The sequence below is a fragment of the Nicotiana tabacum genome, chromosome 11 (assembly GCF_000715075.1).
Source record: "Nicotiana tabacum cultivar K326 chromosome 11, ASM71507v2, whole genome shotgun sequence".
Lineage (NCBI taxonomy): Eukaryota > Viridiplantae > Streptophyta > Magnoliopsida > Solanales > Solanaceae > Nicotiana > Nicotiana tabacum.
Genome location: NC_134090.1, coordinates 79,816,857 through 79,961,035, shown reverse-complemented (window position 1 = coordinate 79,961,035; position 144,179 = coordinate 79,816,857). Strand labels below are relative to the sequence as shown.

Below are 144,179 nucleotides of genomic sequence, written 5' to 3'. Positions count from 1 at the left end.
GAAAAGTATTCCCGCATTTTACTGGTGGGCGACCTAGAGCTGAAAAGTATTCCCGCATTTTACTGGTGGGCGACCTAGAGCTGAAAAGTATTCCCGCATTTTACTGGTGGGCGACCTAGAGCTGAAAAGTATTCCCGCATTTTACTGGTGGGCGACCTAGAACTGAAAGTATTCCCGCATTTTACTGGTGGGCGACCTAGAACTGAAAAGTATTAAAATTGTTTCCTCGTTCTTCCGAGAAAATTTTTGACAATCGGCAGAAAATTTTCTGCCCCGGTTTTGGTGATTTCCCTGGCATCGCGTCCTGCTGCCATCATCAATCCTTCGTTTTCCTGCAGCAGACAAAACTGAAAGTATTCCCGTATTTTACTGGTGGGCGACCTAGAACTGAAAGGTATTCCCGCATTTTACTGGTGGGCGACCTAGAACTAAAAGTATTCCCGCATTTTACTGGTGGGCGACCTAGAACTGAAAGGTATTCCCGCATTTTACTGGTGGGCGACCTAGAGCTGAAATGTATTCCCGCATTTTACTGGTGGGCGACCTAGAACTGAAAGTATTCCCGCATTTTACTGGTGGGCGACCTAGAACTGAAAGGTATTCCCGCATTTTACTGGTGGGCGACCTAGAACTAAAAGTATTCCCACATTTTACTGGTGGGCGACCTAGAACTGAAAGGTATTCCCGCATTTTACTGGTGGGCGACCTAGAGCTGAAATGTATTCCCGCATTTTACTGGTGGGCAACCTAGAACTGAAAGTATTAAAATTGTTTCCTCGTTCTTCCGAGAAATTTTTTTTGACAATCGGCAGAAAATTTTCTGCCCCGGTTTTGGTGATTTCCCTGGCGTCGCATCTTGCTACCATCTTCAATCCTTTGTTTTCCTACAGCAGACAAAAAGGATTTAGTTAGTTTCACTCATGGGGGAAAAGGTGTCTTTCCGGCGGATGAATTTCCCTCTCTTTCCCTTTTCTTGCTCTGTGCCCCCACAACTGGTTAGTGGACAAAGTTGCTTGCTGGGGTGTCCGCTCTACTGGGAATTGGTTTTCGATTTATCCCCTTTTCTGTTTCCTCTTTACAGTACATGCTGTGGGAGTCTGCTCTTACTCCCAAAACCGCTCCCTTTAGGAGTTTACTTCCGCCCAAAACTGCAAGGCATAGAACTTTACTACCTGGGGATAACCTTTGGGACTGCTATCTTGTATCGGATCAATTTCCCTTTCCTGTGGAGTTTGACCACTTCGGACTTGGGTCCGTGATTTATCGATGTTCTGCGGGGAGTCCTTCTCGGAACTTTGTCCACGAGTCCTTCACTCGTCATTTTCCGCTCTCTTTACATCACCTTTCTTTCGATGCAATTCGTCCTTTGGTTTTGCGACCAACGCCTTTTGTCTTATTTTCGGTTTTTGGCCTATCCCTTTCGTACTTTGCTTTTGGACCCCTTCAGTCTCTGGTAGTAAACTTTGAAAGATCCTTTTCAAAACCAATTTTTAGAATGAAAAAGGTAGAAAAGGAGAAAAATCTTTCTGAACCAAAAACTTATCTGGATGACATGACTGGTCCTTATAATCATGACGTGCACCATAGATTTCCGACCCAGTCTATTTGTATCAAACATCTTGCCTGATGGTCTTACTTGCTGGGGATAAATGAACGTCCATTTCTTTGCGAACGCGGACCCTTTTGCTGATCTGTCTTGTCGCCTCATAGTGCCCTTCGAGGGGTTTTCACTAATGAGACTCTCTCTTTTCTCTCGGCTCCCGGCGCCTTATGGTGCCTGTGAAGGTTTTCACTGATAAGACTCTCTCGTTTTATATCTCTCATCTTTCGTCGCCTTATGGTGCCTGTGAAGGTTTTCACCGATAAGACTCTCTCATTTTATTTCTTCCAGCGGGGAATTGGAATGCTGTTGATATGACCCTCTCTTTGGAGATTCCTTTGGACTGTCAATTCATTTCCAGTTTTATGAACCTCTTCTTCGCCGGGGATCAGTGTATTATTCTCGGCTTCATTTGCCTGACTTGGCACCTCTTGGATATTGATCGGGAGGTCTTTTGGACGTCGATGTTGGTTTTGGTGTGGGGCTAAAAGAAAGGCTTATCAAAAAATGAAATAACTTTGATGGGTGATCCGCTACAATTTTTGGAATCAAACCTTTTGTTGGACTTTTTAAAACATAACCTCTGCCCCAGTTTTCTTGCTTGGGGGATTTTATTTTCTACTCTATGTTGAGCTATGTGCATATGTACACTGTGCCTTATTATGCGTATTTATGTACACTATGCATCCTATGTATACTATGATGCACACTATGACCGAGCCGTGAGGCGCCTACGTATCCTCTTTGAGGAATCAGGTCAAACGTAGTTCCCAACGGTTTTGTTTTTCTTGTGATTTTATCTTCTTCTTTTCCATTTTCTTTTACAATTTTCTTTTTCCTTCTCTTTTTTTTCATATTATTTTTTTTTTCATTAGTGATTCCAAAAGAGGGATATGAAAGAATAACTTAAGGCTCAAAAGGGGGAAACGAGGGTTAAAAGTGTTTGGATAGAAGAAAGAATTGCCTCCGTCATCTCATTATCCAATAAATACCAAATACAAACAAACGAACCAATAATTGCCATAATTAAAGAAATTATGCATAATATCTCTTGACTGTATCAGAATTGATGGCCATGTCGACACATCTCCCCTCGACATCTGTCAAACACAAAGCTCCATTGGACAATACTCTGGTCACGACATAAGGCCCTTGCCAATTTGGGGCGAACTTGCCTTTTGCCTCGACCTGATGCGGGAGGATCCTCTTCAATACCTGCTGCCCTACTTCAAACTTCCTAGGGCGTACCTTCTTATTGTATGCCTTTGCCATTCTCTTCTGATATAACTGACCATGGCACACTGCTGCCAATCTTTTCTCGTCTATCAAGCTCAATTGTTCCAATCGAGCTTTGACCCATTCATTGTCATCAATCTCGACTTCAGCGACAATCCGGAGGGATGGAATTTTGACCTCCGCTGGTACCTCAGTTCCGTACACCAACAAATAAGGCATCGCACCTACGGAAGTCCGGACGGTAGTGCGGTAACCCAACAAAGCAAAGGGTAATCTCTCGTGCCATTGTCTAGATCCTTCCACCATCTTTCGCAGTATCTTCTTGATGTTCTTATTGGCTTCTTCGACCGCTCCATTCGCCTTGGGACGATATGGGGTGGAATTGCGGTGTGTAATCTTGAATTGTTGGCATACTTCTCTTATCAGGCTGCTGTTAAGATTCGCACCGTTATCCGTGATGATCACTTTTGGGATCCGAAATCTGCAGACGATATGGGAGTGCACAAAATCCACCACTACCTTTTTAGTTACCGACTTGAAGGTTTTAGCCTCAACCCATTTGGTGAAGTAGTCAATGGTTACTAGAATGAACCTATGACCGTTGGATGCTACTGGCTCGATAGGTCCACTGACATCCATGCCCCATGCCACAAACGGCCAGGGTGCTGACATCGTGTGTAACTCTGTTGGTGGGGAATGAATCAGATCTCCATGTATCTGACACTGATGGCACTTTCTTACGAAAGAGATACAGTCATGCTCCATGGCAAGCCAATAATACCCTGCTCGAAGGATCTTCCTTGCCAATACATATCCGCTCATATGTGGCCCGCAAACTCCAGCGTGTACCTCTGCCATAACCGTCGTGGCTTGACCGACATCTATGCATCTCAACAATCCCAAATCCGGAGTTCTTTTGTACAAAACTCCTGCGCTGAGAAAGAAACTATTTGACAAATGCCGAAGGGCTCTTTTTTGGTCTCCAGTGGACTGTTCCAGATATATCCCCATTCTGAGGTATTCTTTGATATCATGAAACCAGGGCTCGCCATCTGCTTCCTCTTCTACAGCGTTGCAATAAGCGTGCTGATCACGGACCTGGATGTGCAGAGGATCAACATACATTTTGTCAGGGTGGTGCAACATTGATGCTAAGGTGGCCAATGCATCCGCAACCTCGTTATGAACCCTCGGGATATGTTTGAACTTCACCGATCGAAATCGCTTGCTCAGATCATGCAAGCATTGTCGATACGGTATGAGTTTCAATTCCCGTGTTTCCCATTCACCCTGAATCTGATGTACCAAGAGGTTCGAGTCTCCCAAGACCAAAACGTCTTGGACATCCATGTCCGCAGCCAATCGCAGACCCAAAATGCAAGCTTCATACTCGGCCATACTGTTGGTGCAATAGAAGCGTAGTTGAGCCGTAACAGGATAATGGCGTCCTGTTTCAGAAATGAGTACTGCTCCTATTCCAACCCCTTTCGCGTTTGCAGCTCCATCGAAGAAAAGATTCCAACCTGGTTCCTCGGGTAACTCCAGCTCATTTGTATGCATTGCCTCTTCGTCGGGAAAATACGTTCTTAAAGGCTCGTATTTTCATCAACTGGATTCTCTGCCAAATGGTCGGCCAGCGCCTGGGCTTTCATGGCTGTCCTCGTCACATAGACGATATCGAACTCTGTGAGCAGAATTTGCCATTTTGCCAACCTCCCTGTGGGCATAGGTTTCTGAAAGATATACTTCAATGGGTCCAAATGGGATATGAGATAAGTAGTATACGAGGACAGGTAGTGTTTCAACTTCTGAGCTACCCAAGTTAGGGCGCAACATGTTTTCTCGAGTTGAGTGTACTTGACTTCATATACTGTGAATTTCTTGCTAAGATAGTAGATGGCCTGCTTCTTCCTTCCTGTGTCATCATGTTGCCCCAGTACACAACCAAAAGAATTTTCCAGGACCGTCAGATAAAGAATTAAGGGCTTCCCTGGCTTAGGCGGGACCAATACGGGTGGATTAGACAGGTACCCTTTGATTTGGTCGAAAGCCTCTTGACACTTCGCCGTCCAACTTACCGCAGCATCCTTTTTCAGCAGCCGGAATATGGGCTCACAAGTTGCTGTGAGTTGAGCGATGAACATGCTGATGTAATTGAGTCTACCCAGCAAACTCATTACCTCTGTTTTGTTCTTTGGCGGTGGCAAATCTCGGATGGATTCGATTTTGGACGGGTCTAACTCAATCCCCCGTCGACTGACGATGAATCCCAATAACTTTCCTGATGGAACCCCGAATGCGCATTTGGCCGGGTTAAGCTTGATATCATACCTTCGGAGTCTTTGGAAGAATCTCCTTAGGTCTGATACATGGTCTTCCTGACGCCAAGACTTTATGATCATCCATGTGATCATACATGGTCTTCTTCGTACTGCTTAAGGTCTGATATCGAGTGACCCGAATGACCTTCGCCTGCAACTGCTTAATCACCTCTTCTTTGAGCTTTACACTCATTTCTGTTTTAAATTTCCTTAGCTTTTGCTTGACCGGAGGGTATGCTGGGTCAGTGGGCAATTTGTGAACCACTAAATTGGTGCTTAATCCCGGCATATCATCATATGACCATGCAAAAACATCTTTGAATTCCACGAGGTAATTGATCAATTTTTCCCTGACATTCGGCTCAATATGGATGCTGATTTTGGTTTCTCGGACATTATCAGCGTCTCCTAGATTCACAGCCTTAGTGTCATTTAGGTTAGGTTTGGGTTTTTCTTCAAATTGGCACAGTTCTCGGTTTATCTCTTCGAAAGCTTTATCTTCGTCGTATTCGGATTCGTCGTCACAAACGACCTCTTGCATCATTGAGTCAGATTCAGATTGATTTATTAGACTAGGTCGAAGATCCACTGTGCATGCCATGTCATTAGAACCAGTAAAAAGAGAACTGTTCAGAAAGAAAAAGAACAAAACAAAATTAAAATGGGACAAAAGAAGAGAACTTTATTAAACTTGCGGGATAAAAGGGTTCACACTTTTACAAAAAGTAAACTTTGGATTACACCCTGGAATAATCCGAACAAAACAAAACAAACAAAACATAAATCAAAGCCTACTACCAAGACTCCCCTCGGACAGAAAGAGGAGTAACCGTCCAATCGTTGGTTTTGGCCTTAGGCCCCACAAACTGTATCTCTGCTCTGCTGGAACTTTCTCCAGCTTCTACCATACTGACATCAGCGAATAGCCTCTCAAAACTCTGATTCAAGTTCCCATCCATACCAATCAATGGTCCTAGAATCTTTGGGACTGGTGGCCCTTTGGCGCTTGCTCTGACAAAAGATCTTGAGAGACGTGGCACCGGTTTGGGAAGAAACCAGACCCTCTTCTTCATTTTTCGCGCCTGCTTCCTATCTGCTGCGGTCGGTTTGAACCCCAATCCGAAAGTTTCCAGGTTTTTAGGCAGGGTGACAGGTTGGACAATCCCCTGAAGCTCGACTCTCAGGCCCTTTCCCGGCACAAATCCATTACCTAGCATTTCCGACACCATCATGACTGTCGCAGCAGCTACCCTAGGGTGCGGGATGCTTTCTCCCTCAGCAACTTTGTTTGCCGACCCTGTATCGAAAATCTGGTAGACCCAAGGACCTTTGTCATTAGTGGTCTCTATGAAAGGTACAATGGCGCCACCCATGGTGTACGCCGTGTCCTCGCCGTGTAGCACGACCTCTTGTCTTTCCCACTCGAACTTCACCATCTGATGTAGGGTGGAGGGCACTGCTTTGGCTGCATGAATCCATGGTCGTCCTAACAGAAGGTTATAAGATACTGTGGCATCTAACACCTGGAACTCCATGGTAAACAGGACTGGATCGATGGTCAATTCAAGTACAACATCCCCTACAGTGGCTGTTCCATTTCCGTCAAATCCCCGGATGCAGATGTTATTCTTGCGGATCCTTCCGTGGTCGATCTTTAACTGGTTCAGAGTGGATAATGGGAAGATATTGGCACTTGAACCGTTATCCACCAATACCCGAGTAACTACCGAGTTTTCACATTTGACAGTTAGGTAGAGAGCTTTATTATGCTCTGTACCTTCCATCGGCAGGTCATCATCTGAGAATGTTACCCTGTTCACCTCGAAAATCTTGTTGGCAATGGTTTCCAGGTGGTTTACAGAAATCTCGTTGGGCACATGAGCTTCGTTCAATATCTTCATCAGGGCCCGACGATGCTCCTCAGAATGGATCAGTAATGACAGCAGCGAGATCTGGGCCGGTGTTTTCCTCAGTTGTTCGACCACGGAGTAGTCATGTACCTTCATCTTTCTCAGGAACTCCTCAGCCTCTTCTTCGGATACAGGTTTCTTGGTTGCAGTTGGGTTGGTTCTTCTTAACTCCACCGGAGCAAAACACCGACCTGATCGAGTCAGCCCTTGCGCTTCGCAACTAACTTCCTCCACCTGTTTTCCTTTGTACATCACCACCGCCTTTTCATATTTCCAAGGCACGGCCTTGCTATCAATTATCGGCAGCTGGACTACAGGCTTTATGGTGACCAGTTCTCTGTATACCCCCTTCAACACAACTGCAGGTATGGGCGGAGTCCCTCATACTACCAACTTGTTTGGCTCGGGTTTGCTTGTTATGACGGACGGGCTCTTTCCCAATATCACTACTGGCTTGACGCCTTCTCCCTGCGACTGTACCCTCGTCCCCCCACTGGTTGAACCTTCTTTCGGGGCGGCCTGGATCATCATCACTGTCTGTGAAGGTTTTCTCCACTCTCCTTCCCATACACCAACTCAATCATGTGAGTCTCGTGGTGCGCTGGCACTGGGTTCTGGTTGATGTTGGGAGCCTCTGGTGTCTGGACCTCGATCTTATTGGTGTCGATAAGATCCTGTATGGCATGCCTCAATTTCCAACACTTTTCGGTATCATGCCCCAACATCCCTGAGCAGTACTCACAGCTTATTGATTGGTCCCAGTTTTGGGGTAGGGGATTTGGTCCTCGAGTCTCGACCGGACTAACCAAACCCAATTGCCTCAATTTGTGGAACAAAGCGGTGTAGGTTTCTCCCAACTCAGTAAAGGTTCTCTGTTTCCGCAGCCTGTCATTCCTAGCAGCTGGATTTCCCCGAAAGCCTGCCCCTGGAGGGTTTCTATATGCCCCTGGTGGAGGATAGGTGTTTTGTGGTGCATATGTATTCTGGGGAGCCGGCGCGCGCCATTGAGGGCGAACCGGAGGCTGTGTATATGTCTGGGCCTGGTATACGGAACAATGTGGTTCTCGAGGTGGATAGCAATGTTGTGGTGGGTTGTATGGGTAGTTTGGCCTGTGAGGTCTGGGTTGGTTGTAGTGTGGCTTGCTAGCCCTGGGCCAACTGCCTGCCTCGATCGTGGCAATTTCTTCTTTCTTTCTTCTTCCCAACGTACCTCCGGTGCCGCTCTGAATAGCTTGGGTCGTGGCCTTGAGTGCCGAATAATTCAAGATTTTGTCAGACCTCAGACCCTTTTCTATCATGACTCCTATCTTGACCACCTCGTTGAAGGATTTTCCAACCGTTGTCACCAAGTGACCAAAGTAGGTTGGATCCAATGTTTGTAGGAAATAGTCCACCATCTCTCCCTCTCTCATGGGAGGATCGACTCTGGCCGCTTGCTCTCTCCAGTGGAACTCGAACTCGCGAAAACTTTCTCCGGGTATATTCCCAGTTCTCAATAGTGTGAGACGGTCAGGGACTATCTCGAGATTGTACTGGAAGTGACCTGCGAAAGCCTGCGCCAGATCATCCCAAGTGTACCACCTACTGGAATCCTTCCTGGTATACCATTCTAGTGCAGATCCGCTCAGACTTTGGCCGAAATAAGCTATCAGCAGCTCATCCTTTCCGCCTGCCCCTCTCATTTTGCTACAGAATCCTCGCAAATGTGCCATGGGATCACCGTGCCCTTCATATAAATCAAACTTAGGCATCTTGAAACCAGCCGGGAGTTGGACGTCTGGGAAAGGGCATAGATCTTTGTAAGCCACGCTGACTTGGTTGCCCAATCCGTGCAGGTTCCTGAAGGATTGCTCCAAGCTTTTGAATTTCCTCAATATCTCATCCTGTTCAGGGGCTTTAACTGGTTTTTCAATCTCTGCCGGTACCTCCAAGTGCAGATTGTAGGCCTGTGGTTTGGGGGCATGGAATGTAGGCTCAGGGGGATAGTATTGCGTATCGTGAGCCTGAAACAATGGCTCACTGGTCGTTCTTTGCAAGGTGGCTGATGTGGGTCCCACAAAGGTGGGAATATTAGGTGTTGGGAGAGGTTGATGGGGTGGTGGAGATTGGGAATCATGAGGGCTTCTTTCTTGATGATAACGGGGGTTTGGGAGGCTTGTGGAAGGGCCGGAATGAGGGTATTCCGGCATGCGCCCCAGTGGCTCAGGGCTCTTTTGTGCTTTGGCTAAAGCTAGCTGCATTGCATTCATCTCTAGTCCCATCCTTTCAATCTTTTCCATCGCTTCTTTTAACAACTGGCTCATTGGCCTTTCTTCCTCGTTACTATTCTCTGAAGTAGTCATGCTTATTGCTACCGGTCCTTTGGATCTGGTTTGGTAAGGGTGTGTTGCCAGAATTCTTTAACAACTAACTGTCTGGATCAGACAACAACAAACTTTGTTAGCGTTAGAGTTTAACAGATTTGATCTCAACACATAGACGATGCAATGCTCCTAGGCAGTTAACCGTTTCTACATGTTTCGCTTCAAACAACATGCGTCATCCCGGTTTGCTCATTTGTCCCTTAAAGTATTTTGGAAACCCTGTATTTTATTTTATTTTGTATTTTCTTTTCTTTCTTTATTAAAAGCGGTCGAATCTTATGGGGATTGCCTACGTATCACGTCCCCGCGCGAATCAGACCAGGCGTAGTTCTGCCATAAAATAAGAAACACAAAATTCTTTTGGAATCATTAAATTCGTTCTCAAAATTTTGCTATTACAAATTACTTCAAACAAGGAACAACAATAGTACAGACTCCACACTTCTTAACCCGATTTGACTAAAAGAAAAGAAAACAACATTTTGGAAAGCAACAAAGCCAAATAAACAGGACTCGACCAAAGATTAATTTTCCAACTTAGGGGCTTGCGAGGCATCATTCTGCATTTCCGCGGCCCTTGGTGTGAGGTCCCTCTGCAAGCTCTTCAACTCATTCATAATCCGGTGGACGCAGTCCATGATGGAAACAAGGAGGGTCTTCCGAGGTGTTCGCTCACATGCTAGGCATTTTATGTAGATGTAATGCCCAATTTCGTCAATCCTTCCTCGAATGTTGTCCCTTTCAATGAACAATTGCCTGATTTGTCGGTTCTTCAATCCCAGTGCCTGAGCATTGTCGGCAAGTCGATCCTGGAACAACTCCATTTGTCTTTCCATGCAGGCCATTGCATCGTAACAATGTCTTCTCTCGGCCTGGGCATCTCGTGCTTGTTTGATGATCCGATCATGTAGAGTGGAGTTCGTTTCCCTTAATATCTCGATGCTCATTTCATAATCCCTTATGACCTGTTGCAGACGCTGCCTCCGGGCCATTGTGCATTTTGCCCATCTGTCCTTCATCCTGGCTACGCGAGCTTCTGATTGTTCTAATTCTTCTTGGCTTTGGACGACCTGATTTTTCAAACCTGCTATCAACCTTTCGTCGGAGCGACGTCTCTGTCGGTCAATGTTACTTTTGCTGGCTTGGCGAAGGCGGGCCTTCAGGGTTTGGTTCTCTTGGGCTAGCTTGTTTCTTTCGGCCTGCTCCGAGGCGACTTGCACGTTGTTCTCAAATACAAGCCTTTCAACTTGTTGTTTTAGCTTCCCGATTTCAATCCGGTATCCTTCCTCCCTTTTTAACCATCCCCATTGCTCTTGTGAATCATCCGTGAACTGTTGGACGTGGGCTCTTTTAGCAGGTCTTTGCCGAATCTGAAACCTTCTTTCGAACCAAGTATCGTACTTTGGGTCTACCTCACCTTTAGCTAGTCCTCGTACCATGGTCTTGGGTTTCAAGAATCTACATTCGTGCCACAGCTTTCTAATCTTTCCCTCGGGAAATATGACTCCCGGGCTTAGCTCAATGGCGTTCTTGCTCAGGTCTTCATCAGTAGGGATTACTTGAAACCTGCCCAGCTGGCGCAATACCCGATGAGGAGCATATGGCTGGATGCTGCGAAGTCCCATTAAGAGAACATGACATTCTTCAGCTGCCATGTATATTACCTCTGTATCAACCAACCAGCCGAATGCCCATTCAATTTGGTCAGCTGTTGTTGACCTTAATCGTGTAAACCATGCTTCGACACCTTCAGGAAACCTGACGCCTGTCATGCGCTTCTCGAAAGCCGCTGATACAATTCCTCCCGGTCAACCCGTGATTCATGTATCCTACTCGGTGATGGAGGTGCTCTTGCATCCATAGCTGAAGTAACAGATTGCAACCCTGGAAGAACTTGCCTCCTTCTCGGCATATCGTCAAGGCTCGGTAGATTTCGGACAAAATCAAAGGAACATTAGTACTGTCGGTTCTTTTGATTGCAATGTCGGCCATCCCTACAAGGCCTATCTCTATCTTTTTATCCTCCCGTGGACAGACCACGACTCCTAAGAATGCTGTGATGAAAGCCAAAGTACGTTTTGCTTCCCATTTGTTTCTGTTCCCGCCATGAGTTAGTCCAAGGTTTGGTTCCTCGAAACCTTGCGGAGTTCCGTATTGTTAATACAAGAATTGGAGAGCACAACGTCCTCTCGATAAATCGTCGTGTTGTACCTTCCGACTGATGCTTAGCAAATCCAGGAATGCGTGCGGAGATACCGGCCTTGGCGAAAGTAGGTATTGTCCTCTTAACCTTCCATTCAATCCCGCATATCCGGCGACTTCCTCTAGTGTCGGTGAAAGTTCAAAGTCAACAAAACGGAATACATTGCGGGTTGGGTCCCAAAATGGTATTAGAGCTTCAAGAATATCTGTCTTTGGCTTAATACTCAGCAAATTGACAAAACCTCCCAATACTCTTCCCAGTATCTCTTTGCTGTCGGCTTCCAAATCATTCCACCACATGTGGAGTTGTAGAGGGACCTCGCTAAGGGCCGAGAACGGTTCATTTTGCTCTGTGCTCATCCTGCACATTTATTAAGGTGATTTTTTAGGCGAAAACAAAAACCTTTATTTTGACTCCAAACAAAAAATCTTTGAAAAAAACAATATATGTATTTATATACATGTGTGTATATATATATATATATATACATATATACTTTATGGTATATCATTATTGGTAAAATGAAAAAAGGAGTTGGGCCCGATGAGGGTTGCCTACGTATCCCACATCCGGTGAGAATCAAACCGACGTAGTTCGGGTAATAAACTAACTAGTTTATTTATTTTTATTTTTATTTTGAAAATAAAGTAAACTAAAATAAAAACTCATTCCTCATTCTCACCTTGCTATTTTTCTCTTTTCTCTTTTCCTTTGTTTTTAGTAAAACAAACTATTGAAATAAATATACCCATTTTCTCTTCTATCTGAACTTTGTCATTTTTTATTTCTTTATTTATTTATTTATTTATTTATTTTTATTTTTTTTGTAAAAATTTCCAACATTCAAAATCGGCCATCATGCATGTTCGAAGCAAATAAATGCACAAGTAGTGAGCAGGATGCATCAGGATGGCCTTTTCTGTTTCAGGTTACTATTCCTGGACGGACCCAACCCCTGTGTTGAGTCCCCTAAGTCAAAAATGCACATGATACAAATAAGCGTTCCTACTAGGGATCCGGTATGAAGTTGAGTTATTATAGGTTCAGAACCTGGGTGTTTGTTCTAGACCTGGCTTACCCGAGCGGACAGCTCGAGCCGAGGGGGGCAGCGTACGGGGAATACAGAAGCTTCACCGGCTTAGCAACTTGTCCGAACCTCGTTCTAAATTGGGATTTGACACTATACAGAAAAGAAGTCGTACGAAGTACGCCCTTCTTCATGATTTAGAAGACTCAGAGAGGATATGGGTTTCGGCACAATTTGTATACAGTTCACAAAATATCAAAGCGGTAAAGCAGTTAGTTAGCACATTGAGCACAGATCATGTAACAAAATCAGATAAAGCTGAATATAACAATTTATTTAAGCTCGAATTTCTAACCCTGAACTAGTGGTTCTGGGTCAGGAGGTCCCCAACAGAGTCGCCAGAGCTGTCACACCTCCTTTTTACGTACCCGTGAGGGTACAAGGGAGTTTTTCCAATTAAAGGACAATCGAAACGGGATTTGTTTATTTATTTCAGAGTCGCCACTTGGGAGATTTAGGGTGTCCCAAGTCACCAATTTTAATCCCGAATCGAGGAAAAGAATGACCCCGGATAAGGAATTCTGTTAACCCGGGAGAAGGTGTTAGGCATTCCCGAGTTCCGTGGTTCGAGCACGGTCGCTCAACTGTTATATTCGGCTTGATTATCTGATTTTTATACAAATATTTACTTATGTGCAACTTTTAACTTTTTACCGCCTTTATCATATTTTTAAAGGGAAAGTGAACATCGTTCAAAACATGTCTTTGGATTGCGTCACATGAAATGCACCCGCGATCAGGAACATATTTTATTTGATGTTTTGGGATTTGGATTTGGGTCGCATGAAATGCACACCCGAGTTTAAGAAAATAGATTATTAAATACGCGCCTAAAGAGACTATCGCGTTATTATTCCGGGAGGGTCGTGAGATTTGCTAAACGACCCGCCTTGGAAACTGAATGCTTCGATATATACATTTAACGAGGGTCCCGCATCTTGTGCGTTTTTATTTGTCGAGGCTCATCTCGTCCTTATTTTAAAAGGATATCCTATAGCAACTACGTTTCTTGTCGCGTTTGTCTCTACTAATTGAAAACAGAGATAGTCCTAGTTAATTATATGCTTGCAGGTCATTTATAGTAGGATTCAGAATGCTTTAACAGAATAAGAAAACGTGGCTACGCACACGGACAGCTGATCGAACATTATGGGCCCAAATCCAACTCATGCGGGATGGGCCGGACTTGGGCCACTGTTTGTCCGATGCGGGCCTGCTTGGTCTGTTTCGACCTGGGCTCGACCCCCGTGAGGTTGAGGCCGTGAACTTGTTCTTTGTTCTACAGGCGTGGTTTATCAGTTATAACGGGAAAGTTCATTAAAGTGAAAAGCAGTTAACTAATGATGAATAGTTTTCGTGCGTTACTGGACATGCTAGTCACAAACACAACTAATTTCTGAGCTACAGTCTACTACATGGTCGAAATTTTTTATCCAACAGCCTACACACACAATTGGATGTCAAGTTACCCTACATTGACAGTTGCTATGTGTGAAAGCTAACTCAGTATCCGAGCCAAAATGTAAACTATCATACATCACATAACATTCAGTGTACAGGCTATACATAAAATAAACGATCTTCAACTCTTCTCTTTGTATTCATACTCAACTTCAGATTACATTGACAGTATTAGTCGTGTACCTGGATGTTTGAACAATAAACAGGAGAAGAAGAAAGATGTCAGCAACGGGCAATCAAGCAGCAAACACAGCAACAACAACCAACAGCAATAACCAACCACAATTATGAAGCCCACAAGTGATAGAGCACCAAGCAGAAAATCCCAGAAATAGAGTAGAAAACAATCGAGAAAAACCAGAATGTTCAAGGCAATAGCAACAGCAATCCAATGATCACAAACAGCTTGGCAAATAACCAACAACAATTGGCCAAGACAGCTTGACCAGCTTGAACTCTTATGTAAGTTTCAAACAGTGTTTGGTTACAATACTCTGAGACTTTATGTTTCTTTCTTTCAGCCTTTTTCAACTTAAAACCTCTCTCGAGACTAAAAAATGTTCAGCCCCCTTTTATGTTCTGAAACAGCTCTATTTATAGGCAGAAATGGCAAGCACTCAGCTGCCTTGAACCCCTCTCCTCTTTCCGGCCCATAATTTCCTTTCTAAACTAATCAAAATATTCCCCATACCCATCCATTCGACAGGCTTTTAGCCTGTATTTTCTGCCCAACAACATGGGCACCCCTTTTTTATTCAATCATCCCCATGCCACAAAGTTTGGCTCCCCACTATTACCTTATTTTAATCCTAATCCAATACCCTATTTGTCAGCTCATTTAAACTAATCATTTCTGTTCTTTTTAATACCCAAATTACCCCTGTTAATCCCTGGTTATTACTGTCTTGACCCTCTGCAACAATGGGTCATTTTGAACTTCTGAAAGTTTAAAATCGAAGCTGCCCTAGACTGAATTTTTCAGTTGTTTTGTAATGCAGTTATAAGCTAAATTCAGGCAATGTCGAGCATCCAATTAACAATCAACAGGTTCGTTCACTTACGTGAAGTTGTATGAATTAGAATATTTGAACATTCAGTCGTAGGAAACTAATCGACGACGTTTATCGAGTCGACTATACTAATTATAACAGGTAATAATCAGTCGTTCATATAAACAACACGTTCAGGGTCCCGAATGGCTTCAGACAACTTTTGTTCAATTACTGGGAACCTATATGAATCAACTATTGGACGACTAATCTAATTGACGAGCATGTATATCACCAGATGTATTCACATACACAGAAGAACAAACGACCAAATAATAGGTCTTTGACAGAGATGGAAGAAATTAAGGAAAATACCAGAAAATACCAAACAAACACAACGACACATGCTGGCAATCCTCAAACAGTATTCAAACCAAACTAAAGGAAAAGGGAATCTTACTGTTAGAGCTTTAAACAAAGACGGACCAGACCTGAACCAATTTTGACCATTTGAGGCCGAACAAACCTTAATCGGGGTGCTCTCGACTGAGAACACCTTGATTAAAGCCTATTAGGTCCCAAAATCCCCATGAAAATGACCGGATTCCCCAGGTTCTTGTATTCTAGGGTTTGGATCTTCAGATTTTAAATTCTAGGAGTTGTGGGTAGATTCGGACCAAACCAGGCTTGTTTTCCCAATACTCAGATTTTTTTTTCTTTTCTTTTTTTCTGATTTTTAAAATACAACTAAATTAAAATGAATTTAAAACACCCATTAATCAACACCTAAACAATCATCACACACATATTAAAATTTTAAAAATGGTTAAATCACAGCCTAGAATAAAAAGCTGCATATTTTTGTGAATTTTCTTTTAAAGACCGAATTACACCCCAATTACACACGACATACTTATTTTGTATTTTTGTTTGATAAAATTCAATGAAAAATGGATAGAAACACAAAGGACTACCAGCACATGTCCCGTAAAAATTGAAAATTTGTACGGCGAGGCCATTTGCAATTATTTTGATTTCTTTTGGAGTGATTGTTTGTGAAGGAAAAATCACGTGCTTACAATGCTATCCTTGATATTCATGCCAAAACTATAATGCTGGCTATGCCATGTGTACCACGTGTTGAGTGGAGGGGTACTTTAGATCACACTCCCAGTAGAGTTATTTCTTTCCTTAAAGCTCAGCGCATTTGATGCACAGTGTGTTCCGGCCATATCTTTACTCATTCATCATTGTCTTTATTGATGATATTCTGGTGTATTCCCGAAGTCGGGAAGATCATGAGCAGCACCTGAGGACTGTGCTTCAGACTCTAAGAGAGGATAAGTTATATGATAAGTTCTCGAAATGTGAGTTTTGGTTGGATTCTGTGGCATTCTTAGCCCACGTGGTATTGAGTGAGGGTATTCAGGTGGATCCGAAGAAAGTAGAGGTTGTGTAGAGTTGGCCCAGACCATCCTCAGCTACAAAGATCCGTAGTTTCCTTGTCTTGGCGGGTTACTACCGCCGTTTGTTGAGGGGTTTTCATCGATTGCAGCCCCTATGACTAGACTGACCCAGAAGGGTGCTCCGTTTCAGTGGACGGAAGAGTGTGAGGTGAGCTTTCTGAAGCTCAAGACAGCTTTGACTACAGCACCAATATACTGCCTATAGGTTCGGGGTCTTATACGGTCTATTGTGATGCCTCGAGGATAGGCCTTGGAGCGGTGTTGATGCAGGATGGTAGGGTGATTGCCTATGCGTCCAGATAGTTGAAGGTATACGAGAAGAATTATCCAGTTCACGACCTTGAGTTAGCTGCTATTATTCACGCCCTAAAGATCTGGTGCCATTATGTATACGGTGTGCAATGTGAGATTTATACTGATCATCGGAGCTTGAAGCACCTGTTCAAGCAAAAGGATCTAAATTTGCGCCAGAGGAGGTGGTTAGAGTTGATGAAGGACTATGCTATCACTATTTTGTATCACCCGGGCAAGGCCAATGTGGTGGCCGATTCTTTGAGTTGTCGGGCAGAGAGTTTGGGGAGTTTGGCATATTTACTAGCATCGGAGAGGCCTATGGTGATGGATGTTCAGGCCTTAGCCAGCCAGTTTGTGAGATTGGATCTTTCGGAGCCCATTCGGGTTCTAGCTTGCGTGGTTTCTCGGTCTTCCTTATTTGATCGTATCAGGGAGCGTCAGTATGATGACCCTCATTTGATTGTCCTCAAGGACAAGGTCCAGCACGGTGATGCCAGAGATGTGACTATTGGTGATGATGAGGTATTAAGGATGCAAGGTCTGATTTGTGTGCCCAATGTTGAAGGAATTCGGGAGTTGATTCTGGAGAAGGCCCATAGCTCGCGGTATTCCATTCATCCGGGTGCCGCGAAGACGTATCAGGATTTGAGGCAACACTACTAGTGGAGGCAGATGAAGAAAGATATAGTTGGATTTGTAGCTCGGTGCCTCAACTGTCAGCAAGTGAAGTATGAGCACAAGAGACCGGGTGGGTTGCTTCAGCAGATAGAGATTTTGGAGTGGAAGTGGGAGCGGATCTCTATGGACTTTATAGTTAGGCTCCCACGGACTTTGAGGAAGTTCGATGCTATTTGGGTGATTGTGGATCGGCTGACCAAGTCCGCTCACTTCATTCCTGTGTGTACTACTTATTCTTCGGAGCGGTTAGCAGAGATCTATATCCGGGAGATTGTTCGTCTGCATGGTATTCCGGTTTTCATCATTTCAGATAGAGGTACTCAGTTCACATCACGATTCTGGAGGGCTGTTCAGTATGAGTTGGATACTCGGGTGGAGTTGAGTACAACATTTCACCCTCAGATGGACGGACAGTCCGAGCGCACTATATAGATTCTTGAGGATATGCTCTGTGCGTCTGTGATTGAGTTTGGAGGGTCTTGGGATCAGTTCTTGCCATTGGCAGAGTTTTCTTACAACAACAGCTATCAGTCCAGCATTCAGATGGCACTATATCAGGCTTTATATGAGAGACGGTGTAGATCCCTGGTGGATTGGTTTGAGCCAGGTAAGGCTAGATTGTTGGGCACAGACTTGGTTCAGGATGCTTTGGAGAAGGTTAAGGTGATTCAGGATAGACTCCGTACAGCCCAGTCCAGAAAGAAGATTTACGCGGACCGAAAGGTTCGTGATGTTTCCTATATGGTTGGAGAGTGGGTTCTGCTTCGGGTTTCATCTATGAAGGGCATTATGAGATTTGGGAAGAAAGGGAAGTTGAGTCCGAGGTTTATTGGCCCTTTTGAGATATTGAGGCATGTTGGGGAGGTTGCTTATGAGCTTGCCTTACCTCCCTGCTTGGCAAGAGTTCATTCGGTATTTCATGTTTTGATGCTCCGAAGGTATCACGGTGATCTATCGCACGTGTTGGATTTCAGTTTGGTTTAGTTGGACAAGTATCTATCTTATGTTGAGGAGGTAGTGGCAATATTGGACAGGCAGGTTAGAAAGATGAGGTCAAAGAACATTGCATCAGTAAAGGTTCAGTGGTTGGGTTAGCCAGTCGAGGAGGCGACCTGGGAGACCGAGCAGGATATGCACAGCCATTACCCTCATCTTTTCACTACTTCAGGTATGTCTCTATGCTCGTTCAAGGATGAACGAATGTTTAAGTGTAGGAGGATGTGACGACTCTACCGGTCGTCTTAAGAATCCCGATCCCCTATTAACTGATTTCCCCGTGTTTATTTCTGCTATTTTGATTTGCCGGGATGTTCGGTTTTGAGTTTCAGAGAGTTTTGGGACACTTAGTCCCTAAATGAGAGCTTAAGTGTTGGAAATTTGACCGTAGTTGAAATAGTGTAAAGACAATCTTGGAATGGAATTTCGATGGTTCCGTTAGCTCCGTTGGGTGATTTCGGGATTAGGGGCGTGTTCGGATTGTGTTTTGGAGGTTCGTAGCTAATTTAGGCTTGAAATGCCGAAAGGTCAAATTTTGAAGTTTCCGGTTCGATAGTGAGATTTTGATCCGAGGTTCGGATGGGATTCCGAAAGTTGGAGTAGCTCCGTAGTGTTGAATGTGATGTGTGTGCAAAATTTCAGGTCATTCGAACGAGGTTTGATAGACTTTTTGATCGAAAGCGTATTTCTAGAGTTTTGGAGTTCTTAGGCTTGAATCCGGGGTTGATTCGTTGTTTTAGGTGTTTTAAGGATTGGTATAAGTTTGGACAGTGTTATTAGACTTGTTTGTGCTTTTGGTTGAGGTCCCGGGGGCCTCGGGATGATTTTGGATGGTTGACGGAGGAATTTTGGAGTTTGGAGTTGTAGCTTTAGCTGGTTTTCTATCATAACCATACCTGCGAGTGTGGGAACGCAGGTGCGGCGCCACAGAAGCGGCTCTGTGGTCGCAGAAGCGGAATTGGAGAGGTCCAGCAGGAGCCGCATGTGCGAGAAAGGAATCGCACTTGCGAGATCGCAGGTGCGAGAAGGGAATCGCACCTGCGAAACTACAGGTGCAGAGGGTTTATCGCAGAAGCGGAAACTGGTCTTAAGTGAAAGGTCGCAGGTGCGACCATTGGTCCGCAAAAGCGGGACCGCATATGTGGTAATAGCTGCGCAGAAATATGAAATTTCAAGGGTTTAGTTTCAAAAGTTGGAAATTCGATTTGGAGCTCAGGAAAAGGGCGATTTTGAGAGAAGATCAGTGGGTAACAATTCTTTAACCCTTTCTATTTATATTCTATCAATCTACAGTTAGTTTCACCATTTAATTTTGGATTGGAGATGAAAATTGGGGAAAAGTTGGAAGAAAGTTCTTAGACCTAAAATTTGATTTTTGATTGGGAATTTGACCTTAGATTTGGATAATTTTGGTATGCTTGAACTAGTGAGAGTATGAGGACTCTGAAATTAGAAATTTTACCCGATTCTGAGACGTGGGCCCAAGGGGTATTTTGGTCATTTTACCTAATTTCGCGTATTAGCTTAGACTTTCTTTGTAGAATCAATTACTTGAAGTATTATTTATATTATGAAATTAAATTGAATAGATTTGGGCTATTTGGAGTCGATTACGCGTGGCAAGAGCGTGGTTTCGGATTGATTATTGAGCCGGTTCGAGGTAAGTGGCTTGCCTAACCTTGTGTGGGGGACCTTCCCCTTAGAATTTGGTATATTTGATAATTGAAATGCCTTGTACGTAAGCTGACGAGTGCGTACTTGAGCTAATTGTTGAAAATCCGATTTTTCTTTAAGTAATTTTAATTGCGTTCCTTTTTCCTGTCTTATATTACCTGCAAATTTAGCCTGTTGTTAGCCTAGAAAAGGATGTTTAATTGACTTAATTGCTTACTTGCTTAACCTGCCTTAATTGTATTACGTGAAGCATGTTAGGTTAGAATTACTTGTTTACTTGGTACGAAATTGGGCTAAAACGAGTATTCCTTGTGTTGTTGCTGCGTGTTTTACTTTGGGACTACGGGACGACATCCCAGGAGATCCCCTGCATGTATTTATGAATTTGAGCTGAGGTACAGGATACTGAGAGATCCCTAGCACGGATATTGAGGATACCAAGAGATCCCTAACACGTATATTGATGATACCAAGAGATCCTCGGGATACCAAGAGATCCCTAGCCTATATTGAGGATACCGAGAGATCCTCAGGATACCAAGAGATCCCTAGCATATATTGAGGATATCGAGAGATCCTTGGGATACCAAGATATCCCTGACATATATTGAGGGTACTAAGAGATCCTCGGGATACTGAGGGATCCCCGGTTATTTCCTTGTGATTGTTTTGCCTCTATTTCAGTTATTGAATTCCCTGCTTTCCCATATTAATTTCTTATTGTTAGTTTTCAACTGTACTGCTTATCTTATACTGTCATATCTTATATTTTTATTTTATCTCAGTAGGGCCCTGACCTTCCTCATCACTACCCGACCGAGGTTAGGCTTGACACTTACTGAGTACCGGTGTGGTGTACTCTGTTCTATCACCCTTGAGGCGAGGCGACTACTACAAAGACTTTGAGGTACATCTGTTGCGTCTGCAGACCGAGGAGTCCCTTTCCATTCTATCTTGTAGTGACAACCCTTCTATCTTTTCTTTTGATGTAGACATTCCGGAGTTAGAGCATTTTATTATATTCGTAGCTTGTGATTCATGGGTTTCCGGGTTTTGGGCATATGTATTAGTTTTGTGAGTTAAATATTGTGTATGCCGAGAGGCACTTTTAAACGTTGTTATATCACTCTATTTCTATGTTAAATTGTTTTATTCCACACTTTGGTTTATCTTCTGCAATTTAGGCTTACTTAGTCGTAGAGACTAGGTGCCATCACGAGGGTTCACGGAGAGCGAACCGGGGTCGTGACAGTAACACTCACACGGTACCCTTAACCACTCCAATTCCTATCTGCATATACCCCAAGTATTACAATGTCATATTTGCGAGACTGAATTCCCCATATTGGGGTTCACTATGTTTATCTTACATGATCTGTTGATTCATCTGTATCCTCTTATCTAGCCATAACAAGGCTCTTCCTGAATCAACTACTAACTACTCGTTGGCCCATTCTCATATCAATATTCTGTGTAATCTTTCTTGGGTTATTTCCTTTGGCTTAACTTACGTCTCGCACTGGCTCCTTATTTGCATGAACCTTTATTACCCCTCCTTGACGTCGTGTTTACATAATTTTTTGGAATTGTAGCATATCTATAGGATTTGAATAAGCGCAATCTCATCCCTTTTCTCATTTTTATCGCATTCTTCCTTTACCATTCCATAGTTACTAGAATTATTTGATTTTGACTTAATGCTACATTACTCCAAATTTCCCCCTTTAGGATAGTACTAAGATTTAGTGCTATAATGATCTAAGTATAGATGTTTTAACTCTTCATCTTTGGCGTCTTTTCACATCATCGATGAGCCTTACTCGCCTCGCGGCAATCCTTCTGTACCAATGATAACAAAATTTCTTACTCACGAGGGAGACACCTAGTGTCACTGCCACATACAATCACTTAAGCTTAAGTTTACTCACATAACTTGCTTCAGGGAAGCGTCTTCCTGAATGACCATTCTCTGAATTTCTCATGAATTTTCTTTTATTGTCCATTATATTATCACCGGAACGCAACCTAAAATTCTCCTGATGCCGACCCTTATCAAATCACTCAGTCCTTAATTCATGCTTAGTTTATCTTGTTCAATAATCCATACTGATTACTATTACTTTGGGGTCTAACTTCTCTTTTTGGTAATCGCGTTAGGGTCGCGAACTTATTTCTCGAAATGAGGATATGACTGTATGGCCTATACTCTTTTGTTGTCTTAAGGCCTGTCACCTCTCGTCTCTTCCTTCATTTGACTATAGATTCTGTAATACTCTACCGTTGTTATCCATGTATCACAACTTACTCATAATGCTTTATTATCTATCTTCTTATTTCCCTGCTAATATTTCTGTCTATCACGTTATTCTGAAAACTCGAACAAGACATTTTTATGCTTTTAGCTCCCCTTGCTCCATTCATTAGCTCTTCGGGTTGCCTAACATTCTCTCTCTACTTGGGATGGGAGATCGGGTTGCCTAACATTCTCTCTCTACTTGGGATGGGAGCCATAATAAGGTAATACGTATCCCTTCCAAGATTCTAGTGCCCGTCTTTGTAGTACTCATATCTAGCTGTACTATTTTAGAGTGCATCATCTGGGTGTCTCACAAGGAGATCTATTAGCACATTTGCAATGTCCTTCGGAAATGTCAACTAATGCAAACAATCCATCTATCATTTTGGGTTACTCTAATCCCAGCCAGGCCTTGGTATCCCCTCCTTCTCTTAAACCATATCTGTTAGCTCCCATAGGGCATAAATGAGATGGGTGTGGCCAATTGTACATACATATATCACTATTGAAGGTAATTCAAAATGCTTATATTTCTCTGCTTGAATTGTAAATACTGATAATCTTCATTAACTGGGCGTTTTGTACCCTTCTTTACCTTACTTCTTTTACTTGTTGAAACTTGTACCTTCTGATTCTATCGTTGTTTTTTACCATATGGGTGGATAGATGTTCTTGCCTTAAAGCTCCTTATAAAGAAGCTTACACGTCTTAGTAAACACATAATCTGCTGAATACCTCACATTTACTCATCATAAGCATGATGTGAAATCAAGTTCCTCTGACTCAACTCTTCCACATCTACATACAATCTCTTACCAACTGTCTTTCTAGATGTAGGCATCATCGTATTATGAATAAGATAGAGTTTAGGAAATTGAGTTCTTACAATTGAGCTCTACCACACGATCTAGAGTAAGAAGAAATAATTACAATCTTAAATGCCCTGTAGCCTTCTACTTATAAGTGCAGTGCACATCACACCAATAAACAAGACTCTACTAGACACGGCTTGTAGACTCCCTATGACAGAACTGCTCTGATACCACTTTTGTCACGACCCAAATCAATGGGTCGCGACGGGCACCCGATGCCTTACTCAATCGAGTACCAGTGTAATATATCTTTCTTATCGTACTGTCATTGGTAACTGGCCAACATGGCCACAACTCATAATGTATGACTATAAGTGGGAAAGCACTGTATCAATAAACCATCTTTCTTAAAACATAAATACATATGGGCCGTCAAGGCCTCTGACATAGTGTACAAAATAAACCTCTGTCTACAAAGCCTCTAAGAGTATTAAACATCAAATGGGACAGGGTACCGGCCTACCCATAAGTCTGTAGCAAAATTCTGACACGATGACTCATAGACTCAGCTGCACTCTGAATGAGGTGGAGTCTTACCGATCCTTCGTTGAATGCTAACCTCGTCTATTATGAGGGATCGTCAATCTGATTGTCTATAACTGCAGGCATGAATGTAGTGTCCCCAATAAAAGGACGTCAGTACGAATAATGTACCGAGTATGTAACTTACATAAATAAGTATATAAAAGACATAGAAGAAACATGGAGTAAATGACTTAACCTGTAAGTCTGGATAACTCTGTAACTCATTAAATACTTATAATGTCATGCATATGCATATGAATGTCATGTCGTACATACGTACATGTGTTCATAACATCATCAAGCCTCTGAGGTCATCCCATCATATCATCTCGGCTACTGTGGGCGAAATCATCAACGTATACAAGCTGATCAGGTGGTGGTGTGTATATAACGCTGTAACCTTTTCCCATATCTCATATACATATATATATACATATAAATACGCGTATATATATATATATATATATATATATATATACATATATATATATATATATATATATATATATATATATATATATATATATATATATATATGCATATATAACTCCATCTGGTCATGGGTCAATGCACATATATAAATGAATGCAATGCATGAGAAGTACGTCAATAAATTCTCTCAGAATGTCATAAGACCATTATGCCTTTGAGCAATATCATGAAGTAAACTTTTTCCGACTTACGTATTTTTCTGAGACCCATGAACAAAAGATGTAATAATAAGACACATGGGAATTGAAGAACATATGCACCTCTAATTCTTCTATGAATAGAATCATTTATGGAAGTATGCATTTGCTCGTTTTGTTTGTGTCGTATAGATTATGCCAAAAGGAAAAAAGGGATAGCTTTAACATACCTAAGCCGATTCTCTTGACAATCCCTCTAACACATGTCAATTGCGACAAATCACGTAATGACGGTTCGAAGTAGGGAAATATTCGTATAATATTCTTGAGAAATATTACACTGTACTCCCTTAGAATCGCAATTCTCACATTGATAAGTAGTCTTGTATGAACTTTGTAGCAAATTACGTTGATAATACTTTGAATAAGTTTGCTAAAGCATTCTTTGATATGTACAGATTCAAAAATGAATTAAAGAGGGTCTCTTAACCTTTTGGGAGTGGGCCCTTTTTAGTGACGACTTAGCCAAACTTTTCTGTACATTTTCCACCTTTGTTACATGAGTAAAGAGTCACTAATTGACTAAAGATTTTTTTGTAACGTAACGGTTCCATAAGCTTATCCAAAGATTTTAACTAATTTTCACCAATTTTTTTAATCAACTTGTTAATCTCCTATTAACCAATATTTAACTAATTACCCACATAATTAAGAATTATCTCAAATTATTTATAATACTACTCACTTTTAACACACTTTATATATCTTGCTATCATGATTATGTGGTACCTTGTATGATACTAGTCTGTAAATACGGGGTATTATAGCTTGGACCGTATTTTATCTCAAAATGACAAACTTCGATGAAACTTATTTCTTCGATTTGCACACCCTTTCACGTTCACAAATTTACTTATCTCTTGTTTTAATAGCATAATACTTATAATCTACAAATAATCTTGTCCTTGAACTGATGTCAATTATCTTATGACAAATTCAACGTACAATATCACAGGGTGTAATAACGTCGTAATATAATACTGCAGGACGTAACATCATTATAATATAATATTACGGAGCATAACATCGACCTAATACTGTGGGGCGTAACATGTTATCTACACCGATTAGGGATTTCATAGTTGTTGATCTGGTGTACTAGCCTTGTGTTGTTACTATTAACGATTTTGATACCTTGTTGATCTCTTATTGTTGGATATGGTGGATTTTGAGATTATTCTTGGTATGAATTAGTTGTCCCCTCATCATGTTATCTTGGATTTTCATGCCAAGATTGTTACCTTATCTATGCTAGGGTTGCCGAGAATAAAGTGGAAAGGGACCCTAGGCCATTCTACTAGTATGGTGGTGTCATTCTTGAAGGCGCCTGGTTGAGAAGGGGTGTTTAGTATATTTGGCTTACATTTGAGATTCTAGTGTGGAGGTTCATTCTATAGATTCAGTACTGGTGGCAAGAGAGTTTTCCGTAGGTGTTTCCAGCGAATTTACCTAGCATGCTGCCTGATAGGGATATTGACTTTTGCATTGACTTGGTTTTGGGCACCCAGCCTATTTCCATTCCACCGTACTATATGGGTCCAAGCAAGATGAAGGAATTGAAGGAGCAGTTGCAGGATTTGCTTGATAAAAGATTCATTAGGTTGAGAGTTGCTCCTTGGGGTGTGATGGTGTTGTTTGTAAAGGAAAAGGGTGTTTCTATAAGGATGTGCATTAATTATCGGTAGTTGAACAAGGTTATTATCAAGAACAAGTATCCATTATCTTGCACTGATGATTTATTTGATCAGCTTTAGGGGAGCCAAGGTGTTTTCCAAAATTGATTTGAATTGGGCTATAATTAGGTAACGATTAGGGCTTTAGATGTCCATAAGACAACTTTTAGAACTTGATATGGTCATTGTGATTTCTTTGTGATGTTATTTAGTTTGGCTAATGCTCCATCAGCTGGATTTGATGAACCAAGTATTCAAGACTTATTTGGATTCCTTCATGATTGTGTTCATTGATGATATTCCGGTTTGCTCTCGAAGTAGAGAGGATCATGAGCATGCGGGTTGTACTTCAAACTTTGAAGGGTCGTTAGCTTTATGCTAAGTTTTCGAAGTGTGAGTTCTGGATGGACTCAGTTGCCTTCTTGGGGCATGTTGTATCTGGTGAAGGTATCAAGGTTGATCTTAAGAAAATTGAGGCAGTTCACAGTTGGCCTAAACCCACTTCAGCTACAAAGATTCGAAGTTTCTCAGGTTGGGTGGGCTACTATCATCGTTTTATGGAGGGGTTTTCATCTGTTCCATCCCCATTGATCGATTTGACTCAGAAGGGTACTCATTTTAGATAGTCTAATGAGTGTGAGAAGAGCTATCAGAAGCTCAAGATTGCTTTGACTCGGCTCCAATATTTGTTGCTGCAAGTTCAGAGCCTTATATTATGTATTATGATGATTTTCGTATTGGTCTTGGTGAGGTTTTGATGCAGGGTAGTAGTATAATTACCTACACGTCTCACCATTTGAAGTCCTATAAGAAGAACAATCTCGTACATGATTTGGAGGTGGCAGCTATTGTGCACGCGCTCAAGATTTGGAGGCACTACTTATACGGTGTATCATGTGAGGTTTACATTAATCATCAGAGTCTTCGACATTTGTTCAAGTAGAAGGATTTGAATTTAAGGCAACAGAGATGGTTTGAGTTGTTAAAGACTATGATATCACTATATTATATTATCTAGGGAAGGCTAATATGATGGCTGACGTCTTGGAGCCTGGTAGGGTTCTTACTTGTGTTGTTGCACAATCATCTTTGTTGGAGCACATCAAGGCTCGCCAGTTTGATTATATTAACTTGTTGCTATTGAAAGACACGATGCAAGAGGGTGGTGCTAAGAAGGTTGTGATTGAAGATGATAGTGTTATGCGGCTTCAAGGTTGTATATGTGTTCTAAATATTTATTGTTTGATAGAGTTGATTCTTATGAAGGCTCATAGCTCACGATATTTTGTTCATCTAGGTGTCACAAAGATGTATCATGACTTGAAACAACATTATTGGTGGCGGAAAATGAATAGAAGGACATTATTAGTCATATTCACGGTGTTTGAATTACCAGTAGGTGAAGTATGAACATCAGAAACCAAGTGGTTTGACTCAGAGGTTAGTGATACCAGAGTGGAAGTGGGAGCGCATTACTATGGACTTTGTGGTAGCTTTACCATAGGCTTTGAGCAAGTTCAATGTTGTTTGGGTTATTATGGACTGATTGACGAAGTTCACGCATTTCATTCCGGTGATGACTTTTTACACTTCAGAGTGATTGGCTCATATCTACATCAGAGAGATTGTTTGTCTGCACGTTGTGCCCATTTCTATCATTTTAGGCTGTGGCACGCAATTCACTTCACACTTTATGAGCTATTTAGCATGAGTTGGGCATGCAAGTGAGCTCAATACTGTATTTTACCTATAGAGGGACGACAAGTCCGAGTGGACTATCCAGATCCTTGAGGGCTTGTGTTATTGATTTCGAAGGCCAGTAGGACCAATTCCTACAATTGGCGGAGTTTGTCTATAATAACAACTATCAGTCTAGCATTCAGACGGCGTCGTATGAGGCTTTATATGGTAGGCTATGTTGTTCTCCTATTGGTTGGTTCGAGACTGGTGAGGCTAATATGTTGGATATTGATTTGGTTCGTGATTCTTTGGAGAAGGTGAATTTGATTCAGGATCGCCTTCAGACAACACAGAGCAGGCAGAAGAGTTATGCGGACAAGAAGGCTCATGATGTGGCTTACATGGAGGATGAAAAGGTGATTTTGAAACTTTCACCTATGAGGGGAGTGATGAGCTTTGAGAATAAGGGCAAGTTTAGCCTAAAGTTTATTGGCCCATTTGAGATATATTTCTATGTCCGTTTGAGGAAGAACATTTCTTTTAGTGATGGAGAATGTAACGACCGGATAGGTAGTTTTGAGTTCTATCTTCATATTTCATTATTTGAGACCTTACATAGCGTTATTTGATGAGTAATGACTTGCGTGCATAGCCCGTCTTGATTTCTGAAAAGTTTAAATGTGATTTGCCATAGAAAACTTGATTTTGAAACTTAGAGTTATTACAGTTGACCACGGTTAATATTATTGGTAAATAACCTCTGATTGATATTTTGACAATTCATGTAGCTTCGTATGATGATCTTGGTCTTGTACGCATGTTTGATCCTGGTGACTCGAGGTTGTTTCGATGTTTATTTAGAAAAGTTGAAAATTTGAACTTATGAACATTGAAATCTTTGAGTTTTGAAGTGTGATTCTTGATTCATGATGTTATTTTTGTATTTTGAGCTCACGAGGGAGTTCGTATGATGTTTATATATTTGTGTGAGTATTTAGAGTGGGGCCCGGGGGGATCGAGTGAGTTTCAGGGTGGTTTTGGTTATTTTTACACAATTCGCAGCAACTGATGTGTTTCTGGTGCATTAAGCATCTCGAACACAACTAGTCTCGCATTTGCGAAGATTTAGTTGGGGCATGGGATTTTTACACTATGCGAACGCGAGGGGAAGCTCGCGACAAGCCCTCGCAAACGAGGCAGCCCTCACGCGAACGCGTAGGCATGGGTTCTTGGGGGTTGGCAGAAGGTTCTTCATCACGAACGCGACTAATGGATCACGAATGCGGAGGCTTGGGGGCTATATCCTTCACAAACACGAAAAGGCATTCGCTAATGTGATGGCTAGTTGGTCATTGACCTTCACAAATGCAACAGGTGCTTCGTGAACGCAAAGAACACCTGATGCTCATGTATAAAAAGAGTTGAAAATCGGTATTTAGTCATTTTTCACCATTTTCGAAACCTAAATCGTGGATTGAGGAGAATTTGAGAGGATTTTCATCTCAACTTCATAGATTAATAAATTAACTTGTTTTTGATTTATTTTTGTGATTATTCATAGAAGTTTATCCCTAAACCTAGTACTTTAAAGAGTAGAAATTGGGTTTTTGGGAAAAAAATTATGAGTGCTAATTTTTGGGATTTGGACCTCTATTTGAGGTCAAATCTCGAGACAAATAACATATTTTGACTCGGGAGAGAATGGATAAATGAGAATTCGTCTTAATTTTGGATTATTACTGTGTGGGCTGACTTTTTGTTGACTTTCTCAAATATGTTAATGATCGAACCTTTTTGATACTAGGGTAGTTTCTAGAGCTTGTTTTGACTTATTTGAGTATTAATTTGCTAGATTCGAGTGGTTTGGAAGCTTGTTCTAGATACAATATTGAAGGGTCGATTTAAGTCGAAAAGAGGTAAGTGTCTTAGTTAATTTTGATTTAAGGGAATTAAGATATAATTGTGCCTAATTTCTACGTGTTACATGTTTTGGGAGAGGTGCATATGCAAGATGGTGAGTGTATATGCGTTTGCTATGTATTAAGTATGTGGGTAGAACTAGTTTATTTACATCTTATTGCTCCATGTATTGTGTCTTTATGCTTTAATTAGATTGTGAGACTTGACTATTCCTATTCTTTTTTTATAACTAGGGATAATATATATTAAAACTTACGGAATATTGTCGTTTACATCATTCAAAATAGAAACAACGTTAAGAACATTGATATTGCCCAGATCAGCTACCATAAAGCATACACCAAAACTAATGTTCTTAACAAGATAAACATGGGTCACCCTATCTATTTCCAGATTATTTATAACAAAAGGGTTGGTGAATATAGTAGTTGATAAGCAGTTGCTTGATTGAGTGCATGTCATGCCAGATTGTGTGCCACTTTGTTACCTTCTCTGAAATTATGGATGATTGATGGCTCCTTCATTTGGTGCATTAACCACCTGCATGATTGTAAGATAGAATTGTGAGGGACAAAATTTGATAGGAGCTATTTTATTACCTCAGTTGCGTCAGTATCTACGACTAGAAGAGTTAGACCCTGGGTTAGAGCTAAATTGAGGCCTTCTTTGAGAGCCTCCAGTTCCACTTGTAATGGTGAGGTAGCTGGGACAGTGCTTTGGTAACCCAAAATCCAATCCCCTGCTTGGTTCCTAAACACTCCTTACTCCCCCTAACTTGAAGTTTTCCTTGAAGCACCATCAATGTTTAGTTTAAAGAAAGATGGAAGGGGTTTATGCCATGCAACATTAATTCCATGGGAATGAACAATAGCTTTTTCCTTATGAGTGAGAAGCATGTATTCTAACGCTAGGTTTAGGGCCTGATTTGGATTATAAATATAGGAAAGGTTTTCATGGTTGTTTTTGTTCCTGTTTTGCCAAAACCCCCATACAATAAAAGGGAAAAGTTCCTCCCATTCAAGGTGAGTATAGCGATTAGGGTTGCCCAGATCCTTTATCTTGTGTAGCCAATGGTGGGAATTAATAAGAGAGGACCTATTTAAACCAATCAAATTCCAAAAATTCAGGACAGCCTTGCAGTTTAAAAATATGTGCTCAATGGATTCATTTTCTTTTTTACAAACAGGACATAAAGGACCAATGTTAAGACCAATATGGTAAAGGTAGGATCGTGTAGACTATTCATGTTGGTATCCATATTGAGCTTGTTGGAATATTGGTTAGTAAGACTATTGAAATATTGATTTGGTTATTGGTGCAAAGTGATGACTATTTTCCATGTGGAAACTTATGTTTAATCACTTTTGTTGATATTGTTTGTGCTTCCCACCTTATTTGGTACTGCTTTACATGTTTATTCTTGGTGATGAATAGTGAATTGCACATAGGATATTTCCGTGCTTCTGTATATTATTACTATTGCATTGAAGGGTATTTTCGTATTTGTGAGAAAGAACGAATATGCACGAAGGATATTTTCGTATTTGTGAGGATGAGAGTTAAAGCACGAAGAGTGACGTCGTACTATTTTATAATATTTCTTGTTCCTTATTTTTACTATATAGATTGAGAGCTTGGATATGTTATATCATGGTTGCATTGCCAGATTACTTGGACTTAAATTGTTATTTTTTAGTTACTCCTCTCATTATTTCACGTATTATTTCTTCTTGCTACTATATTTGTTATCTCACTTGTTACTCATTTTTTTTATCTTACTTTCTACTTTTCTTGTTCTCTTAACTATTATATCTGCCATTATTTTTTTTGTTACTTAACTGCACATGTTTATTTATAGGGTTTAGCTTGACACTTGCGGAGGATATTGGATTGGATGTACTCATATTAAACTTCTGCGCTTCTTGTGTAGATTTTAGAATCTAACCTAGTGGCACTAAAAGGACAGACTAGCTTGCTTGGTTGCGGAAACTCGAGGTGGTACTGCACTCTCAACTGCAGGCTTTGATGTCACCCATCTTCTAGACTTCTTACAGTTTATTCGTATCAAACAATGTATTTATTATTTAAGATTGTATTTAGTGTAACTCTATAGAAGCTCATATTCTCAGTGACTCCAGTTCTGGGAGGTATTAGACGGTTGTGGCTTAGTTGTGTTATACGTTATCAAGCTTTACCCTTTATTTATGATTTCATGTTGTTTTATGCCCAATATTATTCCTTTATTTATGTTATATATTGTCTTTCCTAGCAAGCAGTGTTAGGCATCATCATGACCCCTTGGTTGGGATTTTTTATCATGACAGCCTCGATACTCCACCCATCGGATGCTTTCCCTTGCTCTTGGCCTGAATCTCCCCATGACTCAACCAAGTCTGATAGCTTCCCAAGCATCCCATGCATGTTTCCACTCCCTACTTGGATTCCCTCCATGGTTTAAACCTTGCTAGCAATTTTGAGCCCTCTACTTGATGCATCATCTAAGTTCGATAGCATGCCATCACTTTGTAACTCGCTATCTTATTCAACTATGTTCCCAACTTTTCTTGATGATGACATGCTCCATTTGCATGATGCTAAGATAGGACTTGAAATTTCCTACTTTCGGCTTAGATTTCAAGCGTGTATCCTCCATGGAGGCAATCTCTCCTATGTTACCATAGTGTTTCTGTGTAAAGTTCTTGACTATTATTGCAAGCTTCCTCAAATATGGGCATTCCCTCGCCTGATGTGTCCCTTTACAAAAGTAGCACCGTCATTTGGGCAAGTACTCGCCATTGTTGTTCTTCCTCTTATTTTTGCCTTTGGACCGGTGTCTATTATGGGATGGCCCCCTCTATTCATGTCTTTTCCATTGTCCTTAACGTGATCTCTATCACCCCTCTCGGTGTTGCCCCCTTTGGACTTGGCGTGCTCCATCTTGAAGTCAACGAGCAACTCAGTTATCGCTATGGCCTCTTCCACATTAGCTACTTGATATCTTCTTAACTCTTGTTTTCCCAATTTTGCAACTCATCCATGAAGTAGAAGAGAGAATCCTCATCGGACAATGTCGAGATTTGCAGCATTAAGATAGTGAACTCGCACATGTACTCCTGAATTGTGGTCATCTGTCAGAGCTCCCTTAGCTTCCACCTAGCTTCGTATATCACATTATATTCATCGGGTAGAATTGTTTATTCAACTTCTTATTGAACTATTCTCACATCTCAATCTTGCATAGTCCTTTCTCCAAGTGAGAACACTTATGATACCACTACATCGCGGCAAACTCTGAGAGGTTCAACACAGCGGTGTTCATCTTGGACTCAACTTACCTCACTTTGTTGTGCTTGAAGTAGTTCTCCAAGTGCCAAATGAAGTTCTCTACTTCTTTTACATTATGAACACCTTTGAACATTGGTGGTTGGGAGCCTCGATCTTAGCCTCCCTCATCACAATAATATTGGTAGCTGCCTCGATCATGCCAACATCAACCTGCTCCTCGAGTGCCTCTATCTTAACCTTCATGGCATCGATAGTTCTCAGCACCTCTATGAGTCTACGTTCTAAGGTAGTGATGGTTTGCCTTAACTCCATCTTGGCATGCGTACACCCCTCCAATTCATTTTAGATGCTCTCATTCTCTTCAAATGTGTGCCCATCAAGAATTCTAAGGGTGCCTTCCACCTTCTCTAAGTGTTGGCCAAAGATCTCCACTGTGTTCCCCCCTCACCTTCATAACCCATTTTTTATCGAGCGAGACGTCCTCAGGCAGGACTTCTACTTCATCCTCGCTCACCTTAGTAGCATATGGTTCTTGGGACATAAGCCTTTCGTTTGATACAAGCTTGATTGTACCTTGTAGCCCTTGTTGCTAGCATTCCTCTTATTGTTACGATCCTCTTTGCCAACAGCATCCTGAATGATGTTGGCTTGGGTGTTAGCAATATTAATTTCTTCGTCGTTTGTTATTCCTTTAGTTGTAACCTTTGCTCTGATATTACGTTGTCACATTATTAGTCTTAATAAAGTGCACGTGTGGTACTTGACAACTCGCTCATGTTCTTGTACAACTTGCTCGCGATTTTGCTATGCCAAGTCAGTCTAAAATATTATACTTAGGATCATTAAGGAGATGTTGGATAAGAAAGATAAGAGAATTTTAAAAGCTTTTTGTATCGTAGAGAACATGATGATTTGCTTGGTGATTTACAAAAGAATAGTTCCCTCTTTATATTATTCTCGTAAGGACTAGTGGGTAAATAATAATTACTACACAAGTTCCTTATTATTTACAAGTAACTTTCTTCTCTAGAACTATCTACATAGTTAGAATCTTTCGAGGACTTTTTTAGAAAATTCATAGGATTCTAGGATCTTCCAAGGAAAATCTCCATATTTCTCTACAATCTTCTCACAAGTGCTAGCCTCCTTTCTATATAAGTTTTTCACCTTATAAAAATATATATCAAATGGCACCTATGTAGCATGATGATGTGGTGGGTCATGACACTAGGTTCCTTCATTCTAGTTGAGAGTGTTAATATGTGCAGAGTTAAAACGATTTTCTAAATTTGGAGGACTACAATTGTTTCTGTTCTTTAGCAGTTGTTAGGGGTGTACATGGACCGGGTTGGTTCGCTTTTTATCAAAACCAAACCAAACCAACTATATCGGTTGGATTGGTTCGGTTTTGTCGGGTTTTTCGGGTTTTCGAGTTTTTTTTTGTTACATGAATATTATTTCAATCTTACTTTGTTAAAATTATAGATAAAGCTTTGATAAGTGAACATATGTTTAGTAAATATGGAAAAAAAAAATTACAAACGTATGATCTATTAAAATATTCTAATGGGAGAATTTTTTTAATAACACATGATAGTTATTTTCTTAGTCGTCTAACAATAATTTTTCGTTAATTTATATTTTCAAGGTTAATACATGGATCCCAAATATTTCTACATTTTCTAAAGAAAATTCACTATAAAGTCTTAAAAATATAAATAAAATTTATATATTTATATGTTGGTTTGGTTTGAGTTTTTTTACTCAATACCAAACCAAGTCAAACCGAACATAGTCGGATTTTTTAATCGGTTTGATTTGATTTTTCGATTTGGTACGATTTTCCGGTTCGATTTGAACACCCCTGTCAGTTGTTACTGGCAGAGAAGCAGTAATTGAAAACTAAGTTGAGATTTGGAACAGATAACTTAAAAGAGGACATAAATATGCCCCTTCTTACTTCTATACGGAAGGAGGGTCATCCTACTAATTTAGACCTGACCCGATATTTTCTTTTTTCAAGTACAATTTGCTTTAAATTGCATCAAAGTGCTGCCAATTATTGTTTTCCTTTTCCAAGCTGCATCAAAAGTAAAGAAAGCTTTTCAACTAGACTATAAACACTAAACAGGTAGAATATGTATGTAAAAAGCATTTTGCCAATAGTTTGGGGGTATTACTTAAAGCTATATAACACAATTACGATGGCAGATGATCACTTCTCAGCTATGTAACTAAGTTCTATTCTGTTCGTCTCAAATAATCTGTCGTATTTTCTAAAAATAATTGTTTTAAATTATTTGTCATTTTTAGAAGTTCAAGACAAAATAAATTATATTTTTTTCATTTTACCCTTATAGAAATTGTTCTTGAAGATAGAGATAACACATAAATAGAATAAATATTCAATAAAAGAAATTATATCTTAAGACATAAATAAGAGTAAAATAGTTCAATCCTTCTCCTGCTTTAATGTTCGTAAGGAGCGTATAAAAAGAAAACACGGGAGATAATTTGAGATAGAGGGAGTACTATTTGAATGAGTTTTGAGTGGTCTCTTTTTTGTTTTTCTTCATTTGATCTTTCTTTCTTTAGTATCCAATTTTCCATAACTTCGAATGTTGCCAAATACAAATCATTATAAGGAACAACAACAACAACGACCCAGTAAAATTTCACTAGTAGGGTCTGGGGAGGATAGTGTATACGCAGACCTTGTCCCTACTCCGAAGGAATAGAGAGATTGTTTCCGAAGACTCTCAGCTCAAGAAGACGAAAAAAGACAATATCAGTATCACCAACAGATAGCATAGGAAAAATAACAGTATCATGAAAACCAGAAAATAGATACAAAGCAAAAGCCATAGCCATTAAATATGACTCGACACTATGAAAAACGAGAGAGTAGTAAGACACAACATTAACCACTAGCTGTCTCAAACAAAAATCCTATTAGACTAGCCTCACAAAGGTACAAAGTAAGAAAAGACTCAACTACCTCATAACCTACAACCCTAATACTCGACCTCCACAACTTCCTATCAAGGGTCATGTCCTCGAAAATCTGAAGTCTCGCCATGTCCTGCATGATCACCTCTCCCCAATACTTCTTAGGTCGCTCTCTACCTCTTCTCATCCCTTCCAAAGCCAGTCGCTCATACTTCCTTATCGGAGCATCTGGCTTCTCCTATGTACGTGCCCGAACCATCTGAGCCTCGCTTCCCGCATCTTGTCATCAGTGGGAGCCGCGTCCACCTTCTTCCGAGTATCATCATTCCTAATATTATCCATCCTAGGGCGCACATCCACCTCAACATCCTTATTTCTGCTACTTTCATCTTTTGGATATGTGAGTTCTTAACATGCCAACATTATAGGGAACAAAGTCCCATAAATATCTTATGTGCAAGACGGATGGAGCTTTGAGATACTGAATCTGAACCTAGTACTTTTGTTGTAAAGTATAATTTTATGGGTAAAATTTTATTAAAATTATAATAAATATTATATATAAACCCATAACTTTAGTAATATAATAGATTTAAGGATAAAAATCTTGAAAAATTGAACACATATAACTTAAATCCTATATCCGCCTCTGCTTATGTGACTGTCAAATTGGTATATTTCTCATGATATAATATATTTTGATTAACAATATATAAATTGTCGCATAATCAAAATGAGTAATAACGATAATGTCGAGTGCCATGCCACAAATTAACCAAACAGTCATGCAAGTTTTATTCCAGAAACTCGATATTGTGTTAGTTAAATAGAGATTAAATTAAGAAATTCAGGAGTTTTGTGTCGTGAACTCTATATTCTATATTAGCCATACACAATTTTAAGCATTAATCATTTTATGTTGTGCGATCAACCAAATTACCTAAGTATAATTTTAATCCAAGGTAAAACTTCAAATTTGTCTATGTACTATTTGAAATTGTTCAATATTGTGCTCCTATTTCACTTTTGGTTCATTTATTACTTAGCAAATCATTTTGTACTTTTGCATTTGCTATGTACAATGCTCTAGCATGAAATGGGTGAACTACACATATCTAAATACGTTTCTTAAAAAGCTTAAATTTTTAAATTTATTCCTCAATTTTTGACTATAATTTAAAAGTATTCTCATGTTAGAGTTTCATTATGAGGTAGAATAAGTTTTTTAGACCACTGGGTATTATTAGACCTAATGTCTAACGACATATAAAGTGGGCGTTTGGACATAAAAAATATAAAATTCTAAAAAAAAAAAAAAGGTGAAAGAAAAATTTCAAGTGAAAATGATAGTATTTGATAATTAGAGTTGTGTTTGGGCATGAATAAAATTTTGGGTTGTTTTTGAAGTTTTGTGAGTGATCTAAGTGAAAAATTTTGAAAAATAACTTTTTGGAGTTTTTAAAATTTTTAAAAAAATTCAAAATTCATTTTCAGGTAAAAATTGAAAATTTTATGGGCAAACACTAATTTTGAAAAAAACGTGAAAAAGTCTTAAGTCCAAACGGGCTTAAAGTCGTTAAATCTTGAATGTTAGATTAATAAATTGATCATTTTCCTGTTAGTCAATAGTCAATAATAATATCATCGAAAAATATACTCAATAATATCAACAGTTATCCAATCAAGTAAAAACGGATGTACAAACTCTGCCTTGTTATAAAATAAAGGCTGTAAAGTAAAGACAAGTATATAGAGAAACTGATATATTATTCGAATTCAAACTGATGTACATAATGAACTGAAATCTCTTCTATTTATAGAAGAAAGGAAGTTGCTGTGTAAGCTGCTACGCAAGCTGCTGTGTAAGCTGCTACTACAAGTTGCTGTGTAAGCTGCTACGCAAGCTGCTGTGTAAGCTGCTGTGTAAGCTGTTACGCAAGCTGCTGTGTAAGCTGCTACTATACCAGATATGGATAATCTTCTACTGAGAGCAATATTTATCCATAACGGAGTACTGAATGGATAAGCTTATTATACCCAGTATGGATAATCTTCTACCTAGGGTAATGTTTATCCATAACCGAGTACCGAAGTGATAAGCTTCTTCAGGAAGCTTATTTCCAATAGAGTACTAAATAGATAAACATATTTACGGTGGAGTCTCATATGGATAAGCTTCTTCAGGAAGATTATTTGCAACGGAGTACTAAATGAACATCCATAATATAATATATTTATAACACTTGTTCATTAAAAGATAATGTGTCTCATTAAAACCTCACTAGGAAAAATCACGTGGGAAAAAAATCCTAGTGAAGGAAAAAGAGTACACATATTTAGTAATACGCATTGCTAGGTGCCTCATTAAAAACCTTATAAGGAAAACCCCATGGGAAAAAACCCTAGTAAGGGAAAAAGAGTGCATCGCGTATTTTACTCCCCCTGATGAAAACCTTGTTTCAAATATTTGAGTCTCCGCATTCCAATCTTGTATACCATCTTCTCAAAAGTTGAAGTTGGCAAAGATTTAGTGAATAAATATGCTGGATTATCACTTGAACGGATTTGTTGCACATCAATGTCACCACTTTTCTGAAGATCGTGTGTGTAGAATAATTTTGGTGAAATGTGCTTCGTTCTATCTCCTTTTATAAATACTCCCTTCAATTGGGCTATGCATGCAGCATTGTCTTCGTATAAAATTGTGGGTCTTTTCTCACATTCCAAACCACATTTTTCTCGAATAAAATGAATTATTGATCTCAACCATACGCATTCCCTACTTGCTTCATGAATAGCTATTATCTCAGCGTGATTTGAAGAAGTAGCAACAATAGATTGCTTTGTGGAGCGCCATGATATGATAGTACCTTCATATGTAAATACGTAGCCGATTTGAGATCGAGCTTTATGGGGATCAGATAAATAACCCGCATCTGCATAACCAACAAGGTCTGCACTATATTTGTTAGCATAAAACAAACCCATATCAAGAGTTCTCTTTAAATATCGCAATATATGCTTAATCCCGTTCCAATGTCTCCGTGTAGGAGAAGAACTATATCTTGCTAGTAAATTAACAGAAAATGTTATGTCGGGCCTTGTAGCATTAGCAAGATACATTAGTGCACCAATTGCACTGAGATAGGGTACTTCGGGACCAAGGAGTTCCTCGTCCTCTTCTAGAGGTCGGAACAAATCCTTATTCACTTCAAGTGATCGAACAACCATTGGTGTACTCAATGGGTGCGTTTTGTCCATGTAAAAGCGTTTTAAGACCCTTTTTGTATAGGCAGATTGATGGATAAAGATCCCATCTGCTAAATGTTCAATTTGCAGACCAAGACAATGTTTTGTCTTTCCAAAATCTTTCATCTCAAATTCTTTCTTAAGATATTCAATTGCCTTTTGGAGCTCTTCTGGAGTTCCAACAAGATTTATGTCATCAACATAAACAACAAGTATAACAAATTCTGATGTCATTTTCTTTATAAAAATACATGGACAAATAACACCATTTATGTAACATTCTTTCAGCAAATATTCACTAAGGCGATTATACCACATGTGCCCAGATTGCTTTAAACCGTACAAAGATCTTTGTAATCTGATTGAATACATTTCATGAGATTTTGCTTCAGGCATTTTAAATCTTTCAGGGATTTTCATATAAATTTCATTATCAAATGAACCATACAGATAAGCTGTAACTACATCCATTAGATGTATTTCAAGCTTTTCTTGTAGTGCTAAACTGATGAGATATCGAAATGTTATGGCATCCATAACAGGTGAATATGTTTCATCAAAATCGATTCCAGGTCGTTGTGAGAATCCTTGTGCAACAAGTCGAGCTTTGTATCTTTCAACCTCATTTTTATCATTCTTTTTTCGCACAAAAACCCATTTATGACCAACTGGTTTTATACCAGCAGGTGTTTGGACTACTGGTCCAAAGACTGGTCCAATCAGATCTTTGTCGACATTCTTCGACAGATCGAGGTTCAAGATCCTCACTATCTTGCATAATATTAAGTGCAACATTATATGCAAAAATATTATCCACCACTATTTCAGATCGATTTAAATTAATCCCATCACCGATCGAACTTATTAAAAGTTCCTCACTCACATGAGTTTCGGGTTCATTAATTTCTTTAGGAATCTCAGAACTAATCAGATTTTGGGTCTCTTCAGGAGATCCCTTCTTAGTATCGTTTTGATCATTTGTCGATTTTCTTTTTCGAGGATTTCGATCCTTAGAACCCAAAGGCCTACCATGCTTTAGGCGTGCTTTAGGTTCACTATCTCTCATGCTAGTAGATGGTCCTACTGGGACATCAATTCGGATAGGCACATTCTCTGCTGAGATATGTGACTTAGTTATCCTTTTCAAATCAGTAAATGCGTCTGGCATTTGATTTGCTATATTCTGTAAATGGATGATCTTCTAGACCTCCTGATTACATATAGGGGTACGGGGATCAAAGTGAGATAATGATGAAATTTTTCACATAATTTCTCTTTTGATTTCCTTTTTCTCTCCCCCTAATTGTGGAAAATTTGTTTCATCAAACCGACAATCTGCAAATCGAGTAGTAAATAAATCTCCTGTTAGTGGTTCAAGATAGCGAATAATAGAGGGTGATTCAAACCCAACATATATTCCTATCCTTCTTTGTGGTCCCATCTTACTACATTTTGGTGGTGCTACTGGCACATATACAGCACATCCGAAAATTCGTAGATGGGCAATATTTGGTTCATGACCAAAAACTAATTGTGACGGAGAATATTTATTATAATGTGTCGGTCTGAGACGGATAAGTGATGCTGCATGCAAGATAGCATGGCCCCAAGCAGTAGTGGGCAATTTTGTTTTCATAAGTAGTGGTCTTGCTATCAATTGCAGGCGTTTAATAAATGACTCTGCAAGGCCATTTTGAGTATGAACATAAGCTACAGGATGTTCAACTTTTATCCCAACGGATAGACAATAATCATCAAAAGCTTGAGATGAGAATTCTCCAGCATTATCAAGGCGAATAGCCTTTATAGGATAATCTGGGAATTGTGCCCTTAATCGAATTATTTGGGCTAATAGCTTTGCAAACGCCAGGTTGCGAGATGATAGTAGGCACACATGAGACCATCTTGAAGATGCATCTATTAGGACCATAAAATATCTAAACAACCCACTTGGTGGGTGAATAGGTCCACATATATCCCCATGTATACGCTCTAAAAAGGCAGGGGATTCAATACCAACCTTCATTGGTGATGGTCTAGTGATCATTTTTCCTTGATAACAAGCATCACAAGAAAATTTGTCATTTGTAAGAATCTTCAAGTTCTTTAATGGATGCCCACTCGAATTTTCAGTAATTCGTCTCATCATTATTGATCCGGGATGACCCAAACGGTCATGCCAAAGCACAAAAGTATTTGAATCCGTAAACTTCTGGTTTACGATTGAGTGTGCTTCAATTGTACTAATTTTTGAATAGTATAAGTCAGAAGATAAAGTTGGTAACTTTTCTACAATGCATTTCTGGCCAGAAATATTCTTTGTAATACAAAGATATTTCCTGTTCATTTCATCTATCGTCTCAACATGATACCCATTTCGGCGGATATCTATAAAACTCAACAAGTTTCTTCGGGACTTGGAGGAGAACAATGCATTGTCTATAATAAGTTTTGTTCCATAGACAGAAATATTATGGCTCTTCCGGAGCCTTCAATCAAACTTATATTACTAGAAATTGTTGAAACATTTGCTTTTTCCTTATGCAAATAAGAAAAGTATTTCTGATCGTTGAATATGACATGAGTTGTTCCACTATCAATAACACAAATATCTTCATCATTTGTCTGTGATCCAAACATAATTTGAGGGTTATCCATATTCTTCAAAATAACATAAATAAAATATATTATAGTAAACATCATTATCAAAGCATAACTTTTATTTATGTACAACAATTACATAACCATACTATCTATTACAAACAACAAAAATTAAAATATTTACATTTCTACAGATTCACTACCGATTACATGACTTGTTTCTCCTTCTGGGAGTGCAAAGTAATCAGCTACATCCAAATGCATGAAGTCTAAATTATCTTTAGAAATAAAATTTGCTTCAGCATTTTTCTCTGTCTTCTTCAGGGAGGCTTGATAAAGCTCAACCAGGTGTTTTGGCGTACGACAGGTACGTGACCAGTGCCATTTTCCTCCACATCTATAGCATGCATTTTCTGCATTTGGCGCTTGCACCGCTTCATGCTTTTGTTCCTTCCTTTTTCACTGCTGGTGGTGATGAGGCTTCTTTGGTGCATTATTATTACCATGATTGAGGTTTCTTCCCCGACCACGGCCATGACCACGACTGGGGCCACGACCTCTTCCACGTTTAGCTTGGTGGAAGTTCGTCTCATTCACTTCAGGGAATGGACAAGAACCAATAGGTCGGCTTTCATGATTTTTCATTAATAGTCCATTATGTTGCTCTGCTATAAGAAGATGTGAGATAAGTTCAGAATACTTTTTAAATCTCATCTCTCGATATTGCTGCTACAGGAGAATATTCGAGGCATGAAAAGTGCTGAAAGTTTTCTCCAACATATCATGATCAGTAATATTATCACCACATAATTTCAATTGGGAAATAATTTTGAACATAGCAGAATTATACTCACTGATAGATTTAAAATCTTGTAGCCTTAGATGAGTCCAATCATAACGTGCCTGTGGAAGAACGACCATCTTCAGGTGGTCATATCTATCTTTCAAATTATTCCACAGTATGACTGGATCTTTGATAGTGAGATATTCCATTTTCAGGCCCTCATCAAGGTGATGGCGTAGGAATATCATTACTTTGGCACGGACTTGGTTTGATGCATGATTTTTATCCTTGATGGTGTCTGCCAGACCCATCGCATCAAGATGAATTTCAGCATCAAGCACCCAAGACATGTAGCTTTTGCCTGATATATCCAGGGCTACAAATTCAAGTTTAGAAATATTTGACATTATTTAGGAAAAGAAAGTTCTTACCTCTAATACTTTCAAAGTATTTGCTCGAGATGTCAGAGTCTCGTGCTGCTAACGTGTTATAAAATAAAGGCTGTAAAGTAAAGACAAGTATAGAGAGAAACTGATATATTATTCGAATTCAAACTGATGTACATAATGAACTGAAATCTCTTCTATTTATAGAAGAAGGAAGCTGCTGTGTAAGCTGCTACTGCAAGCTGCTGTGTAACCTGCTACTATACCAGATATGGATAATCTTCTACTGAAAGCAATGTTTATCCATAACGGAGTATTGAATGGATAAGCTTATTATACCCGGTATGGATAATCTTCTACCTAGGGTAATGTTTATTCATAACTGGGTACCGAAGTGATAAGCTTCTTCAGGAAGCTTATTTCCAATAGAGTACTAAATAGATAAACATATTTACGGTGGAATCTCATATGAATAAGCTTATTCAGGAAGATTATTTACAACGAAGTACTAAATGAACATCCATAAGCTTTTTTTTTCTTTCTATTTTACCTCTCTCTCCCTTCAATTTCTAGGTATTTTACCGCCCTATATATCCCACAACAACATTCACACTAACCATTAACCCCCAAATTCACCGGAACAAAATTTTCTCTCTTTTCAACTTCCCCTAGAAAATGGCCGCCGCTGCACCTCCGCCGTCGCCGACACCCGCTCCCGCTGTCATCCGTGAGGACTTAGTTCCTACTGGCCACCAGGTCTTCTCCCGAATCCGCCTCGCCACCAACGCCGACGTTCCCCATATCCACAAATTCATCCACCAGATGGCCGTCTTCGAGCGGCTCACCCACCTCTTCTCCGCGACAGAATCTTCTCTCTCCGCCACTCTCTTCCCTGAGAACTCCCCGCCTCCCTTCACTACCTTCACCATCTTCCTCCTCGAAGTTTCCCAAAACCCTTTCCTTCCTATCGACAACCAAAACTGCACCAATTTCAGCCCCATACATAAGACTATAAATCTGGATCTCCCGATATCCGACCCGGAAGCTGAGATGTTTAAATCAGGCGGAAATGATGAAGTGGTTGCTGGTTTTGTGTTGTTTTTCCCGAATTATTCGTCATTTTTAGCGAAACCTGGGTTCTATATAGAGGATATATTTGTGAGGGAGTGTTACAGGAGAAAGGGTTTTGGGAGGTTGTTATTGTCTGCTGTGGCGGCTCAGGCGGCTAAGATGGGGTATGGGAGAGTGGAGTGGGTGGTTCTGGACTGGAACGTGAATGCGATCAAGTTTTATGAGGAAATGGGGGCTCAAATTTTGCAGGAATGGAGGGTTTGTAGGTTGACTGGTGGGGCCCTTGAAGCTTTTGCCAATGTCAACATTTGAATCTTTAATTTTCCACTGTTATGTGTGGAGATTTAATGGTGGTATGGAATTCCACTTTTTTAACAATGATTTTAAGTAGCAATCTAATTAAGATATTTCACCTACTTTTGGGATTTGGTTTTTTGTTGTTCAATTTCCTTTAATTTCCTTCTCCTAATTGCTTTCAGCTGCAGTGTATTTATTGTATGTATTGTGATTCTGTGTTTGCAGCAATATGGAAATTTGTGGTTAGCCAAAAAAATGGTTAAAAAAAATCAGTTATCTCATTATCCATAAAAATGTGTGGATAATAAACTTTTTAAAAATGGATCGAATATGGATAAGAATCATATTATCCATTTAAAAAATAGTTAACTAAATAGATAACTAGTGTGTTTAATTTTTATATTTGTAAAGTCTTAAATTTGGGGTTCTTTGGGATACTAGAAATTAGAAGTCATGGCCGGATAACTTATTTTTTATCCACCTAAAATACGGGTTGGGATGGAATAATTTATCCGTTTTTGACCCATTTGCACCCTACTTACCAATCGCTCAAAGGACTTATGGCATAAACCTCTCCCTGACTGAGTCAGTTTCTGGCCTTTTGATTTTGATTTTCCAGAGAATATGGGAAGCTTCTTGTAGAAGCTAGACAGACTTACTTTTCTCTGATTCTTTGTAAAACCTGTAGAATGTTGCAAAAGCTTCTTACCTCCCTCTCTCATTGGCCCAAATAAACCCATTGTTCAAAGGACTAATTATTTTTTTTATATTGTTTTAGATGATATATTAGCGCAATTCAACATGTTATCAAAATAAACAGCAGAGCCGGCTCCAAGTCCTAAGCCACTAAGGCAATGGCCTTAGGCCCCCAAATTAGTGAGGCCTCATTTTTCTAATAGTGAATTTCATATTTAATTTTTTGAAATTTTAACTTATTTGGTTAAAATAGTTATAGCTAAAAGTTTTACATTGTAGTTATTAGTTATTTTTTGTCTTTAGTTTATCCCAATTTTAAATCGATTTTCTTACGATGTTAGTTTAGAACAATTTTTCTCAATTCTTTGAGTTCTTTGTAGAAAATTTTTAAGTTACTTTGATAAATAACTATTAATATTCATCCTTAACATTGAATGATTCTTGAAACATAGTAGTTACTATCGTATTATTTGTCTCAACTTATATTTAGAATTAAAAGTGCTAAGAGAAACTTTATAAGTAGTAGAATACTCTAATTGGCAAACTCAATCAGGTAAAAAATGTGTTAATTCAATTATCGGTAATAATTTCTATATCAGTTGCCTCGGTTGAAAAAAAATTCAAAACTAAATCAATAAAGTTCAACATGATAACATAAGAGAGATTAAACAAATTGGTTAGACATTGACAATAATTAAAATTAATTATAATTTCTCTAGATTTCGATAATTATAAGAGTAAAAAAATTATAAAAAAATGTAAAGCCTCACTTTTATTTTCGCCTTATAGTATGTTTGGCCAAGCTTCTTTTTGGCCAAAAGTGTTTTTTTTTTTGCCAAAAACACTTTTGGCCAAAAATTGAGGTGTTTGGCCAAGCTTTTGAAAGTAAAAAAAGTGCTTCTGAGGAGAAGCAAAAGCAGTTTTGGAGAAGCAGAAAAAAGTAGTTTCTCTCCAAAAGCACTTTTTTGAGAAGCACTTTTGAGAAAAATATATTTAGAAGTAGTTTTTTAAAGCTTGGTCAAACACTAATCGCTGCTCAGAAGTGCTTTTCAAACTAATTAGTCAAACACAAACTGCTTCTCACCAAAAATACTTTTGAGAAAAGCACTTTTGAAAAAAAAGCACTTCTCAAAATAAGCTGATTTTTACAGCTTGACCAAACGGGCTATTAGGCACATATTATGTCGAGCCATCCCTACACTCTGATAACTCCTGCAACGCTTTGTATTTCATTCCTGTCTATTTTTTTTTCATTCTCACAAATAAAGCGCACACAATTTTACAAATATCTAAAAACACGGAATAATCTTCCTCTTGTAATTCGTATGACTTGGTTGTCGTGTCTGCGTTTTTCTACAAAACTAGTATACTTACCCGCGCGATGCGCGGATCATTTTAAACAAAAAAGAGCATAGAGAAATATTAAAAAGAGATACATATTACAGACTATATTTAATGACTGCAATAAAAAAATTAAATGAAAAGAAAAATAGGTGAATTCTATCGGGTTATGTCTATGAATTTGTTGTTAGGGACCATCAATCCTCAAAAGCTATTTTAACATACCTGAGAAATGATACGTCAATATTTGGCTTTAAAAGGATTAGTCCACATGAAAATGCATAAACTTTTGACTCAAGTAGAAACACAAAGGACATCACATTTGGTTAAAATCTTATTTCAGCTCCTGTCTCGAACGAAGGTTAATATGGGTGCACCAACTTGCACAAAATATTATTTTAAGTAGCTCCAACAGAAACCACATAGTGGCTTTAATCTTGATAAATTCCCATCCTTCAAAGTAGGCCACACACAACAAATAGAACATGTGCAATAGCAAATATAATGGCTAAACAATAGCCTGAAAAAATCATCCCTCGAGAAATACTCAAGTCCATAATAGGACACTACAATTCTCTTAAGTAACCAAGTAATAATCAACAAAAATATTGCACCTCTAATCAATAGTTTAACGCAAAAATAAAAATGTCAATACTAAAGAGATAATGACACAGGTAATTACTTTTGTTGATATGAAAATAACAATATTTGATAACAGGTAATTACTCTACCACCAAACTGCAGAGCTCTACATGATGAATAATCTTTTCTCCCTTGCTCCTCATTTCGATCAGATAACCAAATAACAAATTTTCCCAGCCGTGAGAACAAATTAACAATTCGAACATTAATTGGAGAAGTCATAAGCAATGTATTAGTGACTTTGATCATACATTTCCTATCAAAGTAAAAAAGAACAGAATCAAATAATGAAGTAGTAGAACTTAGGAGTTAGCATATTGAGAAAGAATCTTGTTGTATCACAACAGTAAAAGACAAAAAAAAAATGAGTAGATCGATTATCACTCAAAATATGAGTATATGAAAACATCTTAGACATTTGAGTAATGCGGAAGAAATATTAGAAACGGATATATATTGCAGACTAAATTTATTGACCGTATTAAAAAAATAAAAAATAAAAACCAAAAGACAAATTAAATCACACTTTCAATTTCCTCGCCGAGAATGGATTCAGTCAGTTTCCTTTCTTTTCATATATTGACGTTGCATTTTATAATAAAAGCATTTCATTCCTACTCCTCAATAACTGTTGTACAATTGGCACCTAAACTCTATCTTCATGACTCATACTCAGACATGTTAAAAAATAACAGTATCTTCCCACTTTAATGAGTATCCTCCAAAATAGCAATTTGTAGACTAATGTGTTTACTACTTCTGAACATGACTGAGGTACTTTGACTATTTAAGAAAAGGTAAAAAAATTCACCTTCGCAATTGGTGTGATGAACTCTACCAAAAAAGATGGAACTGTTCGCAAGGATGGTCAAAAGTATGGATGAAATTAATTAAAGGACCCATTGCTCTAAATGAAGATGTAATCTGCATAGATAAATTGAATGACATCACTAACCAAAACGTAATGTGAATCAGCACTTGTCCTTGAATATAGACTCTATATACAAAGAAAAAAAGAGAGACAATGATGTAAATTAAGCAAGGGATAATGCGAGGAAGATGTTACAACACAGTAAGTAATAAGTATAGGTGAAACAAACTAAACTCGATTGTACTTCTGATAAATACTTCAGCATACACAGTGCAAAGGCAACCCAACATATAAACCTTATTGCACGTAAGCTTACTCTTTGAACTCGAAAGATGCATATACTATACAGAAGAATCATCCCTCGAGATATTGTGAGAAAAAATCATGAAATCTCCATTAAACATACAGCCAAAAACCTCAGCAAAACATAACCCAAAACACCAATCTGTAGCAGTAAAAATGCAGCAACAACAACTGTTTGAGGAGCACAAAAATCGTTCATTTTCACAACCTTCTTCTTCCACCTTAAACCCACACAAACCAGCTGCAAACTCCACCTTAGAACAGCCCCAAAATACTCCAAAAAGCTGTGAAAATCAGCAGCAAACAGTCCAAAACGCTGCAACTTTCTCACCCAAAAATAGTCAAAAAATTCCAGCTGAAACTTACTGCCGAAATCGCTCAAAAACAGTCCAGAAATCTGGACCAAGAGCAGTCAAAACTTAGCGAAAAATGGCCATAAGATCTGCGGCAAAACTCACCCCAAAACATCACTCAAAATAGCCCCCGTACCCCCGTAACTTCTGAAAATCAGCCAAGAACGCAGCTTAAATTCTTCGAAAACGCAGCAGTAAAACGACCTGCAAATATCCATGAAAGCACACCTAAATTCAGCCCCAAAACATCTGCAAAAAAGTCCAAAATGCTGCTTCTTCCAGCTCAAAAATAAAAATAGCAAAAGTAAATACATAATGACATAGGTAACTACTTTCGTTGATATAAAAATAACAATACTATTTGATACACAGGTAATTACTTATGCAAATGCATAATTCCCCATCCTCATTCTCTATGGGATGCCAGAGCAAGTTATCGTCTACATTTTTATAGCATTTTGTTGCAGCTAATCTTCAATATACTACTTTTAACAATTAAAAATGACATAAAAGCACATGTATTGAATCGCGAAGTAGCGACACAGAGAATTACACATGTTCTTCACTCAATTTAATGCCGCATAATGTAATATTCAGAAATTAAATATAGAAAATGGAGAAATGGACCTTTGAGAATCTGGGCTTGGGATTTAAATGAAGGACCACCATCATTAAACGACATCACTCCACCTGGCAAAATAAGGTTTGTGAATGGAAAAGACGACGCGAATTAAAATTAAAATGTTAATTATGTTTTAGAAACATAAGAGGGAAAACATCTAGCTATCTTATAATGAGGATATGATATCATAAGTACACACAGAAGGTAGATATCCAATCACCTTGAAAGCTGACATTGAACTTCATCTCCAGTACTAATGCCAAATTTGAAGCAGTGGCCAAATTTAATCTCCAGTGACAATCCCCTCTTTGAAATCGACATTACAAAACTAAAAAATGCAGAGAATAAGAAAACGAAAACAAATTGCATTTACTTAGTCATTGTGAATAGAATATTGTAAAATCCAGCATATATTCTGTTGTAATTAACATAACTGAACATGAAAGGGAAAAAGAAAAAATTCGTACATGACATTCTGTGCTTCTTCACAAATGCGATGTAAGAAGTCCCGTTAATCCATGTTATGGCAAATCCTGACAGATCTGTATTTGCAACATTTTATGAAATGTTAATTTATATATAGAATAGAGAAATAGAGAAAGATATAAAAAAAGAACAAAAAAGTAAAGCGTATTACATGTTTCAGATATCTTATCAACAACTATTGTCGCACTTGGTTAATGAATCTCAGCAACAAAAGTAGTACTTAAACCTCAAAAAAGACATTGATTATCTTTCGAGTGTCAGACTAAATTTCGAAAAACTTCTTTAAATACAACATTTGTAGCTTCATTAGTTATTTGCCCATCATCATCACAAACCAAAATTTTTAATCCCTTTCTGCTTGTCACCCGAGAAAGAGCAACATATAGTTGTCCATGTGTAAAAACTGGTTTCTTCAAAAATAAACCCACGTGAGACAATGACTGTCCTTGACTTTTGTTGATTGTCATGGCAAAAGAAACAATGATTGGAAATTGTCTTCGCTGGAATTTAAAGGGAATTCTAGCATCAGATGGAGTCAATGTCATTCTTGGAATAAACACTTTTTTTACAACCATCTGTCCTGCTAAAACCTTGGCTTCAATAACTTGATTTCCAAGTTTAGTTATGATTAACCTTGTTCCATTACATAATCCTGCTGACTGATCAATATTTCTTAATAACATTACTGGAATACCAACCTTTAGAGTAAGAGCATGATTTGGAACTCCATAACATTTAATTGTATTTAAGAATTCAGGAGTGTGTACATGTTCCAGTGCTGAATAAGTATTGTCAGAGCTGCAGATTGTATCGGAACTCAAATAAGATTTCTCATAACTTTGATTAAGAGAAATCATATATTCGTTGATTGATTCCACCATATCAAGAGTTGGAGTAAGGATGGCTCTTTGCTGGAGGTATCCTATATTATTGCAACGACTGTTGAAATCCGGATATGTACTTTCTACAATTGCAGATGTTGGATCAACAGATTGTTTTATCAAAAGATCATCTGGTATTAGGACTTTTTCATTGCCCTCAACAGAAGTACCAACTATACCATCACCAATTGCCAAAACCCAATCTGAAAAAACTCTCAACTCATCTAGATGTGTCCCTATTTCATTACCTTGCAATCTCATATTCTTTGTTAACTTTAAGAGTTGACAGTGTGGCCATAAATAAGAAGAATTGAGAGAAGCATTAACAATATCTTGTCTACTACCTTTTGGAATGACAGGTAATATTTGTCTGAAGTCACCACCAAGAACAATTGTTTTACCTCCAAATGGTCGGTGTAAATTGGATGCATCTTTAAACCTAAGAATATCTCTTAAAGTTTTATCAAGAGCTTCAAAACAATATCTATGCATCATGGGTGCCTCATCCCAAATAATCAACTTTGCCTTAATAATTAAATTTGCTAAAGGAGTACCTTGCTTGATATTACATGTTGAATCTTCAGTTACATTTAGAGGAATCACAAATCTTGAATGAGCTGTTCGACCACCTGGTAATAACAAAGATGCAATCCCGCTAGATGTAACAGTTAACACAATATCTCCTTTAGATCTTATGGCAGAAGATAGAGTTCTCCAAATAAAAGTCTTGCCTGTTCCTCCAAAACCATATAAAAAGAAAAATCCACCTTTCTCTTCATTCACATCACTTATTATTTTTTCATAAACTAACTTTTGCTCATCTGTCAAATTCTTTACTAATTGTTGATGCTCCTCTGTCAAAACGTGTTTATTATAACGCAATTCATCCCGTATTAATCTGTTACTGTTGTCAACTTCTTCCATATTATAAACAGGCCTTGGCATTGTTGGAAAATCCTGAAAACTTCTTCCACAACCTTTCAAAAAAAATTCAAGCTTTTGCAAACAACGATTTTTCAATTCTTCATCTGTTAGGTCAGCTTCTGAAATAACATTAAAATATAAAAGAATTAAATACAATGAAATTGTAAAGTTTAGTTTAGCCACATCAAATTAATAATAAAATTAACGAAAAGCATAGTGTTAAATAGTAGTTTACGTTAATTTAAAGCACATTTAACGTATATAGAATTTGAAGTAATAATATAGTCCAAACCATGTGGTTCATTTTATTTTTAAAAATTACTAATAATGTGAAGATGCATTTTATTATTCGTAATGTATCAAAAAAATCAATTTTGCTATCCAAAAAAAATTAATTGCAATATTTTCAATTAAAGTAGAGAATGCATAAGAGCGATTATAGGCTTTTCCGAAGCTTTAGGGCATTAAATACCATGCATTAATTTTCTATTAGTATTTATGTCCGAAAAGTACATTAATTAGTACCAATATTATTCCTATGAGCTAAACACAACACTATAGTAAAAAAACAACACAACAAAATATTGTTTAACGAACATTAAGTTGTTGAGTGAATTTTGAATGAAGTTGGAAAATAAAAAAGTAGAAAGAAATGAACAATCAGATTAATATGAATGAAGTAATTAAAAAGAAAATTAATTAATAAAGTTAAGCAAATCGGCCATCCTTCATAAGTATCATATCATAACTCAAAATTGTAAGCATTAAATAAGTACCTGGGTGATCCAATATTCTTCTTTCTTCATGAAGGATATCTTCTGATAGTAAATGCCATGTTGCTTGCCAAACACTTTCTGGACATGACATTGAATTTGATAAAAGTAGCATAGCAAATAATTGCCTAAGATATAATGTCATTCCCCAATTACTTGCTTCCATTATAGCATCCACGTATTCCTTGTCATCATCTAATAAACCCAGAGCATAACATGCATCTCTAAAAGTCTCATGATCACAACCGTTGACTTTTTTAAATCCTCATAGCTCTTTGGACCTTTAATGACATTCAACAACAATCTAAGGTAATATTGCTCGCCAGAGCCAGGTGGAACAAAGAATATTCTGCCAATAGAAAATGCAGATATTCTTCTTTTTTCCCATCTTTTTAGGTTTTGTTTCCACACAAACTTTAGAGGGAATTCTGCATAAGTCAATTCTCTTGCTTCACGAAATGTCTTATTAGCTTCAAACTAGCTTAAAAACATAGATTCCTTAACGGTTGGTCTATTGACAACTGCATCAATTGGATCATCATCTGAAAATATCACCGTCTGATTATTTGGTAGGTGAAATGATAGCCTTTCTACAGGTGGTTCTCTATGGTGTATTGGGAATTTAAAAATTCTCCAAGCATCTTCACAAGGTGATATGTGTCACACCTCCTTTTTATGCACCCGCGAGGGTGCAGGGGAGTTTTTTCCAATTAAAGGACAATCGAAACGGGATTGGTTTATTTATTTCAGAGTCGCCACTTGGGAGATTTAGGGTGTTCCAAGTCACCAATTTGAATCCCGAATCGAGGAAAAGAATGACTCCATATTACAGTCTGCGTACCAGAAATCCGGATAAGGAATTCTGTTAACCCGGGAGAAGGTGTTAGGCATTCCCGAGTTCCGTGGTTCTAGCACGGTCGCTCAACTATTATATTCGGCTTGATTATCTGATTTTATACGAATGCGAACTTATGTGCAAATTTTAACTTTTTACCGCTTTATCAATTATTGTTATTATTTTACGAGAATTGCAACGTCGTGGAAACATACCTCGAACCACGTTACATCAATGCACCCGTGGTTGTTTGACATATCTCGACTTAGTTGAGATTTGGATTTGGGTCACATAATGTGCACCCGAATTACGGAAGATAAATTATTAAAGACGTGCCTAACGCAACTAGCGTATTGTTATTTTGGGGAAGGCCGTAAAATTCGCTAAACGGCCTGTCCCGAATTCTAAGTGTTTTAATATATATACATTTAGAGGGCCCCGCAGCTTCTACATTTTTTGTTTGTCGAGGCTCGTCTCATTTTATTAATAAAAGGAATTTACAACGTCATGGAAATGCATCTCAGACCACGTCACAGTCAATGTACCCGTGATTAGAGACACATTTCGATTTCATTGAGATTTGGATTTGGGTCACATAAATGTGCACCCGAGTTTAGGGAGATAACATTATTAAAGGCGCGCCTAAAGCAACTAGCGCATTATTATTATTTTTTGGTAGGGCCGTGAAATTTGCTAAACGGCCCGTCCCGGAATCTAAGTATTTAATACATATATTTTTTGAGGGCCCCGCAATTTGTCTCTTTTATTTGGCGAGGCTCGTCTCATTTTTTATTTATTTTTTTATTTTATTTTTAAAGGATGCCGTTTTTATGCCTTTAACCATACTAAACCTTACAGCTTCTTTACAACTAAAATCTCATAACTTGTTGGAAGTTTAATAAAAAGAGTTTTAGCGAATGAGTGTTTCGGGAGTAGTAACAACATATATTAATAATAATTTTTTTTTCCGAATGAACTAAGCGAAGGAAAGGACGAACAAATTAACGTCAAACTTGTGTCATAAAACAACTAGTCCAACTTAATTGAATGACATCGAATAAACAAGAATCACATAACACAAAATGAGCAAAAATGCGTACGATGAAAACATAAGCAGAAAATTATCATATCAATTTATATATTGCATCTTCGAACATTTAACGTAAAGTTTCTTTATCTAATACATCGAGGTTTACTAACCTGAATAAACAGAAACGCATAGAGCCATGGACCAAACCTCAACATCGACTTCAACGAACAACCTCGACGCGCCGGACCTCGACGAACAAAGACGACCTCAACGGACTGCACAACGACAGTGAAAGAACAGCGATAACATGGCTGATTGGTTGTCGTGTTTTGGACAGAACAGCTGAAGCAGTGGTGGTGGGTCGTTTGGCTTGAGGAAGGAGAAACTACGGTGGTTTCATGGAGGTGGGGAAGTTCGGAGGTGGTAACGACGATGGTAAATGTTCGGAGGAGCTGGGCGTCGTTTGTGGTGGCGTTCGGACATGAGGCATGCGGGACAGTGACGACGATGGAGTTGGGTCAGCTGGGGCGTCGCTGGGTGGGTAAAAATGGTGGTTTGTTGATGGTGGTGATGGAGGAAGCAGAAGCAGCTGCGACGGTGTTGTTTATGGTGGTGGAAAGTTCTGCTTGGTGTAGGGTTTTGCTAGGGTTTCTTGAGGGAAGGAAGAAGAAGATGAATGTGAAGCAGCAGCAGCAGCTGTTGCTGCTGCTCGAAGGGGGGTCCGGCGGTTTAGGCGTCGGGGGGAGCTGGTCGGAGGTGGTTTGGGTGGTGGTTTGGGAGGAGACGGGGTTTCGACTGGTTTTTCGGGGTAGGGTTCTAAGACGTGAGGGAGTGGTCATTTTTGGACGTGGAGGGGCGTAGGGTTTTTGTTTTACTTTCTTCAGGAAGAAGCATGAACAATGCTTCTTCTTTCAAAATCTGTCCGTTTTCAATTTTTTCAAAAAGTCCTCCTTTCAAAACTTTCAGTCCGTGTATTTGTGCCCATTTGCCCAGAAAAATGAGCCCCACGCGTGGTGGGGTTCGAGGCTTGTGTTCCCCACGCGTGGTGGGGTTCCCCATGTGTCATGGACTCGGTTTATTATGGGCTAGGCCCGAAAATTAGGCTTAAAACCGGGTAGTTTGAACCCGAATATTATTCTTTTGCCCGGATCCGAGAATAAGAACACGACGTTGCTTACTAATCCTATGTAAGCAAAATAGCTACTAAAATAAGACTAGTTATTTAAAACAAAACTATATCTTTTTTTTTTAAATATTTTTCCAAGATTTAAAATAGCTACAAAGTATTAATAAAACTATTTTTTGTAATTTTCGTTTTTTATATAAAGATAAAATATAAAGTAATATTTTTTTGTATATTTTCAAAAATTAAAATGACTACAAAACATTAATAGAATTATATTTTTGGCGATTTTCGAAATTATATAAAGTACAAAAATAAAGTGCAATTTTTTGTATTTTTTCAAGTTTATGAGAAATACATAAACTAAAATTTATATATATATTTTTTGTAATTTTTCTTTTTGCAACGAAATAAAGTAAAAATAGTTAAAATGGCTATATTAGACCCAATTTCACATATTCACGCTAAAAATGTGAAAATTCTCGGGGAGGGTCAAAAATCCGGTGTCTACAGCTGCCCCTCTTTGACTAGAAACATGAAGAGTTTTCCGACAAAGAACGACTAGACATGTTTTTGACCCGACCATTACTTGGACGGACTACACTAAGGAAAGGAAGGGAATGTGACCGAGCCCTGGTATCTGAGCTGCCTACATATCCTTGGTTTTACAGGAATCAGGCCACGTGTAATTCGGAAATGAGAGATAGATGGTAGAGTGTATCGAGGTGAAGAGCCGATCGAGGTGCCGTTCCGTTGAGGTTCCGGTCCGAGGTCCTGTCATTACAACAAAAATGAAAACTGAAAAAGACTAACTAAGCCTATCAGCTACTTGTTACAAGGATTCCTATCTTTAAGTCTTCTGAAACTTGGTCTTGAGTCTTGAATGGTGCTTCATACAGACTTTGGATTTGAACCTTGATACTTGCTAGTTGTAGGTGCTAGTTCTTGAGCAGACCACATTTGTTCTCCACTTTCGTAATTTGGGTTCTTTTTCTTTTTCTTTTTTCCTCTTTTTTTCTTGTTTTTGTTTTTTGTGACCAGCTTCTATTGATTATCCCAGACTATTGATTCGCATTCTTGAGGCGAGCTTCTAACTTGGATTGAATGCTGGGGATTTCTGTTGTAACCTTCTGTTTTCCAGTGGGTCACTGCTTGATCTTGAAAATTGTTCCTCCGTTCTACAGGCGGACTCCTGACTTCTTCGATCTTTGACATACCCCAAACTCCGTTCTACAGGCGGGTCCCTGACAATCAAAACAAACAAAACTAACAAAATTTCCTAACCTAGTTTGTACTGGGAAGATTTGTGAGTCGTTAGCAAAATTGTAACTCACTTACACTACTGATGCAATGATGAGAGTAAACTAAAGACTAGGCTAGGATGTGTATCTCCTATGAGTAAAACCAAAATTCTTGCTATCAAATGTGTCTGCTAAAATAAAAACCTCAATGACTCAAACTAGAAAGTGCGTCTTCTATGGTTGAATCGGAATGAGCTAAACTAGGAAGTGCGTCTCCTAAGGGTGAAAACTTCAGTGACTAGAACTAGGAAGTGCGTCTCCAATGAATAAAATCTCGATTTAGGAAGTGCGTCTCCTAAAAACTTGAAAGACCTTGATTAGGAAGTGCGTCTCCTACGGGTAAACTTCAATAAACTAGACTAGGAAGTGTGTCTCCTATGGTCGAACTTAAAATGAATCAAACTAGGAAGTGCATCTCCTAAGGATGAAATCTCAAATGAACCAGACTAGGAAGTGCGTCTCCTAAAGCAAAAGTATAACCTGAGCGAACCAGACTAGGAAGTGTGTCTCCTAATAATGAAAACTTAATTTAGGAAGTGTGTTTCCTATGCACGAAATTAAACTTAGGAAGTGCGTCTCCTAGGGGTAAAATAGTCTTAGGAAGTGCGTCTCCTATGGGTGAAACCTTAATAATTTTGAACTAGGAAGTGCGTCTCCTATGAATGAAAATAATTTAGAAAGTGCGTCTCCTATGGGTGAAATCTTAATTTAGGAAGTGCGTCTCCTATGGGGTAAAAGTAAACTTAGGAAGTGCGTCTCCTATGGGCAAAACTAAACTTTAAGGAAGTGCGTCTCCTATTGGGTACAATAAACTTAGGAAGTGTGTCTCCTATTGGGTGAAATATTCTTAGGAAGTGCGTCTCCTATTGGTGAAAATAAACTTAGGAAGTGCGTCTCCTATTGGTGAAACTACTTAGGATGTGCGTCTCCTTAGGAAGTGCGTCTCCTATTAGTGAAACTAAACTTAGGAAGTGCGTCTCCTATTGGTGAAACTTGTCTTAGGAAGTGCGTCTCCTTAGGACGTGCGTCTCCTATTGGTGAAACTATTCTTAGGAAGTGCGTCTCCTTAGGACGTGCGTCTCCTATTGGTGAAACTATTCTTAGGAAGTGCGTCTCCTGTTGGTGAAACTTACTTAGGATGTGCGTCTCCTGTTGGTGAAACTAACTTAGGATGTGCGTCTCCTGTTGGTGAAACTAACTTAGGATGTGCGTCTCCTACTGGTGAAACTAACTTAGGATGTGCGTCTCCTCTTGGTGAAACTTACTTAGGATGTGCGTCTCCTCTTGGTGAAACTTACTTAGGATGTGCGTCTCCTCTTGGTGAAACTTACTTAGGATGTGCGTCTCCTGTTGGTGAAACTAACTTAGGATGTGCGTCTCCTCTTGGTGAAACTTACTTAGGATGTGCGTCTCCTGTTGGTGAAACTAACTTAGGATGTGCGTCTCCTCTTGGTGAATCTTATCTTAGGATGTGCGTCTCCTCTTGGTGAATCTTATCTTAGGAAGTGCGTCTCCTTAGGAAGTGCGTCTCCTATTGGTGAAATTATTCTTAGGAAGTGCGTCTCCTATTGGTGAAATTAACTTAGGAAGTGCATCTCCTACTGGTGAAATTAACTTAGGAAGTGCGTCTCCTACTGGTGAAACTTAACTTAGGAAGTGCGTCTCCTACTGGTGAAACTTATCTTAGGAAGTGCGTCTCCTATTGATGAAATAAACTTAGGAAGTGCGTCTCCTATTGGTACAATGGATCTAGGAAGTGCGTCTCCTATTGGTAAAACTTAACTTAGGAAGTGCGTCTCCTATCGGTGAAACTTAACTTAGGAAGTGCGTCTCCTATTGGTACAACTGAACTTAGGAAGTGCGTCTCCTATTGGGTGAAATAAGCTTAGGAAGTGCGTCTCCTATTGGGTAAAATGAATTTAAGAGGAAATGCATCTCCTATGGGTAAAAATAAACTTTAGGAGGAAATACATCTCCTATGGGTAAAAAACAAACTTAGGAGGAAATTCATCTTCTATGGGTAAAACTAAACTTAGGAGGAAATGCCTCTCCTATGGGTGAAACTAAAACAAACTTAGGAGGAAATGCATCTCCTATGGGTGAAACTGAAACAAACTTAGGAGGAAATGCATCTCCTATGGGTAAAGACGTGGAATGTTATCCTTTTTATACAGGTGGGCGCCTAATGGTAAAGACACAAAATGTATTCCCTTGTTATACAGGTGGGCGCCTAAAATATGAAATGCACAGACAAAAAGTATTCCTCTCGTTATTTAGGTGGGCTCCTGTCTAAACTAAGACATAAAAGTATTCCTCTCGTTATTCAGGTGGGCGCCTGTTATGAAATTTAAAGACTGAAACGTATTCCTCTCGTTATACAGGTGGGCGCCTGGATCAAAAATGAAAAGACAAAATGTATTCCTCTCGTTATTCAGGTGGGCGCCTGTTTTCATCAATAATTTTGAAAATAACATCCTATTCGAGGGCGGATGAACCCAAAATATCCTATTCAAGGGCGGATAAACCCAAAATATCCTATTCGAGGGCGGATGAACCCAACATATCCTATTCGAGGGCGGATGAACCCAAAATATCCTGTTCGAGGGCGGATGAACCCAAAATATCCTGTTCGAGGGTGGATGAACCCAAAATATCCTGTTCGAGGGCGGATGAACCCAAAATATCCTGTTCGAGGGCGGATGAACCCAAAATTTCCTGTTCGAGGGCGGATGAACCCAAAATATCCTGTTCGAGGGCGGATGAACCCAAAATATCCTGTTCGAGGGCGGATGAACCCAAAATATCCTGTTCGAGGGCGGATGAACCCAAAATATCCTGTTCGAGGGCGGATGAACCCAAAATATCCTGTTCGAGGGCGGATGAACCCAAAATATCCTGTTCGAGGGCGGATGAACCCAAAATATCCTGTTCGAGGGCGGATGAACCCAAAATATCCTGTTCGAGGGCGGATGAACCCAAAATATCCTGTTCGAGGGCGGATGAACCCAAAATATCCTGTTCGAGGGCGGATGAACCCAAAATATCCTGTTCGAGGGCGGATGAACCCAAAATATCCTGTTCGAGGGCGGATGAACCCAAAATATCCTGTTCGAGGGCGGATGAACCCAAAATATCCTGTTCGAGGGCGGATGAACCCAAAATATCCTGTTCGAGGGCGGATGAACCCAAAATATCCTGTTCGAGGGCGGATGAACCCAAAATATCCTGTTCGAGGGCGGATGAACCCAAAATATCCTGTTCGAGGGCGGATGAACCCAAAATATCCTGTTCGAGGGCGGATGAACCCAAAATATCCTGTTCGAGGGCGGATGAACCCAAAATATCCTGTTCGAGGGCGGATGAACCCAAAATATCCTATTCGAGGGCGGACGAACCCAACATATCCTATTCGAGGGCGGATGAACCCAACATATCCTATTCGAGGGCGGATGAACCCAACATATCCTATTCGAGGGCGGATGAACCCAAAATATCCTATTCGAGGGCGGATGAACCCAAAATATCCTATTCGAGGGCGGATGAACCCAAAATATCCTATTCGAGGGCGGATGAACCCAAAATATCCTATTCGAGGGCGGATTAACCCAAAGTATCCTATTTGAGGGCGGATGAACCCAACATATCCTATTTGAGGGCGGATTAACCCAACATATCCTATTTGAGGGCGGATGAACCCAAAATATCCTATTTGAGGGCGGATGAACCCAAAATATCCTATTTGAGGGCGGATGAACCCAAAATATCCTATTTGAGGGCGGATGAACCCAAAATATCCTATTTGAGGGCGGATGAACCCAAAATATCCTATTTGAGGGCGGATGAACCCAAAATATCCTATTTGAGGGCGGATGAACCCAAAATATCCTATTTGAGGGCGGATTAACCCAAAGTATCCTATTTGAGGGCGGATGAACCCAACATATCCTATTTGAGGGCGGATTAACCCAACATATCCTATTTGAGGGCGGATGAACCCAAAGTATCCTATTTGAGGGCGGATGAACCCAACATATCCTATTTGAGGGCGGATTAACCCAACATATCCTATTTGAGGGCGGATGAACCCAAAATATCCTATTTGAGGGCGGATGAACCCAAAATATCCTATTTGAGGGCGGATGAACCCAAAATATCTTATTTGAGGGTGGATGAACCCAACATATCCTTAAGACTTGAAAATGTCTTACCCCGAATACTTGCTGGGGATTGGGATGGATTTCCCTTTCTACCTTCCCCATTTTATTTTTTATTTTTTTTTATTTTTTTTATTAGCTTCTTCCTTTGAAGACTAACTCCTTTGAGACTTGTTTTGCCTTAACCTGAAAGGAACCGCTGAGGATACCGATTTTCACCAAACTTGTGTTGGACTCCTCAAACCTACTAGGGATAATACTGTGGGAATTATTTACTTACTTGCTAGGGATAACACTGTTGGGTAAAATGTTATCAGCTGGGGGTACCTGATTTCCAGAAAATTTTCTAAATGGAAGGAAAATTTTTCTGCCCCAGTTTGATAATATCCCTTGTGGCATGCAGTTCTGGCATCAATGCCATTTCCTTTACCTGCTTCAAATCAAACAAAATTTGTTAGTTTAAAACATGGTGGTTGGCTTGTGATACTCCTATTGGGATGGCTTTCCCTTTCTCCTTCATTGCGCTGTGCTCCACGACTTGTTGGGGATGATATTATGTGCTGGGGATAATCCCTTCCTGCTGGGGATATCCCTCTTCTTTTGTGGCATAGCTTGGAAACTGGCATTTCCCCGACCTTTTAGCCTAGTATGGATTTCGCCAAATCATGCTCACTGCTCTCCTTGCTTTGTTCACGGGCCTTGTCTTTGAGGTTTATAACCTTGGTTTTGGCAAGGATATCCCTCTTGACGCTCGTCAATCCTTTTGTCAATTCCCTTTTGCTGGGGATATCTTTATTGACACTGGCCTCGCGCTTGTTCCTTGCTGACTATACCATTTGGATGTACTAGTCAGATCTCATCTTGAAAAGCTGATGGCATATTTTGAAGTCAATTCACACTTGTTCTGACCAAACAGACTCTATTGGGGATTTCTCTATGAAAGGAAAAAGATAAAAGGGAACAGAGTAGCAAGACAAAGGAAAAAGATGACCTTTTAACAAAAGAAACTATAAATAAAATAAAAAAACTATCAAACGTAGATACCGACTCTAATGGTCATGACATGCATATGTGGCCTACCCTCTACCGTCAATCATCTTTCAAGATCTTCAATTGGCAATTCCCCATCTGATTCTCAATCTTATTCGACTTGTAGCGCCCGAAGGGTTTTCACTATCAAGTCTCTCTCATTTTTTGTTTTTTTTTCTCAGCTTTCATCGCCTTATGGTGCCTGTGAAGGTTTTCACCGATAAGACTCTCTCATTTGTATCACTTTCCAGCTGTGGATTTGGAGTGTTGCCGGTATGACTCTCTCTACTGGAGATTAGAGTCCTTTCTGCTGTGGAACAGAATGTTATGTTCGCCGGTAAGACTCTCATTTGTCTGGCTTGGCATCTTTTGAAGACTGATCAGAAGGTCTTTCTTTGGACCGTAATGTGGGTTTTGGATAGGGCTAGAAAGAAAGGGTATTAAAGGCTCAAAAGTGCATCGATACTGGGTTATTAATTACAACCTTCGGAACCAGATTTATTTACAACGAGCGCAACCTCTGCCCCAGTTTCTTGCTTGGGGATATCTTAATAGATTGATTTTTTTTTTCATTTTTCAAAACTATGACCGAGCCGTGAAGCGCCTACGTATCCTCTTTCAGGAATCAGGTCAAACGTAGTTCCCAATTCCTCTTTTTCATTTGACTTTCTTTTTTTTCTTTGTTATCATTTTCTTTTCTTTTCTTTTCCTTTTTTTTTCTTCATTGCTACTGATTCCGAACGAGGGGTATGAAAGAAGATTAATAAGGCTCAAAAGGGGTTAACGAAGGATAAAAAGGGGTAACGAAGGATAAAAGTGTTTGGGTAGCAGAACAAAATGCCTTCGTCATTCCAGTCTTCAAAATATGCCAAGTGCAAACAACACGATTTAAATTTGTAGTCTCTTCTGATGGTGCTGGACTTGACAATTATATTCAACATTTGTTTGTTCATTTGTCACTTCTAACGCACCGTTGGGCGACACTCTAACTCTCATTATCTTGAACAACCCTCATGCCATCTTGGTGAATCTTGCTTTTAACGGTTTTCTTTGTGCTTAACTTGCCGCAGTTCCACATGACTCGAGCCCTGAATAATCTCAAACCGTCCTTATTTTCTTTAAATGGTCTGATCGCCTTTCCGGGGTTTTATGATTAACTTTTAAGATTAGGCCCAAACTGGGTGCGCATGTCATGTCCCTAGAATCGGCATTGAACGAAATGATAAAAGGACTAAACAAAAGACGACTGGAACTAACAAAAGACCGGCTTTGTATTAGACTACCAGCGAAATGGTTTGAATAATAAAACAAACAAAACAACCAGAATAAAATCCTAACACAAACTGGACAAAATTTAAACAAACTGCTATGACAAAATGGAAAGATAAGAAGGTTTGACACAGAACAAAATTCAAATTACAACCTTAATAATCCGGACAACAGAAATGACAACAAAATAAGCCCACAACTGCTTCTTTCTTGTTAACCAAGGAACGGAGCGTCCTCCCATTTTATCAAACTTGGCATCGTAGCCACCGAGCTTTGCATTAGTATTGCAATGACCATTGCCAACTTCAATATCATTACCCTTACTCAACTAGTTCCCAATAGGACTCGAATGCTTCTGTCATCAGGCCTGATCCCCGCAGAGTGTGCATCATGAGGTGCAAGTAAAGGATTCCGGGTGTCATTGTCCGGCTTACCACAAACCAACCACCTTAACTTATTTGCAAAACAAACAGGTTAGAATGGACTCAGTCGGTCCTCATTATTGACAACATCTTTTCTTTTTCTTTTTTTTTTCTTTTTTTTTTTCATTCTTCTTTTTTTCCTTTTCATTTTTTCATTTTTTTTTCATTTCGTTTTTTTCATTCTTTTTTTTCATTCTCTTTTTTTTTTCCTTTTTTTTTTGTTGTGGTCGAATCTTATGGAGATTGCCTATGTATCATGACCCCGCATGAATCAGACCTTGCGTAGTTCGGACCAATAAAGATAAACAATACTCAACATTTTTTTTTATTTTCATATTAAAACAAACGGGCTTCAAAGGTTTAAAGATGACCTACAAACTTGAAAATCAAACAACCCGCATATTCTAATCAAAAGATTTACAAGCTCAAAAACAAACGCTAGCTTCCTTTCCCCGTTTGTCAAATGCAACCAAATGGCTATTTTTGCAAATGTGGCCCCTTCCAAATTTCACATGAATTTTGAGGCCGAGGAGGATTATTTTATGACACTTTACAAACTTGTCCGTTCTTTTACGAAAATAGCCTTTCGACAACTGAAAGATACTCTAAGGCTATTTCGGCAAGAACGGTTTAAGACACGGCTGAAGCTGGCTTGGCTTATTTTTGACAAAACCCAAAGGTATTCACCTAACCGCTGACTTTTTTTTCCAAACTACAATAAAAACGTGGTGTTGCAAACACGGTCCTTCAGCGCATCGGGGACGAAGATTTATAAGGCTGTGTGGGTCGACTAGACCAAAAATCCTAAACATGACCCGAAGGTGGCTATTTATGCAAAGTCAGCCTTCCGGCGTCCCTTTCGGGAACATTCGGCTATTTATGACCAAACATTATCACCTGACTTATTTATAACTCTTTTTTATCGTTTTTCAAATTAGAAAAGTCAATATTGCAAACACGACGTTTCAACGTCTCGGGGACGAAGATTTTTAGGCTGTGGGGGTCAACTGGACCAAGTCTTAAAAAATGACCCAAAGGTGGCTGTTTATGCAAAGTCAGCCTTCCGGCGTCCCTTTCGGGAACATTCGGCTATTTATGACAAAACAGCATCACCTGACTTATTTATAACAAAATTAAAAATCTTGACATTTTTTTTTATTATTTATTTGTTTTTAGCTATTTTAGCAAAAGTGGGTTGGACATCACCCGACTTATTTATGACATGTTTTTTATTATTTATTCGTTTTTGGCTTTTTTAGCAAAAAGGGGGTTGGACCCGATGAGGGTTGCCTACGTATCTCACATCCGGTGAGAATCAAACCCGCGTAGTTCGGGCAATCAGGAATAAGTAGATGAACTAACTCCCTTTTTTTGTGAATTTGTGAAAGAACTACTTTAAAAGAATAACTTAAGTGTTTTTTTTTTGGATTTTTGATTGATCTTCTTTTTGAAAGAAATACTTCTAAGATATATTTTTTGAATTTCATTTGCTTTTTTTTTATTCTAAAGAAGAAGAAGAAAGTATTTTTTGGAATTTTACTTTTGATAAAAGAAATGTTTCTTAAAATGTTTTTGAATTTTGAATTTTCTTTTCAATTTTGAAAGAAGAATCAAAATATTTTCGGATTTTTTTATTATTATTATTATTATTATTATTTTTATTTTTTAAAACAATTAGAAAGACTTTCTAAAGAAGTCAATAATGGAAAATATTTTTGGATTATTTTAATTTCGGCATTTTCATAAACAAATAAATAAACCTATTTTAAAAACAAGACTTTTTTTTATTTAGAAAAACAAGACAAAACAATGATGATTTTTTCTACTTTTCCTTTGCTTTTAATAAAACAAACTAATAAGACATATATATTTTTTTTATTTTCTCAAAATTCCGGCAGAGTTTCGACACTACTTGGACATTTGTTTTTTTTTCCTAACAATAAGTAGTTATATCTCTACACTATTATTTTCTCCTCTTTTCCACTATTTTCTAATTTGTGGAAAATGATGACAACACATACACAATCTTTCTTTTGAATTTTCAATGTTTTTTTTATATATATACATATATATTTTATTTTTTATATTTATTATATTTTCAAAAATGTGGCATGGGGGACATAGAGAATTTCAAGACTTCTCGGATTCCGCAAATGTTCCCCATGTGCTTTTCCCAAAAATGAAGCGTGGGGGACATAGGGAATTCCAAGACTTCTTGGATTCCCCAAATGTTCCCCATGTGTTTTTCCCAAAAATGCAGCGTGGGGGACATAGGGAATTCCAAGGCTTCTTGGATTCCACAAATGTTCCCCATGCTTTGATTAAAATAACACCATGCTGGAAATGACCAAATGACCCATTCGCCCTTACTAAATACAACATGTAGCACATAGGATGCCGAAAGATGGTCTATTATTTTCAGGTTGCTTGTCCTAGACGGACCCAACCCCTGTGTTGAGTCCCCTAAGTCAAATGCACATGATGCAAATAAACGCTCTTACTAGGGATCCGACATGAAGTTGAGTTATTCTAGGTAAAAACCTGAGGCATATTGTTCTAAACCTGGCTTACCCAAACGGACAGTTTGAGCCGAAGTGGGGGCAACGTACCGGGAGCACGAAAGTCTACCCGGCCTAGTTACTTGTCCCAACTTCGTCTTATTTGGTATGACTTTAACAGAAAGGTGGGCCACGCGCACGTGTACACCATAAATTCAGAAGACTCAGAAAGAAGGGTTTCGTAGCAGTTTTATATACACAATTCAGATAATATTAAAGCGGTAAAAGCATCATTTAGCATATTAAGCATATATCATGTAAAATTCAGATAATAAATAAAGCCAACTATAACAGTTATTTTAAGCTCGAATTCTTGAACCCTGAACAAGAGATTCTGGGTTCCATTATTCCCCATCAGAGTCGCCAGAGCTGTCACACCTCCTTTTTACGCACCCGCGAGGGTGCAGGGGAGTTTTTTCCAATTAAAGGACAATCGAAACAGAATTGGTTTATTTATTTCAGAGTCGCCATTTGGGAGATTTAGGGTGTCCCAAGTCACCAATTTGAATCCCGAATTGAGGAAAAGAATGACTCCATATTACAGTCTGCGTACCAGAAATCCGGATAAGGAATTCTGTTAACCCGGGAGAAGGTGTTAGGCATTCCCGAGTTCCGTGGTTCTAGCACGGTCGCTCAACTATTATATTCGGCTTGATTATCTGATTTTATACGAATGCGAACTTATGTGCAAATTTTAACTTTTTACCGCTTTATCAATTATTGTTATTATTTTACGAGAATTGCAACGTCGTGGAAACATACCTCGAACCACGTTACATCAATGCACCCGTGGTTGTTTGACATATCTCGACTTGGTTGAGATTTGGATTTGGGTCACATAATGTGCACCCGAATTACGGAAGATAAATTATTAAAGACGTGCCTAACGCAACTAGCATATTGTTATTTTGGGGAAGGCCGTAAAATTCGCTAAACGGCATGTCCCGAATTCTAAGTGTTTTAATATATATACATTTAGAGGGCCCCTCAGCTTCTACATTTTTTGTTTGTCGAGGCTCATCTCATTTTATTATTAAAAGGAATTTACAACGTCATGGAAATGCATCTCAGACCACGTCACAGTCAATGTACCCGTAATTAGAGACACATTTCGATTTCGTTGAGATTTGGATTTGGGTCACATAAATGTGCACCCGAGTTTAGGGAGATAACATTATTAAAGGCACGCCTAAAGCAACTAGCGCATTATTATTATTTTTTGGTAGGGCCGTGAAATTTGCTAAACGGCCCGTCCCGGAATCTAAGTATTTAATACATATATTTTGTGAGGGCCCCGCAATTTGTCTCTTTTATTTGGCGAGGCTCGTCTCATTTTTTTTTATTTTTTTATTTTATTTTTAAAGGATGCCGTTTTTATGCCTTTAACCATACAAAACCTTACAGCTTCTTTACAACTAAAATCTCATAACTTGTGGAAGTTTAATAAAAAGAGTTTTAGCGAATGAGTGTTTCGGGAGTAGTAACAACATATACTAATAATAATTTTTTTTTCCGAATGAACTAAGCGAAGGAAAGGACGAACAAATTAATGTCAAACTTGTGTCATAAAACAACTAGTCCAACTTAATTGAATGACATCGAATAAACAAGAATCACATAACGCAAAATGAGCAAAAATGCGTACGATGAAAACATAAGCAGAAAATTATCATATCAATTTATATTTTGCATCTTCGAACATTTAACGTAAAGTTTCTTTATCTAATACATCGAGGTTTACTAACCTGAATAAACAGAAACGCATAGAGCCATGGACCAAACCTCAACATCAACTTCAACGAACAACCTCGACGCGCCGGACCTCGACGAACAAAGACGACCTCAACGGACTGCACAACGACAGTGAAAGAACAGCGATAACATGGCTGATTGGTTGTCGTGTTTTGGACAGAACAGCTGAAGCAGTGGTGGTGGGTCGTTTGGCTTGAGGAAGGAGCAACTACGGTGGTTTCACGGAGGTGGGGAAGTTCGGAGGTGGTAACGACGATGGTGAATGTTCGGAGGAGCTGGGCGTCGTTTGTGGTGGCGTTCGGACATGAGGCATGCGGGACAGTGACGACGATGGAGTTGGGTCAGCTGGGGCGTCGCTGGGTAGGTAACAATGGTGGTTTGTTGATGGTGGTGATGGAGGAAGCAGAAGCAGCTGCGACGGTGTTGTTTATGGTGGTGGAAGGTTCTGCTTGGTGTAGGGTTTTGCTAGGGTTTCTTGAGGGAAGGAGGAAGAAGATGAATGTGAAGCAGCAGCAGCAGCGAAGGGGGGTCCGGCCATTCAGGCGTCAGGGGGAGCTGGTCGGAGGTGGTTTGGGTGGTGGTTTGGGAGGAGACGGGGTTTCGACTGGTTTTTCGGGGTAGGGTTCTAGGACGTGAGGGAGTGGTCGTTTTTGGACGTGGAGGGGCGTAGGGTTTTTGTTTTACTTTCTTCAGGAAGAAGAAGCATGAACAGTGCTTCTTCTTTCAAAATCTGTCCGTTTTCAATTTTTTCAAAAAGTCCTCCTTTCAAAACTTTCAGTCCGTGTATTTGTGCCCATTTGCCCAGAAAAATGAGCCCCACGCGTGGTGGGGTTCGAGGCTTGTGTTCCCCACGCGTGGTGGGGTTCCCCATGTGTCATGGACTCGGTTTATTATGGGCTAGGCCCGAAAATTAGGCCTAAAACCGGGTAGTTTGAACCTGAATATTATTCTTTTGCCCGGATCCGAGAATAAGAACACGACGTTGCTTAACTAATCCTATGTAAGCAAAATAGCTACTAAAATAAGACTAGTTATTTAAAACAAAACTATATCTTTTTTTAAAATATTTTTTAAGATTTAAAATAGCTACAAAGTATTAATAAAACTATTTTTTGTAATTTTCGTTTTTTATATAAAGCTAAAATATAAAGTAATATTTTTTTGTATTTTTTCAAAAATTAAAATGACTACAAAACATTAATAAAACTATATTTTTGGTTATTTTCGAAATTATATAAAGTACAAAAATAAAGTGCAATTTTTTGTATTTTTTAAAGTTTATGAGAAATACATAAACTAAAATTTATATATATATTTTTTTTGTAATTTTTCTTTTTGCAACGAAATAAAGTAAAAATAGTTAAAATGGCTATATTAGACCCAATTTCACATATTCACGCTAAAAATGTGAAAATTCTCGGGGAGGGTCAAAAATCCGGTGTCTACAATATGTATCGGCAATCACAATACATATTTATTTCATCAACAACCCTCGAGTCTTCATTATTTACACTTTGAGAAAAAGCTGCGGTGACACGATCATTACCTTTATTAACATACTTAAATAAGTACTTAATGGATCGTGATTGATTACACCACTCCACGTTAATATGTGCACCATACTTCAATAGTAAAAATCTATTGTGCGGTACAACATACCTATTATCCAACTCAATACCTACCCTCTTTGCAGTTCTACCATCATCCCTTCTTCTATAAATTGGATACTCATCTTCATCAATTGTGGTTGATGACACAAATTTTTTTGGAAAGTGCTTTGTGCATCTACCATTTTGCATGCACAGAGAAGATTTTCTAGCAGTACCACAATGACCATGCATCATAAAATTTCTAACAGCATTATAATTGTAAGCACGTGATTTTTGCTTCGCAAAAGTTACTCCAAAAAGAAAAGAAAATCAAAAAATATATGTCTTTGTCATTGAGGGATTTGTATTTAATGTTAATTTGTGTGTTAGGTATTAACCGATGTGTGTGTAATTCTTTTTAATTTTTTATAATTTTACAAATTATTTAGGAATTTGGTTTAAATTTGGTTAATTAGAAAGGGAAAGGGTTGTGGGAAAATCAGATTGGGCCCCAAAATGAGGCCCAAAACCAGGCAAAGACCCAGTCCAAACCAGGCCTGCCCAAGTATCGGCGCCTTGGTTTAGATCCGTTGATATGATCTAAATGAACGGTCCTGATCAGACCGCCCATTTAAACATAACGACGTCGTTCAGGGCGTTTTGATCTGAGCCGTCCAATCCCTTTGATCCAACGGATCCAGGCCCGCCCTCAAGACCCGTTAATTTGATCCGACCCATTTCCTTACCCGGTCTCACCCCACTTCCCACCTAAACGACGACGTCTTGCCTAAAGGAATAGATCCTGGCCATAGATCTCCCTTGATCCAACGGCCAGGATCTAAAACTCTAAAGCGTATATAAACCCCCCATCACACCCTACGCCCCTATCCAAGCACCCCTTCAATCGTCTTCTTCACCAAACCCCGAACCCCACGAAACCCTAACGCCGCCCCCTTTTCCCTCACCATTAAAGCCGGCGGCAAGGATGCCGGTGACCACCCCCTTTACACCCCTGAGGCACCTCAACCCCCTGAATCCAAATCCACTTACAGCTTGGCTCGAATCCTCCCCCACCTTCTCGAATCTTCATTTGAAGATTCGAGACAAGACTCGATCTACACCAAACCACCCCAGATTCACACTAGACAGTCCCCTGACTACCCTTGTGACCAAACCAAGCCTGGTTTGGTCCAAATCTACCCACAACTCCTAGAATCTCAAATCTGAAGATCCAAACCCTAGAACACAAGAACCTGGGGAATCCGGCCAGTTTTAATAGGGGTTTGAGGTCTAATAGACTTTAATCAAGGGGTTCTCGGTTGAGAACACCCCGATTAAATTTTGTTCGGCCTCAAATGGTCAAATCTAGTTCAAACCTGGGTCGGCTTTGGTTGAACATTTTTAGTAAGTTTTCCTTTTTCTTTTCTGTTTTATTTGAGTACTGATTAAGTTTGTTAGCATGTTCTGTTGTGATTGTTTGGTATTTCTGGTACTTTCATTCCAATTTCTTCCGTCTTTGTAAGGCCTTTTATTTGGTCGATTGTTTTCTGTGCATGTCTGAATGCATTCTGTGATATACATGTTCGATTAGATTAGTCGTCGCATAAATAATTCATATGGCCTCCCAATATTGTGCAAAGTTGTCTGAAGTTATTCAGGATCCCGTACGTGTTGTTTATTTAATCGACTTGTTATACCTGGTTATAATTAGTATAGTTGACCTGATAAACGTCGTCGATTAATTTTCTATGACTGAATGATCAAATGGATTAACAGCTTCACATGACTGATCGAACCCTGTAATTGACTGAATGCCCGACATTGTTTGAAATTAGTTTGTTTGCATTGCAAAACAACTGAAAAGATTCAGTCCAGGGCAGCTCTGAATTTGAACTTTCAGGAGTTCAAAAATGCCCTACTGTTGCAATGAGTTAATACAGTAATAACCAGGGTTAACAAGGGTAGTTTGGGTGTTAACAAAAACAGAAATAATTAGTTTAAGTGGGCTGACAAATAGGGTACTGAATTAGGATTAAACTAATGTATTAGTGGGGACAAAACATAAGAGCATGGGAGTTTAATACTTAAATGAACCCATGACTATTGAATAGGGCAATAGGCCAGGCGTGGGAACAAAATGACTTGCATCAAGAAGATGCTTATGCATGGGAAATGAAGGGGATGGGCAGTCACTGAGGCTGTGAAGTTCTAGGCAGCCCTTAGGGTTTCTCATTCAGTTATAAATAGAGTTGTTTTTTAGTGAAGAAGGGGGTTGGACATTTTTAGTCTTCAGAAAAAGAAAGAAACAAAAGAAATTTTCAGAATATTGTAACCAAACACTGTCTGAAAACTGCTTAGGAGTTCAAGTTGGCCAAGCTGTCTTTGCTAATTGTTTGTGGGTTATTTGCCGAGCTGTTTGTGTTTGTCGAACTGCTTGGTGCTATTACATTGAGTACTCTGGCTTTCTGGTTGTTTCATCATTCTGTTTCTGGGACTGCTTGTTTGTTGCTCGACCACTGGTGAACTTCATCATTGTGGCTGGTTGTTTGTTGCTGGGTTGTTGCTGTTTATCTGCTGCTGTTGTGTTTGTTGTGTACTACTCAGCTGATCATTTTCCTTCTTCTTTTGTCTTCCCAACCAGGTACACAATTAATACTGTCCATGTAACTTGAAGTTGAGCATGAATGCAAAGAGAAGAGTTGAAGATGTTATTTTACACATAGTCTGTTACATTAAATATCATGCAATGTATAATGGTTTACGTTTTTTGCCTGGATACTGGAATTAGCCTTCCCACACAGTGAATGTAAATGTGGGGGTAATTTAATGGCATATTGTGTGTATAGGCTGATATATAACAGGATTGACAATGTAGTAGGCTATGTTTTGATAGTTAGCTATGTTTGTGATTAGCATGTCCTTTAATGCATGTCAAAATGTGAAACTATCCATTGTTAGTTAATTTTTTCCCTTTTAATAGCCTGCCCCGTTACAACGAACAAACCCCATCTTCAGAACAAAGAACAAAAAGTTACAGTCTCAACCTCACGAAGGTCGGGCCCAAGCCGAAACGCTAAGTAGGCTTTCATCGGAAAAGCCGTGGCCCAAGCTTGGCCTATCCTGCATGAGCGGGGTTCGGGCCCATAACGTATGATTAACTTCCCATGTGCGTGACCATGTTTTCTTATTCTGCAAAGGTCTTCGGAATTCCGTTATAAATAACCTGCAAGCATAATTGAGTAGGATCATTTGATTTTCAATTAGTAGAGACAAATGTGACAAGAAAACATAGCCGCTATAGGGTATCCTTTTAAAATAAAAAATGAGACGAGCCTCGCTAAATAAATCACACATCGCCGGGGCCCTCAATAAAATACATAACCATTGACTAGACTTTGGATTCGCCGGTTAATGAATGTTCACGGCCTCTTCCTAAAATAACAATACGTTAGTCTCTTTAGGACGCGCCTTTAACAATGTTATCTCCCTAAACTCGGGTGCACATTTATGTGACCCAAATCCAAATCTCAACGGGGTCGAAATATGTCTCTAGTCACGGGCTCATTCATTGTGGCGTGGCCCGAGATGCATTTCCATGACGTTGTAAATTCCTTTTAATAATAAATGAGACGAGCCTCGACAAACAAAAGTGCACAAGCTGCGGGGCCCTCTAAATGTATATATTAAAACACTTAGAATTCGGGACAGGCCGTTTACCTAATTTTGCGGCCTTCCCCAAAATAACAATACGTTAGTTGCTTTAGGCGCGTCATAATAATTTATTTTCCTTAATTCGGGTGCACATTTATGTGACCCAAATCCAAATCTCAACCGAGTCGAGATATGTCAATAACCACGGGTGCATTGATGTAACGTGGTTCGAGATACATTTTCACGACGTTGCAATTCTCGTAAAAAATAATAATAAAAGCGGTCAAGAGTTAAAATTTGCACATAAGTTCATATTTGTATAAAATCAGATAATCAAGCCGAATATAACAGTTGAGCGACCGTGCTAGAACCACGGAACTCGGGAATGCCTAACACCTTCTCCCGGGTTAACAAAATTCCTTATCCGGATTTCTGGTACGCAGGCTGTAATATGAAGTCACTTTTTTCCTCGATTCGGGATTAAAATTGGTGACTTGGGACACCCTAAAATCTCCCAAGTGGCGACTCTGAAATAAGTAAACCAATCCCGTTTCGATTGTCCTTTAATTGGAAAAAACTCCCTTGCACCCTCTCGGGTGCGGAAAAAGGAGGTGTGACAGCTCTGGCGACTCTGCTGGGGAATAAATGCCCAGAATCACTGGTTCAGGGTTAGAAATTCGAGCTTATATAAATTGTTATATTTGATTTTATCTGATTTTTACATGTTTGAGCCTAATGTGCTAAATGCTGCTTTTACCGCTTTGATATTGTCTGAACTGTATATAAATTGTGCCGAAACCTTTCTCTTCTTACCTCCGGGGATGTGCTTACTAGTTGAGACTCCCTATTCTGTTAGTGTCATACCCTAAATAAAAGAGGCTCGAAAAGTTTCTAAGCCGGCTGGCCTTTTGGTTCCCGGAAAGGAGCTTCTTCCTCAACTCGAGTTGTCCGCTCGGGTACACTGTCTAGAACACCGACCCAGGTTTTGAACATAGAATAACGTGACTTCATGCCAGATCCCTAGTAGGAACGCTTGTCTGCATCATGTGCATTTTGACTTAGGGGACTCAACACAGGGGTTGGGTCCGTCTAGGAATAGCAACCTGAAACAGAGAAGACCATCCTGATGCATCTTACTTGCTACGTACATATATTTGTTTCAAACCTGCATGTTGACCGGTTTTTGAATCTTGGGAATGTTGAAAAAAAGGAGAAAAGAGGAAACAAAAAGAGACATAACAGTTAAGGTATTAATTGATTATTTTAGAAAATGAAAAATAGAAAATAGGAAAAAAAAAAGTCTTTTATTTTTGGAAAATCGTTTGTCGAAAAGAAAATGAAAAAAAGAGTCTTTATTTTAGTTTGGAAAAATAGGTTATCTTATCTTTTTGAAAAATGAAGAGTTATTTTGTCTTATTTTCAAAAATGGTTTGTCTTGCAATAAAAAATGAAAAAAAAGAGATGCTTGTTCATTTAATTTGCCCGAACTACGCAGGTTTGATTCTCATAGGGTGTGAGATACGTAGGCAACCTCCGTCGGGTCCAACCTCCTATTTTTTAAAAATCAATAAAAAGAGCAACAACGCCAAGTACATTTTTCCACCACAAGGTCGGGTGACGCCGCTTATATCATAAATAACCAAACGTTCCCAAAAGGAACTCCGGAAGGCTGCCTTTGTACAGACAGCCACCTCTTTTTTTATCACACAACCTTAAAAATCTTCGTTCATGAAGTGCTGAGGGGTCGTGTTCAGAAATACTTTTGAGAAAAGTCGCGTATGTTTTTGTTTTTATCAGAATAAGTTTCGTTTGTTAAAATCTTATTAATAAATGTGCAGAATGAGCACGACTCCAAATGAACCATTTTCAATCATGAATAAAATTCCCCTCCAATTGCGGCTCTGGTGGAATGATTTAGGCAAAGAAGGGCATGACGAAATCAAGAAGTATCTGAAAGGCCTCACGAGTTTGTTGGATATCAGGCCACGGGGAGATATCATAAGGGCACTAGTCCCCCGCTGGGATCTTGTGCACAATGTCTTCCATTTCTCGGACTTTGAACTTACCCCAACTTTAGAAGAAATAGCAGGGTATATCGGCAGTGCTGAGACTCCATTGAGGCACAAATATCTGATTGCTCCAAGAACTGTGGCAATACACCGGTTTCTGGACTCCTTAAAGATAGTCAGAACAATTCATAACCCTGACTTGGCAAAAGGTTTTTGCACTATGAGTTTCATATACCAAAGATATGGTCACATAGGAGGATTCGACAAGCCAGAAAACCAGTTGTGCAGCAAAAGTAATCGTCAAAAGTGGGATGAACATAGACGGATTTCTTTCATGATAACTTTCTTAGGACTCTTAGTATTCCCAAGAAAAGACGGGAGTATCGACATAAAGATAGCAGGGGTCGTCAGTACATTGCTCACACAGAGAGACAGTACGTTGGCGCCCATGATAGTATCTGATATGTTCCGAGCTCTCACGTCTTGCAAAGCCGGAGGAAGCTTTTTCGAGGGTTTCAACTTGTTGTTGCAAATGTGGATGACCGAACACCTATGTCACCGAGCCCAGTTTCTGAGCCATGGATCCATTGAAAAGACCTGCATAGAGGAGTTCTATACCAGAGTTAATGAGACCTACCTACCTGAAGGAGTCACGGCATGGACCTCATATTTCCGTACCCTCGACGCCAGTCAAATACAGTGGACGCTAGGATGGTTACCGATCGACGAAGTCATATACATGCCAGCGGCCAGGCCCCATTTTCTCTTAATGAGACTTAAGAGCATTCAACCATATGCGCCACATCGGGTTTTAAGTCAACTTGGGAGGTGTCAGATAGTGCTAAAAGACGAGGATCTAAGCACCTAGGTGATTGAGATCAGTCCCGATGGCCAGTTTCCTGAAGCAAGGATTCGCCAAATTTGGAGCCAATGTCAATACTTAGAAGCGAATACCTGTGTAGTGAATCGGGAAAAAGGGGAAGTTTCACCCGGGTATCAGGCCTGGTACAAAGGGGAGACATCATCTGGAAGGCCGACCAAAAGACCTCACCTGCAAGAATTTGCCAAGTCTTCACAAGAGCAGTGGGGCTGGTTGGCCAAAGAGCGGTAATATCTTGCCGAGACAGGCAAACTAAAGCATCAAGTTCAGGATATGAAGTTTGAATTCCAATTACAGTCCGCTACCCACAAGGGAGAAAACAACAGATTAATCAGAGAAGGCGAGATCCTCAAAGCTCAGATCCGGAAGATGAAAAGGGAGGCCGACAACCAGCTGAGAAGCCGGGCGGATAAAAGATTGATAGCGGGGTTAAAGGATCAGGTTGCAGAATGCCAGGAAGATTTGGAAAGATCCAAGGCTAGCACAGCAAGATTGCGGACCAAGTGGGCAAAAGGTACAATGGCCCGGAGGCAGCGCCTGCAACAAGTCATAAGGGATTATGAACGGAGCATCGAGACATTAAGGGAAACGAATTCCACTCTTCAAGAGCGGATCTTCAAGCAAACACGAGATGCCCAAGCCGACAGAAGGCGGTGTTACGATGCAATGACCAGAATGGAAAGACAAATGGAAATGTTCCAGGATCAACTTGCCAACAATGCGCAAATACTAGGATTAAAGAATCGACAGATAAGGCAGTTGTTCACGGAAAGGGACAACATTCGAGGAAGGATCGACGAGATTGGGCATTACATCTACATGAGATGCCTGGCATGCGAGCAAATGCCTCGGAAGACCCTCCTTGTTTCCATCATGGGCTGCGTCCACCGAATCAAGAATGAATTGAAAAGCCTGCAGAGGGACCTCACACCAAGGGCCGCGGAAAGGCCGAATAATGCCTCGCGGGCCCCTAAGTTGGAAAATTAATCTTTGATCAAGTCTTGTTTATTTGGCTTTGTTGCTTTCCCATATGTTGTTTTCTTTTCTTTTAATCAAAACGGGTTAAGAACTGTAGAGTCTGTACTATTGCTATTCCTTGTTCAAAGTAATTTGTAATAGCAAAATTTTGAGGATGAATTTAATGATTTCACAAGAATTTTGTGTTTCTTTACTTCAAGGCAGAACTACGCTTGGTCTGATTCGCGCGGGGACGTGATACGTAGGCAATCCCCATAAGATTCGACCGCTTTTGATAAAGAAAGAAAAGAAAATACAAAAATAAAATAAAATACAGGGTTTCCCAAAGTGTTTTAAAAGGGGGAACAAATGAGCAAGCCGGGATGACGCATGTTGTTTGAAGCAAAGCACGTAGAAACGGTTAATTGCCTAGGAACATTGCATCCTCTATGTGTTGTGATCAAATCTGTTAAACTCTAATGCTAACAAAGTTTGTTGTTGTCTGAACTAGACAGTTAGTTGTTAAAGAATTCTGGCAACACACCCTTACCAAACCAGATCCAAAGGACCGTTAGCAATAAGCATGACTACTTCAGAGAATAGTAACGAGGAAGAAAGGCCGATGAGCCAGTTGTTAAAAGAAGCGATGGAAAAGATTGAAAGGATGGGACTAGAAATGAATGCAATGCAGCTAGCTTTAGCCAAATCACAAAAGAGCCCTGAGCCACTGGGGCGCATGCCGGAATACCCTCATTCCGGCCCTTCCACAAGCCTCCCAAATCCCCGTTATCATCAAGAAAGAAGCCCTCATGATTCCCAAGCTCCACCACCCCATCAACCTCTCCCAACACCAAATATTCCCACTTTTGTGGGACCCACATCAGCCACCTTGCAAAGAACGATCAGTGAGCCATTGTTTCAGGCTCACGATATGCAATACTATCCCCCTGAGCCTACATTCCATGCCCCTGAACCACAGGCCTACAATCCGCACTTGGAGGTACCGACAGAGATTGAAAAGCCAGTTAAAGCCCCTGAACAGGATGAGGTATTGAGAAAGTTCAAAAGCCTGTAGCAGTCCTTCAGGAACCTGCACGGATTGGGCAACCAAGTCAGCGTAGCTTACAAAGATCTATGCCCTTTCCCGGACGTCCAACTCCCGGCTGGGTTCAAGATGCCTAAGTTTGATTTATATGAAGGGCACGGTGATCCCATGACACATTTGCGGGGATTCTGTAGCAAAATGAGAGGGGAAGGCGGCAAAGATGAGCTGCTAATAGCTTATTTTGGCCAAAGTCTGAGCGGATCTGCACTAGAATGGTATACCAGGCAGGATTCCAGTAGGTGGTACACTTGGGATGATTTGGCGCAGGCTTTCGCAAGTCATTTCCAGTACAATCTCGAGATAGTCCCTGACCGTCTCACATTATTGAGAACTGGGAAGAAACCCCGGGAAAAGTTTTCGCGAGTTCGGGTTCCGCTGGAGAGAGCAAGCGGCCAGAGTCGATCCTCCTATGAGAGAGGGAGAGATGGTGGACTATTTCTTACAAGCATTGGATCCAACCTAGTTTGGTCACTTGGTGACAACGGTTGGAAAATCCTTCAACGAGGTGGTCAAGATAGGGGTCATGATAGAAGAGGGTCTGAGGTCTGACAAAATCCTGAATTACTCAGCACTCAAGGCAACGACCCAGGCCATTCAGAACGGCACGAGAGGTGCGTTGAGGAGAAAGAAAGAAAAAGTTGCCACGATCGAGGCAGGCAGTTGGTCCGGGTCTGGCAGGCCACACTACAACCAACCCAGACCTCACAGGACAAATTACCCATACAACCCACCACATCACTACTATCCACCCCAAGAACCGCATTTCACCGTCCATCAAGCCCAGACATACACCCAACCTCCGGTTCGACCACAATGGCGTGCGCCGGCTCCCCACAATACATACCCAGCACCACAAAATACCTACCCTCCACCCAGAGCATACAGGAACCCTCTAGGGACAGGTTTTCGAGGGAGTCAAGCAGCTAAAAATGATAGGCTACAGAAACATAGAGCCTTTACTGAGTTGGTAGAGTCCTATACCGCCGTATTCCATAAATTGAGACGTTTGGGTTTGGTAAGTCCTGTCGAACCCAGAGAGCAAAACCCCCTGCCTCAAAATGTGAACAGGACGATAAGCTGTGAATATTGCTCAGGGATGCTGGGACATGAAACTGAAAAATGTTGGAGACTGAAGCAGGAAATACAAGACCTCATTGATACTAACAAAATCGAGGTCCAGACACCGGAGGCACCTAACATCAATCAGAACCCACTGCCGGCGCACCACGAGACACATATGATCGAGTTGGTGTATGAGGGAGGAGAGTTGAGAAAGCCCTCGCAAACAGTGATGATGATCCAGGCCGCTCCGAGAGAAGGATCGACCAGTGGAGGAGTGGGGGTACATTCGCAGGGAGAAGGCGTCAAGCCAGTAGTAATATAGGGAAAGAGCCCACCCGCCAAAACAAGCAAACCTGAGCCAAACAAGTTGGGGACTCCGCCCACACCCGCAATTGTGCTGAAGGGGTATACAGAGAACTGGTCACCATAAAGCCCGTAGTCTAGCTGCCAATGATTGATAGCAAGGCTGTGCCTTGGAAATACGAGAAGGCAGTAGTGATGTACAAAGGAAAACAAGTGGAGGAAGTTAGTTGCGAAGCGCAAGGGCTGACTCGATCAGGTCGGTGTTTTGCTCCGGTGGAGTTAAGGAGAACCAACCCAGCTGCAACCAAGAAACCTGTATCCGAAGAAGAGGCTAAGGAGTTCCTGAGAAAGATGAAAGTGCAAGACTACTCTGTGGTCGAACAGCTGAGGAAAACACCGGCTCAGATCTCGCTGCTGTCATTACTGATCCATTCTGAGGAGCATCGTCGGGCCTTGATGAAGATATTGAACGAAGCTCATGTGCCCAACGAGATTTCTATAAACCACCTAGAAACCATTTCCAACAAGATTTTCGAGGTGAACAGGGTAACATTCTCAGATGATGACCTACCGATGGAAGGTACAGAGCATAATAAAGCTCTCTACCTAACTGTCAAATATGAAAACTCGGTAGTTACTCGGGTATTGGTGGATAACGGTTCAAGTGCCAATATCTGCCCATTATCCACTCTGAACCAGTTAAAGATCGACCACGGAAAAATCCGCAAGAATAGCATCTGTGTTCGAGGATTTGACGGAAATGGAACAGCCACTGTAGGGGATGTTGTACTTGAATTGACCATCGGTCCAGTCCTGTTCACCATGGAGTTCCAGGTGTTAGATGCCACAGTATCTTATAACCTTCTGTTAGGACGACCATGGATTCATGCAGCCAAAGCAGTGCCCTCCACCCTACATCAGATGGTGAAGTTCGAGTGGGAAAGACAAGAGGTCGTACTACACGGTGAGGACACGACGTGCACCATGGGTGGCGCCATTGTACCTTTCATAGAGACCGATTATGACAAAGGTCCTTGGGTCTACCAAATTTTTGATACAGGGTCGGCCAACAAAATTGCTGAGGGAGAAAGCATCCCGCACCCTAGGGTAGCTGCCACGACAGTCATGATGGTTTCGGAAATGCTGGGTAATGGATTTGTGCCGGGAAAGGACCTGGGAGTCGAGCTTCAGGGGATTGTCCAACCTGTTTCCCTGCCTAAAAATCTGGAAACTTTCAGATTGGGGTTCAAACCAACCGCAGCATATGTAAAACAAGCGCGGAAAATGAAGAAGAAAGTCTGGTATCTTCCCAAACCCGTGTCACGTCTCTCAAGATCTTTTGTCAGAGCAAGCGCCGAAGGGCCACCGGTCCCAAAGATTCTAGGACCATTGATTGGTATGGATGGAGACCTGAATCAGAGTTTCGAGAGGCTATTCGCTGATGTCAGTATGGTAGAAGCTGGAGAAGGTTCCAGCAGAGCAGAGATACAGTTTGTGGGGCCTGAGGCCAAAACCAACAATTGGACAGTTACTCCTCTTCCTGTCCGAGGGGAGTCTTCGTAGTAGGCTTTAATTTATGTTTTTGTTTGTTCTGTTTTGTTCGGATTATTCCAGGGTGTAATCCAAATTTTACTTCTGTTTTGTAAGAGTGTGAACCCTTTTTATCCCGCAAGTTCAATAAAGTTTTCTTCTTTTGTCTCATTTTAATTTTGTTTTGTTTCTTTCTGAACAGTTCTCTTTTTACTGGTTCTAATGACATGGCATGCACATCGGATCTTCAACCTAGTCTAATAAATCAATCTGAATCCGACTCAATGATACAAGAGGTCGTTTGTGAAGATGACTCTGAATGTGACGAAGATGAAGCCTTCGAAGAGATAAACCGAGAACTATGCCAATTTGAATAAAAACCCAAGCCTAACCTAAATGACACTGAGGCTGTGAATCTAGGGGACGCTGATAATGTCCGAGAAACCAAAATCAGCATCCATATTGAGCCGAATGTCAGGGAAGAATTGATCAAAACCCTTGCGGAATTCAAAGATGTTTTTGCATGGTCATATGACGATATGCCGGCATTAAGCACCAATTTAGTGGTTCACAAATTGCGCACTGACCCGGCATACCCTCCGGTCAAGCAAAAGTTAAGGAAATTTAAAACAGAAATGAGTGTAAAGATCAAAGAGGAGGTGATTAAACAGTTGCAGGCGAAGGTCATTCGGGTCACTCGATATCCCGAGTGGTTGGCTAATGTGGTACCAGTTCCAAAGAAGGATGGGAAAATCAAGGTGTGCGTCGACTACTGCAACCTCAACAAAGCAAGTCCCAAGGACAATTTTCCATTACCCAACATCCATATCTTGATCGATAATTGCGCCGGGCGCGAGATTGGATCCTTCGTGGATTGCTATGCGGGTTATCATCAGATCCTAATGGACGAGGAAGATGCGGAAAAGACAGCTTTTATTACGCCATGGGGAACTTACTGCTATCGGGTAATGCCGTTCGGACTGAAAAATGTCGGGGCAACGTACATGCGAGCAATGACTGCTGTGTTTCACGACATGATACACAAAGAAATTGAGGTGTACGTAGATGATGTGATCATAAAGTCTTGGCGTCAGGAAGACCATGTAGCAGACCTAAGGAGATTCTTCCAAAGACTCCGAAGGTATGATATCAAGCTTAACCCGGCCAAATGCGCATTCGGAGTTCCGTCAGGAAAGCTGTTAGGATTCATCGTCAGTCGATGGGGGATTGAGTTAGACCCATCCAAAATCGAATCCATCCGAGATTTGCCACCGCCAAAGAACAAAACAGAGGTAATGAGTTTGCTGGGTAGACTCAATTACATCAGCAGGTTCATCTCTCAACTCACAGCAACTTGTGAGCCCATATTTCGGCTGCTGAAAAAGGATGCTGTGGTAAGTTGGACGGCAGAGTGTCAAGAGGCTTTCGACCAAATCAAAGGGTATCTGTCTAATCCACCCGTATTGGTCCCGCCTAAGCCAGGGAAGCCCTTAATTCTCTATCTGACGGTCCTGGAAAATTCATTTGGTTGTGTACTGGGGCAACATGATGACACAGGAAGGAAGGAGCAGGCCATCTACTATCTTAGCAAGAAATTCACAGTATATGAAGTCAAGTACACTCAACTTGAGAAAACATGCTGCGCCCTAACTTGGGTAGCTCAGAAGTTGAAACACTACCTGTCCTCGTATACTACTTATCTCATATCCCGTTTGGACCCATTAAAGTATATCTTTCAGAAACCTATGCCCACAGGAAGGTTGGCAAAATGGCAAATTCTACTCACAGAGTTTGATATCGTCTATGTGACGAGGACAACCATGAAAGCCCAAGCGCTGGCAGACCATTTGGCAGAGAATCCCGTTGATGAAAAATACGAGCCTTTAAGAACGTATTTTCCTGACAAAGAAGTGATGCATAAAAGTGAGCTGGAGTTACCCGAGGAACCGGGTTGGAAGCTTTTCTTCGATGGAGCCGCGAACGCGAAAGGGGTTGGAATAGGAGCAGTACTCATTTCTGAAACAGGACTCCATTATCCTGTTACGGCTCAACTACGCTTCTATTGCACCAATAATATGGCCGAGTATGAAGCTTGCATTTTGGGTCTGCGATTGGCGGCGGACATGGATGTCCAAGACGTTTTGGTCTTGGGAGACTCGGACCTCTTGGTACATCAGATTCAGGGTGAACGGGAAACGCGGGATCTGAAACTCATACCATATCGACAATGCTTGCACGATCTGAGCAAGTGATTTCGGTCGGTAAAGTTCAAACATATCCCGAGAGTTCATAACGAGGTTGCGGATGCATTGGCCACCTTAGCATCGATGTTGCACCACCCTGACAAAATGTATGTTGATCCTCTGCACATCCAGGTCCGTGATCAGCACGCTTATTGCAACGCCGTAGAAGAGGAAGCAGATGGCGAGCCCTGGTTTCATGATATCAAGGAGTACCTCAAAATGGGGATATATCCGGAACAGGCCATTGGAGACCAAAAAAGAGCCCTTCAGCATTTGTCAAATGGTTTCTTCCTCAGCGGAGGAGTGTTGTACAAAAGAACACCGGATTTGGGATTGTTAAGATGTATAGACGCCGGTCAAGTCACGACGGTCATGGCAGAGGTACATGCTGGAGTTTGCGGGCCACATATGAGTGGATATGTATTGGCAAGGAAGATCCTTCGAGCAGGATGTTATTAGCTCGCCATGGAACATGACTGTATCACTTTCGTGAGGAAATGCCATCAGTGTCAGATACATGGAGATCTGATTCATTCTTCGCCAACAGAGTTACATACGATGTCAGCACCCTGGCCGTTTGTTGCATGGGGCATGGATGTCATTGGACCTATCGAGCCAGCAGCATCCAACGGTCATAGGTTCATTCTAGTAACCATTGACTACTTCACCAAATGGGTTGAGGCTAAAACCTTCAAGTCGGTAACTAAAAAGGCAGTGGTGGATTTTGTGCACTCCCATATCATCTGCAGATTTGGGATCCCAAAAGTAATCATCACGGATAATGGTGCAAATCTTAACAGCAGCCTGATGAGAGAGGTATGCCAACAATTCAAGATTACACACCGCAATTCCACCCCATATCGTCCCAAGGCGAATGGAGCGGTCGAAGCAGCCAATAAGAACATCAAGAAAATACTGCGAAAGATGGTGGAAGGGTCCAGACAATGGCACGAGAGATTACCCTTTGCTTTGTTGGGTTACCACACTACCGTCCGGACTTCCATAGGTACAACTCCTTATTTGTTGGTGTACGGAACTGAGGCCGTAATACCGGCGGAGGTCGAGATTCCGTCCCTCTAGATTGTCGCTGAAGCCGAGATTGATGATGATGAATGGGTCAAAGCTCGATTGGAATAGTTGAGCTTGATAGACGAGAAAAGATTGGCAGCAGTATGCCATGGTCAGCTGTATCAGAAGAGAATGGCAAGAACATATAATAAGAAGGTACGCCCCAGGAAGTTTGAAGTAGGGCAGCAGGTATTGAAGAAGATCCTCCCACATCAGGTCGAGGCAAAAGGCAAATTCGCCCAAAATTGGCAAGGGCCTTATATCGTGACCAGAGTATTATCCAATGGAGCTTTGTGTTTGACGGATATCGAGGGAAGATGTGTTGACATGGCTATCAATTCGGATGCAGTCAAGAGATATTATGCGTAATTTCTTTGATTATGGCCATTATTGTTTCGTTTGTTTGTACTTGGTACTTATTGGATAATGAAATGACGGAGACAATTCTTTCTTCTATCCAAACACTTTTTACCCTTGTTTCCCCCTTTTGAGCCTTAAGTTATTCTTTCATACCCCTCTTTTGGAATCACTAACGGAAAAGATATGATAAGAGAAAGAAGAAGAAAAGAAAATTTTTAAGAGAAAATGAAAAAAAAGAAGGAAAAAGAAGAAGAAGAAGAAGAAGATAAAAATCACACACGGTGGGAACTACGTTCGACCTGATTCCTCAAAGAGGATACGTAGGCGCCTCACGGCTCGGTCATAGTGTGCATCATAGTGTACATAGTGTACATAGTGTGCATAGTGTACACAAGTACGCATAATAGGCACAGTGTGCGAACGCACATAGCTCAACATAGAGTAGAAATAAAATCCCCCAAGCAAGAAAACTGGGGCAGAGGTTATGTTTTAAAATCCCAACAAAAGGTTTGATTCCAAAAGTTGTAGATGATCACCAATCAAAGTTATTTCATTTTTGATAGCCTTTCTTTAGCCCTACACCAAAACCAACATCGACGCCCAAAAGACCTCCCGATCAATATCCAAGAGGTGCCAAGTCAGGCAAATAAAGTCGAGAATAATACTCTGATCCCCGGCGAAGAAGAAGATCATAAAACTGGAAATGAACTGATAGTCCAAAGGAACCTCCGAAGAGAGGATCATATCGACGACACTCCAATTCTCCGTTGAAGAAATAAAATGAGAGAGTTTTATCGGTGAAAACCTTCACAGGCACCATAAGGCGACGGGAGCTGAGAGAAAAGAGAGAGTCTCATTAGTGAAAACCCCTCGAAGGGCACTATGAGGCGACACGATAGATCGACAAAAGGGTCCGCGTTCGCAATGGAATGGACACCCATTTATCCCCAGCAAGTAAGGTCATCAGACAAGTTGATTGATACAAATAGACTGGGTCGGGAATCTATGGTGCACGTCATGATCACAAGGACCAGTCATGTCGTCCAGATAAGTTTTTCTCTTTTCCTTTTCCACCAAGTATTGGTTCAGAAAGATTTTCCTCCTTTCTCTATCTCTTTTATTTTTCTTTAAGAATTCGTGTTGAAAAAGATTTTTCAAAGTTTACTACCAGAGGCCGAAGGGGCACAAAAGCAAGATATGAAAAGGGTAGGCCAAGAGCCGAGGCAATAAGACAAAAGGCATCGGCTGCAAAACCAAATGACGAATTGAGTAGAAAGAAGGGTGACGTAAAGAGAGCAGAAAATGACGGGTGAAGGACTTGGGGACCAAATTCCGAGAAGGTTTCCCCGCAGAATGTTTATAAATCCCGGACCCAAATCCAAAGTGGTCAGACGCCACAAGAAAGGGAAAGCAGTCCAGTGCAAGATATCCCCAGGCAATGCAATTCTATGCCTTGCAGTTCCGGGAGGAAGTAAACTCCCGAAGGGGGTAATTTCGGAATTAAAAGCAGACTCCCACAGAGGAAGCAGAAAGGGGGATAAATGGAAAACCACCAAGCAACGTCGTCCACCAACCAGTTGTTGGTGCAAAGAGCAAGGAAAAGAAAAGGGAAAAATCATCCCCCAGCGGAAAAGTCACCGTTGCCCCACCGTGATTAAAACTAACTAAATCATGTTGCCTGCTGCAGGAAAATAAAGGTTGATGAAGGAAGAAGGACGGAATACCAGAAAGGTCACCAAAGCAGGGGCAGAAAATTTTCTGCCATTGTCAAAAATTTTCTCGGAGGAACGAGAGGAATAATTTTCAGTCTTAGTCTAAATAGGCGCCCACCTGTATAACGAGAGGAATATTTTCATGTCTTAGTTTAAATAGGCGCCCACCTGTATAACGAGAGGAATAATTTTCAGTCTTAGTTTAAATAGGCGCCCACCTGTATAACGAGAGGAATAATTTTCAGTCTTAGTTTAAATAGGCGCCCACCTGTATAACGAGAGGAATATTTTCATGTCTTAGTTTAAATAGGCGCCCACCTGTATAACGAGAGGAATAATTTTCAGTCTTAGTTTAAATAGGCGCCCACCTGTATAACGAGAGGAATATTTTCATGTCTTAGTTTAAATAGGCGCCCACCTGTATAACGAGAGGAATAATTTTCAGTCTTAGTTTAAATAGGCGCCCACCTGTATAACGAGAGGAATAATTTTCATGTCTTAGTTTAAATAGGCGCCCAACTGTATAACGAGAGGAATAATTTTCAGTCTTAGTTTAAATAGGCGCCCACCTGTATAACGAGAGGAATAATTTTCAGTCTTAGTATAAATAGGCGCCCACCTGTATAACGAGAGGAATAATTTTCAGTCTTAGTCTAAATAGGCGCCCACCTGTATAACGAGAGGAATAATTTTCAGTCTTAGTCTAAATAGGCGCCCACCTGTACAATGAGAGGAATAATTTTCAGTTTTAGATTAAATAGGCGCCCACCTGTATAACGAGAGGAATATTTTCATGTCTTAGTTTAAATAGGCGCCCACCTGTATAACGAGAGGAATAATTTTCAGTCTTAGTTTAAATAGGCGCCCACCTGTATAACGAGAGGAATAATTTTCAGTCTTAGTTTAAATAGGCGCCCACCTGTATAACGAGAGGAATAATTTTCAGTCTTAGTTTAAATAGGCGCCCACCTGTATAACGAGAGGAATAATTTTCATGTCTTAGTTTAAATAGGCGCCCACCTGTATAACGAGAGGAATAATTTTCATGTCTTAGTTTAAATAGGCGCCCACCTGTATAACGAGAGGAATATTTTCATGTCTTAGTTTAAATAGGCGCCCACCTGTATAACGAGAGGAATATTTTCATGTCTTAGTTTAAATAGGCGCCCACCTGTATAACGAGAGGAATATTTTCATGTCTTAGTTTAAATAGGCGCCCACCTGTATAGCAGTAACCCCACCGGAAGGCCGAAGGTTACAGTAGGAATATCCAGCAGGAAACAATAAAAATCCCCAGCACCGGGAAGCAGAAGGTTGCAAACTCAGGCGCACGAGTCAAAAGGAAGAAAGGACGCGTTTTGAAAGAAGCGGCTTGTGAACATTAGACCATCCCCAGCATAACAAATCTGATGAAGAAAGCCGTACCACCGAAGGAATCATTAAAAAGCTTAATGAAAAAGGCCATGTCCCCAGCGGACCAAGAAAAATGATGAAAACTGGTACTCAGAAGAGCAAAAGGCTAGTACCATCCCTCAAGTTCACAAAATAAAAGCATCGGAGGAAAACGCAAGCCGACAAGAAAGCAAGGCGACAAGAACAAGTTGAAGATAGATGAGATCTTATGATCCACATTCTAGCTTAGCTTCTTATTTTTCCTTTTAGAACAATGTAACAAGGAGATCGGTAAGCGGTAACATCCTACAGCAGCATGTAAGCAGCACACAACAACGGCAAACACTACAGTCACACGGTAGTCCCAGCTACCAAAATTTCCCGAACTACATTGACCTGATTCCTGTTCAGCCCAGAATATGTAGAAAACCTCTGAAGCAAAGGTTCGGTCAAATCTTTTTCAAAAATGCTTCACACGGAGTACGCGGATGAGCAAAAATCGCTCACTTTGTCTTTGCACGAAGACCCTTTGTGTCTTCGGGCAAAGAGGGCAGCTGTAAGCACGTGATTTTTGCTTCGCAAAAGTTACTCCAAAAAGAAAAGAAAATCAAAAAATATATGTCTTTGTCATTGAGGGATTTGTATTTAATGTTAATTTGTGTGTTAGGTATTAACCGATGTGTGTGTAATTCTTTTTAATTTTTTATAATTTTACAAATTATTTAGGAATTTGGTTTAAATTTGGTTAATTAGAAAGGGAAAGGGTTGTGGGAAAATCAGATTGGGCCCCAAAATGAGGCCCAAAACCAGGCAAAGACCCAGTCCAAATCAGGCCTGCCTAAGTATCGGCGCCTTGGTTTAGATCCGTTGATATGATTTAAATGAACGGTCCTGATCAGACCGCCCATTTAATCATAACGACGTCGTTCAGGGCATTTTGATCTGAGCCGTCCAATCCCTTTGATCCAACGGATCCAGGACCTCCCTCAAGACCCGTTAATTTGATCCGACCCATTTCCTTACCCGGTCTCACCCCCCTTCCCACCAAAACGATGACGTCTTGCCTAAAGGAATAGATCCTGGCCATAGATCTCCCTTGATCCAACGGCCAGGATCTAAAACTCTAAAGCGTATATAAACCCCTCATCACACCCTACGCCCCTATCCAAGCACCCCTTCAATCGTCTTCTTCACCAAACCCCGAACCCCACGAAACCCTAACGCCGCCCCCTTTTCCCTCACCATTAAAGCCGGCGGCAAGGATGCCGGTGACCACCCCCTTTACACCCTTGAGGCACCTCAACCCCCTGAATCCAAATCCACTTACAGCTTGGCTCGAATCCTCCCCCACCTTCTCGAATCTTCATTTGAAGATTCGAGACAAGACTCGATCTACACCAAACCACCCCAGATTCACACTAGACAGTCCCCTGACTACCCTTGTGACCAAACCAAGCCTGGTTTGGTCCAAATCTACCCACAACTCCTAGAATCTCAAATCTGAAGATCCAAACCCTAGAACACAAGAACCTGGGGAATCCGACCAGTTTTAATAGGGGTTTGAGGTCTAGTAGACTTTAATCAAGGGGTTCTCGGTTGAGAACACCCCGATTAAAGTTTGTTCGGCCTCAAATGGTCAAATCTAGTTCAGACCTGGGTCGGCTTTGGTTGAACATTTTTAGTAAGTTTTCCTTTTTCTTTTCTGTTTTATTTGAGTACTGATTAAGTTTGTTAGCATGTTCTGTTGTGATTGTTTGGTATTTCTGGTACTTTCATTCCAATTTCTTTCGTCTTTGTAAGGCCTTTTATTTGGTCGATTGTTTTCTGTGCATGTCTGAATGCATTCTGTGATATACATGTTCGATTAGATTAGTCGTCGCATAAATAATTCATATGGCCTCCCAATATTGTGCAAAGTTGTCTGAAGTTAATCAGGATCCCGTACGTGTTGTTTATTTAATCGACTTGTTATACCTGGTTATAATTAGTATAGTCGACCTGATAAACGTCGTCGATTAATTTTCTATGACTGAATGATCAAATGGATTAACAACTTCACATGACTGATCGAACCCTGTCATTGACTGAATGCCCGACATTGTTTGAAATTAGTTTGTTTGCATTGCAAAACAACTGAAAAGATTCAGTCCAGGGCAGCTCTGAATTTGAACTTTCAGGAGTACAAAAATGCCCTACTGTTGCAATGAGTTAATACAGTAATAACCAGGGTTAACAAGGGTAGTTTGGGTGTTAACAAAAACAGAAATAATTAGTTTAAGTGGGCTGACAAATAGGGTGCTAAATTAGGATTAAACTAATGTATTAGTGGGGACAAAACATAAGAGCATGGGAGTTTAATACTTGAATGAACCCATGACTCTTGAATAGGGCAATAGGCCAGGCGTGGGGAACAAAATGACTTGCATCAAGAAGATGCTTAGGCATGGGAAATGAAGGGGATGGGCAGTCACTGAGGCTGTGAAGTTCTAGGCAGCCCTTAAGGTTTCTCATTCAGTTATAAATAGAGTTGTTTTTAGTGAAGAAGGGGGCTGGACATTTTTAGTCTTCAGAAAAAGAAAGAAACAAAAGAAATTTTCAGAATATTGTAACCAAACATTGTCTGAAAACTGCTTAGGAGTTCAAGTTGGCCAAGCTGTCTTTACTAATTGTTTGTGGGTTATTTGCCGAGCTGTTTGTGTTTGTCGAACTGCTTGGTGCTGTTATATTGAGTACTCTGGCTTTCTGGTTGTTTCATCATTCTGTTTCTGAGACTGCTTGTTTGTTGCTCGACCACTGGTGAACTTCATCATTGTGGCTAGTTGTTTGTTGCTGGGTTGTTGTTGTTTATCTGCTGCTGCTGTGTTTGCTGTGTACTACTTAGCTGATCATTTTCCTTCTACTTTTGTCTTCCCAACCAGGTACACAATTAATACTGTCAATGTAACTTGAAGTTGAGCATGAATGCAAAGAGAAGAGTTGAAGATGTTATTTTACACATAGTCTGTTACATTAAATATCATGCAATGTATAATGGTTTACGTTTTTTTTGCCTGGATACTGGAATTAGCCTTCCCACACAGTGAATGTAAATGTGGGGGTAATTTAATGTCATATTGTGTGTATAGGCTGATAGATAACATGATTGACAATGTAGTAGGCTATGTTTTGATAGTTAGCTATGTTTGTGATTAGCATGTCCTTTAATGCATGTCAAAATGTGAAACTATCCATTGTTAGTTAATTTTTTCCCTTTTAATAGTCTGCCCCGTTACAACGAACAAACCCCATCTTCAGAACAAAGAACACAAAGTTACAGTCTCAACCTCACGAAGGTCGGGCCCAAGCCGAAACGCTAAGTAGGCTTTCATCGGAAAAGTCGTGGCCCAAGCTTGGCCTATCCTGCATGAGCGGGGTTCGGGCCCATAATGTTCGATTAACTGCCCATGTGCGTGACCATGTTTTCTTATTCTGCAAAGGTCTTCGGAATTCCGTTATAAATAACCTGCAAGCATAATTGAGTAGGATCATTTGATTTTCAATTAGTAGAGACAAATGTGACAAGAAAACATAGCCGCTATAGGGTATCCTTTTAAAATAAAAAATGAGACGAGCCTCGCTAAATAAATCACACATCGCCGGGGCCCTCAATAAAATACATAACCATTGACTAGACTTTGGATTCGGCCGTTTAATGAACGTTCACGGCCTCTTCCTAAAATAACAATACGTTAGTCTCTTTAGGACGCGCCTTTAACAATGTTATCTCCCTAAACTCGGGTGCACATTTATGTGACCCAAATCCAAATCTCAACGGGGTCGAAATATGTCTCTAGTCACGGGCACATTGATTGTGGCGTGGCCCGAGATGCATTTCCATGACGTTGTAAATTCCTTTTAATAATAAATGAGACGAGCCTCGACAAACAAAAGTGCACAAGCTGCAGGGCCCTCTAAATGTATATATTAAAACACTTAGAATTCGGGACAGGTCGTTTAGCAAATTTTGCGGCCTTCCCCAAAATAACAATACGTTAGTTGCTTTAGGCGCGTCTTAATAATTTATTTTCCTTAATTCGAGTGCACATTTATGTGACCCAAATCCAAATCTCAACCGAGTCGAGATATGTCAATAACCACGGGTGCATTGATGTAACGTGGTTCGAGATACATTTTCACGACGTTGCAATTCTCGTAAAAAATAATAATAAAAGCGGTCAAGAGTTAAAATTTGCACATAAGTTCATATTTGTATAAAATCAGATAATCAAGCCGAATATAACAGTTGAGCGACCGTGCTAGAACCACGAAACTCGGGAATGCCTAACACCTTCTCCCGGGTTAACAGAATTCCTTATCCGGATTTCTGGTACGCAGACTGTAATATGGAGTCACTTTTTTCCTCGATTCGGGATTAAAATTGGTGACTTGGGACACCCTAAAATCTCCCAAGTGGCGACTCTGAAATAAATAAACCAATCCCTTTTCGATTGTCCTTTAATTGGAAAAAACTCCCTTTCACCCTCTCGGGTGCGGAAAAAGGAGGTGTGACAATAATAATAAGGATCTACTTTTTTGTCTGGTAATTCTGCTGAAATTATTCCATCAATATCTCCGACATTTGGGTATTTATTCAGAAGAAAAGGCAAGATGTGTGCATGAGGCAAGCCTCGCTTTTGGAATTCAACTGTATAAATCACTGAAGAATAAAGATGTAATTAGATCATTAAATTTATATATTAATTATTTTTAATATTAGCATATAGTAAAATTAATGGGCAAGCATAATAATTTTGTAGAACATAAAAACTGTACCTGCTTTTACTTCTCCAAAAATTTTATTGTCGCGTAAATCCTTTATCATGCGATCCAGCTTGATTTTGAAAACCCTTGTTAAAATGTCGGGACGATCTTCTGGAGATAATCCCCTACTCTCCACAAATCTAGTAATCTCTGGCCATTTTGGGTTGCAAGTAAAAGTTATGAACAGATCAGGGTACCCCGCCCATTTGCAAATTGCCATGGCATCTTGATAATTTTACAACATGTAACGTGCACCTCCCGTAAAGATGGAAGAGAGTATAACTCTTTGTCCTTGAGAAGAAGGTTCTATGTCCCCATATAAAACAGCATCTTGTAACCCTTTATAAAAGTGTGCTCTCAATTGTTTTTGATGAAGCCTAATGAACCTCAATCGAGAAGATTCCATCATTGTATAACCATCTACCAAGAATTGCTGAAATAATCTTCTAGCTGACACAATTGTTGGATCTTCATCCTTCCTTTCTTGAATTTTATATGATAAGTACTCACGCGTTCTAACATATTTCCTTCCACCGGTTGAATCATCAATATCGTTTAAAGGAATATCTTCTCGGTATCCATCTTCACCATATGGAAATAGCAATGGATATTGCAAACCTAAGTATGCTGCATTTAATTCATTTATCCTTTGTAGTTGTCCATATTGGCTTTCAACTATGATATCTTTGTCAGACCTTGTTTGTTCAAAATCTCCAACAATCAAAGCAGCTACCTCTGAAACTGTTGGTAAATTGTATCTTCTTCCATCAGATCCTCTTTTCCCAATCAGTCTAAGTCTAACATTTGAGGTCCCATCTGTTTGAAATTGATCTCTTACCATTCTAAATGACTTTGCAAGAACATTGTTGTCATCAAGCATTTGCTTCAACTCATTCACAATTTCAGCATGAAATTGATTGTTCATTTCAGCACGGCTGTAAAGAAAAATATTGAATTCAACTAACAATTTATGTCTTATAAAAAAATATAATTTTAAAATATTTTGAGTAAGCAATTGTCTATGCTAACCTGATAGCATGAATTCTATTTTCCACCTCATTTTCTGTTTCATAGATATACAATTGTGCAAATTTTGGAGAAGATCCCTCCGGAGGCAATAAGCTTCCAATCTGGTGATAATTTTGCCCAGACAATCTGAATGTTTTAGGTCCCTTTGTTTTGTTGACAGAGAAATCCTCCTTTCCTCCCATTGATGTAAATGCAAATATAGAATTATATGTTCGAATGTTCTCTCTGAAATATTTGCTTTTTGCACCTTCATGAAATTAGGTTAGGTTAAAGAAGATATATATATATATATATATATATATATATATATATATATATATATATATATATATATATATATATATATATATATATGCAAAAATTATAGTGTCGTTATTTTAATAAAATGAATTTATCTATTAACCTGATCCAAATAATAAATTCTTCAAATTCGAAGGAGGCTCCTTTGGATTTGGTAGCTTGATTTTTCCACGACCGCAACACAAAGTGAAAACTGGTTTTTTATTTTTATACTTCTTGTCAACTCTTTCCTCAAACCAGAAATATGCCCCACAATATTCACATTCATAATTGCCATCTCCAATATCCCAATATTCTGGTTTTATGAGAGTAAAATAAAGAGATAAAGTTAAAGTACTTATTATAGAGAAAGTAAAAGTATGTTGTATATGTAACTTTAAATTATGTCATATTTACCTTCATTGGTCATCCAGCTCTCTACTTCATCATCTAAAAATAATAATAATTAGTGCTTAAAATTTAAAATTTAATATAAGGGGAATTGTTAATACATTTTAATATTATCGAACATTGATGAGTTATATGTGAATACTTTCAAAAACATCGTCATCTTCATTTGCATCATGAATTTGTACATCGGATTGCATATGACCTTGATGAATAAATTAAAAATTAGTAAACTTGTATGTATGAGTATGAGTTGTGGTGAGTTCAATGGCATACCTGGTATATCAGCATCAATATTGTCATCTTCAAATTCTAAACATAAATATTAATTGTTAGCCTTTTTTCAATTTCATATTGAAGAAAAATTATATTGCAAAACTGAATTTGAAATTATAGGGGTGCATTTAAAATAATGAAAATTGCAAAAGTATAACCCAAAAAAAAAATTACTCATAGAAGTAGAATTGTAAAATAACAAACATGGTGTACTTGAGAAAATAAAGAGAAGCAAATAAATGTTTAGTTTTTTTAAATAATTATGTTGCCCAAATTTCGCATATAAGTTATATGTGTATAAATAAATAAAACTTCATTATTTATGTGGACATGTATATAGGGGCACAAAAAATTGTCTTCCTCAAATTTCAAAAATAAGTTAAATAAATTAAGCATAAATATTTACCTTGAAATAATGGTATCTCATTTAAATCAGGTAGAAGATGTTCTTTCTGCAAATTTGAACTCGACAAACCATATCGCAAATTATGCTCTTGCATTGGTCTTGGACATTGTGCTTGAGAATAAGATGATGAAACTTGTCTACAACTCTTTATTGGGGTACTACTAAATCGAGGGAAATTTAGACGATTTGTTATGTCCGTTAATGATTGTTTTGTTTTCCCTTTTTGAGAAGCATTCCCTATGATAGTAGTATCAACCAATTCTGTAAACCATAAAATAAAAACAAAAAAAAACTAATTGTTAGAAGTAGAAAAGGATAGGAAAACTATCAAACCAATTTTTATATACTAAATTGTATGTAAACCAAGTTAACATGTAGCATTTTTTTTTATTTCATGGTGGTCAAGATAAAGTTTAAGTTTATTGCAATATTGATCTTGAAAAAATAATTTTATAGCTGGGTTTAGCTTAAAAAATAATTATTGACTTTTGTGTTTTAACAGTTTCATCATTACTTTCAACCTCATTCCATTAAGTTAAACTAAAGGTAATACCTTAGCAAACTTATGGAATTAAAGATGGTCAAGAGTGTATATAGAAGTCAAATACAAACCGACTCCCATCAATAACGGTTAATTTTGGCTAAAAACTCGCATAACTAATCACATGAATTAAATCTTACTTCGCCTTTAATTAGTCATACTTCCAATGAAAATATAAACTGCCTATCAAACAACATGTTAAATTAGATGGCTAACAAATCTTCATTTAAAAGTATTGTAAATATTAAGGCTAATCAACCAAAGAAATATTTTTTTTTTAAAAAATAAACATCGTAAAAGAGAAGATAAATCGCTTAATAAAAATTTCAAAAGTAGAACGACAAAAAGCAAAATTCATAAAAATTATAATTCTATATTTATAACAAATTTTTTTTACTTATAATAAAATAAACAAAAGCAAATAATAGCATCACATTAACCTTTTAATTTATAAATTATTCTACTGGCCAGTCCATTACGCATATCAGATAAAAGTATATAAGTTAAAGAAAATTTATTTTTGTTATTTGCCGGAATATCAACACGGAAGTTTGACTTCCTCAAATTTTCATTTAAGATATAACAAAATTTACACAAATATTTACCTTGCAATAATGGTAGCTCATTTAAATCTGGTAAAAGATGATCATTTTGCAATTTTGAAGGCGAAAAATCATATCGCAAATGTTGTTGCGTTGAATTTGGATTTTGTTGTTGAGAATGAGATGATGAAACTTGTTCACAGATCTTTATGGGTGCACTATATAATTCAGGGAAATTCAGACGATTTGTTATGTCCATTAATGATTGTTTTGTTTTTCCTTTTTCAATAGCATTCCGTCTGATAGTAGTAGAATGGACACAATCTGTAAACCATAAAATAAAAAAGAGGTAACTGTTATAAGTGGAAAAAGGTACGGAAACTATCAAAACCAATATAATGAAATAATTTATCAAATCTTTAAGGGCAATAACCATCATTAAAGGTTAGTATATAAGATTTGATATGCTGAATTGAAAAAATAAAGCTGTAAAACTTAGGAGTGACTGCTAGCTGAAATGTCCAAAATTCATAGAATCCAAAACTATGACCAACGAAAACTTTTACCAACTTGGCAAACAGTTCAGAAAGCATAATTAAAGGTTAGTATATAAGATTTGATATGCTGATTAGATTTGTGATTTTTCTCTACTTGCAACTGAGTAAAGCAGGTATAAAAGCGACTAATAAAGATGATAAACCTGTACGACTAATCATCAAAAGTACCTAAAAATTACAAATGCTCTAAATTTTTAAAAATGCATAAGATGTATGGGATGGGTAAACATATAAAAAATGATAAAACATATGACATAATATATTTTAAATTTATGCAATGATATATCAAATAATGCATATTCGGAAGAAAGGCGATATACAACATAATAGAGACTAATATGGTGTACGAATCAGAAAGTTCTTACGATATATAAGACACATAATTTTTTATACTTATACTTAAATTTCAGCATCCAATGCATCTATGAAATTGAACAAATAGTAGAACAAATATACTTAAATTTCAGCATCCAATGCATCTATGAAATTGAACAAATAGTAGAACAAAAAGATTTAGTAAGAGACCGAATTTACGTCAAATTATTTTAAGAACTGCAATATTGCTCATGATCTATATAATATTAAATTTTCATACCGTTCGAGGAAAATTTAGCCTGTTTCTGCTTCTGTATGCATATTCGATTTTTTCTTGCGAGTTTTTTCTATTGTTCCATGTCAAAATGCTGTAAAAACAGAATTTTTTCCGAGAAGTTGTAGAGTCTTTCGCAATTCTATCAGAAATTTTATAGGGCTTCTTGGCAACCCCTCAGTCTATTGATTCCGATGAAAAACAAACTCTATTTTCTTCTGATAGTGTAGGACGAAGTCGAAAATTTCTGAAGCAACCACAACAGGCTTGACTACAATAATTTTAGAAGAAAAACTAATGTAAACAAACGTAAAACCATGAAAGCAGGACTACGACATACATCTTGTTATAGAGATGATTGACGCTGAGGCAGGCAGGAGTTGGAAAATTGGGGTAAGAAACTGAATTAGGTTTGAGAAATTGAAGAGACTTCAACAAAAGAAGCAGTTGACGAAAAGAGGGCATATCTGATGCGCCTCTTTTTTGTTCGCAATTTTTTTTTTGTGCAGTAGTATTTTTAGTTTACTATACGTCTAGTCACCCCTAAATCCTAATCCCATAAATGTATTTTCGAAATAATTAAAAATTAAAGTACAACAGGAAACTTAATTTATATATTACCAATATATTTAAAACTCATTGAAGAATGAGTTAGCCCATTGTTATTAATTCTTAGCAAGTTCCAACTTTTACCAAATTAACATTTTTACTAATATTGTGAATATTTACAAATCGTTGTGTCTATGTACATATATCCATAGGAGGAACGAAATTCGTCTCCCATGTTTCATATTTTAAAGCCGGTGTGGGTTGTGAAATTTGATCGTAAGAGTATGTTTGGAATATGTATGTTTTTTCCTTTTTCTTATCTTATTAACATATCGCACATATGGTCTAGTTATATGTGATGTAATATCATAAGAAATTACATATTTTTGGATTTTTAGATTGCCAAATAGAAACATAATGGCTAAATAGTCTTCAGATGAAGAGAGGTAGAATTTGTAATTGTTGTTCATTTGTCGTATGAGCAAATCGTCATGGTTATGCAACGGGTGGTGGTTGGAGCCATTGTTCCTGCATTATTTGATACCCCAAGAATGAGTTGGTTAGAAGAGTTTGTGTGATGACCCGATCCGTCGTCTCATGAGTTACTACCCCGTTCTTCCCATTTTCTGCTTTCTTATGTTTCATTACCGGTATGGGGTGCGTTAGAATTGATTTGGAATGATTTTGATAAGAAATGAGACACTTAGTCTCTTTTAAGAAGGTTTAAGTTGGAAAAGTCAACCGGATATTGACTTGTGAGTTAGAGGGCTCGGAATTGAATTCTTTAAGTTGGAAAAGTCAACCGGATATTGACTTGTGAGTTAGAGGGCTCGGAATTGAATTCCAATGATTCGGTTAGCTCCGAGTGATGATTTAAGGCTTAGGAGCGCAATCGAAAGTAATTTTGGAGGTCCGGTGAAGAAGTTAGCCTATTTTGGTGAAGTTAGTATTTTGGCAATTTCCGGTTGATAGGTGAAATTTTGATCCGGGAGTCGGAATGGAATTCCGAGAGTTGGTGTAGCTTTGTTATTTCATTTTGGACTTGTGTGCAAAATTTGAAGTCAGCCGGACGTGATTTGATAGGTTTCGGCATCGGAAATAGAAGTTGGAAGTTCTAAAGTTCATAAAGCTTGGATAGGAGGTTGATTCATGATTTTAGCGATGTTCGATGTGATTTGAGGCCTCGAGAAAGTCCGTAATGTATTTTGGGACTGGTTGGTGTTATTGGTCGGGGTCCCGGGGGCCTCGGGTGTGTTTCGGATGCCCAACGGGTCATTTTTGGAAGATTTTTGCCGTTTTGAGCATAAATGTAATGATCTAAAGGTTCATTTTTAGTTATAGAGATCCAAATTTGATTTCGAGACTTCCAGAATTTAAATCATGAATTATAGGACTGATCTGGAAATTTTGGTTTAATTTCATCAAGTCACGATTGGGTTTTTGACGCGAAATGTGAGTTAATTGTTTAACGAGCGAAATGGGTATTGAATTAGGCAAACGAGCTCCGAATTGAGTTTCGATTGAAGGGTTGTGTTCGTATTATTATTTGTGACTCATAGGAATAAGAATCGTATAATTCCGAGTTCGTATGATGGAATTAGAGCCATTTTACTTGTTATCATCATAATTTGGGCTGATTGCCATGTTTGGGGCCTTGTGCCGACTTGTAAAATCCTTCGAGGATTGATATTACTGCTTAGCATGATTTGAATATCATCTAACTTCAGTCCAAGGTTTTAAATGTTGTTTTGCAAACCCAGTCGTATTTCTAAGTTTTGAAAACTTAAATGATATTTTAAATGCATTTCGGGTTGGAAAGTTCGATTTTGTAAATGCCCAAGGGACTTATTATATTATTTTCTGGACTGATTATAAAGTGACTTGAAACAGTGGTAACAATGACACTGTGTGATATACTTGAAACAGTTACTGTTTCAATGACACTGTGTGATATACTTGAAACAGTGGTAACAATGACACTGTGTGATATACTTGAAACAGTGGTAACAATGACACTGTGTGATATACTTGAAACAGTGGTAACAATGACACTGGATGATATACTTGAACAGTGGTAACAATGGCACTGTATGATATAAATTGGTCAGGTAACAATGGCTGACCGGTCAGGTAACAATGACTGACCAAGATATTGCGCTTGGGCTGTAGGAGCCCCTCCGGAGTCTGTACACACCCCCAGTGAGCGTCGTCGACGATAAATAAATATGGATGGCTCGGGCTGCACGCCGCAGTGGGTACTGGAATGTACCATCATATGCATTGTATTGCATTCATGCATTTGTTCATTATTTGTTATTGTGATATTTCTGGAGATATTTATCTGCTTTTGCTGGTGCTATCTGATCCTTGAGTGTTGGGGCCCGAGTGGCTGACCAGGAACGAAGATATTGCCTGAGGGGCAGGTTTCTGTGCATAGTGACACTGATGGCTGGAATTATTTTGCAACTGTTAAAAAGATTATTTTCAAAAGAGGTTTAAAACTGAGTCAGATATTTTATAAAGGATTTTCATGGAATTACTGTTTTCAAAAAGGGTTGTACCGTCTTAGATAGCATGATGAAGTGTTCTTACGTGATTTCTTATCGCTCAGTTATTATTTACTCTTATTACCACTGAGTTGGAAGTACTCACTTTACTCCCTGCACCTCGTGTGCAGTTGCAGGTACTGTTCACCCGGTAGCGGGTTATTAGCGGACTGAAGGTATACTATTGTAGCTGAGCAAGGTGACCGTCAGCGTTCACGGCACCGTATTTCTTCATTGATTCTAAATTCCATTCTGTATATTGCTGGTCTTGTATTAGTATTTAGATCTTTAGATGCTCGTGGCTTGTGACACCCCGATTTCGGGCTGAGTCGGGATGGTTTCCATTATTCTATCATGTTTACTTTGCACTTGTGATTATATTATCTGTGAATTAGACTTATTCCTGCTAAGTAATTATAAAGAGATGTACTGTTTTGTTGTTGGCTGGCCTTGTCCCCACGAGAGGCGCCATCATGACCGGGTTGGGATTTTGGGTCGTGACAAGTTGGTATCAGAGCCTAAGTTACTAGGTCTCACGAGTCATGAGCAGGTTTAGTAGAGTCTCGCGGATGGGTACGGAGACGTCTGTATTTATCCTCGAGAGGCTGCAGAACCTTTAGGAAAACTTCACATTCTTGAATTCTTATCGTGCGTCCTTGATTCAGCTTGAAAGGAAACTCTTGAAATTCTTTCCGCGTGATCGTATGCACGAACGGGCACTCAGTATCAGATGTGCCTCAATGGCTTTTGATTCCCCGATTGAGGGGCGAGGTGTAATCTCTGTGAATTTGACGTTAGGCCAGTCTGGAGGACTTGAGGCCGAATCTTTGCCAATGGCTTGAGCACCGAGGTGCTGATTGTGCGAGCAAGTGTTTTGAACCTTTATGTTTGGTATTGTCCCTACTAGTGGGAATCATGGCTGGATAGCTACGTGAGGGTATGTTAGTACTGTGAGATGTTTCTATATGACGTGAGATGAGTCTGGGAGCTGAGATCTCTTCTGTAAATGTATTATGACGAAATCGTTGAGTCAAGGAGACCACCTTGAAGGTCGAAAACATTAAATAAAGAATATTTTCTTACTCAATTGAATAGCCCAATAATGGAGGATTGAAATGTATTTTTCTATGTCTTATGATTCAAGTAGGTGCAACGCATGTCCATGTATCAATTTTGATAATATAATACATGTAGTATTGAGATTAATGTTGTTGATATACATTGTGATGCTTTGTCAAGTTGTGGACGTGTTGTTAGGATTGTTTTGATGATTCTCTGGCAGGTGGATATGCCCAATTACAAAGGAGACTCTGCCGAAATTTTTGAAAAATTTGGGACTTAGTAAAAATTTTGTCGCCTAAAGAGTGGGCTTAACTGTTGTGTGAGTAAATGCAAGAATTGCAGAAAAGTTAAAATTCCAGATGATTTGTATTTCCACGAGCTTATGAAGGAGTGAGTTTAATCTCACTATGGTATTACGACAGCAATAGAGTATAAGTATTGTGATCTATGGCTTTGAGCCAAGTTGGGGAGCTTGCTATTGGTTAGCGGATTGTACGGTTATGTACTATGTTAGTTCCAATTTGATGCATGCTGATGAGTCAGTTCTGGTTGTGGAAATTTCGCCGAGAATGGCACGAGTGAAGGAATTTTTTTTTGACAAGATGTCATGAGCTCGGATGAGCAGGAGATAAGTTTCGATGTTTACGGTAAGTTGGCATTGTCTTCAGCGTCACCTAAGATCGGTGTCTTGTAAAAAGGGTTTTACGTCCTGGTTAATGATTCTCTATCGCTCTGCAACGTTAGTGCGATCGGTGTTTTGGAGGTACGTTCCAGATATTTTGTGGTAGGGTGTGGGAGTGTGACCCACTGGAAGATTTTATAAGTGTGGCATGTGATCACTTGATTGAATAAAGATGTAAACCAAGTAGGAAGTTTGTGATAGTGTCATTAAATTAAAGATTCATGCCTGGAGGGCACTTGGCATATTGGGTTGTGAGCCGGGAAGGATTACTCCGATTGTGATGGTTGTTATTGTGCTTTTAGAAGAAACTAGAAGTTATTATGGACCTTTGAAAGTTTATCAGACTAGTCCAGTGTGATCAGAATCGGCTTGAAGTTGATAAATAGATTTAATGTGAATAATGGCTCTATATCAGTCCAGATGTGTGCATTTTAGTGACACAATCCTCATGGAGGAGTAGTTAGGTTGATGTTTCATTGTCAGATATTTCGCGTAGTGATGCATTGCGCCGTGTGAGTTGTAAGGCGATTTGAGAAATTGCTATGTGTTGAGAATCTGTGTAGGAATGACGCTATATGAGCATCTTGGCTCTTGAAAATTCAGATTTGTACATCGCACCTCAGTTGTGCTTGAGTTTTGTAACTTATAACGCTATAAGTCCCTCAGAGATATTATTATGCACTTAGCATGCTTACGACCGATACTCGGTATCTTATTGTAATGAGCAAACTTGGCTCGATGTGCATCTCCTTATGTGAGATCTATATGTGGATCGGGTGGCACGCCGCCATGGGTATGTTATCCGATCAGGTTGCACGCCGCAATAGTGTGAAATCAGGTATAGTTTTCTCATATGCTATCTTTGTATGCCTTGCTTCCTGTTTTCCAAGGAAAGTCTGTATTAGTGCGTAGGATTTGGTAATTCCTTCCAGAGCTCGTTTTCTTTTGTATTGCGTTCGAACTGGTAGCCTATTGGCACATTGGGGCATCATATGCGACTTTTAATTATGTCTTGAGTGGCTTATTGCCCGAGCAGTTCATGCTGGGTGGGGCGAGATCATTGAATTTGAGATCAGTGCAATCTGAGTATGTGAAGTAAATTAAAGAGCTAAGACCATTGTTTGGCTCAGAATGAGGTGATAGTTCTTGCCAAGAGTATATAACTAATGAATTGTTGTTTCGATAGTAGTTATGAATGTGTACAGGTCTCATCCGTCGTGTCAGTATTGTAAGAATTTGAACAAGACCTATGTATGTCATGCAGAGCATGGAATGTGTAGTGATTCCTCCTAAGTGATTAGATAAATGATCTTCGGATGATTTGGGAAAATGATATTGCTAAGTGGAAGTGATTTGATAAGAGTATATGTCTCAGAAAAAGGTAATGTGATTAAACTGATTATATTTCAGTAGTATTGCGGCATGTTCTTGTTGGGTCCACTAGTGGTATTCGGGTTTGCTCGGAAGAACATGTAAGTATCTAGTATCTGTCATGGAATGAAAGAGTATCGAATATGTGCGTGTATTGCACAGTGGAAACTGGGATCAGGTATGATGATTTGTGTGCTATATGGAGTTCTAATGTACAGGCTATGTGGTGGTGGTGGATCTTTATTCGCTGGTGTGTTATATTTTGGATGTGATGTTGAAATTCAGACTGGTTGTTTTAGTGTTGGGTAATTTTGAACTATTGCATTAGGGGCTACGCCGGAAATGTCACAGGTTAAGTGGTGAAGTGCGTTAGAATATGTTTTAGCAGAATGATTTATATTTCAAGGAACCAGCGGACAGCTGGGAAAGATTGCTTCTTAATTGGGCCTTCGTGGTGGATGTCAGTGCAGAGGTGTTTCACGTGGAATAAGTATTTGGATGGGATCGCGCGTGCAATAAAGAAGTGTGGAAACATGACCTTGCGGGTCAAATTTGTGTATCCTATTTCTGTGATGTGAGACAGGGTCTCAACCTTGTGTTGTGGCAGTACTAGTGAATTTGAGGTACAACTCTCTCAGTTGAATAATTTTCTTGCTTTGAGTATGTTCGGACCGTTTCTTATTGGTGCACGTATAACACAAGTTGAGGCTTAGGCCTGTATTGAGGTGTCATATCACCAGAGTGGTGTATTGGATTCGAGGTGATCATTAGGATCATTGACGAATACGAACAAATTTGATTTCGGCTCGTTAGAAGGATAATATCGAGGTTCGACTCGAAAATCTGTTGTGGTATTAGTCAAAAGGGGAGTGGCTTCATAAGTGGTTGATCTGAGAGATGGTTATGTTTGCTGCGAGTCTCAGTTATCGTTGGCAGTATATGAAAGTGTTGGAATAAGACTTTAGCTAATAAGGGATTTTCTATCGTTATTTTGTGGTTGTGGGCAACTACTGTGAATAGAAGTTATCGTTTCGAGTGCCTGGATTACGCGGTAGAACCTATGATTTCACCCGAGGGTACAAGTATGGTTTATCACAACTGGTTTGGGACTATTCAATGTATAGGTGTGAGGTTTTGATCATATCGATGGTTTCAGAAGCAAAAAGGTAGTTCTATGATTTATGGGCTTTTGGAACAACTCTGGGCACGTTCGAGGACGAACGTTTGTTTAAGTTGGGAGAATGTGATGACCCGACCCGTCGTCTCATGATTTACTACCCCGTTCTTCCCATTTTCTGCTTTCGTATGTTTCATTACCGGTATGGGGTGCGTTAGAATTGATTTGGAATGATTTTGATAAGAAATGAGACACTTAGTCTCTTTTAAGAAGGCTTAAGTTGGAAAAGTCAACCGGATGTTGACTTGTGAGTTAGAGGGCTCGGAATTGAATTCCGATGATTCGGTTAGCTCTGGGTGATGATTTAAGGCTTAGGAGCGCAATCGAAAGTAATTTTGGAGGTCCGGTGAAGAAGTTAGCCTATTTTGGTAAAGTTAGTATTTTGGCGATTTCCGGTTGATAGGTGAAATTTTGATCCGGGAGTTGGAATGGAATTCCGAGAGTTTCTGTAGCTTTGTTATTTCATTTTGGACTTGTGTGCAAAATTTGAAGTCAGTCGGACGTGATTTGATAGGTTTCGGCATCGAAAATAGAAGTTGGAAGTTCTAAAGTTCATAAAGCTTGGATAGGAGGTTGATTCATGATTTTAGCGTTGTTCGATATGATTTGAGGCCTCGAGAAAGTCCGTAATGTATTTTGGGACTGGTTGGTGTTATTGGTCGGGGTCCCGGGGGCCTCGGGTGTGTTTCGGATGCCCAACGGGTCATTTTTGGAAGATTTTTGCCGTTTTGAGCATAAATGTAATGATCTAAAGGTTCATTTTTAGTTATAGAGATCCAAATTTGATTTCGAGACTTCAAGAATTTAAATCATGAATTATAGGACTGATCTGGAAATTTTGGTTTAATTTTATCAAGTTGCGATTGGGTTTTTGACGCGAAATGTGAGTTAATTGTTTAACGAGCGAAATGGGTATTGAATTAGGCAAACGAGCTCCGAATTGAGTTTCGATTGAAGGGTTGTGTTCATATTATTATTTGTGACTCATAGGAACAAGAATCGTATAATTCCGAGTTCGTATGATGGAGTTAGAGCCATTTTAGTGAAAAATGGCTGTGCTGCAAATTTCTTAAAAAGCTGCTGTATTTTCTGCAGCAGTGAACAGTACCCGCGCGTGAACAGTAATCACGCGGGTGAATAGGGAATAGTGACCACGCGCGGGAACAGTAATCACGCGGGTGAACAGTAATTCCGAAAAATCTGGGCAGCGAGTTTATACCCGATTTTGGGTCATTTTTTAGAGCTTTTGGACGGGGATTGAAAGGAGTTTCAACTGAGATCGATTAGAGGTAAGTTATATGAGTTAAATACATGATTTTATTGAAGAATCATCCTTGAAATCCATGAAAACATAGCCAAATCATAAGAAATTAGGGCTTGAGATTGAAATTCTAAAATGGTAATTTGAGGGGTCAAATAGACTCCGATGTTTATGAATTTGGTATGTATAGACTCGTGGCGAGATAAGGATCGTATTGATTTAAAAATTTCTGAGTTTCGAGACGTGCGCCCGGGGCTCGGGTTTTGCAAATTTCGTGAATTTCGACATTCCTCGATTGTTTTCGATTGGGTATTGTTCCCTTAGCATATTGTGCTGTATTCGCTTTGATTTTGGTTAGATTCGACGCACGTGGAGGCCGGTTTAATGGTCAAAGTCGTCGCGGGCTAGAGATTTCACCGGTTCGAGGTGAGTAATACTTGTAAATGATATCTTGAGGGTTTGAAACCCCGAATTTGCACATCATAGTGCTGTATTGAGGTGACTTGCATGCCGAATATGAGCGTGGGGTAGAGCACCGTTGGGGATTGTGACTTGGTCCGTCCCGGTTGTTGATTTTACTGCGTATTTGACTGAAATTACTTGTTATCATCATAATTTGGGCTGATTGCCATGTTTGGGGCCTTGTGTCGACTTGTAAAATCCTTCGAGGATTGATATTACTGCTTAGCATGATTTGCATATCATCTAACTTCAGTCCAAGGTTTTAAATGCTGTTTTGCAAACCCAGTCGTATTTCTAAGTTTTGAAAACTTAAATTATATTTTAAATGCATTTCGGGTTGGAAACTTCGATTTTGTAAATGCCCAAGGGGCTTATTATATTATTTTCTGGACTGATTATAAAGTAACTTAAAACAGTGGTAACAATGACACTGTGTGATATACTTGAAACAGTGGTAACAATGACACTGTGTGATATACTTGAAACAGTGGTAACAATGACACTGTGTGATATACTTGAAACAGTGGTAACAATGACACTGGATGATATACTTGAACAGTGGTAATAATGGCACTGTATGATATAAATTGGTCAGGTAATAATGGCTGACCGGTCAGGTAACAATGACTGACCAAGATATTGCGCTTGGGCTGTAGGAGCCCCTCCGGAGTCTGTACACACCCCCAATGAGCGCTGTCAACGATAAATAAATATGGATGGCTCGGGCTGCACGCCGCAGTGGGTACTGGAATGTACCATCATATGCATTGCATTGCATTCATGCATTTGTTCATTATTTGTTGTTGTGATATTTCTGGAGATATTTATCTGCTTTTGCTGGTGCTATCTGATCCTTGAGTATTGGGGCCCGAGTGGTTGACCAGGAACGAAGATATTGCCCAAGGGGCAGGTTTCTGTGCATAGTGACACTGATGGCTGGAATTATTTTGCAACTGTTAAAAAGATTATTTTCAAAAGAGGTTTAAAACTGAGTCAGATATTTTATAAAGGATTTTCATGGAATTACTGTTTTCAAAAAGGGTTGTACCGTCTTATATAGCATGATGAAGTGTTCTTTCGTGATTTCTTATCGCTCAGTTATTACTTACTCTTATTACCACTGAGTTGGAAGTACTCACTTTACTCCCTGCACCTCGTGTGCAGTTGCAGGTACTGTTCACCCGGTAGCGGGTTATTGGCGGACTGAAGGTATACTATTGTAGCTGAGCAAGGTGACCGTCAGCGTTCACGACACCATATTTCTTCATTGATTCTAAATTCCATTCTGTATATTGCTGGTCTTGTATTAGTATTTAGATCTTTAGATGCTCGTGGCTTGTGACACCCCGATTTCGGGCTGAGTCGGGATGGTTTCCATTATTCTATCATGTTTACTTCGCACTTGTGATTATATTATCTGCGAATTAGACTTATTCCTGCTAAGTAATTATAAAGAGATGTATTATTTTGTTGTTGGCTGGCCTTGTCCCCACGAGAGGCGCCATCACGACCGGGTTGGGATTTTGGGTCGTGACAGTTTGAAATCGTCATAGAAGAGTTTGGAATACCTTGCAAATTTATAGAAGGTTATCTAGTGATGGCACATTATCGATGGTATAATTCATCTAACTTTTGTCTTCATATCTACAGTTGTTCATGAATATATAACAAAGGGCTTCAATAATTTCGCGGGAAGTTTTACACACATACCATTCTGTCCAAATCCATTAAAATGGTTGGATCAGTTGGACAGAATGTTATTTCACTTTGTATAGGCTTTATTGGCTATATGGTTTAGTTTTTTCATATTTTTTCTTTCAATATCATTTGATTTACTCTATATTCATGCTTTAGGTTGGTGAAACAATCAAAAGTATTTTTAAAGGGTATAAAGAATATGAGAGTGCCTTGCCTCACATGGACTCACAAATCCAACGTATTCCATTGGTTCCACGACGTCCAAGATGATATTTTTGGAATACTTGTCCCCTGTCCTTTTCAGATTAGATAGTAATTCTTGGCCTATTTTTTGACTACCTTTGTTAGTTAAATTGAAGTAATCTGCTCATCAACAGTAACGTCCCTTTTTTTATTTTTTGTGGCTAACGTGAATTGCCTTTGTTGTTGTTGTGATGTATAAATGGTAATCTACATGATTATAGTTCAATTTGCGCAGACTACTGAGGAATAGAAATGTTCTGATTCAACTTCAAGTGCACAAAGTGCTCTGCAGAGATTAATTTCAGTTGATTTAGTTTTCTTTTTTATGGAAATGTTGAATTTGCGAAGTACGATGATTGGAAGCAAGAAGAAGATATGAATGCTATAAGCTGCAACTATTAACTACTGTATTATGTCTCCGTTAATTTCAGCTTTCTGCAACATCAGAAGTTGAGTTATTTTTGTGGTGAAGAGAAAGCAATGTACATCTCCAACTAATTATGTATGTGTATCGTGAATTTAGTGTGCTCTGTAGTATAAATTTCATCAAGCCTAAACAAAATTGTAGCTGCTCCACTCAAACATGTAATTAGCCAAAGTAATGTGGCATCAATTATCTGGACCTTTGGGAAAGGATGTAAGGGAAAGATGCCCTTGTTGCACCTATGAACACCTCACACGCAGAGTTGATTGATAATTTTAATTGTATCTAAATTGTGTGGTGTCCATATATATATATATATATCTTTACTCACCACTAATCTGCATCATGGTACACTATCGATTCTATAATTCATCTAACTTTTAGGTCATTGATACAGAGACAATTGTTAATACAATATATAGCATAAGGCTTTAATAATTCCTTTTTTTTTTTGCACATATATTGTATAGTCTTCCATGAAAAATGGTTGGCATTGGACTGAATGTTCTTCCAGTTTGTGTATATTTTGTTTCTTTGTTTCATGTGTAGGAAAACAGAAACTGTTACAAATATAATAATTACCTTCCAATAGCATAATAATTTTCTTTTTTAGAATGTTTGGAAACAGTTGTATAAAGTTTTTGATTGAAAGAATATATGATTTATAATTGAAAGAACACCAGATTTGCTCCCATCCATGTTATGAAACTTGTTTGAAGAAGGCATCCTCTTTAGTTCCTTTGAGAATTGCGTTAGATGAAAAGAAAGCTGAGAGCCAAGTGTATTAGGCCTATTTTCAAGCCTGCTATGAAGTCATATAGTAGCAGCACGCGAAAATTGACAGAAGTGTTCTATTTGCGAACTATGACATGTAAAAGTGGTTGCTGCATTCCTTTCATCTCTTAGTAGTGAGTTCCAGGTTTATCATATTCTATTGGGACTACTTTAGATGTATAAAATTATTTCTGTAATTGCATTGAATATTTTTGGCTTACTGCTACTATGATGTATTCGAATTTGAAGTGCTAACAATGCTGCCTCATCATCAGCACCTTTAATGTCATGCCATAAAAGTTCAGTTAACTTGAAGTAACTAATGTGTTGCATCAAAAACCTTAATAGAAAGATTGAAATAACTACTGATTAAATTCATGATTAATAAAGATGAATGTAGATCAATATTTAGACGATTTGTCTCCACATATAACTTGCGCAAATAATAAAAATCTTTACTTTCTTAATTGCATAGCTAAAGGCATTTCAGTAGCCAGTCATGGATTCTTTTCTTTCTTAATGACTTTGCGAACCTTGTTGCTAGAGAGTTGAGAATTGAAGTCATCATCTTGTCCTACTGTTGATGCCTTATTAGCTGATCTACTCCTCTTGTCATACGTCTTCAAAGGAGATATTTTTGCATTGCAAGCATTACCATCTTCTAACACGGACGATCCACTTTCTGACACACTTTTCTCAATGGGAGTTTGTAAAACAGACTTCATCTCACTTTCGGCCATAACATCCTACAAAATAGTAAACATTATTTAATAGCAGTTGGAGAGCAATACCACCATTGATTGCATAATTTTGACTAAAAAAATTTTAGCAAGTAATGTTGATTGGAGGGCGTATATAAGGTTCATGAACTGGATACCAGATGGACTGAAAATGCCTGAACCTAAGCTTATTGACCATGTGGGGTTGGACTCTGCTGTCTTTTTCCAAAGTGTCTTGCTAGGGTATGTCTTTCTAATTATTGATATCACTTTTGGAGTCATAAATCAATATGTCTTGTGTTATCATATATGTGCCATTGCTTAATAACCACACCGTTGATCAAGATAAAAACCATACCAAATATTGATACGTACTGCCAAGGCTGGTGGTAGTTCACCAAGAACATCACCTAGCCCACCAGTGTCTTAAACTAATATCTTTTTCATCTTCTTAAAAGAAAGGATAAGGAAGATCTCTCCATCTCATAAAAGTTTTAATTTCATGAAATTTACCCCAAAAAACTTCTCTTCACTTGAGCTTTGTCCATCAAAAAACTGTGGATCCTGTTAAAAATAAAGCCAAAAAAATATTCATCTTATGAGTGTAAAAATATTTATAGTTTAATTTTGTATTCACAGGTTTGTGAATAACAATGTTTATAGTGATAGTGTCGTCGAATTTTCCGTATTCCTCCAGAAGTTCATCATCATCAGCAATCTTAAGAACATTGTAGATTTCGACCTGTGACTCAATATTCTCTTTCTTAACAATAACCTTGAACATGAATTTTTTATAAAGAATATCGTCCAGTTCAGTTGGATAAGAACAATCAGCATCCCCAATTGAGGTCTACACCAAATTTCCGAGGTTAGAAATATTATAATTGACAACTAAATTAAGTTTAGTATTATACCTCAACTAATCCTTCCTTAAGTTCTTTTGCGGACTTCCCTATAAGCTGCATAGCATCGCGATTCCAAAGCAATAATGAGATAAAAGCGGTTCCATCCATAACACGAACTTGAAGCCTATACCTGCAACTCAATTTTGATTAACTTTATGCATATTTATATATATACATATATGTAGTACCAACTTTGTCAACATAGATGAACTTGAAGCCTATTACCTGTGAGTAATAGAACATGCTTCTTCATTGCATTTCTTGCAAAAGTATGTAGTACCAACTCTGTCAACCTTTCTAGTACACTTGTTGCATGTCAAGTATGACCATCCTCGGTCAAGTTCCAAATTCACCAATTTTGCCGCAATTCAATAGCTACATTCCTATTTAAGATAAAGAAAAAATTATTGTAAATGCAAAACAAAACATAAGGTACATATAATATTATAGTAAATTAAACTCATTTGCATGCACTTAACTAAATAATTATTTAAACAGTACAATTCCTTTGTCATTGTAAATGCAAAACAGAAAACATAAGGTAAATAAAATTATAACACTAAATTAAACTCACCTGCGTACACTGAACTAAATCCCTAATAGTTTTAAACAGTATAATTCCTTTGTCTAACTCATCTCTAACAGAGTAACTTTGCTGTGAACTTGTCTGAGTAATCGGCTCAAAGTTTGATTGACGTACTGCCGGAAATCTGCATAAGTCGAAAATTGTTATTTGTCAATACTGTTTTTATATTTTTTGTACATATAGAAAAGGATTGTACACTTGACAAACCTGGATTTAAACTCAGTTGATTGCGGCAGCGTAGGATTAATCCATATATTTGTCTCATACCAACAACTACGCACTGAGTAATTACCTGTGTATCAGATTTACTATAATTATAAATCTGAAATTATATAATATTTATAAACTAAAATTGAAAAATACATGCAATTAATGGTAAACCTCGAAATTTTTGAGCTTTCATATGTTAGAAAACAACAATCAAAGGTTCATCTGTAGATTCAGTCAAGTGATGTTGAATTTGATCCACAAGTTCACTCCATAAGGTTGCCAAAATCCTATTCCTCCTATACGTTTTATGGTAAAACTTAATCAACAACAATATATGTAGTTTTATTGTAAAGTATTATTTTTATTTGCGAATGACTTACTGATCATCCTCGAGTACAACATTAATAAAGACACTTTGGTCGTCTCCTTGTTTGTAGGTCTTAACATCTTCATAGGTCACAACCTGGCCAACAACATCTATAAATATAATAGTTAGTAACATAGTTTTACAAAACCTACCATTTAAATAAAAAGGAAAAGAAGACTTACCGAATAATTCTGTCTCATCGACATCATGTTGATTTGTTAGTTGGTCAAAAGGACGCAAGTTAAAGATGTTCATATGAAATCCAGGATCAGTTGTTTCCTCAACAAATGTCTTTTGTGTAAATGTCAGCCTCAAGTTGTGTGTTGTAGTCCTCAACTTCAAAATTATTTGGTCCGACAACAAAGTAGCTCATACGATATAAGCGAAATTCCTGTATCTTGTTCCTAAAAAACTTAACAACATACTTTCCGATTGAAGCATGTATACGATCACCCTACAAAATCATATTCCTTATTAGTGCATAATTATGAAGCCAACATTAAGAGACAGAAAGATGAATACTTGTAGTACACATATTTCACATATAAGCGTAGTTTATGTATGTTCATCTGATGATAGTCTAAGCAAAGCAACCAATATGTAATATATATGCCAGTTGATATAGTTTTAAATGTCCCATAAAGATTTTCGCACTTTGTTAAATTCATCTTCTTAGATACTTTCCAAAATTCCAAGTTGATATAGTTTTAAATGTCCCATAAAGATTTTAAAGTTGTCTTAGTCATTTAGAGCATGTTGAATTTCGGTAAATGTATAACAAAAGTTGGAACTATTAGTACCAATTAAAGGAAGAAAGCCTTCTTCATTATAGGGAATAATTGGGTCACTTCCAGTTATCTAATCTCATAAGAGAAAACAATTGTATTTTTTGATAATTGCTTAAAAAAATCTATTTTCCTAAAACATCTCATCTTACATTCAAACTTTGTTAAACAACCATCCTCTCTATTGCAACTTTTCATTTGACTTCTCTTCTCAGGTTGAATTAAGCCATTCTTTACCCTTCTCGAGGAGCATCCACTTTTGTAAGTTAGTGATGTTCTCTCCGTCTCATCCTCAATATTGTATTTCCAAATCTCAAGACCATTATTTTTTTCTTTTTCATATTAAGACACCGTTCACTAATATGGATAAAGTAAGTAAAAGAATGAGGCAAAAATAACATGTTACCTTCGAATCCTGTAAAACCAATTCAATTGAAAGCGGTATTTCCGGCTTAAATCGATCCGGGATTATCCACATTCGAACGACTCTAACTTTGAGATTCCATTGCATCGAGTTGCCTGAAATTTATTTGATATCATGAAGTTGTGTAGCCATAATTGCAAAGCAATTTTAATCAGACTGAGTAGATAAAATAGGAAGTTGAAAAGGATTCAAAAATATAAAGTGCACAAATCAATCAGTTAAGGAAATGTAGATAGAATAGGGAGTTTTGGTTGGAAGCCCACGTTTGGGAGCACGATCAGTCGTGGGTTTTTAACTGACTGCTTTCCTGCGTTTTTTCTCAGTGGTGGGCAGTTGCTGATTAAAAAACAAAAACTAAGAAAGTGTGAGGGTTTTATTTTTTTTATAAAAGCCAATCAAAAAAAGGGGAGGAGTTCTATTTTTAATAGGTAAGTGTAATAATAAATAATAAATAATTGAATAGAATAACTCAAAAACTCAATCGTGGGACACGATCAGTCGTGAGGTTTAGGATACTGTTTTCTTTGTTTTAATTTTTCTTTTTTCTTTATAAAAATAATTGGCAAATTTGAGTGGGTAGTTTTTATTAGAAAACGGCCAACAAAAAAAGTGGGAGTTGTTTTTTTCTTTTTGTAATTTCCAAGTATAATACATTAACTGCCAAAATATTGGAGGAAGTATACAATCTATCTGAAATTCGTAGGTTGCAAGTTTATTTTCCTGATTTGTAGTTTAAATTAATTTTGAATTCCAACTATATTGGAGATTTGTCTTAAAGTTTGACATGTGTTGAATTGTGGGTATTCCACTTGGCATCCTATTATAGTTTTGCTTTTGTTATTCTATATAGATAGATCTACGTATGTTATTATAACTACTTTATTACAATACTATTTAAACTCCAATAAGTTATAAAACAAAATTTATTCTGCTTATTAAACTGTATTAGTACCCGTACGATGTGTGAATATTATCAAAGAATATTAGTCATATTAGAGTATAATCTGATTTATTTGAGCACGTTAGGTTACGTTTTAACTAAATCATTTTTATTGTCGTATCTATTCAATAATGAAAGTTCAATGTAATTAAATTAAACGAATCATATAATTATGGAATAACTTTTGAATGTTACTCAAATATCGTAATTATATAAGTTGTGCTACAAATAATATGAAAATATAGCATGATCCAAAACGAATAAGAATACGTTATAATTAAATGAATAAAAAAATTCTTTATTTACTAATTATCTAGCTTCATTTGTTATTTATCCTTCATCGTCATTACAATCTTTAATCCCTTCTTACTTGTAACTCGTGATGAAAATCATAAAGTGATTCATTTATAAATACATGTTTACTTAGAAATAGTCCCATATGAGATTATAATCATCTTAACTTATAATAATGATAAAAGAATAATGCGGTAGAAAATTAATATACATATTTTTATTTTAAAAAATTATATTTCAATCAAATTCAAAAACTATATCAATAGATTCAAAAGTTTATCCTTCAATTCAAATTATTTTTTATTATATAACCTAATAGATATTGTCTTAAAATTGCCTAGTGACTTTCTATTACCTTATGTTTTTATTTTATTAGGTTACCACCTGGTTTAACTTCAATACAGCTACTCTTTTTGTTGAGTGAATAGTAAAAGTTTTAGTTATTATTTTTCTAATTCTTTTGATATTTGTTCATCATCATCATTTTCTTTTTACTTGTAACTCGTGGTAAAAATCATAAAGTAATTCATTTGTAAAATATATTTATTTAGAAATAGTCCAATATGAGATAATGGTTCGTTTTGACTTATAATAATGATAAAATAATAATGTGATAGAAAATAATCTTCGTTTGAATTTAGAAGGTATTTGACTCGGATGAAGTTAGCGTTATGATAAGGATGATCTCTTTTTGTCCAACATATTTTTTTATAACGAAAATCATATCTTATTTAGTAGACTATTATATTTTTTGTTTATTTTATTATTTGCAAATAACTTATATTTTTTAAAAAAAGAAAATCATCCTTTTCTTCTCTTCAATATTTGCATTTTCCCTAGGGAATAAAATAACAGTTCATACCCTTATAAATATAAATATATATAACTTAGACTTAATAATTTTTTCGTATTATATTATACGAATAATTATTATCAGAGAAACCTTTCATGAAATTTTTAGCATTATTCTAATACTTATTATTGTAACAGTTCGTACGATTAGAAATTAAATTTTTTCTCTCTTTTATTTTTAATATAATATCTTGATAATAATTTGAATTCTTATTAACATGACTTATGCGACTCTTTCATAACTACTTAATATATAAGATTAAATTATTTTGATTGATTACCACAATAATTTGAGTAAATATGATCTCTTATATTAAATTACAAATATACCACTATTGTATATAATAAATTATATTCAATATTTTATTTTTATTTTGTATGTGCAATCCTCTAGCAACTCTTTCGGGAGAGATAGATTTGAATGTAATCTTCTTTTTAGAGTGAGAGATCCATCCCATACCTTATTTATTGGCTCCTTGAATTCGTAAACTAGGGTCATTCAACATATTGGACTGTTCTTACTTCTATCAACACGGACAGAAAAATTAAATAACAATACACTCCAGAAAAACTAAAGTAACTATAAACACATGTAGATCTATATCTAATTAATTATATCTTTTCATCTTTCTAGTGTGCATTCTCGATTTGAATTCCAATTTGCAACAATGATTCGGTCCATCTTTTGTGATTTTCTTTAGGAAATATTCAGGACGATTTCGCCATGGATGATGCTATTTTATCCTCCAACATAACCAATATTTAAAATTTTCTACTACTATTTTCAAGTTGGACAGTGTAAAAGCTGAAAAAATTGTATAGAAAACCAACTGTATATAGGAATTTTATTTTAGATTCAGAATTTTAGCCACACGTTTAAAATTCAGAGTTATCTAGAGCTTGGATAAGATTATTTTTTTTCAATAGCTTTAACCGTACAGTAAAAGTTGGATTTTTCTTTTTCAGTCCCAAAACACGTAAATGTTCCCTCCTTTGAAATAATATACCAATTTGTTCTCAATTTGAATAGATTAAAAAATCTACCCGAAAAAACGTGGGAGGAACTCTTCATGTTAACTGAATTGACAGGTTTACATTTATGAACTTGTTTTATAATTTAAATTAATTTTAAATTTTAAATTCTCAAGTATAATTAATAAATTAAAAAAACTGCCCAGAAAAGTGGGATAACGATTTGGTATTAAAATGTTAATTGAATTAGCAGGTTTCAATTTTTTGAACATGGACTCTTGATGTTAATTGAATTGGCAACTTTTAATTTTTTTTTACCTGTTTTATATTTTAAATTATTTTTGAAGCTCCAACTTAAAAGTACTCCCCAATGTGAATTGGTAGTTTTTTATTTTTTATTTTTATTTTTTATAAATAATAATCTAAAACTAATTTTCTATATTAGAGAGAAAAAAACGTGTCCTTTAATTGTGCCATGTAAAATTAGTTATTATTTTGAAATTTTGAAAGAAAAAAAATGTGTCCTTTACGTTTTTTAGAAAAAATAAATTTGAACCTCCAAATTAGTTGGAGGTTTGTCTTGAAATTGGACACATGTTCATTTTCTGTGTTGACACTTGGCACAATAACATGAATTTGCTTCTCTTATTATATATAGATAGATTTTATATTTTAAATTATTTTTGAAACTCCAACTTGAAAGTACTCCCTGTAGGCATGTAAAATTTATTGAATTTAAATTCAATAAATAATTTGGACTATATTTAAATATACTAGTCCAAATAAATATTATGGGCTAATATAATTGGATTAATTATATAAGACCAATATTATTGGGCTAGCCCATTTAATTGGGCTAAAGTGATGAGCCCACTTCATTAAGCCCAAGATGTCATCTTCCTAGAGGCCCAGTTTGGTGCCACGTGTCAAATGACGTTGCGCGCCAAGTCAAACGGAAGAACCAATGGGATCATGTCACGTATCAAAATGACAAGGCATGTCCAGTCACGCTAAAAGGCCAATGAAATCGCGTCACGTGTGCAAGTGACATGTTCTGGCCAATCAAATGCAGCCATGTCACACTTCAATTTGATTGGTCGGAAAGAGTTTGTTCTTATCACAACTCTTCCCTTCCACAACTATAAATAGGGGTCTTCATAACTCAGAAAAGAGACCAGAAGTTATAACAAGAAGCAAGAGAGAGCTCGTGGATCAAATGCCGCAAATTTCTCTACAAGGTTCAGGCTTCAAGTTCAAGTTCAAGAAATCAAGTGCAAGTTCAAGAACGAAGAACAAATCAAGGTCAAGTTCAAGCAATCAAGTTCAAGCTCAAGAACAAGATCATCATTCGAGGCAACAAATACATATTCAAGATCAAGCTCAAAGGCCCTTGAATTTATTTACTATTGAAAAGTAGAATCAGGGGATTCATAGAGATTGTAACACTCAAATATTTGAAATAAAATACTAAGATTGTTGCGATATTTTTCGGTCTTGATCTTATTTTCTCGACGCAAATTTATTGTCTACAAATTCTGGCACGCCCAGTGGGACAATCTCTACCTCTCATCTCAACTTTTCAATCATCAAACTTCAAGAACATTGAAATGGCTTCGAAAAAATCAACTCCAGATCAACATCCACCAAGGCTGCTAACTCCAAGTTCTATGCTGATGTGGAAAGCATCCTCGATGTCACCTTTGGAAGCTTCGGACTGGTTACGAGGAGCAAAGCAAGCTCTTTAGGACAACAAGCACCCCAAATACCGTCTGCATCAACCCCTATTTTCGGATCTTCATCCTCAAAAGGAGCAAGATCTTCGACAAACGCATCTGAAGGAGGAAGCGATGTTGCTGAAAAGATCAAGAAAACTCTTGCTCTGCTTGACCTCTTCGGCTCCAAGCACTCTGTTGTGAAGGAAGATGATGATGCTTCAAGCGATGAATCCTCCCCACTTACACCACATAGCGTGAGCCAGTCAAGGATCAATCTATGTGAAAATCCATGCTACTCTCCATCATCCACGACAATCATGCAAACCAGGGTGACAAACACTTCATGGAGGAGCAGTTGGCAAACTTGACGGAAGCAATCGCTGGCTTGACCAAATGCATGCAAAATCAAGAGGCTAGAATTGACAAGCTAACAGACAGGGTGGGAATATTGATGGAAGAAGAATCTACCCATGCATCTGGCAAGCTCCCAGAAGTTCTAGAGAGTGACTCTCCTCCAAGACAAGCAGCATCCACTAAGGCTATCCCTGTCTCATCTGAAGGGATGATTCCAATCGATCAACTGAAGGAGTTCATCGAAGGAACCATTAAGAACAAATATGAAGTTGCTGCCAAATCTTCCCTTACATATGCAAAGTCGTACACTGCAAGGGTCGATATGTTGAAGATGCTTGCTGGCTATCAACATCCGAAGTTTCAACAGTTTGATGGTAAAGGTAACCCAAAGCAACATGTTGCGCACTTCGTGGAGACGTGCAACAATGCTGGGACTTATGGAGATTACCTCATCAAGCAGTTTGTTCGCTTGCTAAAAGGAAATGCTTTTGACTGGTACACGGACCTCGAGGATGGATCTATCGACAGCTGGGATCAACTAGAGCAAGAGTTCCTCAATCGCTTTTATAGTACAAGATGTACTGTGAGTATGATAGAACTTACAAATACTCGTCAACGAAAGGGGCAACCAGTTATTGACTTTATCAATCGATGGAGGAATTCAAGCCTCAACTGCAAAGACAGGCTTAGTGAAGCTTCGGGCATAGAGATGTGCATCCAAGGCATGCATTGGGGATTGCGCTACATCTTGCAAGGTATCAAGTCTGGCACATTTGAAGAACTTGCAACTCGTGCCCATGACATGGAATTGAGCATGGCCTCCACTGGAAATGAAAGGATGCCCATCTATGAACCTCGCAAAGTGAATGACAAGCAAGAAATCAGGAAGTGGGGCAAGTTCGTACCCAAGTCTGATAGCAAAGAGGCTATGAATGTCAATACGTCACTTGTGAAGTTCACGACGAAGGAGAGCAAGAAGTAGAGTATGAAATCCACTTCGTTTCAAGATAAGACAAGTGGGAAGCTGACTTTAAAAGAAATGCAAGAGAAAGTGTACCCATTCCTGGATTCTGATGTGCCAGCCATTTTCGAAGAATTCCTCGAGTTAAAACTCATCGAGCTTCCGAAGATGAAACGACCAAATGAAGCTGGGAAAACAAATGACCTAAACTACTGCAAATATCACCGACTTGTAAGCCACCCTCTAGAGAAGTGCTTTATCTTCAAGGATAAAGTCATGGACTTGGCTCGCGGAAAGAAGATCGTTCTTGAAGATGAGAAAGAAAACGCAAACCAAGTCTCTATCACCTTTGGCTCATTCTGTCCGAATGAATTATATGATTTTAAAGAAAGCAAAAATGAAGAATTACTGGAGAGCGACAAAGCTGAAGTCAACCAACCTGATGATGATGAAGGTTGGACGTTGGTGACTCGTCGTAGGCACCATAAAAGGAGCCCACAAAAAGAATCAGTGGAACAAACAACAAGGAAGATGATGGTAAAAAAACCAATAAAAAAGAATCTAGTTACGCATTTGAAGAAAGCAAAAGTGAAGATGCACCACCCTCAAAAGCCACGAAATCCAGTGACCTTGGAGGAGTTTTTACCAAGTTGGTTCCGCACGAAGATTTTCCATGGGCATTGATGCCTCTTGTTGCCATGCTGACAAAGGGGAAGAAAAGAGTGATGACCTACCGTTGGCACCATCTTCGGAAAAGCCCATCGAGTCCACTCCTCAAGAAGTTAATGCTTGTGAGGAAAAGGTCACGTTCACAAATGACGATCAATTGCTAGGTGACACTCCTCATAACCGCCCATTGTACCTGGTTGGCTATATGCACGATGAAAGGGTAAATCGGATTTTGGTTGATGAAGGATCCTCAGTGAACATTTTGCCAATACATACTGTGAAATAACATGGTATTCCCATGAACGAACTCTCAGTAAGTCGTGTGATGATCCAATGATTCAACCAAGGGGGGCAAAGAGCCATAGGCGCGATCAGGCTGGGAATCACTATTGAAGATATGCAATCAAGTGCATGGCTGCATGTGATCAACGTGAAGACTTCATACAATGTTTTTCTTGGGAGGCCTTGGATACATGAGAATGAAGTTGTTCTGTTTACCTACCATCAATGTTTAAAATACTACCAAGGTGAAGTCGAGAAGACGGTAGTTGCTGATGATGAGCCATTCACCGAGGCTGAGTCACACTTTGCCGATGCAAAGTTCTACTTGAAGAACTGCATTGTGAAGGAGCTGAAAGTTGATGATGGTACGAAAAGCAAGAATGACGAACCCATAACTAAAAGAGCTGATGTGACTATAGGTAAAGCCAAAACTGTTACTGAGGAGGTACCCTCCAACGTGAATAAATCTCATAAAGGGGGTATTGCGTCTTATGGAAAGAAAGTAAGTCCCGCACTCCAATATGTCCCTAAAAGGAAGAAAGACGATGGTGGATCACATAATCTCCAAATCAAGACTCTAAGGGAGTTAACTCTTCCGGTAAAACGAATTGAGGCAGTAAAGTTGTCCTCAAAGCCGCTTGCAGGGTTTGTAGCCCAAAATTGTTTGCATAATGTGGCACTCCCTACAAAGCGAACAGATGAAGGTTTCGATCTTAACGCTTACAAGCTATTTGCAAAAGCTGGATACAATCCCAATGAGCCGTCAAAGTTAGGAAAGCTCCCATCAGAAGCTGCAATGAGGCAACCACGTGAAGGTCTGGGATACAAGCAATTGTCATTAATGCGCATCTCAATAAGAAGGGCGAGTAGCAATTATATCAGTGTAGCAGACAAATCTGCCGCTTTTAACAGGCCTTCTGTCTTTGATCAGCTTGGAAAATCAACTGTGAGAATTTCTGTATTTGAGAGATTGGGTCCATTGAAGAAGGGGAATAAGTTCCAGAGAAATCATTGAAATACAAGAACACTTGCTTCACCCAAAATTCAGGAGATCTCTAAGGATTTCCAAAGTTTGGTTCCTTCCAGAATGAGGCGACAAATAAAACTGGTGGTTTAATGTGAAGAAGTACTGAAGGTAAATCCATATACTGTGGTCTACACTAAGGAACGTAACGAAGATGAAGAAAGTGTAGGTTCTTTGTATCATGTCATTGTACAAGGCGAGAATGGTGTTTCGTCTTCGATGGAAGATAATGCAGAATTGGAGGATGTTTCGTCGTGTTATCACATATCCTTCAATGATGGGGACTCTCAAGAATATGAAGATGTGGAAGATGCTCCACCTGAACTTGAAGAAGGAGTGAAGACGATAGTTGATGCCTTAAAAGAAGTTAACCTTGGCACCGATGAGGATCCAAGACCCACCTACCTAAGTGCTTTACTAGAAGCTGATGAAGAGAGCACTTATATTGAGTTACTCAAAGAATTCAGGGATGTCTTTGCTTGGAATTACAAAGAGATGCCTGGCTTGGACCCGAAAGTAGCAGTCCATCACCTTGCAGTCAAAAATGGTGCTCGCCCTGTTAAACAAGCTCAAAGGCGTTTTAGGCCGGGTTTGGTTCCCCTGATTGAAACTGAAGTTAACAAACTCATTGAAGCTGGATTTATTCGGAAAGTTAAATACCCAACATGGGTTTCAAGTATTGTCCCTGTAAGGAAGAAGAATGGCCAGATTCGAGTATGCGTTGACTTCAGGGACCTCAATAATGTATGTCCCAAAGATGAATTCCCCCTTCCTATTCCAAAGTTGATGATCAATGCTACTAGTGGTTACGAGGCAATATCTTTCATGAACGGTTCATCGGGCTATAACCAAATTCGCATGGCACCAAAAGATGAAGAGCTTACTACGTTTCGCACCCCCAAGGGTATTTATTGCTATAAGGTAATAACTTTTGGCTTGAAGAATGTTGGTGCTACTTACCAAAGGGCTATGCAGAATATTTTCGACGATCTTCTCCACAAGAATGTCGAATGCTATGTTGACGACTTGGTGGTGAAATCAAGAGAGAAGGGCGACCACATGAAGGACTTGAGGATGGTATTTGAATTGCTCTGAAGGTACCAACTTAGGATGAATCTATTGAAATGTGCCTTTAGAGTTACTTCTGGAAAGTTCCTTGGTTTCATTGTCCGACATCGAGGGATCGAAATTGATCAAGCCAAAGTGGATGCCATTTTGAAAATGCCTGAGCCTCGAGATATCCATGAATTGAAAAGTCTGCAAGGAAAGCTAGCATACCTTAGAAGATTCATATCAAACCTGGCTGGGAGGTGCCAACCATTTAGTCACCTCATGAAGAAAGGCGTTCCTTTCAAGTGGGATCAAGCTTGTAGCAATGCCTTCGAAAGTATCAAAACCTACTTGATGAAGCCTCCAGTTTTAGCAGCTCCTATACCAGGAAAGCCATTGATACTATACATTGCGGCACAAGAAAGGTCTGTTGGAGCACTGTTGGCCCAAGAAAATATTGAGGGGAAAGAAAACTCTCTTTACTACTTGAACAGGATGATGACACCTAACGAGTTGAACTATTCGCCGATTGAAAAGTTGTGTTTGGCGCTAGTCTTCACAATTCAAAAGTTGAAGCACTACTTTCAAGCTCATGTTGTCCGTCTTGTTTCTAAAGCAAATCCCATCAAGTTCGTGATGTCAAAACCTGTTCTTAGTGATCGACTAGCGTGACGGTACCTCCAATTTCAACAATTCGAGATTTTGTACATCCCTCAAAAGGCTGTAAAAGAACAAGCATTGGCAGACTTCTTGGCAGATCATGCGATACCTGATGACTGGGAGCTAACTGATGAACTACCTGATGAGGATGCAATGGTCGTTGAAGTTCAACCTCCATGGAAGATGTATTTTGATTGTGCTGCGCATCATGGGAGAGCCGGGCCTGGTGTAGTATTTGTCACTCCTCAAGGTGAAGTCTTGCCCTACTCATTCACCTTGACACAACTCTGTTCTAACAATGTTGCTGAATATCAAGCATTAATACTTGGGCTTTAAATGGCCGTTGATATGAAGCAATTGCAATTGCAAGTCTTTGGTGACTCCCAGTTAGTGGTCAATCAGCTTTTGGGTAGTTACGAGGTTAAGAAGCCTGAACTACGCCCATATCATGATTACGCAAAAAGGTTGATAGGGTGGCTCAGCGATGTGACTATTCAGTATGTACCAAGGAAAGAAAATAAGAAGGCTGATGTTTTAGCTACTCTAGATTCATCATTAGCCCTGCCTGACCAAGCGCAAGTTACCATCTGCCAAAAATGGGTAGTACCGCCGCCAAATGAGGTCGAAGGTGAAGATAATGAACTCAAGCATCTTGTTGTTGTTTCTGAAGTTGAGAAAGAAGAATGGCGACAACCCATTATCGACTACTTATGCTATGGGATACTTCCAGAAAATCCGAGGAGAAGGACTGAAATCCATCGTAGTGCACCTCGTTTCCTTTACTATAAGGATACTCTATACAGAAGGTCGTTCGAGGGAGTACTCTTGCGATGCCGAGAAGAAGAAGAAGCTCTCCAAGCTTTGCAAGAGGCACATTCTGGGGTATGTGGGTCACACCAGTCCGAACCAAAGCTCCACTTTCATATAAAAAGGATGGGATATTATTGGTCAATGATGGTAAAAGATTTCTTAGACTACGCTCGAAGATGCAAGGCTTGTCAATTCCATGCGAATTTTATTCATCAACCTCCTGAAGTGTTGCACCCGACTGTTGCATCCTGGCCATTTGACGCTTGAGGATTGGATGTTGTTGGACCACTACCAAAGTCCTCAGGTGGGCACCTATACATCTTGGCTGCAACTGACTACTTCTTAAAATGGGTTGAAGTTGTTGCTCTTAAGGAAGTAAAAAAGGAAAATGTTGCAAGTTTCATCCGAGTAAACATTATTTATCGCTTTGGCATTCCTCGTTACATAATAACGGATAATGGAAAGCCATTAGATAATAGGTTGATGAACAGGATTTGTGATCTCTTTGGCTTCAAGCAACGTAACTCTTCGATGTACAATGCTGCCGCCAATGGTCTAGCTGAGGCATTCAACAAGACTCTATGCAACTTGTTAAAGAAAGTTGTCTCCAAATCCAAACGAGATTGGAATGACCATATAGAAGAAGCTCTATAGGCCTATAGAACGACTCATCGCACGCCAACATAGGAGACTCCTTATTCAGTCGTTTATGGAGTCGAAGCCGTCTTGCCACTTGAGCGTCAAATACCTTCGTTATGACTGGCTATTCAAGAAGGGATCATTGATGAAGAAAATGCTCGACTTCGATTATCAGAGTTGGAAGCTCTTGATGAAAAGAGATTGGAAGCTCAACAGAGTCTTGAATGTTATCAAGCTCGATTGTCTCGCACCTTCAATAAAAGAGTTCGTCCGAGATCCTTTCAAGTAGGAGATCAAGTCCTTGCCGTACGAAGACCCATAATTACTTCCCATAAACCTTTAAGGAAGTTCACTTCAAAATGGGATGGGTCATATGTCGTACAAGAAGCTTATTCAAGTGGGGCTTACAAGCTGGTTGATGCAGATGGTATGAGAATCGGCCCTATAAACGGCAAGTTTTTGAAGAAGTATTATCCATGAAGTTGCAAGTCATAATGCTCCTCGATGTACGAGCCTAAACTGCAAGTCATGATGCTCTTCGACGTACGAGCCTAAACTGCAAGTCATAATGCTCCTCGGCGTACGAGCCTAAACTGCAAGTCATGATGCTCCTTGACGCATGAGCCTAAACTGCATGTTGCCACACTCCTGGCCTGCAAGAGTATAAACTGTGTACGGCCCAAAAAAAAAGTCCACTAGGTTGAAAATCTCGAAAGAGGCGTCCTATGCAAAAGTTAGGACGTAAAAATAAATAAAAAAAAAACTACCCAGTCTGAACTACGGTATGACTTGATCCTCTTCACCGAGGTACGTAGGCAGGTTAGAGTTTCATTCTAAGTTTAGTCGCATAAGTTCAAAAGATACATATTGCCCCAATTGTTGTTCGAATGAAGTATGAAGGAATGTAAGATCAAACTAAAATGCCATCCTCCTACTGAACTTTGACCTCTTTTGATTTAAAGGGGGCGACCCTCCATGGTAAATTGATATCTTCGATGGGCCGATATTAGGAGGATGTCAAGTATTTGCATTAAAGTCCAGGGATTCTTTATGTCTTTAAGTTCACCAAACCTTCAAGTTTGTTGGTCTCCAAGTCCACCCTCTGCCTTAAAAAAAGGGGAAGAGAAGAGAGACATCAAAAGGAAACACAAGTCTAAGGAAAGGATTGCTTGGCACAACGTTTCAAATTCAGTGAGACTTAAGTCTAGTTTTCTTGAAATCAACAAAGTTGAAGTCTTCAAATCCGTTGATCTTCAAGTTGAAATATTTAGGCCCTCCAAGTCTCAAAGTTGAAGTCTTCAAGTCCGTCGGTCTTCAAGTTGAAGTCTTTAAATTCGATGATCTTCAAGTTGAAATATTTAGGCGTTCCAAGTCTCAAAGTTGAAGTCTTCAAGTTCGTCGGTCTTCTAGTTTCAGTCTTCAAATTCGTCGATCTTAAAGTTGAATTGTTCAAGCCCTCCGAATCTTCGAGTTGTAGTCTGCAAAGTTCGCCAAATCTTCAAAGTTTTCCAAGTGTTCAAGTCGATGTTGTCTTCGAGTTGAAGCTTTATAACTTTCCAATCTTAAGGTGGACATATAAGTCCCTTTGCACCTTAAGTTGGCCTCGCCGATAGTTGAGCCATATTGAGAGTAATCTCTCCAAGAATTGGACCACATTGAGAGTAATCTCTCCAAGAATCGGGCCATTTTGAGAGTAATCTCTCCGGTAGTCGGGCCATGAGAGTAATCTCTCCGATATTCGGGCAAAGATGAATACTCATCCCCTCACACCCCAAGATTGTCTTATTCATGCGTGGATCATCTTATTGAAGAAAAACATATCTTTCTCGCTTGACCTACAAAAGAAAAAAGAAAAAAAAAAGAAAAAAAGAAAAAAGACAACAAAGAAGAAAGCACAAGAAAAGAAGAAGAAATTACCTTCGCGTTAATGCTTCTGAGTCCACAAAAAATAGACTCAAGTGGCTTACAAATACTGCGAATTGATATTCACAACCGGAGAGCATGCATCTATATATATAGATGTCGAGGATAGGTTGCAAGGACATATTAACGATGTGGGAGTCAGTAATGCAATTTGTCTCCTAAAAGGATTAGTTAGTCATTGGCTACTTCAAGTTCAAGTGGGATTTGAAGACTATCAAACACTCCTTATTTGCTTGGTGATGTGCGGATAGCGGCATTCCTATATGAATAGGAGTCCTTTGACTCTGGATGGCCACATAAAGAATTGTTATGACAAATGAAACTTTTCTTAGTACAAAGAATGGAAAACGTTTACGTTGTGTATACTTAATGCAAGGAATGGAATTTAAAGTGTAGAAACGTTTCATGAATACTTTGTCTTACGTGATGATTGATGGTTTGGTCATTATGTGTACATATACATGCCAATAGTAACATGGAAATTCTTTTCTTAGCTTGAGGAAAGTAAAGAGTCAATACGAGATAATTTTTAGAAGACAAATATGTCTATTGGGTATACTTCAAGCCTAGTCTTCAAAAGTTTAGATATCTCGATAAGTCTTGAAGCAGGGGGCATTTATAGGCATGTAAAATTTATTGAATTTAAATTCAGTAAATAATTTGGACTATATTTAAATATACTAGTCCAAATAAATATTATGGGCTAATATAATTGGATTAATTATATAAGACCAATATTATTGGGCTAGCCCATTTAATTGGGCTAAAGTGATGAGCTCACTTCATTAAGCCCAAGATGTCATCTTCCTAGAGGCCCAGTTTGGTGCCACGTGTCAAATGACGTGGCGCGCCAAGTCAAACAGAAGAACCAATGGGATCATGCCACGTGTCAAAATGACAAGGCATGTCCAGTCACGCTAAAAGGCCAATGAAATCGCGCCACGTGTGCAAGTGACATGTTCTGGCCAATCAAATGCAGCCATGTCACACTTCAATTTGATTGGTCGGAAAGAGTTTGTTCTTATCACAATTCTTCCCTTCCACAACTATAAATAGGGGTCTTCATAACTTAGAAAAGAGACTAGAAGTTATAACAAGAAGCAAGAGAGAGCTCGTGGATCAAACGCCGCAAATTTCTCTACAAGTTTCAGGCTTCAAGTTCAAGTTCAAGAAATCAAGTGCAAGTTCAAGAACGAAGAACAAATCAATGTCAAGTTCAAGCAATCAAGTTCAAGCTCAAGAACAAGATCATCGTTCGAGGCAACAAATACATATTCAAGATCAAGCTCAAAGGCCCTTGAATTTATTTACTATTGAAAAGTAGAATCAGGGGATTCATAGAGATTGTAACACTCAAATATTTGAAATAAAATACTAAGATTGTTGCGATATTTTTCGGTCTTGATCTTATTTTCTCGACGCAAATTTATTGTCTACAATCCCCAATTTGAATTGGTAGTTTTTTTTTTATATAAATAATAAACTAAAACTAATTTTCGATTTTAGAGAGGAAAAAACGTGTTTAATTGTGCCATGTAGAATTAGTTATTATTTTGAAATTTTAAAATAAAAAAATGTGTCTTTTACGTTTTTTATAAAAAATAAATTTGAACCTCCAAATTAGTTGGAGGTTTATCTTGAAATTGGACAAATGTTCATTTTATGTGTTGACACTTGGCACAATAACATGAATTTGCTTCTCCTGTTATATATAGATAGACTAGTCTCTCTGAAGTGCGTTGCACGCTAATATCATATGATTATTATATGTTTTGTATTGCAAAATACTGAATCTTTATCAAATGCAAGTTTAAGAATTTTTGTTTGATTTATAAAGGTATTTGAACACACATTAATTGCAAATTAATGTTTATTTTATAATTTTATCTATTATTTTAACTTTACTTTTAAATAGAAAATTTGAAGCAAAAAGTTTTGTTTGATTATTGTAGGCATATAAATTTTACTTAAAATTAAATCCATAAAATAATTTGGACTATATTTTAAATTCAAGATATATTAGTCGAAATAAATATTATGGGTTAATATATAAGTGAATTAATTATATAAGTCCAATACATATGGGTTAAATAAATAAGTCTTAATCCATTGGGCTAGCCCATTTAATTTGGCTAAAGTAATGAGCCCACTTTATCAAGCCCAAGATGAAATCTTCCTAGAGGCCCAGTTTGGTGCCACGTGGCAAATGACGTGGCGCGCCAAGTCAAGCGGAAGAGCCAATAGGATCATGCCACGTGTCAAAATGACAAGGCATGCCAAGTCACATTAAAAGGCTAGTGAAATCGCACCACGTGTGCAAGTGACATGTTCTGGCCAATCAAATGTGGTCATGTCACACTTCAATTTGATTGGTCGGAAAGAGTTTGTTTTTATCACAACTCCTACCTTCCACAACTATAAATAGGGGTCTTCATAACCTAAAAAAGACACCAAACAAGAAGCAAGAAAGAGCTCGGTGGATCAAACGCCGCAAATTTCTCTACAAGTTTCAAGCTTCAAGCAATCAAGTTCAAGCTCAAGAACGAATCAAGGTCAAGTTCAAGCAATCAAGCTCAAGCTCAAGAACAAGATCATCGTTCGTGGCAACAAATATAGATTCAAGATCAAGCTCAAAGGCCCTTGAATTTATTTACTATTGAAAAGAAGAATCAGAGGATCCATAGAGATTGTAACACTCAAATATTTGAAATAAAATACTACGATTGTTGCAATTTTTTTCGGTCTTGATTTTATTTTCTAGACGCAATTTATTTTCTACAAATTCTGGCATGCCCAGTGGGACAATCTCTACCTCTCATCTCAACTTTTCAATCACCAAAGTCCGAGAACATTGAAATGGCTTCAAAGAAAATCAACTCCGGTTCAACTTCCACCAAGGTTGCTAACTCCAGGTTCTACGCTGATGTGGAAAGCATCCTCGATGTTACCTTTGGAAGCTTCAGACCAGTTGCGAGGAGAAAAGTAAGCTTTTTAGGACAACAAGCACCCCAAGTGCCGTCCGCATTAAAGAATGAGACTCAAGCAATCTTTTCCTTATACTTGTGTTTCCTTTTTATGCCTCTCTTCTGTTCCCCCCTTTTTTTAAGGCAAAGGGCGGAATTGGAGACTAAAAAACTTGAAGGTTTGGCGAACATAAAGACATAGAGAATCCCTGGACTTCAATGCAAATACTTGATATCCTCCTAAAATCGGCCCATTGAAGATATCAATTTACCATGGAGAGTTTACCCCTTTAAATCAAATGAGATCAAAGTTCAATAGGAGGATGGCATTTCAGCTTGATCTTACATTCCTTCATACTTTCTTCGAATAACAACCGGGGCAGTATGTATCTTTTGAACTTATGCGACTGAACTTAGAATAAAATTCTAAGCTACCTACGTACCTCAGTGAAGAGGATCAAGTCATACCGTAGTTTAGACTGGGTGATTTTTTATTTTTTTTTTATTATTTTTTTTATGTCCTAACTTTTCCTAGGCCACCTCTTTCGAAGTTTTCAACCTAGCGGACTCCTTTTTTTGTATGGGTCGTATACAGTTTAGACTCATGCGGGCCAGGAGTGTAGCAACATGCATTTTAGGCTCGTGCATCAAGGAGCATTGCAACTTCAAGGATAATACTTCTTTAAAAACTTGCCATTGATAGGGCCGATTCTCATGCCATCTGCATCAACTAACTTGTAAGCCTCACTTGAGTAAGCTTCTTGTACGACATATGGCTCATCCCATTTTGAAGTGAACTTCCCTACAGGTTTATGGGAAGTAATTATGGGTCTTCGTACGACAAGGACTTGATCTCCTACTTGAAAGGATCTCGGGCGAACTCTTTTATTAAATGCGTGAGATAATCGAGCTTGATAACATTCAAGATTCTGTTGAGCTTCCAACCTTTTCTTATCAAGAGCCTCCAACTTTTCTAATCGAAGTCGAACATTTTCTTCATCAGTGATCCCTTCTTGAATAGCCAGTCATAACGAAGGTATTTAAGGCTCAAGTGGCAAGATGGCTTCGACTCCATAAATGAATGAATAAGGAGTCGCCTGTGTTTCCATGCGGTGAGTCGTCCTATATGCCCATAGATCTTCTTCCATACGTTTATTCCAATCTCGTTTAGATTTGGAGACGACTTTCTTTAACAAGTTTCATAGAGTTGTGTTGAATGCCTCAGCTAGACCATTGTCGGCAGCATTGTACATCGAAGAGTTACGTTGCTTGAAGCCAAAGAGATCACAAATATTGTTCATCAACCTATTATCGAATGGCTTTCCATTATCCATTATTATGTAACGAGGAATGCCAAAGCGATAAATAATGTTTACTCGGATGAAACTTGTAACATTTTCCTTCTTTACTTCCTTAAGAGCAACAACTTCAGCCCATTTTGAGAAGTAGTCAGTTGCAACCAAGATGTATAGGTGCCCACCAGAGGACTTTGGCAGTGGTCCAACAACATCCAATCCCCAAGTGTCAAACGGCCAGGATGCAACAGTCGGGTGCAACACTACAGGAGGTTGATGAATAAAATTCGCATGGAATTGACAAGCCTTGCATCTTCGAGCATAGTCCAAGCAATCTTTTACCATCATTGGCCAATAATATCCCATCTTTTTTATATGAAAGTGGAACTTTAGTCCAGACTGGTGTGACCCACATACCCCAGAATGCGCTTCTTGCAAAGCTTGAAGTGCTTTATATTCCCCTAATCATCATAAGAGTACTCCCTCGAATGATCTTCTGTATAGGGTATTTTTGTAGTAAAGGAAGCGAGGTGCACGACGACGAATTTCAGTTCTTCTCCGCGGATTTTTTGGAAGTATCCCATAGCACAAGTAGTCGATAATGGGTTGTCTCCATTCTTATTTATCGACTTTAGAAACAGCGACAAGATGCTTGAGTTCATTTTCTTCACTTTCAGCCTCGTTTGGCAGCGGTACTACCCATTTTTGGCAAGCAGTAACTTGTGCTTGATCAGGCAGGGTTAAAGATGAAGCTAGGGCAGCTAAAGCATCCGCTTTCTTGTTTTTTTCCTTGGCGCATGCTGAATAGTCACATCACCGAGCCACCCCATTAACTTTTTAGCGTAATCATGATATGGGCGTAGTTCAAGCTTCTTGACCTCATAACTACCTAAAATTTGATTAACCACTAACTGAGAGTCACCAAAGACTTACAATTGCAACTGCTTCATTTTGACAGCTATTTCGACCCCAAGTATTAGTGCTTGATACTCAGCAATGTTGTTAGAGCAGAGTTACATCAACGTAAAAGAGTAGGGCAGAACTTCACCTTGAGAAGTGACAAATACACACCAGCACCAGCTCCTCCGCGATGTGCAGCACCATCAAAGTATATCTTCTATGAAGGCTAAACTTCAATAACCATTGCGTCCTCATCAGGTAGTTCGTCAGTTAGCTCCCAATCATCAGGTATAGGGTGATCTGCCAAGAAGTCCGCTAACGCTTGTCCTTTTATAGCCTTTTGAGGGATTTACACAATTTCAAATTGTTGAAACTAGAGGTACCACCTTGCTAGTCGTTCACTAACGACAGGTTTTGACATCACGAACTTGATGGGATTTGCTCTAGAAACCAAATGAACGACATGAGCTTGAAAGTAGTGCTTCAACTTTTGGATTCAGAAGACTAGCGCCAAACATAACTTTTCAATTGGCGAATAATTCATCTCATTTGGTGTCATCATCCTACTCATGTAGTACAGGGAGTTTTCTTTTCCTTCACTATTTTCTTGGGCCAACAGCGCTCCAACAGACCTTTCTTGTGCTGAAACGCATAGTATCAACAACTTTCCAAGTATAGGGGCTGCCAAAACTGGAGGCTTCATCAAGTAGGATTTAATGCTCTCAAAAGCATTGCTACACGTTTGGTCCCATTTGAAAGGGACACCTTTATTCATAAGGCGACTGAATGGTTGGCACCTCCCAACTAGGTTTGAGATGAATCTCCTAAGGTACGCAAACTTTCCCTGCAGACTTTTTAATTCGTGAATGTCCCGAGGCTCATGCCTTTTCAAGATTGCATCTACTTTGGCTTGATCAATTTCAATCCATTGATGTCGAACAATGAAACCAAGGAACTTTTTGGAAGTAACTACAAAGGCGCATTTCAATGGGTTCATCCTAAGTTGGTACCTCCGGAGCAACTCAAACACATTCTTAAGTCTTTCAAGTGGTCGCCCTTCTCTCTTGATTTTACCACCAAGTCATCAACATAGCATTCGACATTATTGTGGAGAAAATTGTCGAAAATATTCTGCATAGCCCTTTGGTAAGTAGCACCAGCGTTTTTCAAACCAAAAGGCATTACCTTGTAGCAGTAAATACCCTTGGGGGTACGGAATGCAGTAAACTATTCATCTTTTGGCGCCATGCAAATTTAGTTATAGCTTGATGAACCTTCCATAAATGACATTTCCTCGTACCCAGTAGTAGCATCGATCATTAGTTCTAGAATGGGAAGCGGGAACTCATCTTTCGGACATGCATTGTTAAGATCCCTAAAGTCAACGCATACTCGAATTTGGCCATTTTTCTTCCTTACAGGGACAATACTTGAAACACATGTTGGGTATTTAACTTCATGAATAAAGCCAGCTTTGATGAGTTTGTTAACTTCAGTTTCAATCAAGGGAACCAAGTCCGGCATAAAATGCCTTTGAGCCTGTTTAACAAGGCGAGCACCATTTTTTACTGCAAGGTGATGGACTGCTACTTTCAGGTCCAAGCCAAGCATCTCTTTGTAACTCCAAGTGAAGACATCCCTGAACTCCTTGAGTAACTCAATATAAGTGCTCTCTTCATCAGCTTCTAGTAAAGCACTTAGGTAGGTGGGTCTTGGTTCCTCATCGGTGCCAAGGTTAACTTCTTTTAAGGCATCAAATGTCGTCTTCACTCCTTCTTCAAGTTCAGGTGGAGTGTGTTTCGCATCTTCATCTTCTTGAGGGTCCCCATCGTTGAAGGATATGTGATAACATGGTGAAACATCCTCCAATTCTGCATTATCCTCCATTGAAGATGGAACACCATTCTTGCCTTGTACAGTAACATAATACGAATAACCCACACTTTCTTCATCTTTGTCGCGCTCCTTAGTGTAGACCACAGAATATGGATTTACCTTCAGTACCTCTTTACATGAAACCACAAGTTTTGTTTGTCGCCTCATTCTAGAAGGAACCAAACTTTGGAAATCCTTAGAGATCTTCTGGATTTTGGGTGAAGGGGGTATTCTTATGCTTTGAAAATTTCTCTAAAACTTGTTCCCCTTCATTGATAGACCCAATCTTTCAAACACGGAGGTCCTCACAGGTGATTTTATAAGTCGATCAAAGACAGAAGGCTTATTGGAAGCCGCAGATTCGTCTTCAACAGTGATATAATTGCTATTTGACCTTCTTATGGAGATGCGCACTGGTGACGGTTGCTTCTATCCCAAACCTTCACGTGGTTGCCTCGTTGCAGCTTCTGATGGGAGTTTCCCTAACTTTAACAGCTCATTGGGATTGTATCCATCTTTGCAAATAGCTTGTAAGCGTTAGGGTCAAAACCTTCATCTGTTCGCTTTGTAAGGAGTGCCCCGTTCTGTAAACGATTTTGGGCTACAAACCCTGCAAACGGCTTCGAGGACAACTTTACTGCCTCAATTCATTTTACCGAAAGAGTTAGCTCATTTAGCGTGTTAGTTTGGAGATTAGATGATTCGCACTCGTCTTTCTTCCTTTTAGGGACATATTGGAGCGCGGGACCTACTTTCTTTCCATAAGACGCAATACCCCCTGTTGATACCCAATTCTTCCTCATATGTTTTAACATATATATATATATATATATATATATATATATATATATATATATATATATATATATATATATACTTTCAAAATAGCACATATGCAGTTATAAGCATGCATAAGCATTTTTATAATTTTTCTCTATAATTTTTAAAGCTCCAAATTGATTTATTTCTTCCCTTTTTATTTATAAAATTTCCAATAATTATCCTTCAAATTATTTTTGTGGTGATTCAGTCATCTAAATTCTTTATTATGCCAAAATATTATTTAAATATTTAGTGCATTTTTTATAATTACATTAATATTTTTTAGGCTAAATTGCATATCTTTGCAATAATAGCCATACTAACGCATAATTACGTTATTGATGCATAAAATGATATTTTATATTTTAAAATGTTAAACAACTATTTTAAATCATTTTAGTACACGGAAATATTTTTTAGAAATCATTTATTATTTTTATAAATTGTATAGGATTAAAAGTGGATATTTAAAACCTAGCCTATTTTTATTTCAATTTCAGCCTTAATTCTTACCCAATACCCAGCCCAACTTTTAAACCTAAACCTACCCATGGCCAAATACAATTAGAACCGACCCAGGCCCCCTAATCTTGGTCGTTGATCTCTGAGATCAACGGCCCGTATTCGTTCTTACCACAATTAATCTAACGACCCCCCCTCTAACCTAATTCATTTCCCACCCAACACCGCCGTCATCTGTTCCTCTCATCTCTCAAAAGCTCTCAACTTAAACCTAATCAAACCTCACTGACCCTCGTCCATGGCCATCTCCGATGACTTCTCACCACCTCCCAGGCCTCCAATAGCCTCCCTCACGTTACTCTTGCCATCTCTAGGGCTCTCAAGGGACCAGGGCTAGTTGGTTTTCTGTGGTTCCTCTCTCACCTGTGTCAGGTCATTCCAGTGTGATTCCGAGTAAGATCGTCCTATATTGACTATGATCTATGGTTTTCTAAGCATGTTTCTTCACCTCTGTATGGTTCTCTTCGAAACCCTAATTTCTTTTCTAAACCTCTTAGATCTGTACAAATCTAAAATGATTTGGGTTTGTTTCATGTGAGTTTTACAACAGCCTTGAGATTCTTTACAAGAATCAAGTGATTTTTTAAGTGATTCTCATCTTTTTCTAAACTAGGATTTCCGGAATTTCTTTTTACAAATTGTTTGATGACTTTTTGTGTTTGATCTTATGCTTCTCATATATTTTGACTGATTTTGTAAGTCTACTACAACCTTAACTCGTTTGTGCTGAAGGCCCTAATTTTTAGGATTCTTCGTTTGGTTTCTGAGTACTGGTACATCTGACTATATTCTTTCTTTGGGTTCTTGTGATTTCTCGTAATTTTCTTAATATGCTTCCACTGAATCTCGAAGTTCAATCCTTTCACTGATTCTATATGCTTGTGTTCATCCTGACCATTCAGGTCAAGACCTGTACTTTTCACATTGAATCGGTATCGTTTAACCTTTGTTTTGTTAAAGTTATGTGTCGATTTCTGACTATTCATGTCTTGCTCTATTTTATGTGCTAAAATTGACGACTCTTTCATGACTTTCTCTTCGATTGAACCCTTGATTATTCTAAATTCCTTATTTCCTGGTTTAATTTGAACATTTTCCCTTAAACTTTCGATTTTTACCTCTTTACTCGATTTGACTGAATTGCCTGCCTTAATTAATTTTCCCTTGCCTTGTTTGTATTTTGCTGATTCATACTTATTTGTTTCCTTAATTGAAACCCCGATTCATTTACCCCTAATTACATACTCTATACCAAGCCTTACTTGATTCTTTTCCTTAAATACTTAGCATGCTTTTACCGTTAATTTAATTATCCCTTGATTAAGGGAAAGACTTGCTGATTTACATGTGACTTCCCTACTTTGCTACTTAATTAATCTCTTACCTTTTTTGTTAAGCTTTTGATTACTATATAAACCCCCCTTTTATTTAAGTTCTGGACAACGAACACTAGTTCATCTACACTATTATACTCTCAAAAGCTCTATACTCTCTTCTGTTCCTTGCAATTCTTATTAGTTCAGCTGGTTGTAAGCCAAGGCTGGCTACTGGTATCATCTCTACTCTGTATTATGTATACTCTCCTTAATTGGTATGTTTTGATTCAATTCATATTCCAAACTATGTGTTTCCTTTGTTGTTGCATTTCATTAATTTGTGATTTCCAGTTCTATGTGCTATTCTACTTAATATGCAATCAGCATGCCTAGATCACTGTATCACAAAGCATGTTTAAGCTTATTCTATTAAAGGCTATAGCTATTATACTGTTTGGCATACCAATCCTGCTTTAAATAATTGGTTCACCAGCATGTCCCAAGCTGCATTGTGTGTATATGATTTTACCCAGCATGACCAAATCCTTCCTGTTCTGTATATGATTAGTATTTTCTAAAAACCTTGAATATTTCATGAAGAGTTTGTCTAGTCCAGTTTGTTCTATCTCACTAATGAGATCCTATTTATGTCTTAAACCTATGTGTTCTCAACTTAACTTTGCATTTGTTTGTCATCACTAAGGTGCATTCTAAGTGTTCCCCCTACCCTTTCCCTTGGATAAAGTTTGTGTGTTCTATGACTTGATCTCTGATTTTTTTTTAAAAAAAATGTTCTTCATGTTTTTCTCAAACTATTTCTACTCTAACTATGTTCTGATTTTCATAAAGTTCTTTCTATTACTAAAACCTTCTTTCTATTGTTTACCAAACTCTTTCAAAGTCATCATGCACTCTCATATTATTCCTAAAATATTAAGTTCTGTCCCTCTGACATGTGTACTACCTTGAGATCCTTGAGATCTCTCTGAACTCTAGCATGTTAGAGTTGGCCTTTCCACACTGCGCCTAAATCAGTTGTTATTTGAGAAAGGGTCTAGGTGTGAGCACTACCCGAGATCCTTGAGGTCCTTAGGGAACTTTGACACACCTAGACATGAGATTGTCTATGGAACTTTGGCATTTGAGGCTATTGGAGGCTTGGAAGTCATTTGGCCTACTGCAGGCTCCCTATAGATTAACTTCTGTCCATTTATGTATTTTAATTCATTGGTCTATAATAATTATTGTAAACAACATTGGGATGATTAGTGAAAAGGGGTGGGTAGTTATATATATGTTGGGTAAATCGGGTAGATACCATGCCTATAGGGTTGTGTTAATTCAAACGTATTTGCTAAGTTTGCTATACTTTCACAATATTAGAAACCATGCCTATAGGATCTAAATGGTTTTAATAATAGAAAACATGCCTATAGGGTTAAAATCAGCCTTATAATTAGATATCATGCCTATAGAGTATAAAGTAATTGAAGTTCAGCTTTTGTTATAGCATAAATTCACATTCATCTTCTTAGATATCATGCCTATAAGTTCAAGTGTCAACTTTAATAACCACATACCATGCCTATAGGGTTTAAAATCAGCTCTAATAGAAATCATGCTTATAGAACTTAAAATTAGTTTAGTTAAAAAATCAGTTTAATTCATGTTTGAATTGGTTTAATTAACTGTCCGTTTCTCTAAATGAGTTTTCAAACACTACCTTAAATTAATACTTCTAAAAAACATCTCTATAGGATCTCAAGTTGTTCGTTTAAAAAACTGTCCACTATTTTACTGCATCCCTAATCAAAGTAGATATCATGCTTTTAGGACGTCACTGTCATGCGTTTAGGCAAGCCTCTAGGGCAATTTAAATTCTGCAGCTATAAAACTGTGCTTTGTTATTTAAAACTGTTCAGATTTAATGGGTCTAAATCAGTAGGCAAGCTAAATAGGTTTTTGAAACTTTTTCCTAATCCAATACTGTATAATCCCTGCTCACCTAGATATCATGTTCTAGGATTTTTTTTTTAAATACCTGACTGTTGTTTGAAGACGTGCATTTACTTGTTATATTTGTGTAGGTGACTGTGAGCCTGTAATTTGTTCTCTTCAAGTGCATTCCTAATTGTTCTTGATTGACGCCTAGACTTTTATCCTTTAAAACCTTAGGATGGTCTAGAATTATCCAAAAGTAGAGGTCTGAAGATACCTCTAGGGCCACGAGGAAGGGACGGGTAGTGCACGCATAGGACATTTTCAAGGTTGCTAGAGCGCTTTAGGCTATAACCAAAGAGGAGGGAATTGGGTAGTAAGGATATGTTGAATACACATTAATGTCACGTGTAGACCCTCCTTGAGGAGTGTTTACCGGGCATTGCGTGGGGTGATCATGTAGGCTAACCAACCTAGGACCCCTCTTTTCTAATTCCTGATATTTAAACTTTACTTTTCTCTATATATGCCATTTGTTTTCTCCTTTTGTCTCCTTACTTGAGTCATATAATGTCAAAGACATGCCTTATTTACAATTATGTATTTAAACTATTTATTTAGACTAATTCATAAGTATATGTTCGGTCAGACCCACCGTTGTGGACTGCGAGAGGTGTCTAACACCTTCTCTTCAAGGTTATTTCGATTCCTTGCCCTAATCTCTAGTAATGCAAACTAGTTACAAAAGTTAATTACTCTAGGTGCCCTGACGCACCATAATCCGTTAGGTGGCGACTCTTCAAATACCCAATTCCCAAAGGGAAATGAGTTATTACCCCCCATGAATGTCAGAACCCGGACTTCTTTCCCCAGCGGAGGGAAAAAAAGGGGGCGCGACAGCATGGTGACTCTGTTGGAAAAATTTTAAGCTCTTACCATAACGAACTTATATTTTATGAATTAGTCCAAGCATGCCTTATCCCATACCATTTCCCTTATTTGCACTTAATTGTCTATTTTTCAAGCATTTATGATCCCTTTATTCCTGAAACTAACTTGTCTCCTTGTTCTTTTTTTCTGTAACTGTCTTTCAATTATTTAAATACTGTATTTATATTTTCTTACGTGCAAATACTTGACTACATGTTATTTATTGGTGGATAAATCATGCTCCGCATCATACTCCACTCATGCATATCAAATCCTATAGCAACACTTGATGAGTGGTTGCACTCTTCCTATTTATTACCCTTAAATTTGAAAGGGCTTATTTGCGGTAAAACTAGTCGATCAGCGGTGCAGTCAACGGTTCCGTGCCTTTCCCCCTCAAGTTGTCTGCTTGAGGGTACCAGTCTAGACCCTCATAGTAACCTTACTCTGATTATAATTGTGCATGCATCATGGTCAAACCTAGTCGGATTAATATGTTATCCACATAATAATCCTCTAAGATAAGCCTTATCCAAAAGTCCACCAGGGTTTCCATAATCCCAACGGACACAACCACGTTCTGTGCATTAATTTGGAGAACTAAATGTCGATATGCTAATCATGAATGTATAAATAATCGAATCTGGTGGGGGAGAAGGGCCTAACCTTTTTGTTTTGTAGAAAATGAGGCATAAGCTCCCCAGATTCGGTATGGTTAGCAACATTCCACCATTGCTACTAGATTGGTGGGAGGACCTTTCCTCAAGTGACAAAAAACATGTAAGAAAATACCTGGGTAACTTGCCTTCCCTGCTAGATATTGAGCCAAACAACAAGTTGATCGAGGTTGCCACTTTGTTCTGGGACAGTGAGAGGTCTGTGTTCTGTTTCGGCGACATAGAAATGACACCACTTCTAGAAGAAATTGGAGGGCTTGCGGGATTGACTTGGGATAGTCCCGGGTTATTGGTGCCGGAGAACTGTACCTGTAAAGGGTTATTAAAGATGATGGGGCTGAAGAAAAATGTTGACCTAGTATGCCTGAAGGAATCTTACATACCCTTCGAATATGTGTATGAGAGGTATGGCCATAGCCAGTCCTACCATACCTACCATGATGAGCTCTCTCTCACTTCTCTGGTCCATATCCACCGTACAGTGTTTATGTTCATTGTATGCTTCTTAGGCCTGATAGTATTCCCAATAAAAAGGGAAAGAATCCACACTAGGTTGGCCATGGCGCCAAGACTTTGATGGAAGGGATCAATGGACAGACATACACTATAGTCCCCATGATCATAGCCGACATCTACAGGGCTCTGAGCACTGTCAAAGAGAGGTCAAGCATTTCGAGCGTTGTAACTTGTTATTGCAGTTGTGGTTGTTAGAACATTTTCAAAAGGGTCACTATCGCCAAGAATTTCCGCGAAGGGCTTGGAATGACCATATTGCCTTCCATCACTCCAAGCGGATGACTTACATTCCATATAGGTTTGCTCAGCCGAAAAGTGCCAAGAAATGGGTAGAGTTCTTTGACAATCTGACAGAGGAACAGGTGCACTGGATGTGAATGGTTCCCAACAGACGGATCCAAGGACGCTCCACACCTGGTACTGATTGGGTTGAGAGGGATATACACTTATGTCCCTATCTGAGTTATGAGGCAAGAAGGCAGGAAACAGGTTATACCAAGGGTTGCTGAGATGAGTCATTTCAGGGTAGACTTTCAAGATGACGACATCCCTTACAAGTGCCAAGCTCAACACATGTGGCACTACAAAATCATTGCGGAAAAGAACATCATTGAGCCAGATATATATCATTCGGGGTGTGAACCTCTCTACCCAGCATGGTTAGAGGACAATCTAAAAGGAATGGTGATGCCAGGAGCCGGTCAAGGGAATAGAATCATAGACGAAGAAGCTGAATCTCAAGTCAAATACAACAGACTGCGCAAGAGGGTCCACAACTCTGAGAATGAGCATCGGGAAATACATGAGAGGAATGTGAGGCTGATCGAAGAATGGAAATAAATGGTAGTCACTTCCAACAAAAAGTTGGAATATCTAGAGCGAAGAATAGTGGAGCTGGAAGGTAAAGTCATAAAGAGGATCGAGGATTGCCAGAACGCTAAAGGAACTGAAGGTGGACATCTGGCCAGAGCCTACTTGCTACTGGGACTGCGCAAGCTGGGGGACCTGTATGATGGAGTTAGGAAGATCGAATCTGGGGAAGGTCCTTCTGGGACCAAATAGGCTAGATTTATTTGCTTTCTTAAAATGTATTAAGGCCAAGTGCCAGTAGTAACTTATTTTTCTATTATCTTAGTGTCATTTTGGGATTCGTCTATTTTTCATTATGAAATGAAGTATTTACTAGCATCTAAAGTTCTCCAAATCTACTTGTCTCTAGTCCTACCTCGGGCACAACGAGGCCTCCCCAAATTAGGACATGAATTTACATTCCCGCAATATATTTTTAAATACTGCAAACATTTCAGAATCCTCACTGACTTGTTACCTTTTTGTTTTTCCTTATTTTGATTATTCCCATCCCCTTAGGTTGGTTTGCTCATACTGGCCTCATCAACATACCACACCAGATCTAGAGGCCCTCCACCTCCTCCTCCTCCAAGCAATACAAAAGGTAGAGGAAAAGCAAAAATGGACGACTTAAGTGGTATCCAAAAGGAGAATATTGAGAACGCAGAAATTTCAGATGATCGTAGTACTCCGGCCCCAAATGATCTAGTCTTGAGACTGGAACAAAAGATATTGGAATTGCAAGGAGAACTTGAGCAGGTCCGCAACATGGCAAACTTGTCACTCACCCTAAATGTCCCCGACATTCACCAACAAAACACAAAGAACCTAACACCTCCCCAAAACCCACAAAACCAACACCCACAAAATCCTCATGCACCGAATCAATACGCGACCCTACCCCAAAATCTCAATCCCTTACCAGTACCAACTTCGCCACAACATCACCATTAACCAATCCAGTACCCACCAACTGCTACTTATCACACTCTCTAGAACACATCACAACCCATTCCCGATCCTCAAAACTCAACCAATGACCACCACTACATCCAGGTTCCTAGCACTCACCAAAACAACCCTATGTATGTGGAAATTGTACCTCACTCTACTCAACCAACCTCCTATACACCAGAATCCACTGAGAAGGACCTGCACATCAAGAACATGGCTGAGGAACTCAAGAAATTGACAAGTCGAGTTCAGGGTGTCGAAGGAGGCAAAGGGATAGAGGGTTTGAATTATGAAGACCTATGAATATAGCCGGATGTAGAACTGCCAGAAGGTTACAAACCTCCCAAGTTCTAGATGTTTGATATATAGGTGATCCAAGGGTTCATCTAAGGACCTATTGTGACAAGCTTGTTGGGGTCGGAAATGATGAAAAGATCCGGATGAAACTTTTTATGAGAAGTCTTACAGGAGACGCTTTGTCCTGGTACATCAGCAAAGATCCTAAGAAGTGGTCCAACTGAGTTAGTATGGCTTCTGATTTCATGGACCGATTCAGGTTCAACACAGAAAATGCACCGGATGTTTTCTACATTTATAACCTCAAAAAGAAGCCCACCGAGACTTTCCGTGAGTATGCCACTCGATGGAGGTCGGAAGCGGCCAAGGTCAGGCCAACATTGGACGAAGAACAAATGAACAAGTTCTTCGTCAGAGTACAGGATTCATATTACTATGAAAGGTTGATGGTTATTAAAAACCATAAATTCTATGATATTATCAAACTTGGTGAAAGGATCGAAGAAGGCATCAAGATTGGGACGGTAACAAACTTTGAGGTACTACAGGACATAAACAAAGCACTACAATCAGGCGGCATATCAAAAAAGAAAGACGTCGGGGTAGTAATGGTGGCTCAGGTCCCAAAATCTCCACTCAAATACCAAACATCTCCACTCACATACCAAGCACTTCTACCCACATACCAAACACCCACACCAACATACCAAAAACCTCCACCTACATATCAACCCTCATCTCCTAGATATCCTCAACCAACCACTGTCTATCACACCTATAATTCCCAACCATCTCATTTCCAGTCACCTCCAACTTGCCAAAACTTTCCAAGACCAAGCCCAATTTCGATTGCAAGCCACCCAGACAATACACCGCCATTGCTGAACCCATCGACCAACTGTATGAAAGGTTGAAAGCCGCTAGTTATATCACCCCTATTCTTGTTGTGGCATTAGAAAATCTATCCCAATGGGTCAATCCAAACAAAACTTTTGTGTACCATTCTGGTAAGAAGGGGAACACCACTTATGAGTGCTAAACATTGAAGGATAAGATCCAGACACTAATCGACAACAAGGTCATACAGGCAAAAGAGGCCGCACTCAATGTCCGCAACAACCCTCTCCCAGATCATAGAGGTGGTAGGGTACATGTGATAGAGACGAACGAAGAATGGGACCCTAAGTGGTCAATTGGGCTTATTCGAGAAGGCGATGGCTTTAAAGTTTCAGTCACGCTTACTCCTATTGTGGTACAGACTCAGTCACCAATCGAGGTCGAGGTAGCTGTACCGATTCCATTTGAGGTATAGGTAGCTCCACCTGCGGCCACCCCCACTCCATTTGAAGTAGAAGTGGTCACACCTTTCACAGTGACAGTGTCAACCACACATCCTTTTGATTCGAAAGCAATACCCTGGGATTACGTTGCCGAAGCTCGGCAAAAAGGGAAGGCGAAGGTAGAGGAATCTGATGCTGCACAAGGAATGGCTAGGACTGGAAGAGTCTATACACCTGAACATTTAGGGGGATCAAGTAAGGATGCCACTACCAGGTAGCCCGTCATTGAGATAGGGCCAGATGACCTGTGGAGAAAAATACAAGCAAAGGAGTATTCCGTCATTGACCATTTGAACAAAAACCCTACTCAGATATCTATCCTGTCACTGTTGCAAAATTAAGAGGCGCATAAGAACGCTTTAATTAAAGTGTTGAGCGAGGCTCATG

The 144,179-nt window shown here is 39.0% G+C and overlaps 2 protein-coding genes, 1 long non-coding RNA gene and 1 pseudogene across 4 annotated transcripts; 1 reads left to right on the top strand and 3 right to left on the bottom strand.

Moving 5' to 3' along the window:
- The first annotated feature begins 43,329 nt into the window (after positions 1 to 43,329).
- Positions 43,330 to 44,674, top strand: LOC107827499 (GCN5-related N-acetyltransferase 8-like). Its single transcript, XM_016654646.2, has one exon. It carries the CDS (start codon positions 43,863 to 43,865, stop codon positions 44,568 to 44,570), a length of 708 nt encoding a protein of 235 aa, XP_016510132.1. The 5' UTR covers positions 43,330 to 43,862; the 3' UTR covers positions 44,571 to 44,674.
- A 4,169-nt stretch (positions 44,675 to 48,843) lies between these two features.
- On the bottom strand, positions 48,844 to 49,700 carry LOC107827500 (uncharacterized). Its single transcript, XR_001657534.2, has 3 exons — positions 49,604 to 49,700; positions 49,389 to 49,451; positions 48,844 to 48,965 (listed from the first exon to the last, which is right to left on the bottom strand). It is a non-coding gene; the product is annotated as an uncharacterized LOC107827500 (long non-coding RNA).
- A 426-nt stretch (positions 49,701 to 50,126) lies between these two features.
- Positions 50,127 to 93,507, bottom strand: LOC107827498 (uncharacterized; annotated as a pseudogene).
- Positions 93,508 to 109,826: 16,319 nt separating this feature from the next.
- On the bottom strand, positions 109,827 to 113,752 carry LOC107824987 (uncharacterized). 2 transcript variants are annotated; one of them, XM_075225917.1, is made up of 9 exons: positions 113,436 to 113,752; positions 112,427 to 112,698; positions 112,258 to 112,354; positions 112,049 to 112,173; positions 111,875 to 111,959; positions 111,656 to 111,791; positions 111,307 to 111,464; positions 111,091 to 111,211; positions 109,827 to 110,203 (listed from the first exon to the last, which is right to left on the bottom strand). In XM_075225917.1, the coding sequence occupies exons 4-7, from the start codon at positions 112,068 to 112,070 to the stop codon at positions 111,450 to 111,452; spliced, it is 258 nt and encodes an 85-aa protein (XP_075082018.1). In that variant the 5' UTR covers positions 112,071 to 112,173; positions 112,258 to 112,354; positions 112,427 to 112,698; positions 113,436 to 113,752; the 3' UTR covers positions 109,827 to 110,203; positions 111,091 to 111,211; positions 111,307 to 111,449. The 2 variants fall into 2 exon arrangements, with proteins under 2 accessions (XP_075082018.1, XP_075082017.1); XM_075225916.1 differs by having other exon boundaries at positions 113,436 to 113,744.
- Between the last annotated feature and the right edge of the window lie 30,427 nt (positions 113,753 to 144,179).

Coding starts and splice junctions, on each gene's coding strand:
- LOC107827499 (XM_016654646.2), top strand. CDS start 43,863: ATGGCCGCCGCTGCACCTCCGCCGTCGCCGACACCCGCTCCCGCTGTC.
- LOC107824987 (XM_075225916.1), bottom strand. CDS start 111,189: ATGGATGGAACCGCTTTTATCTCATTATTGCTTTGGAATCGCGATGCT. Junction 110,204..111,090: donor TTAAGGAAGGATTAGTTGAG/GTATAATACTAA, acceptor ACTATTTTGTAG/GATGTTATGGCCGAAAGTGA.